At 38.7% G+C, this 115,174-nt stretch overlaps 6 protein-coding genes and 1 non-coding gene across 7 annotated transcripts; 2 read left to right on the forward strand and 5 right to left on the reverse strand.

The window, feature by feature from the left end:
• Nucleotides 1-19,906: 19,906 nt before the first annotated feature.
• Nucleotides 19,907-37,629, reverse strand: cenpi (centromere protein I). Its single transcript, XM_042493322.1, has 20 exons — nt 37,380-37,629; nt 34,742-34,879; nt 33,566-33,684; nt 33,202-33,309; nt 32,699-32,747; nt 32,408-32,454; nt 32,092-32,181; nt 31,873-32,004; nt 30,569-30,712; nt 29,098-29,218; nt 28,793-28,887; nt 27,497-27,614; nt 27,216-27,280; nt 26,921-27,030; nt 25,846-25,981; nt 23,663-23,787; nt 23,177-23,225; nt 22,279-22,497; nt 20,816-20,857; nt 19,907-20,650 (listed from the first exon to the last, which is right to left on the reverse strand). The coding sequence occupies exons 1-20, from the start codon at nt 37,546-37,548 to the stop codon at nt 20,507-20,509; spliced, it is 2,220 nt and encodes a 739-aa protein (XP_042349256.1). The 5' UTR covers nt 37,549-37,629; the 3' UTR covers nt 19,907-20,506.
• A 1,939-nt stretch (nt 37,630-39,568) lies between these two features.
• Nucleotides 39,569-42,942, reverse strand: tmem35 (transmembrane protein 35). Its single transcript, XM_042493603.1, has 2 exons — nt 42,558-42,942; nt 39,569-40,999 (listed from the first exon to the last, which is right to left on the reverse strand). The coding sequence occupies exons 1-2, from the start codon at nt 42,675-42,677 to the stop codon at nt 40,634-40,636; spliced, it is 486 nt and encodes a 161-aa protein (XP_042349537.1). The 5' UTR covers nt 42,678-42,942; the 3' UTR covers nt 39,569-40,633.
• Nucleotides 42,943-44,783: 1,841 nt separating this feature from the next.
• arl13a (ADP-ribosylation factor-like 13A) lies at nt 44,784-53,432 on the reverse strand. The gene is made up of 12 exons (XM_042493771.1): nt 53,379-53,432; nt 50,968-51,080; nt 49,756-50,084; nt 48,131-48,247; nt 47,312-47,382; nt 46,973-47,225; nt 46,746-46,851; nt 46,029-46,232; nt 45,800-45,910; nt 45,232-45,505; nt 45,021-45,137; nt 44,784-44,906 (listed from the first exon to the last, which is right to left on the reverse strand). Exons 3-12 carry the CDS (start codon nt 49,773-49,775, stop codon nt 44,851-44,853), a joined length of 1,329 nt encoding a protein of 442 aa, XP_042349705.1. The 5' UTR covers nt 49,776-50,084; nt 50,968-51,080; nt 53,379-53,432; the 3' UTR covers nt 44,784-44,850.
• Nucleotides 53,433-55,332: 1,900 nt separating this feature from the next.
• Nucleotides 55,333-69,563, forward strand: xkrx (XK related X-linked). Its single transcript, XM_042493959.1, has 3 exons — nt 55,333-56,302; nt 66,655-66,914; nt 67,885-69,563. The coding sequence occupies exons 1-3, from the start codon at nt 55,944-55,946 to the stop codon at nt 68,748-68,750; spliced, it is 1,485 nt and encodes a 494-aa protein (XP_042349893.1). The 5' UTR covers nt 55,333-55,943; the 3' UTR covers nt 68,751-69,563.
• Nucleotides 69,564-71,528: 1,965 nt separating this feature from the next.
• On the forward strand, nt 71,529-82,896 carry nox1 (NADPH oxidase 1). Its single transcript, XM_042493762.1, has 13 exons — nt 71,529-71,682; nt 71,886-71,981; nt 72,519-72,629; nt 73,785-73,869; nt 75,555-75,700; nt 76,401-76,594; nt 76,680-76,806; nt 77,465-77,557; nt 77,645-77,886; nt 79,220-79,382; nt 79,559-79,705; nt 80,347-80,471; nt 82,235-82,896. The coding sequence occupies exons 1-13, from the start codon at nt 71,638-71,640 to the stop codon at nt 82,359-82,361; spliced, it is 1,701 nt and encodes a 566-aa protein (XP_042349696.1). The 5' UTR covers nt 71,529-71,637; the 3' UTR covers nt 82,362-82,896.
• Nucleotides 82,897-82,959: 63 nt separating this feature from the next.
• cstf2 (cleavage stimulation factor, 3' pre-RNA, subunit 2) lies at nt 82,960-101,128 on the reverse strand. Its single transcript, XM_042493676.1, has 13 exons — nt 101,025-101,128; nt 100,704-100,782; nt 99,410-99,579; nt 99,176-99,312; nt 96,422-96,541; nt 96,129-96,251; nt 94,936-95,077; nt 88,800-88,899; nt 85,982-86,181; nt 85,413-85,537; nt 84,257-84,340; nt 83,828-83,960; nt 82,960-83,703 (listed from the first exon to the last, which is right to left on the reverse strand). The coding sequence occupies exons 1-12, from the start codon at nt 101,119-101,121 to the stop codon at nt 83,835-83,837; spliced, it is 1,503 nt and encodes a 500-aa protein (XP_042349610.1). The 5' UTR covers nt 101,122-101,128; the 3' UTR covers nt 82,960-83,703; nt 83,828-83,834.
• A 4,503-nt stretch (nt 101,129-105,631) lies between these two features.
• Nucleotides 105,632-105,704, reverse strand: trnav-uac. The gene has a single exon. It is a non-coding gene; the product is annotated as a tRNA-Val (tRNA).
• Nucleotides 105,705-115,174: the final 9,470 nt, after the last annotated feature.

Here is a 115,174-nt window from a genome sequence, read left to right on the forward strand (position 1 = left end):
AGGAAACATAAGTGCACCACATAAGTTCACTAAATCCATGTGTACTACATGTAATGAAATACATCGGCACTGTGCATGTCTCCAGCCACTTGGTTGGAAAGCAGCAAATATCCCTAAACAAGAGAAATAAGAAGGTACTGCTTGTTGACTGAGTGGGTGTATGAAGTGTTTAGCGAACATCCTGCTCAAACTAATTTGAGATGCAGAAAGCCAAATGAAGCCAAATAATTTAGTCCTTACCCAGAGTCACGCCATGGCAAAACACCATAAATCAAAGCCACCACAGAATCCGCCAGACGGTTGTTCACCGATCACAGCAACATATTGTATCTTGTGAGGAAAAGAGAGCCTTTAATGCCGGCCAGCAATATAGTCAGGTTCCTATCACACCATGGGGGTTTGGCAGTTCACATTCATTGGTTTTAACATGACTCACTGCCTCCTCGCTAAGACTGAGCACCAACAGGAGATTGACTCTAAAAATAAAGACCAGGCACCAACAGCATTTCCTCACATACTATACATCTTGTCCTGGTACTGACACAGCCTCTGAAGCGTCGTGCACAAAGAACCAGTAAGAAAACTCCCTCAATCTGGAATTTTCAAAAAGCCTAAGCTGTATTAGCAGCACTGAGGAGGAGCAAGTTGATCTCATTGACATACTCACAAAAAGGTTCTGGGTGCAAATTTGGCGATGCGAAAGAGGACCTCTGGAGAATACGTCAGGATTTAATATGTTAAGAGCAAGGGCTCACAGCAACATCTACTGGCACATGGAAAGGTCAACATGATTGGACAGGATCAGAAAGGTCAAGCCAGTGAAATAATCAAACATCTGAATCCCTGTGGTTTAGTCCAGGTTTATTCCACAGCTCTTGGATCTTTGGGAAAGGAGCCCAAAGTAAAAACTGCCGGCTTAAACTCACTGCCTTCAGATCAGTGACCCTCTGCCCTTTGCCAAAGAGCAGGATTTAACAAGAGGAAACATTGTCGAACAGGGCAAAGAGTTCTGTAGTCTTGTAGCATTTCACCAACTATTGGATTGGTCTGCATAGCAATAAGTTTGAACTCTTAACACTGCAGTTTCCATAGGAACTAAGTAAGGCTGCTATCAGCTCACAAGACAGATTGATGAGACCCTTTAAGCACAGGAGCAAGACTATTTATGTTCAAAACACAGCCACGAGGCACAGAGAATGCTTTGGACATTAATTAGGAAGGATTATGACCTAGCTTTATGAAACATAATGAAATACCTTGATATTTTGCATCATGTAAGCTACTTCTACAGCACAAATATCACAAAAATAAACATTGCCTGAAGCGGGGTGCCTAATCTAAGATGGAAAGTCTTTCCCATCAGAAAACAGAACTAGTAAGAGAAAAAGAAGCACAAGAACACGGCTAAGTATTTTGCTGTGGGGGAATACACAGAGGGCAGTTAATTTACTTGACTTTTGTATGAGAATTTATTTAATGAAAGTGATTCTGTAAAGAGAAAAATATCTTCAAAGCTATCACTCTTGATGTCCCACACTGATTTACTCTCATGTAATATTCATTATTTGTATTTAACCTGATTGGATCACTCTTTCCGTCTTTTATATTTTAAAAAGGAGGCAAAGACACACACCCTTGTCTACATCAGCAGAGTTGAGGTGGAGCAGGTGAACAGCTATAGGTTCCTTTGAATTATTATCACTGAGAACCTGTCTTGGTCATCACACATCACCACCCAGGTTAAAAATGCACAGAAATGGCTCTACTTCCTAAGGAAACTCAGAAAGGCTAAATTCCACAGCAAGATCATGGTTAACTTCTACAGAGGAGCTATAGAAAGCGTACTGACTGAAAACATCATGAACTGGCATGGTTTGTGCACGGTCAAGGACAGGAAGGCTCTATAACGGGTGATTAAAACTGCCCAGAACATCACTGGTTCCCATCTGCAGAGCATCAGCAACCTCGGTGAAGTGAGGTGGCTGCACGGAGCCCGAAGGATACTGAAAGACAGCAGCCACACCAGCCACAGTCTGTTCATCCTGCTGCCATCTGAAAAAAGATACAGAAGTAGCCACTGCCGAACCACCAAACAACAGAGCAGCTTCTTTCCCCTAGACTGTGAGCCTCCACAACTCCTCCTTCCATGCCAAAAAGATATAGCAGGATTTAGGTCAACTTTAATTTCCTTTCTTCTAAAACCACGTTTAAGAAAAATGACAAATAAATCTACCTTGTACCTTGTCACAGTTGTGCACAATTCTACATTAATGCACATATACATACACAACAGCACCAGCACTTAGCAACAACGTAACAACTCAAAAACAATGACATTTTACAAATAATGCTAAAATAAGCTACAATTTATAATGAATACACCATACAACCTAAAGTGTACTTACAGGTGTTGCCTTCTGAGGGCTCAAATGAGAGGATTGCAGTGGGTATCTGCTATTCTGCAAAGTGGTCCACAATTAACTCGCTTATTTCCAGCTTTAGATCTGAGGCAGGCATTGAACCAAAGGCAGAATTACTGCTAATGAAATAAATTCATTTAACCTCATGGGATAAAGTTAATTCACAAGATTGAGTTCAATGTTAACAAATTTATCCAGCTAAGATGCTAAACTACTGTGGTAAATACTGCTAAATATTAGCATGTTTGCATTGTGATTACAGTCATGTTAGCATGCTGATGCAAGCATTTGAATCAAAGCCAACATCATAGAGCTACTGGCATGGCTGTAGACCCTCTAGTCTTGTAAATAAATGAAAATATTTTTTTTAAAAGTCTCTTTTTTGTGCATGTATTTTGGTTTTTTTGCCCACCGCAACAACATCAAGACAGCTGGTTTTGTTTTCACCTTGTGAGTCTGTGTGTCATCGTGACATGTGACTCTGGTGACACCTATTGTGGTGGGAACTACCACAGAGGCAGTTTTCCAAATTGCCATAAAAAAACCTTGGCATTGTACATTTCTTCAAACAACAGATATGTTTGTACATTAAAACGTTACACTTCAACAATGCTGTAGATAAGGTGTGGTTAGGCTCAGGCACAAAAAACACATGATTATGATTAGGAATAGTTCAGTCCCTGAGTCCCAGCGAGAAAAGGAGCAATGTCTCGTTAAAAAACAAGTCTTGTCAAAGAACAACCACTTTTTATGCATAAATGCCCAGTAAACAAAGTGGTGACGGTCACTACAACACACCCATGTTTGGTGCCTAAATAAACACGCAAACACAGCAATATCACGCTGAATCACAACCGCTTTTGTTGTTTGTTACTTTCCAACAGTGGTCTGCAGCTTGGCAGGCAGGCTACTGTGCAGATATCTAGGGGTCAAAATAAAGGCTGAGTTTAGAGATGGGTGTGGTCTGATTAAGGGCACCGGAAGTAGAGAGTAGGAAGTAGCGAAGAGGCCATTAGCCTCCTCAGTTAACGTCCCTTGACAATGTTTCCCATTAATAACAAAGACTATGGCGAGCCGTCATAGTCTAATTTGTGCCGCCATAGTCTCAATGGAGCTGGACTACTAATTAGGAGCGGTATTAATTAAGTTAATAACACTGTTGGGTTATTTAAAGTGCAGTAGCAGCAGAGAGGAGCAGCAGAACATCAGGTGCATTAAAAGTGAAAGTAAACTGTTCATTCTGCTAGGCCTAAAATTGTCTATCACTTACAAAAATCTGCAAATATTTAGGCTCTTCTATCAATCTGATCAGCTGTAGACATATCAACAGATCAGCTACACACCCCACGAGTGACATTCAGCTGTGAAGGAGATAAAAAAAAAACTCTGCTGCGCTACAATCACAGACCCGCAAAAAGTGTCGTATATTAGAGTGACACCACAGAATGCCATTACAGTGAGACCTCCACACATACGCTGGTCATCTGTGGGAAAAACTGCTTGCCCATATTTGTTTTAATTCATGGATCACTATATTGCAGCTGGAGTGATTTCATCTTCAGCTGGTCTCTGGTATTTCTTCCCATCATTCGCTTTCCTTCTTTTTCTTTCACTTGTGTTTAAAAACTGAACTGAAGCTCTGCATGTTATCTATCATTTTGCTGCAAATTGAAGAGTATGGAGAAAAATATGCAACACTGTCTCAAGGCTGCTCTCACAAAGATCGTCACTGCTTGAAACCACTAAACATTGAACAGTGTCTGATATAGAGCTGCGTTCCTTCATTAAATACCCCCCCCCCCTCATCCTGAAGACATCCCATGTAATGGCATATGTCAGTAATGGAGCGAGCATCCTGGGCAGCACCAAATAAAAGCAGACAAAATTAATTGCAGCCTGCCGTGGTGACCTTTTCTATTTGATAAATCATAAAGCCTGAGAGACTGCCATTTGGCCTCGTAGATGGGAAAAACACAGCTTTGAGAAATGATCTTGGATCTCAGGATCTAGAGCTGTATCGACCTGGCCGGTTTGTGCTTGCAGTGCACATACAGCACGCACACACGCAAAATTTGTATTGCTTGAAATGGGACAGAGCCGCATTTCCTTGGTGCTCAATTAAGCTTCAGCAGGAGGAGCCACGCTAGCCTCTGGACTGTGAATAATGTAGACAGTCATTAGGTGTTTTTATACTAAATTTTAAGGTGAAACCACATTTTATCAGCTATGTGAGACAATATCAGGGCAGAGGCTTCCGAACTTGCCAAGTGTTCAATTCATTAGTTATCTGCAGCTTTTGACTGAATAATTTAGATGAAGGAGAGGAATGAGGAGCTAGACAACACATAAAACTAATCAGTTAGTAATAGATTTGTGGCAATTATTTTCAAGGTGAAACACAATTTTAGAGAGTTGAGTTTGATTTCTGAGTGATTTCATCATGATAAAGCAGTCAGAGTTATCTATTAAATACTGTACAATGTCAGGTCATGAACTCAGCAGCTCATTCAAAGTGCTTGAAGGCTGAGATGTTTTTCTGTATCAAACAACTCAGCTCAAACTCAATTAATCACATTTACATTGTATTAAAATATACATATTACATAACGTGTTTTAGCTTACACAGACATGCACTAATCCACAATGAACGAGCATTGAGTTACAGCTGAACTGATTCCCATTGTTCTTTGTTCTCTTGGAAATATGATTAATTATTTCTGCACTGTGTTAAAGCAAACTTTAGATCTGTTATTAAAATTGGATAATAAGTAAACAGACAGAATATTCAGCCCAGAAAGGCTACAGCAGGGTGAGATGAAACTGAAAGGACTACAAAGAAGAAAAATCTATAACAGTTTACTTCTGTATGACTTGTTCTGGGGTCACTTATAGACCCAACTTTTCAATGTACTGCACTGTATCTATAACTGTACAGAAGATATTTTCCATTTCAGCAAAATTAATTCAAATTGGGTTTATTTTCTTAGTTTTGCCCTTTAATCTGAGCCTCCTACGAGTTTTTACAAACTGGATCAGCATCAATGCTGATACTGACCTTGTTAAGTGTTTTGTCCTCATTGGATACAATATACCAGCCACTTTTACTTTTTACAAAACACAATTTAAAGAAAAACTTAACACCAGCCAAATACTTTGCTTCTGATGACTTTCAGTGATTAACCTTCTCACACTGCTGCACTGATGTAGATGTATACTCCAGGGTGTGTCAGTACACTGAAGTCATGACTGGGTGTGGTTACAGGTTCAGCAGAGTACACTTTGATCACGCCAAGCAGTGATGTTACTTGAGATTAAAGATGAAAAAACACTACTCAAAAATGTGTTTTTCTCATGTTTTTATCCCCTAAAAAGTCTGATCTTGACTATACTGTCTCGTATCTGTGAAAAAGTTTGTCATTTGACAAGTGTTTTCAAATTCCTCTACTGAAGGGGGCCATTGTTTGTGTGCTTCCCTAAAATCTGAGATTCAAACGTATACCAGGGAAAACTAGATTAAGCAAGTCACTAATATCAAAGTAAATCGTTGTCTAATACAGAAAACACATACCAACAAAACCTCCATCACAGAGCAGACTTGTCAGAACAGTTGGATTTTGCGTAATAAAAGTTTGGACAATGACCTTGGTAGATGGTGCTGTTTTTAGATGTAAACTGGACCCTGGAGCTTGCTCATAGCCAATATTATTCTAAGTTTCACAACTATTAACACTGTGTCAACCCCTGCCAGTTGGCCTACCAGATGCTAGCTACACTTATTATCCATTTTGGTTGCTCATTTTGGTGCACAACAGACCCCTCATCCGAGTTCGACTGAGGTTTAAACAGCTGAATCTCAATGTTTTCTCTAATACTAATGCTAGCTATCTTGATGCCTACTGCTCTGTCTCAAGTCAACCAATCACAAGCAGCTCTGCAGAAATTGTAAAGAAAAACGTACTGCAATCAAATTTTTCAGTTAGGGTGAAAGTGAGATCTGCTTCAAGCGCCTTTTTACAGTCTTCTTTTTAACTATCATGTGGGAAAACCATGTTAAACTAATTATTAGTACAGTGTTTACCACAGGATGAGAGGGTTTAACTATAGCTAACAACAATGGCAGGGAGGTCCTTGAATGCAGGCAGAGCTCTCCATGAGTTCTTTCTTTCTGCAGCAGCAGTTTGTGACTCGCTGGGTGGATAATTGATCTGTTGATCTGCTCAGAGCTGATCAGATCAGATCAGATGAGAGGAGCACCTGCTGCAAGTTAATGCACACTTTAAAACCCAGCAGAATGAATGGTTAAATTTGACTTAAAATGCACCTGACGATCTACTGCTCCATCTGTGCCAAGAGGATACTCTGCTGCTCCAAGAGTGTGGTGCAATTAATAATCGAATGGTATGTATATTTCAACAGCACTCCTAATGAACGCTCCAGCTTCAGAAATAGAACATCTATTTGTGGTAGCAGATGTTTTAATCGTTGCAGGCCGCAACAAATAGATGAGTGTGTGGGAAACCATGTAGTGCAAGTTTGAGTAGGAGTTTGAAAATCTCCAGTTAGACTTTGTGATGTGTACTGACACTTAACACAAATGGGAATGATGCCAGTTTGTTCAACAAACAGTGGTTATGCAGTTAATTTAAAAAAAAAAAAAAATTAAAAAAAAAAAGCAATATACTGGATCTGCAATAATTTCTTATTGTGTGCCTCACTATTTTGTGTGTATAATCCAAATATTTGTAAACTTATTACAATGGATGATTTTCTGACATATTTTTACTACGAAGATGTAGTAAGATGCCAGTCATTTCACTTTGACGACCTTGCATATTTATTTGAACTTTAATGCCAAAAAAAAAAGCCAAAATCAAGAGGACAGATGAGAAATTGAAGCGGAAGCAGGAGGACAATGTGTAGATCATCTACACTGTACTTTTAGGAGATGTCTGTGGCCACTGCATACTGTGAGGAAGGGGAAACATAGCCAGGCTCAATAGAAAAGCCAAATCAAACTGAATTTATTTTGCTGCTAAAATGACAGGGTTAAAGCTTATGTTGCTTGTCTTAATGGCTGCTGTTTTAAAGCTGTAATTAGCGGAGCTGCCGTCTCTGCAATGAGTGCAGTGATGCAGGTGAGTAAAATGTTATTATGGTCAAAACTGTGAACTGTGAATAACAGGCACAGGCTAAGGTAGACTTACAAGTGTCCTCCAATCGTGAAAAAAGAACAAAAAAGGAGTGAGTTGTGTGGATTATGATTTTATTTATGTATTTTACTTCTTCAAACTCGACATTAAACATCATCTTCCAGGGAACAATACATAAAAAATGTTTAATTCATAACAGCTATAATACCTGCTTTAAAGATTTGCTAGAAAATGGTCTGCCAGCAGTGTTTTTTTCTCCTTCATAGCCTGAAGGTTAAACCGGGGAGGGGGAAGATTGGGAGTCATTTCTAATGAGTTCATCATCTTGTCTATGGTGAAGGGGATTTCAAATCGCCATAAATACACTATTATGTCTCTAGAATGATTTGAAACCAGGTGACTCACAGCAATTATCCAAATAAGTCCATCCCATTTCCTGAATCTAAAAAATAAAGAGATAAAAGGGAAAAAGGAAAGAACACTGTGAGAGGCGTGGGCCAGAGCCACAACACACATCCGCTGCATGAATTTTAAGAAGCAAGCCAACATTAAAAAAAAAAAAAAAAAAAAAAAAGATGGAGTTGAGTAACTGAGCAGTGGAGGACACACCCTAGGTCACACTGCCAGACACGACACCGCGCTGATCAGAACATCAGAACACGTCAGCTTTAATTGGAGCACGTTAGCACATGAGCAGAAAATGAAGTGTGACCAGTGGAGAGCAAACGCCACGTTGCTCTAACCAGACCTGACGCACAAGAGCTATCGGTTCACTTCAAGAAATAAGATTTAGTGGAAACAGTATATCAGCGTTTATGTTTCTCAGCACTGTTTAGGAAAAAAAAAGTTGCAACAAGGGGAAACAAACTCAGCAGCAGCCACAAGATGTATGTTCAATTCAGTGCAGGAGCCATTAACTCCAATTAGAGCGGAGCGGCTGCGCAGGACTGCTGATGTAATGTTATTGACCAGAGCGTCTTCTACAGGCTTAACATCCATCCTGAAAAGTTGTATATATGAGAGTCCATTTGTTCAGATTAGATGTAGCTTTGCATTTAAATGATACACTTTTATCTTGAGCTAGAATAGACCATTAAAGTGCTGCAGTGATCACAAGCAATGATAGAGATTTTGTAAACAATGAATTTTAACTTTTAAAAAAAAAAGGCAGTTGTCACTGACTAATTGTCACATGTTTAATCATTCATCCACTGCGACATGCTGCTGTCAGAAGGGGAAAATTGAGTGTTATTCAGCATGAAAGCAGAAATGTTCCAGCGCTGAATATTTAGTCGAACCCCCTGTCCCACATGCTGGCAAACACAGATAAAAAGAGAAAACAACCAAAGCCACCATCTCTGGAGCAGAGGATGACAGGATTAAGAAATAACATCACCATCACGTCTGCAGCTCACCGCACTGCTGCCTGATAGTCATACTGGGCAAAATGTATGATCTCTTTTACAGTGTGGACTTCTAATCTTCCCTTCACCAGAAAAATGTTGAACAAGACTGAGAGTCTGCAGCCATGTCAGTGGCTCTGTGAGGCTGAAATTAGGCACAGCTGTCATTTGCGCTAAATGCTGATAAGCTGATTTTAAGTAGGTGTAATGTTTACCATGTTGTTCTCTGTCATATTTAGCATGTTAAAGTAGATCTTGTAGGGTTGCCACTTGAAATATTCAGATTATCAGTTGGAGACCCTCAGTTGATTGAGTTTACTCCATGGTACAAGCAGCTGCAGACATGCAGGCAGAGGCACAGAGGAAGAGTGACTTTGCACGTAAGGACAGAGATAAAAGTCTATTCCCTTCAGTTTAGAAGTGTGAAATTTACAGCTCATGGCAGCTTATTACACAACAGTCTCTGGCTTTTGCTTGATATATAGTGTCAGCAAAAAAATATACAAGAACATTTGCAATCTATTATTAGTACTGTAAGGTTGTTTACTATACTACACAAATGCTACTGTCACAATGAGCCCTATGCAAAACGTAGGCCTTTGTGCAGTGCTGATAGTCTTTGCCTCCAGTTGCCTGCCCTTCATCTGGACAGCCCGCCAATGTATGACATCATACGCAAAGAATGACCAATATTCCACTCTGCTGGTGTGGGCAAAAACACAAGCTGACACGAAAACATGGCCACAAATACTGAGAGAAAACTGGTACACACCTGCACTGATGCAAACTCAAATATCTATCACATCCTTGCATGCTTTCTCTTTCTGTGTCATTTACGTATCTCCTATCCAACGCTCTGACCGCTCTTAGTTATAAATTGCAAATTAAGTAACTGGTCGTTGCTCCTCTCCCCCTCCCATCCTGCCATATTAAGGATGACTTGCCACGTGGGGCCACACTGTGAGTCGGCCCTCGGAGCAGCTTCGGGAGCAAGGCCTGCGGTGCTGGGCAGTAAATAACCAGCATAAACGTGTCGCAGGAGACAACCCGCAGACACCAACCCATTTAATGTTAATAGGAAAGCATCGGTTACCAGATTCTAAATAATAGCTTGCAGTCACGATGGCCAAGGATAGGTACCGCAGGCGCAGGAATTTATGGAGTTAGCAAATTGCTTTTCTATCCCCATTCTTCCCCCATTTGTCCATTTTGCCATCTTTCAGCACAGGGTGAGGATGATTGAGAGGTGCAGGGAGATGATGGGACTGTTGCAGCCTGTCTGACTGAGCACACCTGTCCTACGGCCACAGAGCTCCGGATGATGATGCTGCAAGGTGTACAACAACTATCCGTCCATCTGGGTCTCAGGAGGGACAGCCACTTGACAGGGCACTGAGATATTTTTATTCCAGCAGGGCCTGGGGTGTTTGGTTGTGACCAGTGGCATTTTTGTTGGGACAGGAATTGAGGATGCACAAGACACAGCTGGTTTGTGGTCAGTAATGTTAAAAGAGGTTATATACAGGAACAGAGCACACTGTCCTCCAACTATTCAAATAATAATAATAAATTATCTAATTACTTTTTAAATATTTATTCACTTAAAAAAGAATGTTTACAATGCCTAAGCTAGTTGTGAAACAAAGAATTAGGCAGTTAAAGGTTTTGTATGCAACAGCAGCACTGCTGCTATAGTTTAGCACTGTTTATAGTGTTAGCACTGTCTAACCTCCATTTAGAGAACTGTGTCCAGAAAACATATAAGCTCTCAATTTTACATGAAGCCCTTTTAATGTTTTTAATAAAAATATTTCTGTTGAAAATCAGATTTTGGAATATAACTCAAAGAAAACTTTTTTAAATGCCTTTAGTAAAAGTTAAATCAAAACTGAAACTTTCAACATCATATACAGCAAGTTTCCTGCAACTTTTTTTATAAAGTTCAGTGAAAATTTAAATAAAAAATGTATGAATAAAAATATCTTCCTGAGGTTTTACAAGGTAAAAGTTCCTCCCATGCTGACATTTTGCCGATACAGATAATCAGCAAAATGCAAAATATCAGCCCTGATAATCGGCAAGGCTGATAATCTGGCAACCCCTAGTTTTCACCTGCTGCAATTTCCTTATAAACGACTGATAGGTACTGCCCATGTGCAGCTCTCAACAGAGATAAGAAGGAAGCAAGATTGCTCAGTCCATAGAAATTTCCATCATCTGCTATGGAAAAAAATGTTTAATTATATTTTTACCACTTCCCTGATTGGGTTATTGAGTTGGCAGATTTACTTGCTAGGCATGGCATTTTATTTGCCCTGGACAATTGTGCAATCCTTATTGTTAAGCCATGTAAGGCTGGCAATTTTCAAAAGCTTGTTAATGTTAAAAAAAACATGAAAAGACCAACAATAATAATTTGTTAGTCTCTTTGTACTATTCACCCCACCCCCCCACCCCCCATTGGTTTTATTTAAATCTTTAAAAAGCAACTTAGCACCCTCTGAAAACCATGTTTTTGTTGACCTGCAGAGGTTTAGTGATTACCTTGCTGCAATGATGTGCAAGTGTACTCCAGGACCCTGTGACATCACTGTTAGATGCCATTAAGAGGTACAGAGTTCACTTTTAACCTGAAATTTCCAACCAGAAACACTGCTTGTCAGCTTGACGCTGTTACTCTTTAAAAACAGGTCACAGACTTGTGCTTTCATCAGCTGGGCTCTGTAGTTTTTAGCAAATATTATTCAAACAGGAATAAATATATTTGTTAAGGACTATTTTCAGCTGTGGCTTTCATAGATATTTACAGCACCAGGACCATTGTACGCCGCATCAGCTCAAATAAATGACAGCGTCCATGTTCTCTGTAATGAAAGCTCATAGATGTCGTTTTAATAATTGTGAACAACAATGGAGGTCAGAGGCTCCGGGGAATGACATACATCAAGCTTTGGGACTACAGACAACACTTATTAGAGTGATCATTTGGTCTTTTCATGGGATTTGTTGACAATAATTAATTATCCTTTAACTGAGAAGACAAGGATGAGACAATTAGGTTTATAATGCGACAGGTTTCTAAGAGATTACTTCTAGACAGACTTTCACTCTCTTCAGGTGATTACCAGTAAACCCAGCATTAGTGTAACTCAACCACAAAAGATACCAGCTCTTAATTGAGCGTCACAGACACCGCCTTACTCATCCAATCACTCTGACATGTTCTCTGCTCTCTGCATGCATGGTTAGAAATTAAAACATCAAACAAGGCAAGATGAAATGACAGAACAGAGAAACTTTGGCTAAAACCAATTAACACGTCATGGAGGATTATCCTGCATTTTTTAGTTTAGTGGAAGTTGTTTTTCATACTGTGCAAAAGTGAGTAGCAACAAATGTCTCCTTTTAAAAGGAGGAAAACGAGTCCTGATATTTCAAGCTATGCTGACTGTGTGCAGACATTATTGCTAATTCTACTTATGTTAAGAGTGGCAGCCTTGACAAATGTCACAAACAGAAATAATCCTTTAAATACAGGGAAAATTAGTCATAAAAAGCTTGTTCACTGCAAATTTTCACTCTAGCAATGCAAAGCATATGGAAAAACAAATCACTGAGGTCTTCATGTACCTCACTGGAGAGTAAGGTGACATCAATAAGGTCAAAGCAGGGGTCATCTGTAATCAAATCACTGCTGCGGTTTAACCAGATTGACTCCTCGAGGGTCTCATAGAGGTCATGACTTGTAACTTATCACTGCGTTCCTCCGTGTTGCAAGAAAACATGACACCAGACTAATTATTCATGATCACAGAGCTTACAAGAAATCACAGCATCTGACCTAAAATCACCTTTTCATTGTAACTAAGAAAAAAAAATTTTCAGTGAGAATATGTAATGTCACTACAGCAGTTGGTAGGTTGCTAATTCTTAACGCTCCGCTAGAGTTACTGAAGACCCGGGGCAGACTTTAACAGAGGATGACATTTTCAGATCACTCTCCTGAATTAAAAAAAGGAGGGAAAAGAAAAACATGCCCGAGACAATCTTTAACACAGCTTGCTCCTCACATAACAGTATAAATAATGCAATCCCAAAATACATGTTTAGGATTCATCAGAGCAGATGAAAACAAACCATGAAAGAAACCGGCTCCTCGCCTTGAAGTATTGCGTATTTGGGATTAACCTTTCACACTCCCAAAACTGTAAAAAGACTTTTGAGCCCAGAAAAATACCAGTGCCCTAACACAGTGATTCCCAACCAGGGGTAGCTTAGCCTACTTATATCCCGGGGGGTACTGCAGCTCAACAAAGGAAGCAAAGACGCCTAAAGATAGCTTAAAGTCATGGAATAACGGCTGTGAGAGGTAGCTAAAAGTAATGGATACACAGGTCAAATTGCTAATAATACTGCTTGAATTAGATTGATAAAATGAATGGATAACTGTTGGAATAGTTAGCTGAAAGCACTCAGACCTTATTAATAGTAAGCTAAAAGTACTTGATAAATGACTGAAAAAATTATCTGAAAGTACTTGATAAATCATTGGGGAAGTTAGCTAAAAGTACTCAATAAACTGTTGAACTAGAAATAGCTAGAAGTACTCAATAAACAATTGGAAAGGTGACTAGAAATACTTGATAAATTACTGCTAAAGTTAACTTAAATGTCTTGATAAACTGTTGTAAAAATGATCTAAAATTAATGATTAAATGTCTTGAATGGTAAACTGAAAATGACAATTAAAACAATTAGCTAAAAATGGTGGTTTAACAGCTGAAATAGTTATCTACAAGATATGGATTAACAGTCAAAAAAAGTATGTAAAAATGGTGAAAATATTTAGCAAAAAATGATGGATTGCTGGCAAACATTGCTAGCTTAAACCAATGGATTAATTGATGTAAAACAATGTTGTGCTGGAGTAATCAATAAATGGTTAAAATAGTAAATTAAAGTATAAACTGTAGGAAAAAGTTCGCTAAAAGTCATGAATAATTAAAAAATAATGCACTAAATGACAGATGGTTGACATGATGAGTTAAAGTTAAAATAGCTGACATAGTTAGCTAAGGATAAATGTTGGATAACAAAGAGTAATGGATTAACTATTAGAGAAAAGTAATGGTTGAATTGTTAAGTTTAATGTGGTAGAAAATCGTTTAAATGATCAGCATCTGCGACTCCAAATGGTAGTACGAATGCCAACTGGACCAAACCAACCTTAACATGAACATTTGATTTTCTGAAAAATATTGCAACAATGCTCTTTTATAAATAAAAACATAAATAGTATGAAATGACATCCAGTTTGAAATTAATTCAAAAGAGCACATTTGAAACGTGGTAAGTGTCATGTAAAAGTTGTTGTTTTTTTAATCTGATGGCTGTGGGCGTACATCAGACAAAAGGTTGGGAAGACCTGCACTGACATCATCTGACTGTCCTTGTAAGGATAAATAAAGGACATTAAAATAGGATGATGCTGTGAGATTTAATCTATATCCTTCAAAACACTGCTGGAGGGAGGGTGTTGAAAATACATAACATAAAACATGACCAGGAGGCATGTAGATGGAGAGAGACGGTGACAATAGAACATCCTCGTAATCCTTTTACCGTCTTTCACAATTATAGCTCACTACTGTGTGAAGCCTTAAGAAACACAGCCTCCCCGCCAAATCTAGTTATAAAGAGCAGCACATAATGCAGCACAACGTATGCTACTCATTATTCACCATTATTAAAGCCACTGTCTGTAGAAATATTTCTCTCATTTTACATTTTCAGATGTTGTGCAGCAGCCTTTGAGATCAAAAGATGTGCAAACCTATCATTACATCAAATTGGATTCCCTGAAGATAATTCAGATGTGCTCCTGTTAGGCTTTTGGATTCTGAGGAAACGGATCTTTTAGTATAGGAGGATTACTGTCCATGAAAATTACTTGAAGCTATTTTAAATGAATGCAGATTGATAACACTAAAATGTTCTGCAGAATGACAACATAAAAGTCATTTTTCAGAGGAAATTCTCTCTGTGAGGCAGGATGTCACTTCATTCCCCCTTTGGGAGGGAAACATTATTCAGCTTTTTTTTTCTTACCAAAATAAACCACTTAAAGCTTCCTGAGACCTTCAATTTCATCCTGAACTGAGCCATGAACACCAAGAATTACCGAGCTTTATGATCAAAGATGAAAGAATACAAAACCAGCTGGTGAGAAAGAGAGAGATGCTTTTGATGTCCAAAACCAAGATGATTACTTTTTTATGAAGAGATTTTATGTTTATGTGTTTGATTGATTCTTCAAAATGAACAAAAAAAAAAAATCAACATTTGGAAAGAACAGCAGTGACAAATGTACAACTGGTGTATATAGACCAGTAAATTATTGTCATGGGTCAACTATAGGTATGTAAATGTGACTGATATTCATATACTGGGAGATTTAGATGGAAAAAATAAGCAAAATCGCTTTAAATATAGGCCTGTATAGCTATGTTTGCAAGCAAATGATGCAAACAAACTTTAATTTACTTGTTGTCAGCTGTTAACACCTGTCATTCACATTGAGAGAGCAGGCTCAGATCATGTGTTTTATACTATTTTGTTTACATTTGGATTGTAAATATATGCTACTGCTGTCATATCCACAGAAGCAGCATTACTCCTCCATCCGAATATTTCCCCAATTTATCCCACACTGAGTTACGACCTGGGGGCCTTCATAAAACTGTCTTGGGGCTTAAGACGCACACCGTGTAATTGTAACCATAATTACTCGCGACATCCTGAGTTCAAATCCGGCTCAACACCTCAGTCTGCCATCACACGTCAGTCTCCACCCACACAAACCGATGAGGCAGAAAAGCCCTAAAAACGCTCTTTTCTTTCCAGAAGGAAGCGCCACTTAAGGGTAAACTTGCAGAGAAAGATCTGGCATGCTCTTTTTCTCCTCTGGTCTCCACAAAACGAGCGCACACTGGGGCGCACACTTAAAATCAGTGTCGGTAAATTTACTTCCTTTGATCCGCAATTAGTGAATGGAGAAACTGTGGTCCGTGCAGCTTGTTCATGCAGACTGAGAGCTTGTTTAGGACAACAATCAGGAAGAACAAGATGCGTTCCCAAAAAATTGCTGCCAAAACGTCCAGTTGCGCACCTTTTGTTCTGAGCTCCACCGGCCAGAAGCACACACACACAGGCAGTAGTTATCCCGAAGCTCATCTGGCAAACACCATCCATCACAGGGATGAAACCTCAGCCTCCAAACTGTGACCAGGACGATGCATAGTATCCTAACTGCAGCACAACATACACAGGAGTGACCCAAAGGCAATTAAAGAAGCCTGTCACACCATACTCCTCTGTGTGCCGTGAATATGAGGTTAACCGGCTTCTATCAAACACATTTTCCTGCAGAGAAAAACACTCAAAAAAAGAAGCAGCACTAAACAATCTTACCTTTCTTTCTTTTCGGCTCAGGTATGACTGGCGCAGCTCAGTTGAATGTGTTGGCGAGGAGGTTGAAATCAGCTACTCCCGGGGATGCAGGCGAGACATGAGCTGAAGGAAAGTGAGGAGAGCAGCAGCGCAGATGAAGATTTGAAACGGCGGAGCAGCGCAGCGCTTCACCGGCGGCGGGGTCTGTGTCTCTGACATCAGCGGACTGCTTTTCTTTAAGGTGGCTCCGCTCACTCACACCAGCGCCACGGCAAACACCGGGGGTCTCATCCGGTTGGTTGGACACACGATATCACCATCTCACAAAAGCCAGAGTTGGAATAAAACGCAATACTGTCCAGAAAACTTCGGTGGCTGTGGTGTGTTATGGGAGCTGCAGGAGGGAGGCTCTGAAGTCACAGAAAACTGTCAGGATGAGATGTGGCTCAAGGTTGAGGGAGCACATCTTCCCTGCAGCTCTTCATCATTGTCGACAGTGGATTGACAGCTTGAATAAAGCCTACGACACGGAAAAACAAAGCCGTGATCACCAATTTTGTCACTTTTGACCCAACTTTCTTTTGCTGTCAAGACAGAACAATAAGCATTCATACTAAACACTTTCCCATGTGGATGCTTTTTGTAAAATTAAGACTGTGTCAGGTTTGCAATGCTGTCGAGCTGAAACAATGCTGCCAAACAAAATCAAATTGTTGCTTTAATACAATTATACACAGATACTACCCACTACACTTATTTATAGATACATTCCTGGTATGAATGATAAATGAAACATTAGAGCACTTACTTTTGTGAATGTGTACATGTAATTGTCTTCTGGACTGATTTTCAGTCGGATCTCCAAAGATATTTTGGCAAGAATATTTCACTCTAAGCACTTGATTTGTTACTAATATTCATTCATATATCTTAAATCAATATCTAATATTGAGATATGCGTTTAAAAAAAAACCTATTAATTTATGCAAATCTCGCAAAGCCTGTGTGTGTTCCTACTTGTGCTTATTTTATTTTTATTTTATTGTATTTTTTGTTAGGTTTATACTTACTGGTGTCACATGTATTTTCATTAGTGTTTTTTATGGACCACTGTTTTCAAAACTGTTAATTAAAAAGCTTTTTTATGTGTTTAGTGGATGACAGAAAAATAATCAGTGCTGACAATAATACATACATGCAAAAATTATATATGAAGCCCGTTTCCCTCTGCACAAAAACGACCTACACCTGCTGACATATGACTTTTTTTAATGGGAAGATGTTAAAATCGACATTAGCTCCCAGGATTGACAAGAAACGGGACGAGTCCGGGACAAAATACCGAACTTGCTAATTTTAGCCTCTATGCTAGCGCCATGCAATAAAGGGCAATGGAGGACACAACTTAACAACGTTCAGACTTAAACCAGCGCCAAGTTTGAACGAGAGACCAAATAAGCGACAAATATTCATAAAAAAAGTGTAAATGTGGAAAAAAATGTAACATTTTAACTGACCTCTGTACAGTTGAGGGTGATACACCCGAAAAAGAAACTACTACTCTAATACCCACTTTTGGTGTCCACATCTTTGAAAAACCAGCATACACATGCTAATTTGGCTGGGAAACGGTTGGAATAATTCATATCTATGTTTTATTTAGTTTTTAATGACCTAAAAACGAGAAAGCTTGGTTTCCATTACCTTTGAGAGAGCCGTTAGCTGCCATGTTGTTTCTATGGTAGCGCAGGACGGACAAAGAAAGGAAGCTGCGGCTCAAACGCGAAGGTCCTGTAATCACAAGGTTGGCGGTTCGATCCCCAGCTTCCCCGGTCCACAAAATACCGAATTAAACAATGATGACTCCTCCATCACTGAGTGTGTGTGAATGTATAGAAACTGAGCAGCACATGGCACCTTACATAAATTGCCAAATATTTAACATGTTTATAGCGACATAGTTATGAACAAGGCAAACAATCCTCAGAGGTGAGGATCAGTAGCCTATGTCCAGCTGGTCTGATAAAACATCTTCCTTTGTCCCATCTTATCTAATTCCTACTTCAGGTGCAATGTAAGTGTGTGGTACCTTTACTGACATGTTCACTCTTGTTATTTTGATATACGGAAATGTCAAGTCAAACCAATTTCCCCCCAGGAAAAAATAAAGTATCTATCTACATGGTAGCCTTGCATGTGCGAATGGGTGAATGTGGCAAGTAGTGTGATTATGATAGTGCCTTAAGTGGTCGAAAACAATAGTTCTGTACTAGTGCATTACTAGTCAGATGACGCAAACCTAGTTTTCACGTCTGCCACTGTAATTTTCCTACGTGTTAGGCTGACAGAGGGAAGTTTTATTTCTGCAACCTCATCTAGCTGCCATTAAATCCTGTACACTGGGCCTTTAAGTTGTTAAATTAAGCAAAAATGCAAAAAAATAATAATAATTTAAAAAAATGCTGGTCTCATCTTTTCAAATGTCTCGTATAATTTAAAATTAAAATTTAATATTTGGTGCGTTGGAGCTGTTTCTTTGTTGAGGTTGAGAATGTAAGGATGTAACAGTTGTTGAGGATGTAACCTTGGACTGTGTAAACTTTTGACTTTTCACCATTTCTTGACTATTAAAAGCCAAAACAATCCATCAATTAATAATAAAAATAGCAGAGTGGGGAAAATAATGAGTTAAAGCCCTTAAATTGCACTAATGTTTGCTTTTTTATGTGCCAACCTGCACAGCAAGAGTGTAGTTTAGGTGTCGACACTGGGGATGGATAACACATATACACACACACACACACACCAGGAAATTGGGCTTTCCCACTAGAAAATTGTGACCATTAAACACTAAATTTCCTTAAGTCTGGTGATTTTTCTTTGCACCAATTTGTGCCTTTTCTGCATCAATGCATTGTGTAAATGTTTTAATTTTGTCCTCTGCAACTTTGTTATTTGGGGAGACAAGTGCACATTCTTCATCCTAAATATTGAGGAGACGTGTCCCCCGCACCCCTTCCGAAATCTACACCTATGCTTACCTATGGATGTTCCTGATCCTCCCTTTTGTGTTTCTCCCAAATTACAGCGATAGAAAAGTTAAATAACGACATAATCATGGGGGCAAAACAAGTATGTGACATGTTCTGGGTCAATATGTTTTGGCAGAGATTGAGCTGATCACTGCATGTACCTGGCATACAATGATTTCACCCAGTGTTTTTTCAGAGGTAGCCAAGGAGCCAGAGGCCTGTTAACCATCCAGATGGGTCCTTCAATTAAAACAAAATGCTGTTTTCCAGATGGCGAGGCGACTCACTGAAGAATACACAAGACCACTTATCCATGCAACAGATTCTCATGCAACTGATGCCATCTTAAAGAGGCAAATATCAGGTTCACATGAGGGCACTGTGACGTATTGCAGTATAATGTGATTAAGACACAACAGATTGATTTTATTAAAGTAAAAGTCTTACACTTATTTATTTTCATCAAGGTGCAAGAGTCAGGTTTTGCAGACGGCAAGCTGTACAACAAATATAACATAAAAACATAAACAGTAAGCTTAAGAAAAATATGTTTTCAGTGTAAGCAGCCGGTTCAAGGTCAGAGCGTTAACATTACACAAAGAATGACTTTATTTATTGCAAAATAAACATAAAATACCTAAAAAAGACTTACACTTGTTCTCGAGTATTTGTCAACATTTATATGGTTCATAAGTTGTTAAGTATTTTATTTCTGCCATGTGGAAGATCTAACCAACCTGACAGACAAATGTGTGTTTCCAATGATCCCCTTTTCTGTTTTTTGTTTTTTTTAAGGATAAATTCCCTGAAATTCAACCTGCTGCTGACACTGCTTCTGGGAAATGGCTGCCAGGGCGTCGCTGTCGCCGAATGGGCAATACTATAAGTAAGAATAGATAATAAACACAGATACATCTATGTACATAAAAAAGTTACTCAGATCGCTTGCAAGTAGTTCACTTGGAGGAGACGAGGAGATGAAATATGTACAAGTCTTTTTAAAAAGGGGAAAGATGCAAGTGGTTGATTTTACTCTCCATTGAGTTGAGCATCTACCTCTGCTGTGCGGACAGGCTGCCGTCCTGCCCGTCGCCTGCTGCCAGCTGCCGACTGATGTTGCTCTGAACAAACTGTTTAAGGCCGTCATAGCCTTGATTGAACAAATACTCCAGGTACCAGCTCCACGGCTTGGAATGCTGAAACACACACACACGCAGAAACACACCAAGTCACATTCAAGACATCTGAAGGTTTTCGATGATCAAAACGATCTCTCTTAATCTCTGAAATATGACTGATTCATATCAAACTACATGTGAAGTCTATAATAAATGCAGAAATTAAAAGCAGAGCTCTTGTACCTTTATGGAATTGAGGTCCATGTCCTTTGTCCCCGGCCAACACTGATAAAGAGAGAACATTAATATTCATTGTCAGCCCACCGCGTTAAATCTCACAAGATCGCTGCTGGATGTTGCAGCTGGACCGAACCAAAAAAAGGTGCGTGTATTATTAAACATGATGAAACCCACGTCTCATGCAGCACCCATTAATAATAAAATGTCCTTCTGTATTAATGTATCTTCTATGAAAGATACATTAATACCACATTCGTCTCCTTGTCTTGACTGTAAGTCCATTAACCAAACTGTAGAGACGCGATCCATCAAACACCTTTTACTCTTTCAAAATAAGCAAGAGCTACATAGGGTGCGTAGGGTTTATGCAGACATTACAAAATTAAATTCAAGGACTTTCAAGTGCTTTTCTAAGCAGTACTTCTTCATTTTTAATTACTTCACGCAAAGTAAATAATTCATTTTCAATTATAACTATTTGAAAAAACAAGACATGCCGCGTTACAGCATTTTTCTCGTTTACCTCAACGAAAAACATTGATTCATTGATTGGGGACCATATTAAACTACATCAAAACATGCATTTACAAAACTCATTCATCCAATTGTACGCTCAGTACTTCAACACATGAATTTTTGCTAAAACCCGACTACTTGGAATGTAACTAAAAGTGAAACTTTACGCTCTTTTCAAAACCAGACTCCAATACCATGGTTTTTAGCGAAAATGCTGGTGTTTGGGAAGTACTGAGCATACAATTGTTGAATTAAATGAGACTTGGATTTTACTGCACCAGTTGCGTGAGAGTTTGTATACTGATGTCTTCACGTAGTTTCATTTCATCATCATCGGTTCAATTGAGTTAAGTCATGTTAAGTTTATCAGTGCTAACATAGCCCCTCTGGTGTTACCAGAGTGGAGCAAATTTGTGGGGCGAGTAATTTAATGGTATAATGCAAGCCCCAAACTTAATCATTTTTTAAGCTAGCGTAAAGGAAGTGGTATTATGTAAGATGACCTAAGGACTGATTCAAGGACAATCAGGGCATTTTTTTCTTCCATATTTTGATTTAGATCACACACAAGAAGGCTTAAAAGAAATCAAACGCCATGTTGGCCTCAACATTCTTCAATCAAAAATGTAACTCAAGGTTGTGAAATTAACCAGAAAGGATGAGAAACCAAAGCTACTTAGGATTTTGCAGTGTATGAACCACAGAGTACACCCCCCCCCTTTTCCCCAAACACAGTTGGCACCGTTCTCGTAACGGCACGTTGATTTCTGTATTAAGACAGTGTTATGTGGTTCATTTGAATTTCAAGGACATCTTAAGTACTTTATTAAAAATAGGGGAATATATTTAAGGTATTCCAGTACTTGATTCCTTCTCCCGATTATGTGGTGTGCAGCAGGGACCCAAATATCTTTGTAAGACACAAGACATCCCCAACGGTCCCCACTCACCTTCTGGTGAAAGTCGACGGCGTAGCTCATGAAGGCAGGATGGTGGATGAGGTCGAAGCTCGTCCAGTGTTGTGGCACGTTGCTCTTCAGCAGCAGCTCCTCTCCCAGCTGTACGCCTGTGCCTGCTTGAAACATTTTGGAGTTCCACAGGCAGTTGACCATGACGACTGCGTAGTGGTTGAACTCACGAAACGTCTGGCCGCTGATGTGAAAGGCCTGCTGAAAAAATAAACAAAAATAAATTCAAAAAAAGAGAGCGACAAAATGAGAAGAAAGCAAGCAAAAGAAAGCCGACAAAGAAAGTAAACCACTCTCGATATCTGCAGAGTTCCACAACTGATGTCTGTAGTGCTGATTAATTTGCGTGCCATTTACAGAGTCCATTTTTCTTAATAAAAAGTGTCTCTGACATTTCCAGGGGAGCGTGCTGGCTGCCTGACATGTACTTGTAAATTCACAGCTCGCAGTGGCAGATGTATTAAAATCAACAACTTCTTAAGTCTTCATCTGAGAGGGTATTAAAGGTTACCAGCTTTAGGTAGACGCATGTGAATTCCTAAAGAGCGCGACGGAGAGATGGGAAATCTATAAAAGCTACCGCAGTGAATCAAAGCAAACAGCAAGTCACTTCGGGAGAGCACTCGAGCTAAATGCCTGAAATGTAAATGCAATCAGAAGAAATGCATTCAAAATCCATGCTTTGAGACAACTGCTAAATTAGCTCTTCTAATCAAATCACTGCTAATAGAAAATCATTTCCTCCACACTGTATGTCAAGTACTCTGTGCAATGGACCAAAATTTTCTTCTACAGTATCACAGCAATGTAAATCACAGCATGTTTCATTTTCAGACGTGTAGAGCAAGAAGAAAGTATTTTAAGTAAGTGCTTTTTTTACCTCTCGGATTTTTTCTTCACTCTTGGCTGATGTCAAGTTCACCTTGTACCTGCACAAAAAAAGGAAAGACCAGTGACCTCTATGATCATGAATTACTTAAAAACTGCTTCTTTTCTGTAGTCTGTGAAAAAAAACTAAAATGCAATTAGGTTCCAATTTTCCTTTGCCATGGCATTTTTATGCTCAGCTTTGGCAGAATGACTTCGGAGCCCTGGGGTGTAGTCAATTAGCCAACACTGTAAGGATTTGTGTTATTAAAGCCTGCAGTTACAAATGACGCCTGGATTCTACATAAAAAGCAGAAGAGGGCTTGAGTGCCTTGCCTCTTAGACTCTCATTATCATAAATCATGTATTAATATATACATACAACTAAGCCATTTGATTCCAGTTCTGTTCCATCATTAAATATGCATCAACATGTGACATACTACATTAAGTGTATAGTTAGTGTATGCATCGTGGCGTGGAGATGAAGAATTCCCACCTGTACATGATGTAGGCCAGTCTGTCCACACTAACAGGGTCAGTGGCAAATAGGGCTGGGTAAAAAACTCCAGGTGGAGGCATCACCACAAGGGGGAGCCCGTACTTCAGAAACGTGTCACACACCTGGAGCAGGAGAGAGATACAGTTCTCAAACATTTGATCCCAGGTTCATGACTTTATTGAAGCAGTTTAACATGGGTAAGCCTATATTATATCATACATTATACATGCACTTCCCGTGCTTTTGGGAATAAGCTGCTAGTGTTTTGTAATTTTGGCCCCCTCCCTTTTTTTTTGGGGGGGGGGGGGCAGTAGACATGTTTGAATTAGAATTTATGAGTAATTTGAAGTTTGTATGTATGCATTTATTTGTTGTTAAACTAACATTTGTTTTACGAACATGACTAATTTTGTTACCTTGCTTGAACCTTGGTGTTCGCAGTACCTAAATAGATTAAGGCTGATGGACATCGTATCAAATCTGTACATGTATAAACATCTGGATCACGACACCTAGTGATGCAATAAAAAATATGTATATTTGTATGTATATTTGATTGAATCACCGGTATACTAAGTGTTGTTAATAGTTTAATCTAAAATGAGATTTAGTTGTAGACGACAGTCTGATGCTGCTATGCTGTATGAGTGTACTGCACCATCCTTCATCTCAGGCTTAGCAATCCATCAGCAGTAACTGTCACCAGCATCATTTAGCAATTGACCACACTGACAGTGAATAATTACGGATCTCATGTGACTCAAATCTTAGTGTGAAAGTCTTGGTTCACTGGCTATATAACCGCTTTTTGTCAATTTCCTTTTTGTTATCCTGAGGGGGGGGGTGGGCTGGCTATGACGTAATGCAACACCGAACACCGGTCTATGTGTATCAGATAACAGTAGGGTCACACAGCAGAGCACTAGATTAATGCTGACTTTACACAAAATGTTAGACTTGAGATGTTTGGGGATTTCTATGAACATATTTTAAACATCAGCCAAAACAATGTTTATTCAAAACATTTCCAAAACTTTCTGTCAAGGCTGTCGACATTTTTTCTAATTTCATGAATTTTGTAGTAATGTAATGACAGTGGGAACCCTGGAGATATGTAAAAAAAAAAAAAAAAAAAAAAAACATCCAGAGAAAGTTGTACACTTTGCAACAAACAGTTCATCTCATGGCTGAAGCCTTTTAACAACTCTGCTTTGTTTGAGGCAAGTTTACACTCGTGTATGAAGTTGTTCTTGGCATCCTATCTTTGTATTTATACAATTTTGTTTTTCCAAATTAAGCTGGAAACAACTTTTTATGCTCCACTTGTATTTTCTTTGTTCCTTCATCTCTTTGCACACATTTTCAAAACTTTCTCTCTGAATTGGAGGCAAGCCATACCTTCTGTCAGAGTTTCTAAAATGTTGATTTGGTTAAAATATATATCTTCCTTTTTAGGATTTTATTTATTCATTTTATGCATTTATTCTACAGAATTTCAAATGTACTGCACATACTGTTTATTTCAATATTCCTTGTTATGTTCACTGTATGCTGATATTTCATAAATCTTACGTTAACCTTCTGACCTGATATATATATTTTGTTATCTGTTCCATATTAATCTTATTTCAAGTCTGTTTTGTGACCTTTACTACTTAAGTTCTATGTGCAGCTGCTAACTAGAGCGGGAACATTGTGGTTAAAGGGTCCGAGAAGTAAAAATACTCTTCTTTGAATAATAATGTGTTTTTTCAACATAAAAATGCAGCTACTTCATTAAAAGGTTTTTAAGAAGTATCTTCTCCCTCTGACCAGAATCTATGAATATACAAAATATTTTTTATTTCAAAAGTTTAAGTGCTGAATGCATGATGCCCCTGACTTTACTGTGTTCATTTTTAGTGTGTGTGCACTAAAAGTGTCCTCATTAGACGTGTCACAAATCATCTCGGTATGTACACCTCAAATCAGACTTTATGGTGAGCGCATAGAAACTTTCCCCCTTCAGCAGCCTCAAAGTGTCAGACTCTACACATACATCATTCTGCAAAGTGTAGCTCAAATATACAAGTGAAGTAATAATAAGCAAAACTTGCTGCAGAACTGGCTGCAAATTGTATCTCTCCTGCCAAAGTCACAAAGTAGATTCAATCATCATTAGCACCCATCAGCTCATTTACCGTCTCATAGAAGTCCAGGGTGAAGCTGAGGAGGAGAGAGTGGCAGCCTTCGAGCTGAAGGCCGACAGAAGCCAGCCGACCCACAAAGTCAACCAGCTCCATCACTGAATCCTTGAACCCCGACAGAGTCATGTTTCTGGGACAGAGGGCAGAGCAGAGTCAGAGTTAACCAAAAAGATGATGAGTGAAAACTGTAACATGAGTCAGGAGTTTTTCTCCTGGAGTATTATTCTATCGGTGACTCAGGTCTCTGATATGACAGTAGAAAGCGCCCAGAACAGGCGTCAGTTCATTATAACACAAAAAGACAGACACTGAATCAAGAGAGATATTGGGAAAGCGTACACAAATACACAATCAATGACTCTTACACCTAATCTCTCAGTTTTATTCTGCCTAAATACCAGAGGTGAGTTTGGAAATGGCACTGAATAAAAAATGGATCCCTCTACTTATTGGATCATTTGTTGTGGGATTAGATGTACGAGGACTCAATACTGCTGAAGCCCAGGTATTTAAACAGAACTGACACTGACTCCACCCCTTAATTTAGAAGCTTGGAAATCATTTAACTGGAGATTAGGCCTGTTTTTGTCTGCAAACAAATTTCAATTAAAGGATTTGATGAATAAATGGGCTGAAAACCAAAAGGAAAACATGTCGATACACAGTTCTGCCTGGGTTGCTTTGGTTGGTGGTGGATAATAGATGGCTTGAGTTATAGACTAAAAGTTACTGTATAGACCAGTGTGGGAGCTCAGTCACATTTTTATCTGGTATAATAAAAAAATTAAATGCTGGACTCAAAACAAATTAGGTAATAACTCTGATTAATAGATCATATAAACCTCATAATTGGAACAAAAAGTCAACTGGTCAACAGTAAATAAAACTGAGGCCACTCCTCAACACTTTTATTAGCCCTGTGAGAACTGAAGATTTCTTGGCTTGACAGTAGAAGCTAAACCAGCTATAACACTGCTGCTCTCAAGCGCTTTCAGAACCGTTTCAGGTCTATCACTATCGTTTATGTTTAGGACATGAACACGTAGCAGGCAGTAGATTTGAGACTCACATGGAGGTGTGGCTGTTGAGGCTGATGTCCAAGTCGTCCTCCAAAGCATACACCGAGTGCCAGGTCAGCCACTTCAGCAGCATATTGTTTAGACACTCCATAAGTCCACACTGCAGACGTGTGATAAAGAGAGAAAGCACAAAGCACACAGTAGTTTAATCACTAAGCTAATACAGAGGCACTAATGACTGCTTCATAATTACAACACAAACACTATTGCATCTTCTCTATTAACTAAGCGCAGAAGGTTTTGTAATTCAAGTACAGTAGCAGGAGCTCTGGGAAGAAAGCCTACCTTGAAAAACAGCGAGGATGTGAAGAAGAGCTGCATGAGGGGCTCAAACAAAAGCTGTCCAATTTCTGAAGCAAGGAAGACAGAAGGTTACAGTTGTACAGCTATAAAATTCAATACAGTTCCAAGGATATGGCACAGTGTGGCAGGCATGTCTAACATGGAAACAATGCTGCCGTTTTATTCCAATGGAAGAAGAGGCTGTGTGTGAGGCTGTGTGTGTGTGTGTGTGTGTTTGACAAAGATAGACACAAAAACAGATCACTGAATGTGGGGAAACTCACGGGAACTGGGGACAACAGGAATGTTGCTGAGCAGGCCGAGGATCTGTGGACGAAGCAGGGAACCGTCCCAAACATTGAGAAATTTGTAGAGAAAAGCCTCTGAGCTGGAAAATCCCTCCTGGTGGAGAAAAGAGACAAATTAAAAACATTGTGAATCCCTGTTTGAATGTGGTTTTACAGTGCTGCATCAGTTAAACATGTCGGTGCAGGATAATTAATATAGGTATAAATATAAGCCCTGTTTATCCCTGGTATTAAACTGCACCCTGGGTGATCAGATCACAAGTGGACAGCTTTAAGTACAACTGTCAATGCACCCAATGCATCTTGAGATTCAGACCACATCCTGAGTTGTTCAGGGCCACATAGTCCCGCATTCTTACAAAAGTGTGTACACTAAAGTGCCTCGGGCCACGCTGCAGGAGCGCCTACTCAGCCAACGTCCTTACTAATCTAACGCCCAACCCAAAAACCTTCTGTTAGTGCAGTTATACACTGAAGGTCCCTCTTTTGAACGGCTCCTCCTCCCGGCAAACAGTCAGTTCAACGTGTTTTTGCATGGCATGAGCTAACACAGCTGCTGTTAAATGGACCAAACAAACTCATACTAATGCATTTTACTTTATTCATTCTAATATATTTTTACTTTATTTATTTATGTTTTCCACTAACTACGAACCTTCAATTATGTAGACAACCCATGTACATCATTTCTTGAACCCTCATTGTTTTGGTAAAAGCGCTTTTAATGGTTTTGATCTCTCACTTTAGTGTCAGCTACAGTGACCTTGAACTCGACTATATTATACGACAGGAGATTTTAAAAACAGGATTAAGAACTATTGGACCACCAAATGCACATGTGGTTACGAAACACTGACTATTTCTGATAAAATAAAGGTTAAATGAATAAAGTGATAAACAGAAAAAGAGAGAGAGCATGACAGAGAGGGGCAAGGGGGGCCCCTGATCAGTGCATAGCCATACAATTATGATTTGACTTCTTTTAAATAGTGAAGGCTGGAAGTATAGCATGACAAATCCCACACCAGTTAAAAAACAAAATAACGCATTTGATCTTTGAAAATGGAAATGATGTAGCCTGTGAGTTTATTTGCATGTAAAGGGGGGAGATGAGATCCAATCATAAGTGGCCACTCGAGACGCACTGTGATGCCAGGTGTAAAGAGACAACAGAGTCAGAGCTGTCCACTTGTGATCAGATCACCCAGGACGCATGTTGATACCATGTGGAAACATCTTGGCAGTCATCAGGGCCTGCAGTGTGAGGCTCACCTGGAGAAAGTGTTGCGTGGACAGCAACTTGTTCAGAAAATGCAGAGCTTCTTCTGAATTCTGGGAGGCTCCTCCATCGCTGCAGAACAAAAATTCTTCACAAAGACAGCAAAAAGAGGTACTTAGTGAGTCAAAAAGTCAGGGGAATACAAAGTCTCTTTTAAACCTCTCTCTGAAAGAATCCTTTTGATATGCCAACTAGGTGATGTGTTGGGGTTCAACTCAAGGTCAGCTTTGCTATGGATGAATCTTCCTGATAGAAAATTGCACAAGTTTGTTGGTGACTCCCCCCGCCCTTCCCGTACCTTCGTGAAGAGCGTAGCCTAGCCAGAAGTTGAGGCGTAGGAGGGCAGACTCATCCTGTACGCAGTCCAGGTACTGGAGTGCCAGACTGGAGCCCAGCAGTGAGCCCATCTGAGCGGGCAGCTGGTGGAGGTAAAATGAAGAAACAGGAAAGACATGCAAGAAACTATGATTGAGAGGCTATGAATATGAAGAAGCAGCAAAAAAAAAAAACAAAAACACACATAAAATGCTGCTTTGCATGATTATTTCCCTCAAACCAGTTTCAAATCAGGGTGTTTACCTGCTACAGAATAAGAATAAACTGATTCTCATGTCCTTGTTTTCACTGAGTGGGCCACCAATCCGCCGCTGAGCTAATTCTTCAGTATCCAGTAATCCCCATAATACCAGCACTGGGACATTTCTGCCATCACACTGGATAGCTGATACAGTCCCTTATTGTGTATGAACAGCTGCCTCCCAATATGGGGACATTATCAGTATAATAAATAAATTAGACAGAGGAGCAGACAGACTGTGAATGGACAAAGCTCAGCTCTTCAATAATTATGGAGTAACTGTATCATTAAACTGAGACAGCACCATGCTGCTTTAGATAACAGCAGTGCAGGCAATGAGGGAAATAATCAATGATCCTTTTGTCAATTCCTCTACTGAATAGTTTTATGAGTGTGATTGACTGTACTCATCTGTCTTTCCTGAGATACGGAGAAAAAGTAGAGCTTTCCTGGCAATAAACACAGTTGATGCTATCGCTGTCCAGAAGCCTTATTGCTCACGTTGGCTTTGTAGGTGGAGAAAAGAGGCGAATTTATGTCGCGTGACGCATAAAAGTCTGCGAGCCTTTTAAAATGACTTATATTAGTTTATCAGGTCACTGAATCTGCGGGGCAAATAGACATTTATAATGAGGCCTCTTTACATGACCATTTGCTATGAAACTTCGTCCTCATCCAATGGATTACGAAGCTACATCTCAGTCAGGTCTTTCATTACTCATATAGGAGAGATAAACCACTAAATCAGTAAAAAGAATAATGGCTGAGGATAAACACTGCGCTTTTGTTTATGCTGTAATCTGATAAACAAATTACAGCCTCAGGCCACCTCTGCAGAGGTTTCTCTGGAACAAAGATGTTAGTGGACGACTACGACATACAGACAGAACTATAACGGTGACACAGCACCACCCGGTGGCAAAGAGGATACATTACAATTTAAACACACTGAGGTTACACATCCTCATGGCATGGAGAGGCTGGCATACATTTTATTCAGCTGCCTAAATGATTAATGATCTTCATGCTTAAATGATATACAATCTGTTCCCATTACAGGTGTGATGGGACGAACAGCTGAACTGTGGAGGCTGAGGTTTACGGGAGCAGAAAGAGAGGCATAACAGCGAGGGGGCAGAGGCAGCACTCCGCAGATGCAGAACTCAAGAGATTTGTTCCCAGGAGAAATTACCTCTATACGGTGCATATTTTCCAAGAGCTGAGCGAAAGAGTGAAGCTGCACCAGGGGGACCACCTTTCTGATGGAGGACGGCTCAGTCTGAGGTTCTTTGCTGACGACAGAACTAAACTCCGGCAGTTCCAGGTGGCAGTGTTTCTGAGAAAGCGAGCACAGTAAACAAGTCAATAAAGTTAAACCTATGCCAGATTTTTTTTTACTTCCTGGAATTAATAAAAGGCTAAAATCATGATAAGCAGATTAATTACAAGTATATACTATACTGATACAGTACTTGGCATTGTCTTCTAACCCTGTCACTACACTACACACTACACAACCCTACACTTGCATACTTAAAAGAAACAGTGTGTTGGATTTGGAGGCATCTACTGCAAGAAATGAAATATAATATCCATAACTATATTTTCATGAGTTTATAATCACATGAAACTAGTAATTGCTGTGATTTCATTAGCTTATGAGCCCTTCATGTCTACAAAAGCAACCCACCATGTTTTGACAGTAGTCCCGAATGTTACCTGAAGGCTTTCCCCTATGAAAACGGGTCACATGCCCACTGTAGGTCCTCTACACGTATATATACATATGTACGCAAAATCTGTAGGCAACTCGACAAGATCTAGTTATCAGAAGCACTCTTGTTTCAATTTGTAGTCCAAAAGGTATTGACCAATCATGTTTGAGCAACAGAAACACAGTCCATGAGGAACACACTTGCTGAAATGCAATTTCAGAATCTGTTCACTCATTTATTTATTTCATTTAAAACCTCGGAGAGCACATCAAGGGAGAACCCTTATTTTCAGTGGTGCCGAGTTACATACAATACATACATACACAACTAAATCAAATAACAGCACACCTCTTCATTTCCTGACATTGTTATCAGCTATCATCGCACAACAATTTAGCTTTTATTAAATCTTCATCGGCATTCATATGCAGATATCTTATTGAGATTTAAAAAATAATAAATGGCACAAGGAAGAAGTCTTGGCTCGGATATTCGCTTGCTACACTGAATCTCCAAAAATATTGGCCATCTCCTCCAGTGGCTTATCTCGGTCACACTGACAGCAGATGGTTTCCGAGACTGAAGGCCACTGTAGGCTCTCTAAACGCTCAGTAAGGAAGGGCTGAGGGGCACCTCACCCGCAAGATAACACTAAATCCTACACACTGCACCTTTGACATTTTGGCAATGAAATGGCACTGGCAAGCAGCAGCACAAAAAAAGTGTAGCAGGAGCAATTGTGAACATAATAAGCAGTGCATCTAAAACTTAAAACTCATACCCTTTTCCTGGAGTTGGTCTTATCTTTAGACATTAACTCCAGACTGATGCCAGAGGCAACCTGGGAGCCGTTCCTTTTCTGGACGGCAATCAACGCAGATTTCCAGGGCATATTGTGGTTCCTAAACCCACTCTGTATAAAGGGAAAATGGAAAGCATACAGTGAGATGGTCATACTGTATTGTAACGGCAGAATGAACTGCAAAGGCCATGCACAAACCTTAACTCGAGACGGGATGGAGAGCATCACCAGTTCAGGGCAAAACACTTTGTAAAGTGACAGCAGGCTCAGCAGGAACGGCTGCCTCCCCTGAGGAAACGTTATCGACACAATCAATGTCATACATCTATAGAGTCAGAATCTCCATTTATGTTTCCTAATAATGCAGAATACAACAATAACTGCTTGTGGGAATAATGCACAGAATGTGGAGAAAGAAAAACATCTCTTACTGAATGGATTTAAGTACTGAGTAAGTCAATAATGTAGTAGCTTTGATAAATGGCAGTAGAGGGCATCAAATTAGCAGGTTTACCAGTTTAGACTGTAGCTCCAGTAGCTTCCTGACTCTGAAGACTCGCACTACAACAAGAAAAAAAAAGTCAATAATGCTAACAGAAGTGATAAAAATGCAGAAAAGAGGAAACCTGATTAAGGTTTATTGCCAAGTTGTTTTCACATTCAGGAATTTTGCCTTTGTATTAGGTGTATACAATAAACACATTCAATAGGAAAGAAAATATAAAGCAATAAAAGCTAAAAAATGTAGTTAACTATAAAAAATAGCAGTAAAATCCTATTTCAGGTGTGAAAATGTTCAACTTACCACTTTCTTTTCTGGTCAAAAGGTACAGCAGATGGCAGATGAAAGGACACTGAAATAATGTGACGAAAGATAATAACATCACATCTCAGTTATTTTTCGGTGAATCCCATATCACATTACAGTGCTGCACTCATTTCATTACACTGGATAGCAGACAATCTTTCATATGTGACCAAACAGGACAGCCCAATCCTCTTTTATTAGGCCATAACCAGATAAACACAATATCTGTCCAGTCAGGCAGAAATTAACCTTAATTCATCACCATAAGTCTGTCTCTAGAGGCAGGCACCTCATAAACATTTGTCATTTTAATCTTTTATTTTAAAGAATAGCTCTGATATAAAAAAATAAACATGTAATTTAAAAGACAAATAAGCTTAGTAAATGTGAAATGCGTGGCTCAGAGTCCCATGTAAAGGAACAGTATACAAATTTGATTCAATGACAAGATTTTGATAAACATCTTATCACAACAATGCGAAGATCATCAGCACACATACCAGATTTTCGTCAGTGACGAAGCTGAAGATGAAGCCATAGATAGCTCGAAGTTGGTCCTTTGCATCAATCATGTCAAATACGGTCAACACCCACTTTATAAAAAGAATCTGAAAATTGTGCAAGTAATCACATATTAACATGGGCGCAATCTTAGCAATAACACATACAATAATAAAAATGTTTTTAACTAAATTACTATTGAAAATTGATAAGTACTTCAAAGGATTTATGTTGCTCAGTAATTATGATAATGCAATAATTCTTTTAGGGAAATAATACATCTATTCAAACCAACATATTTGTAAATTATCATGAACAAAAATACAGATGAAAATAATTTGGACGAATTAAATTTGCACTCACTTGTGTGTTGACAGGTATTTTGCCGACCCCCAGCCAAACCACCGCTCGGACAACGGCCTCCTGCGGCACCACAGTGGCAGGAATTAGAAACTTCAGCACCCGCGCACAAAGAACAGTACCTACACAAAGAAATTCACAGAAACAAAAGATCAGGTGAAAGAAGCAAATTTGAAGTATAAAATGTCAGCTGTCCAAGCCTTTAATAAACACTTAGTACTATGCACATGTGTTCCTACACTTCTGGGAAGACAGAAAGACAGTTTGTGTGCTACCATGTGTTTAGATTGTGGGAAAATATGTGTTCATAGTACACCATATCTACCACATTAGCAGTATTTGGCTCTGGTATTCTTGTAAATTAAACTGCAACAAAACACATTAAATTTCAGACAGCATGGCGGCTCGATGTTTTACACTGCCACCTCACAGTAAGAGGCAGTTTAACCCTTTGACACCTGAGCAAACTGGCTTGATTTCTTTCAAAGGCGTGAGAGGAAGAAGGCAATAAGCAACTTCACACAAAAAATGGCCAAAGAATAAGCAAGAAATGTATTAAAAGTGACAAGAAAATGACCTGAAAATAAGCAACAAAAAGTAAAAACTGGAAGGAAGTGCAAAAATAAGAAGAAATTATTATTATTTCTGTAACATAATTTTTGCAGCTATAATGATATGATTCAAAAGCCCAGATTTCCCTACTTTTATGATAATATCATATAATCCCATCCAACTAATTTTTACATTTTTCTTGTCACTTTTAACTATTTGTATTTTTTTTATAATTTGTAGGACATTTCCTGCCAAGTTGCTCATTTCTGTTTTTACCACCATGCTTTCAAAATATATCAAACCAACTTTCTCAGGTTTCAGACTTTTTGCTTGTGAAAAGCATCTGAACACAGCACAAGAAAACTGATGACGAACAAGGTGTTAAATCTGTGTGTGGAGTAGGTTCCATGTCTGCACGGGTACCTGTGTGTTCTCTGGTTTCTACCCACAGTCCAAAAACAAGCAGGCGAGGTGAATTTTTGGCTTTAAATTGAGATGTTGGCCCTATGATAAACTGGCAATCTGTCCAAGGTGTACACTTGCCTGGTGCATGATGGGACACACTCCAAGCTACTACGACTCTACTGATTAAGTGCCATATTCCACAGCGGCTGCCAACTGTCTTACCCATACGGAGGCTCATGGCAAACTCCAGCATGATAGAGACGGCCTCTGGGGAGAGTCCTTTACTGTAGGCCACCTTCTCCACCAGCACCAGGTTCCTCTCCACCTCATCGTTCCCGTGCACAGGAGTACCTGCTTCAACTAAAGGAGGACGATAACATCACATCAGAGCGTGTATGTGTATTTAAAAATGTTAAAATACTCACAGTTTGGCAGATACAAGATGCAAAATCAACAAGATCTGTTTATTTTTGCTTATGTTGATGTTGACTGACAGCAGATGAGTTGAGACAACAAAAACTGTTTGTCAGGTTCTTCCAAAAACCTTGCTTATTTCACATGCTTGATTACTGGCTAGCACATGAAAACTGCTGGCTTTTACAGTTTAGCTGAGTGTGAAATCCATCACAAAGTGTTAGGAAATATAGAGGCTCCTCATTCAGCATCAGAAAACGAGACTGTAGTGCTGATGTCATCTGAAGCAAATGTGGTGGAATAACATTTCTGAAGTGAGCATAATACAAAACATGACAATATTTACAAAACATATCAAAAAGCATTTTAAAAACAGCAAGGATTTCATGACTTATGATCAATTTAACAATATTTATAACACTTATCAAAAACATCAAGAAGCCTAGAACAGTTAATAGAATTACACATCAGACCATTTTCTCACAACAAGGACACTAACTGCTGTCCAGCAGACTAAATGTCTTAAAAAAGGACAAACTACCAGTTCTACAGCTGTCCGTCTGTCTCACTAAGTGTGCAGGGTGAGGGCACCCACTCTACTGACACACTCCGAAATAACTGAAAAAGGAAAATGAGGTTGATAATAGTCATGTGACTCGTGTATTTATCGCACCTGTGGATACTCATGTAATTTCACAGGGCGAACCTGAAGAAGCCAGAGGCGACTGCTCGCTCTGAATTAAGTCACAGTAAAGTTCTTCAGTGTGCGGTGGTCGACTTTGTTTTTTACTTTAAAGAGGTATCTGTCCTGGGTCATGAGATTTTTCTTAGATTTGCCAAAGTATAATTTGTCAAAAGAACAATAAACCTCTATTCCAAACACGTTCTTGGTTTATTTGGTAATCTCTTGCCAATACTGATAGAGTAATGAGCAGGCCCAAAAAATAGTAAATGATCTGCACTTGGTTTACTACACAGCCTCCAGCATTCATCCTGCCCCTGAGAGCCCACTGTATAAATTTCAATTTTGGAGTCACAACAAATCATATTATGATTTTCCAGCAGAATTCCTGCCAGGATCTTGAGTTGATGGTCCTAGCCTGACCCTCCCAAGTATCATTCAGTCATCCTCAGATATCTCTAGGCCCAATTCCCTCTCCCATTTTTGTGTGACCTGGACAGTGGAATCGTGTTTTGGAGTTTTGTAGTCTATAATAAATTCTTGATACAACACGTTTATTGTCTTTAGTCTACAAACATCAGTAAATGTATCAATCAAGCTGGTTTCACTGTCTCACTTTGTTTGTTTAACCCTTTGAAACCTGGATTTGCATCAGTTTTCTTGTTTGGTTTATTTTAAAAACTTGGGGAAAAAAGCCAACAAGCAAGCGATAGCTCACAAAAAAGTACAGTTTGGTCCTTATTTTGCAAGCAATTAGGAAACAGTGAGAAGAAAATGACCTGAAAATAGTTTAGGATACACATTCAATTATTAGAAGTTTATTATTTTGAAAAATAGGGGACAAAATGTCCAGACAAATATGTATATGTGAGTGTATATTAGTTATGTTTTAGTTAATTTCCTATTTTTTTATTGTATTTCTATTTTTTTTTTTTTTTTTCAAATAGAGCTATTTGAATTTGTTTGTTGTGTTTTGTTTTTGGGTTTTTTGTTTGTTTGTTTGTTTGTTTTGGTGCTAATTTTGAGTTATTTCATGTTAAGTAGCTCATTGCCTTCTCCCCATGTTTGTGAAAAAAAAAATCTAGGCAATTTGCTCTGGTTTCAGAGGGTTAATTTCTTTACTAAAGTAGTCTCTGACGTGGCAATATCTACATCTGTTGTTTTTTAATGTGCTATATAAATGAAAGTGATTTAACTATACAGGTTAAAGAATACATGAGGTCAACTCCTTGTCTAATATGACAGCACCCATTAGAAATAAACCTCAATTTGATGTTTTATATATAACCCATATATATATAACCTATATGTATATATAACCTATATGTATATATAGGTTAACTCACTTTATTCAGTTTGAATGGACCCGCACGTAGTAGCAACAGATGACGTCACAAAAAACAGGGTCTCATCCTCCAAAACGTAGCTCTTAAACACGTATTGTTGTCCGTGTTTATATAAAACTAATGTAAGTGACTTAAGGATAATGCTAGTTATGTTTGGGACTGTCTTATCATCTCAGTTGAGAGCTAACTAATATGTAATTTAGCAACATTAGCTGTCAGTGACGCTAAGTTACGCCCCAAATACAACAACAAAGTCACATAAACTTAACTTAGTATAATCCTGGCCTCGTCCAGTTATTTTTCGGGATCATGTTTGTCGTTACGGTATCGGTTAACATAAAAATCCTAGCAGCTGGTGCCGTTGGTAACAGTATCGCCACCATCTGCTATCGACCGTTTTGTCTGAGCCGAGTCCTACCGTCAGAGAAGTACTTCAGGGCCGCTACAAACGGGTCCTCCGCCCCGTTCTTCCTCCTCTCTTTCTCTGCGACCCTCAGACTTCTGTTGCTGCTCCGGTTACTGGACTGGTCGTTTAGAGACGACGCTTCAGAATCCGGCGACCCCGACAGGTTTAACTTTGCTGCCATTTCTACATTGCTAAAAGTTTAGAAAACACTACGCTGCACTCCGTCTTCAGCCATTCAAACAGAACTCAAATCCTCCGCGCGACCGTTGGTGTGCGCTTGCGCAGTGTAGTCCTTCCGCTCGGTTGCTTCTTGGGAGTTGTAGTCAGTTTGTCTTTAACCGCCAGAGAGTCTACCAGGACTACAATAATAGTCATTGAGCTGTTATTTAGTGTTTAATAAGAGGAGACTACCGCGATCTACGTCGAAAAAGGTCAGTATGACATCTAAAATTAACAAATACATAAATACATAAAACCGAAAAAAATATACACTGTCATATTAAGGCATTAAGACAAAACTATGAAGGGTTACATGACAACTTACCCCCTTTATTGACTTAGCATGTAACAAGGCCTTAGTCATACAATACATGATTTTTTTCTTTCAGTATTAAAATACGACACTTCAGCAGCAGCACTGCTTTCCACAAACACCGTCCATCACCTGGGATTATCCACAGACTTCCCTATCAATACTTTTTAGTAGGCCAATTATTGGGGCCGATATTTGGCATTTTCTTTATTGGCATTTTATTTTAATGATCGCCGATAAAAATTAATTCATTAAAAAGGGAAAAGAAAACGTCAGCACTTTTACTTCAGAAAATCTCTGGTAGACATTTTTAATTTATTCATTTTTTAATTTTAATTTTCACTTGACTAGCTATATAAATAAAAAAAAGTTGCTGGGAACTTGAAGTTGAACGTTTCAGTGTTGATAAAACACATGCTAAAAGCATTTGAACAATTCTAAATATTGACAAAAATATTTTCATTTTTATTGTCAATGCACATCAGTTCCTAATATCCGTTATCCGTCTCATTAACTACTTATAATCGGGATTAGTATCAGCCCTGAAAAACCAATGTCAGTCGACCCCTACTTTTTACTTTTTAGTCTTTAGTACAAAGTAGCTTGTAGATGTCTGTGAATTATTCAGAATAACTGGGGAAGTGTCTGAAAATAATTTGGTTCAGATTTGTTTCATGTAATTTTCCAGTGCTCTGAACATCCCTATTTAAATTCCAGCCACCTCCATTTTGCTCCAGGGCTGCCTGCTACTGATAATTATGTCTGTTATTGATTAGTCCTCTGATTATTTTCTCAAATAATCACTCTGGTTCATAAAATGTCAGAAAAAAAGTGTCAGACATGCAAACTGCAGGAGGATGCAGTCTGTGTAAAAATATACTCATTGCTATATTTAGTTATATGTTTTTATGTTGGTCGAGCAGTTCTGCAGACTCGAGAAAGAGTTCCCCCCAAAATGTAAGCTGCAAACTGTGACTGACCTCCAGCCCAGTTTTAGTGCTTAGGGGGAGGAGCGGGGTCAAAACCAATCCATTTTGTCTTGAGGACAACAGAAAGACCCTTGTATCTGAGTTATGCTGTTTATCCCTCAACCCCAGTGTCCGGTCTCACACGGGCCGGGACATTTTCTGTCCATAAAGTTAGAATTAGGGATTCTCAAAAAAGACACTAGAATCAAGCATATTTTCAGCCCATTCACCAAGAATAAGTTAAATTCTGCAGTCACTGTAATTTTATTTACAAAATAAAACACTTTGATGACGGTATTTTCTCTATTATACAATTTCCTCATGGCTACATTAGTCCCTTACTACGTTTAAAAAATCCATTTTGATTACTTGTCAGCATTAAAAATAGTTTAAAATCTTAGCTTGTATTAAGCCGAAAATTGACTAAAATTCATATAACTGATCAAACTGTGATGCATAGGATAAAAATAGCAACACACCCCTCACAGGGCATGGTGACAAGCATATCTGGGCCAATAAAACTTTGTATGAAGCTTGTGTGCTGATACAATAGAATTACCTTGACAGGGACTGACTGAAGTTATATAACTGGATTACAACACAAAATCTCACAACAGCGGCCACTGCTGCAAATGCAATTAATTAGTTTGACTGAAAGACACGATAGCTAATAAAACAAACAACATTTAGTCAGTCTCACCTCCAATTCTTTATTTTATATCATTTACAGAAATATTGTGAATCTTAAAACTGACAGGATTTTCAATTGATATCATCCCCTAAGCAGAACTTTAATAGGAATTTATTTTATATCTTTACAGAGAAAAAAATAGAACCAAACAGATCAGCAGAGTCTTTAAGAGACAGTGAATACGTTAAAGACTTCAACTGTGAATTACAAAAGGTAAAATTTTATTTTCATCAGGCAAAAAGGACTTTTTTTTTATTTGGTTATATTCTGCTGTACAAGCTGGCAGCAGACACCTGAGGCAGCAACTGCTGTACTTTCCAGCTACACAACTTCACTGTGATAACTGAACTGAAAGGAGAAAGAGGATTCAGCCTATTTTACTGTTGGAGGAAGGATTTCATGCATACTTCTACAAAAATGTACTGAGATGGAAAATAAAAGAGGATTTTTATCATTTTTCTTTCTCAAAAGGCCTTCTGGTAACACTGAACCAAAATAAGATGCGGATATGCAATTCTTGTTGATGTGTAATTGGTACAAAATTGTTTCAAAGGTGCTCATTTTGGTTCATGTTCTTCACTCTTGACCAAATGAAACATGCTTTAACTATTTTTCCATAGTTTATCAATCTCTCCTACCTACAGTATAAAAACAAATTAGAAAAACAAGCTACAAAGAGTCTTTAATGAAAACCAGCATTCTCAAATCAACTTGCAACATAAATGAAATTCATATTAAAAACACAAACACGTTTAGCACAGTGTAGGACTGAAATAAATAGGGAAAATGAATACACTATTCAGACAATGAGCTGAGCTCACGAGAGTTTCCACAGGTATGATTGTCCATGGTTAGGTAGAGGACGTATCAGGATCAGGAGTTCTCAGTTTCACAGTAAGAGTGCAGAGGAGTCGGTGAGAGTAATCAGTCAGCCAGCTGGATGAGAGAGGGGACGGGTGTGAGGGGCCTTATAACTGGAAGTGACTGATTCCTTCAAAAATTCGAATTACTACAATCCATAGGGGCGCACCAGGTTCCCTTTGTTGTGGCTTGGACGAAAAGTAGAAGAGGATTTTTACGACTGCTTGACCTTGTTCTTTTCCTGGTCATTGATGTGCTGTTCCTCTCTGCTGTCCTCTCTCTCCGGCCGGTCGTCGCTCTGGCGAGCAATAAGCAGTCGGCAGGTGAGCAGAATACCAAAGACCAGAGCGTGGGCGTACCGTTTCAGGGGGTCTCCTACTAGCTGGTGGAAGAACAGGACGGCAAGCATGACCAGCAGCAGCAGGAAGTTGGCCACGTCCTTCGGCCTGCCCGGGACGAGGGTGAGCACCACACCACAGCCCACCTCCAGAGAGCCAATGATCTTACGAAGCAACACTGAGCTGATGCCGATCTTTTTCAGGCCTGGCAGTGCTTTGGCATAGCTCTTGTATGCCCTTTTCTGAAAGGATAAAGTACATGGATCTGTTTACATATATCTAACATTTAACTAAGGTCTTACAAGCTCTCATGGGTGTCTTTTAGTTAGTTATAAAAAGGTTTGCATCATTTAGCTAAATTACATTTAGATTTTGTCATTCATCACTAATCCCTGTTTTGCAGCTCTACGTTTATTGAGGCCATTTAAGGGACTGTTTATTATTCATTAGGGGGGAGGTGTGGTGCGAAAAGGGGGAGCCTTTTAAAAAAAAAGTAAGCATTGGGGAGGGACCTGTGTTTTTATTTTGGCTTAGGGGGGGCTATACAACTTTAAACTGCTGTATTTTGTTTATCTTTTACCACTGATTTTAAAGAAAATATGCATTTATTTGCACCATTTATTATAGTCAGAAACTGTAAAAAAACAAACTATTTTGATTTTCAAATGTCCTATGGTCCTTGGACACATCACATCACAAAGAGAAAAAATATAACCTAATCTGAGTTTAAGATCATATTTCAGAAAAATTACTTTATTCTACATGCCTCCTTTAAAATTTGGCCCAGAATAAACCATCTGCATTAACTAACCAGGGGTGAAAAACCAAGGTTTTTTTCCAACTCAAGGATTTCATCTTCAGCTTTTATTTTAAAACATAAACGATATTTTTTTTTTCAGTTTTGTTTTAATAAAACGAGGGTTACGCAAATAAAACACCTCAGCTGCCCCCTCCTCTGATAAATATGAACAGTCCCTAAGGACCATGTAAGGTCACCACTCTCAGGGCAAATGTTTTTGTTTTGTTTGGGGTTTTTTTTCATCAATATGTGTGCACGACTCATCTTCAGCCAATCGCTTCCTGACTCTAGAAAACATCTGAACACACACAATCAATATAATAAAATACCACGTGAGGATATTAGTTTGTATTTAGCATGATGCATGGGTGCATGTCAGCTACCGTCTTCCACACGGAGTATTTCAGCACCGGCACCGGCAGGAGCATCTCACAGAATTTGCTGGAATCCGCCGCCATTGCTCTTTAGCTGTTGATCTTCATATTAAACGAGACGCTGAGCAGCCACACCATGTTTCATAAGCTACGAAACGCAAACTATATCTTCATCAAATCTGCATATAGGTTTGCATTCAGCTAAAATATATCATGTAATGTTATTAATACGGTGCCCTCTATGAATCATTGGCCTGTTTACGCGTTTACCATCTAATTATCGTTTTAAGTATCTATACCGATGTATGGATGACATCAATGTTACTACCCAAAATATTTGAGGTTTATATTAAAACATGCCCGTGTTAGCCTATGTGCTAACTAACGGACAGTAACGTCACAGCAGGTTTTACCGTTTCAAATACACGGTTATCCTCTATGAAATGAACTCAACACGAGAGCATGTCAGCATCGACAGCCTTCATTTTCCGTATCTTTTACTATTTAGGTCAGCATCTCCTCTCATTACTCGAGCCTGAGAGCCTCTGGTGTCTGCAGCCAGCACACAACAATGGCCTTTAACGAGAACTACCCCCACAGTCTGTGTGTGGTCAGGATTTTACTCACCATTTCACTGTAAGCATCTTTGCTAAGTCTCGGAGTGAGCTTGATGGTCCCCATAAACACGAAGAACAAGCCCAAAGCAAAAGAAAGGGCCACGATAGTAATTGTCCTTGGTGAGGCCATCTTTCGCTACCGTGCGTGCAGCAGGCGCTTCCCACTGAATTGAATGAGAGCCGGACGGTTTCCCGGTGAAGATGCACCGGGGGGGAAGGGCTTCTGAGGGGGACGACAAAGATGGCGACGCGCGGGTCCCCTCACTGCTCCGCATCCAGGAGCAGCGGGAGAGAAGTGTGGACTCACAGGAGGTCCTTCACACACGGCCGGCACACTTTATCAGCCCCTCACTGATAACATGAACCTGACGGTGGAAAAAGGTCGTTATAGCTTCTATGAACACAATAAATCATCTCTTAGTTTGCTTTCTTGCAGTTGGAAGATCAGTACATTGAGGTTGCCAGGCAACCAGCAAAGGGTCCAGTGAGCCAGCTAGAAATGTTTGGTTCCCAAAGACATCAACCCACGCAATGTTTTAGTAACGTTTTCTTTTAGTTCCCAGAACGTTCTTCTAAACGTTCAGGTGAAAATCTCTATTAACATGAAAATGTAAAATGATAGAGTAGTAGAACTGTGAAATGGACTAAAGTATGTAAATAGATAGTCAATAGATAAATAAAATTTCAATTAAAATTCAAACTAGTGGTATTACACACATATGATTGTTATTGCCACATACTTAGACTTAAATATATGCATTTAATATACATACCATCACAAACAAAATTTATGAATAACTATATGTCTGTTACCTTTGTTATTTATTATTATTATTATTATTATTATTATTATTATTATTATTATGGCTGCTGTGCATTTCTCCCCCCTCTCTTTTTCACTCTCACTCTTTACTTTGTACCATTTTGTCATATACTACACCTGCTGTTAGGGCATTTCATGGCCTTAAATCAGAAGGTAATTGTGCTAACTACAGTATATAGTAAGTTGTCATTCTTGGCAGCTGTGGCTCTTAATAAATGAAGCCCCGAACAGAGAATTTTAAAGACAAGTGTCAGCTCTGTCCATTGTGAAAGGCGCTTCCAGCCTGGTCACTTTATCCATCTTTCCTTAGCTTAGGAAATCATGCATATTATTATTGTTTTAATTAAAAAACCTTGTACAAACATGAGATGTGCCTTCTCCCCAAACATATTCAAATATAGGTTCATTTAGGAATATTACTGTAGAAATTTCCTGCATAAAAAAAAGCTTCAGCAGAATTGTTTGTCACAATGGATTTGCAAAAACATCTCATCATGATCCCCCAACAAACCACAGAAGTTATGTATATCTATATATAATGTATATGTATATCTTTGTATGACATTTTTGTCATTACATTGTCCAGGACAGTACAGTGAATTTAATAAACTAACAAAATCAGAAGCTGAAGCACTTAGACTCAAGTCTGTTGTGCCATCTGGTAAATACAGAGTTTCTCCACATACAGGAAATTAACTGTGCAAGATGGTCAATATTACTGGTACATGAAATGTGACAGAATAATTATGAAATGACAAAAAGGGGGTAAACAAGAGAGTTTAGCTTCTACACTCAGATAAACAAACCTTTGTCTGTTGTCTGTGCTAGATTTCTCTAAATAAATTTCAGCACAAATAATTTGTATGTCTTTGCTGCTGTTAAAATGTAAACAAAGCACATTATGCCAGGCAAGTAGTGACAAAATGTTTATTTAATAATCAACAATGTCCCATACTCTTCCCAAGGCTATGCTAATTCCTACAAAGTGTTCAAACCCCGTAACAAAAAAAAGAAAGGGTACAGTTCAAAAATCATGCTTCCCTTCCGATGAAAACTGCATAGATTCATACAAACAAAACCTTGTGTCAACATTTTGGCCAGGTACACAATTTTATCTTTAACTTTTCTTTAATGTATATATCATAATTTCTATATTTATTTTTAATTATTTGTATTAAATATTTTTTGTTTTCATTTTTTAATCTCTAACTTTTCTCAAATGTATACAATGCAATTTATATTTATTTGTAACCTTTTTTGTTTGTTTTTATTTCATATTATCTCTATCATTACATGATAATGCAGACCTGCCCTTCACTACACACTGGAATTTAGCAGTTTAAATCCAAAGGTTCAGGGATCAGGTCTGACGTCTATAGAAAGTGATGAAGATGTAACACAAACTGTCTTTAAAGGGATGTTGTGGGACCGTGTCCCACTACCGTGGACCACATCCTCCCACTCAGGTCGCAGGACTCTCTCACTGTCCCTGATCCTGACGTTCCTTCAGAGCCTGTATTGCTTTTCGGTAAAGATCTATGAGGAGACAGGGTCATCTTTTTTTAAATTAAATCTGTGATTTCATTTCATTTCAGAGTCCACAGTATTATTGTATTTGATTTGAAGATGGAAGAAGTGGACGAGGCTCACCAAAGGTTGCAGACAGGTCCACAGGTTGATTGTAAGCTCCAGACATTTCCTCCGTGTTGATCTTGTTCTTCCTTTTTACTTTGACAACTCTCTTCTTCTTCTTCTTTTCCCCTTTAGCTACACATAAGAAAAAATATGTTGTATTTCCTCTCTGATACAGTAAAAAAAAAACAAAATAAAAACAGAAAGGCCATTGATAACCATACTCAACCTTTAAGCGGCTTCTCGTCGTTGCTTGGTGATTCTGGCACGTCTGGAGTCTCCTCTTTCACTTTTTTTTTGCCCTTCGGTTTGACGTTTTTCGGGGGGATCAGAGCACTGCTGGCTTTTTCTCTGTGACCAGTGTTTTCTTGCTCTCCTTCATTGCCATCACCCTCCTCTTCCCCTTCATGTTCATTTCCTTCATCTTGATCTTTTTCACCTTTCTTGACCGTAACCGGCTTTTTCTTCTTCTTTGTCTTGAGCGTCTTTTTCAGAGTGGCTTCCTGTCAATAAAAGAGGTGTGTGAGTTTAATTCAACATTTGTGAATTGTAACATTAATCTGATGTAGCATTATTTTAAACGGCCTTGCAATTATGAAAAACAAATACAAAAGTGATAAAAAAAAATAATAAAGTTAATTAATTCCCTAATTGTGTTAATCAAAACTGAACACTTATTTTTTTTGTAAAGGTAGAATTTGTGCCTTAGCTGCGGATGTCATTTCATGTTACGTGTGTAAGTCATAAAGTAGCTGCTAAGTGTAGTTTTGATAAAGGGAGCAATGTATTTTTCTGACCTTTTGCAGCATGTTTCTAATGGGCTGCAGCTTTCCTTCACTCTTTGTCTTCTTCTCCTTTTCTTTTGGCCGATGAACCTGGCGAAGGTCTGACTTGCTGGATCGCATTCTGACATTAGAAAACATTTAACACAAAGTCCAGATCAAGAGATACATCACACTTTAAGTTTATGCTGATCTGTGCAATATCTGTGTAAAAGAAAGCCTTAAATGTGAGGGCCTCTCTTACCTTTTCCTTGGTTTTCTTGCGAACTTTCTCTGATTTCCAGGTCTTTTCCTGCTCTCTTGGTTCTAGAGGCCTCCTGCTGTCTTGAGCTACACGAGTGCACAGCTCGGGGTAATCCAGATAAACTGCTCGCAGCAACCAGCGAAGGCCACGGAGAGTCTTTCTGTCCGACCAGCGACGCAGGTCCATTAAGGCAGAACAAGGCTCCTGAGAGGGAAAAGACAGAAGGTTTGTCAGTTCAGTTCAATTCCAAAGAACCTTTTTTTGGCATGATCATTGCGAAAAAGTATTGCCAAAGCACATTTTAACAGTTGTTTTTCACAGGGAACAGTACAAAGCACGAACAACAACTATATCAGCATTATATCATGCAAATTGAACATATGAATGGACATCAGCACCAAATATTAAAAACATAATAATAATGAAAAAATACAAATAATAAAATAATATGGTAATAATAATAGTAAAGTGTGTGTGTGTGTGTGTGTGTGTGTGTGTGTGTGTGTGCGTGTGCGCTTTATGTGTTTCCCAGCAGGATTGGTAATTTGTTAATGTGGGTAATGAGGTCAAAATTAGGAAGTTTGTGTTTGAATTTGGGGAAATATTTCGTCCGACTGGCTGGAGTTTTGCACATTCTGTTGTTCTGTCGGTCACCCTGAAAAGTCTGTTTCAGTGTCTTCGAGGGATTTATGTATTTTGTGACCATTAATACTTCACTATATGGCACAAAGAGCGGCTCTGGTTGACCAGCTTCTCCAGTGAAAGAATCTCAATCAGCTCATTTCCCAGCAGAGCGTTCATTTTGTCCTGTTTGTTGGCCAACCTGAAAAAAAAGGCTTCAGTTACCCAGTGATCAGTTATTTGGTGTTTCCCTCAACTGGCCACTAGAGAGCGCTGTTTACTCTGCACACACATAAGGTAGCTATAAAGCTTAATATAATTACACTAATAGCGGTTTCCCGGCCACTCTGGGTTGTTTCAGCAGGTCGGCGAGAACCTCTTTGACCTCCTTTATCCTCTGCCTGTCACAGGAGTCCACCACAAAGATGATCCCATGTGCCTCCCCACAGAGCTCCCTCCAGGCTCCTCTGGACTCTGCTGAACCCCCCACATCCAACAAGCTGACCAGGTAGTTCTCCACCTGCAGCTCGTTTCTTACGCAGCCATGGGTGGGTCCTGCCTCCACACCATGCGGCACTGAAAAGATCGGGAGGTACAGGTAGATTATTAGTGGTGATTCTTCTTTAAGCACTTCCAGAGTCTTACAGTCACTGTTGAATTACCTCTTAACATCCCTCTGACGGAGGATGTTTTTCCTGCTTTGTCAAGACCAACCACCAGAATGGTCACTTTCCTGCAGAGGAGCACACACAGTGTAGAGTTTCACTTAAAGAGCTTAAGGAGCTAATTTACAGCTGTAAATTAACCCTTTAAAACCTGGGTTGACATTAGTTTTCTTGTACAGCATTCAGATGCCTTTCACAAGCATTTAAACCTCTGAAACCTGAGAAAACTGGTTTGATTTTCATTCAAAAACTGAAAATTATGTAAAAAGGTGACAAGAAAAACTGATCTGAACATTATCTTTGGGGTGATTATGAGATATTATCAACAAGGACAAATGTCCACAAAACAATATTTATAATTCTCTAAACTATATTTTAAGAACTATGTTACAGAAAAAAGAGGAAATATAATTATTAAATGTATTTAATTTTTTTGTATTTTCTTGATTTCCTTTTTTGTTTTTTGTTTTTTACTTTTGTGTATATTTTAAGGTAATTTTTCTTTCTTTTCTTTTTTTTTTTTTTTTTTACAAATGTATTGCTTATTTTCAGATTCTTGCCAATTCACAGCCTTGCGTGCCAATTCATACTATACAAAAATGCCAAAGGGAAACAAAGTAATTTTCAGATCAGTTCCTGTGAACCAGCAATACGAGGATTTTATTTGACCAAATGTGGTGAATCTAATAGGTTTAACTTTGTGATCAAGCTGATTAAACCCTTGTTTTTTTAGCTTTGTGGTAGAGAGACATTTTGCCAAATGCAGCACATGCATCAGATAAATTGATTGAGACTCAAGACAAAAAAATGTGTTACCTGATTGGCTCCTGTATTTTGGAGACCCAGGTGCAGCAGTTGCTCATCAAGTTGAACATGTTTACTTGAGATAAGCAAGGTGAGCACAGAGGCCACCATCTTCTCTGGAACTGGTACCTGCGAACAGATGGTCTGCCTTACTGTGACTCACACACACTTACAGACAAACAGAGCTGGCTGTTTGAGTCAGTGGAGCTATGGCCAGCACAAAGGTGCTTTGTGTCACCTGTGGGTTTAGGAGACTTTTACAGATGGTCAGACATTCAGGCAATTATTTGACTGCCCAGTGTCTGTCTTTTCCCTCCCCAAAATCTTAAAGTAGCTGTATTAGCACTCTTTAGCACATTAGTTTCTTGGATGACTAAATAATCAGAAACAAACAACAGAACAAGTTTCTCTGCATTCATTCGTACCACAATCGATCACACATGAGCTCAGTAGACGCTCTCTGCTACCATCGTGTGTGTGGAACTGTGAGTGGTCCTCTCAAGTCGTGTAATACACACACAGCTGGTGTGTCTGAGGCAGTCAGGCCATGTGCTAAAAAAAACACTGGCAGATCTTTCAGTCCTTTGTCCAGTGCATCTGTTGAGACGACGTAATCTCTTAAAGCCAGTTTAGAACGGCCTGCTTTTATCGTGTTGTTAACAAGCTGACCCATATCTGTTTTGGCTATAAAAGACAGCGAGGTCACATCCACCCTGCTGTAGTGTCCGTGAGGACATTTCCCACGTTTGAGAAGAGTATTTTGCATTGGAAATCTGAACTTTAAGTATTTTAGATAAGGACTTCAACTAATGAGTATTTTCTGGATTCCTCAATCTGTAAGTCTAAAACGTAAAACAAAAACATCAACAAATCCAAAACCATATTCAGTTTGCCATCATATATGAAGAAGAAGCTAAAACTGGAGAATCTTTGACATTTTTGCTCAGAAAATAACTTTAATTATTATTCCTTTATCAAAACAGTTGCAGATTAATTTGCTGTCTAATGACAAATCGATTGTTCCAAATGTGCAGCTCTGTATTAGACATTTGGAGCAGCATTTTGTTTATTCTGACAAATAATAGAGTAATAGTAACTACTATGGTGTGTTTTGGTCTAATTTAATGTTTGATTCTGGTCGATATTTTGTAAATATATCAATGTTAATATATATATGTTGATTTTTGTTATACCAGAAAGCATACATGAAATGAAAAATGGAATATTAAGCCCATAGAATAATCAGTAAAGTGCAGTAAAAAAAATCCCAACATGCAGTAATTATAATCATAAAAACCTGTTGATATAAACAAAAAATCTACAGCATATTACTTTGTGTTCATTACTAACATAAATACTCTATATTTGTGTTCATATTTTTGTAATAACTTAATAAAAATCACTACGCCTAACAGCACAGTTTAAAAAAAGGTATGCATAACAGCACAATAAAAAAAAACAGTATGCATAACAGCAACACAACAATCCACACAGGCATTGGGCAAACAGTGCACATGAGTGGGTAATTATTGGATTAAAATAAAGCATTTTAAACTTAGTGGACATTCGTAGTACCTGATACCACTGAGCAACTACATCACAGGTGCAACATTTAAGATAAGTTAAAGAATACTTACAGCAGCAGGTCTATGTCCATGCATTTGTTTGGGTGCTTGTCTCTACTAACATCTTGTACCCACCAGCCGCAGAACTAATCAGGCTCACACTAAGCTTCTGGTCACCCCATGTGGGAGGTACAACCTGGAAAACGTTGTATTGGTGTTTTAGCCAATCCCAGAGTCACCTGAGCTGATCGCTAATCCCATTGGATGGCATGGTTCTTCTTTATGTCTGTCCAGGGGAACAAAATGTGTCTCATGGTGTGACCTGTGACGTCTGATGATCTCCTGTGAGTGGCTCCGTGCAGAGCGTTTGGACGGATTTAGGATGCACAACTTTAGTCGCTCTGTAAGAGAATGACATCATTACAGTGGTGATGGCCAGGTGTTGTCACACTACAATGTACTGTATGTGAGACAGGTTTACAGGTATAATTGGAGCTAAACCTTTATAGAGACCTATTTTCTATTGTGAGTTACAACTTGATTGGATTAGATGTAGCATGATGATAATTTCAAAATAATGCTAATACGGATTGTATCTGATTTGCATGTCACTATGTTTATACTCATATTTATTGATGAGTGCACCAACCTATGCTCTACTATTATGTGCATATTTATTATGTTGCATATTTGAATTTTTAAAGGTCAAATATTGTATAAAGTCAGATTTTCACATATTTTTTAACTTATCAAGCTACTATGAAAAACTACGAAAATGCACACAGTCTGTATTCAGTAATGTCAGTCTATAAATGAGCCATCAGGAGTTCTTTGAAGTTGTGATTTCACAGATATATTATATAAAGGTAGAAAGTGCTGCAAGAGTCCCATTACAGTTAGTGCTGATGACTGTGCTGAAATGCCACAGTGTGAGAAAAATGTGTTTTTTTTCATTAAAGCATATAACAAAGTCCGAGTACAAACCCAAAATGCAAGTATTAACCTGCAAATTAGCATAATATGGGACCTTTAAAGATATATCATCAAAGAGATAAAAATTTTAAATAAAGGTCTAGTGTGTGGGATTTAGGGGCAACTTTTGGCAGAAATTGAATGCAATATAAACAACTATGTTTTTATTAGTTGATAATCACCTGGAAATAAGAGTTGTGTTTTTGTTACCTTAGAATGAGACGTTTTTATTTATATATGGAGCAGGTCTTCTTCCACGGAGTCCACCATGTTATCAGAGTGTAATCAAAGACTCTAGATACAGCCACTCACATTTTCACATTAACTGCCAAACTTCTCCTTCACGCTTGGCTCACAGGAGAAGTTTCAGTTGGTTGCAATCTTCAACCTCACAGGCAGATGCCATGAAATCCTTCACGCAAGACCTTTAAAACAAAATAAGATAAGAGAAGATTTATTTATTAGACCCACAGTGCGGGAATTTGCATTGTTACAGTAGGAAAAGGGATAAGGCAAAACAAGATGCATCAGGAAAAAACACAAAATAATAAATAAATACATAAAGCAATATATCGTAAGTCAACAGGCTGAAAGGCTGAATTATTATTGCATGAAAAAAGTATGAATATTGCACTTTAGGATATTGATATAATACATTTTTCTGACTGTAAATAATGATGTTCAGGTGCAACAGCAGGTCATTAACATTTACAGTGGATCAACTCATTACGTAATGGCATTAATACAATCATAAAGTCCAACACATGTTGTAATGCAGCATGAGCCACTAGATGGCGACACATTCACAGGATCTATATTCAGAAGCTGCTGGGCTGGGCACCTCCTGTCTCTGTAAATAATAAAATGACTTTATTTACAAGCCCTTGACATGCTTGACAAGACAAATTGTTGCAGCTAAATCTCAGTCTACTTAAAGCTGAACGTACATATTTTTATTTGCAGGCCAAACACAAACGCCAATCCACAGCACTGATTATTTCATATCCTAATGTTTATACATGAAAATGTAAAGAAAATGGATTGAGGAGCAGAGCTTCTGTACATTTAATGAAATTATACTAAACTCATAAAAATGTTCACTAAAAGCTTTTAGAGAGGTGCAGCGATTGTTTGTGTGCAGGCCTTATCTCATTATGACATTACACTGACAGCCAATCAGGCTCTGCTCTCCTCTGCTGAGTAGACTCATCCTAGACTCTGACCACAGCCGTGCATCAGCTGACACACACACACACACACACACACTCAAACACCCCCACATATGTACGCACACACAGCAAAAACAGCAGCAGCTGAGGACCACACCCTCATCTGCTCCTGTTCTCCACATTGCAAACATGCTTTAAAGACCCTCACTGCTGATTTTGCAATCCGAGTGTCAGATGGACAACTAGCTTCTGTTGTAATATATTAGATTTAAAGGAGTAATTCAATATTTCGGGAGATAAACCTTTTCGTTTTCTGTCCGAAAGGAAGATAAGATGATACTTGTCTTTTTTTTTTTTTTTTTTATTTTTCACAAAAACTGCTTTTGAAGAGGGATCAGCCATGTAGTCATGAATGAGTAATCAGGTCTTTATTGTTTTATGGTGTTGTATTATATCACAGTCTGTGTCTTGTATTGTTCTGACTGTATTTTCAGTTTTGTGTATTGCACTGTCTCCTCTGTTTGTTTGTTTTTTACATTTATTTTACTGTTTTTTTAAAGGCCCATCAGTGCATTAGCTTTGCAAATTAGCTTAGGTTTTACATGCTGTAGTGTGGCATCCTTTGATGATACGTACTTGTCCCTATACAAATAATTTAATTTAAAAAAAGATGTACGTAATCAAAAGCTATGAGCCAGTTAGCTTGGCTTTGCATAAAGACTGGAAGTAGGGGGAAACCGCTTGCCTGGCTCTGTCCAAAGGTCACAGAAATCTGCCTAGCAGCACCTAAAGTTGAGTAGTTGACAAATAATGTCTTTTATTTTTCATCTCTACAAAATTAAAATGTATGAGATGATGGATTGGTTAGGTTTAGGCAAGAGGAGAGAGACTGATTAGGTATAGGTTTTGGTTAAAATACAGCGCTCTAAATAAGTGCTACAAGGGGCGCGAGCATAGGGAGACCTTAATTTTTTTTTAAAAATTAAAAAATAAACGTTAAAAGTTCCTTATTAAAACCCAAGTCAGTTAATTGAAGGCCCATTATAAAACAAGTAAAACCATTAATAATGATAATGAATAAGTAACAGCTAGAAACTGAAAGGATTTATATTAGAATAGAAGATAAGATCTGAAGATAAGTGCTGATCGAATTGAAATAGATAGCATGATATAATTTAAATTAAAATACATCCGTTTAAAAAGTTGATATAAGAAGAGCTTAAAGTATTAAAAATGCCAATAGTTTTTTTTAATAAATAAAAAAAACTGGTAAGAAGGTCACAGTAAGCCAATCAGAGGCGGAGTAAACCAGAGTACAGCTGGTCTCTCCTCACCTAGGAAATTTAAATTAGCGGTGGGATGGTCTTCAAGCTCAGCTAAGCTAACTATCTCCTCATTGCATTTTCACATTTACCCTGCAGCCAAAGTGATATCTCCTATTGGCAAGAAAGCAAAGGCATATTTCCCAAAATACTGAACTATCCCTTTAAAATTACGACAAAGTGTCTTGTAAAGAATTTGAAACATGGACAGGCAGCATGTCCTTTCGCTGACCTGCTCGGCTGGTAACTCTGTGCACATGCCTGGTGCTCTGTAATGAGGTTTCCGTCTTCCTCTGTGTCCCCACACAGCCTCAGCAGTCTGAAGCCACTGACCCACACCGCTGCTTCACCAAACACATGCATTATTAATGACAAGCCTGCGTAGGTGGTGTCGACCACTGATGAGATCTGATTAGACAGGAAGAGGTCAACATGTTTTGGATGTGTTGTGTTGAAACTATCAGTTCACCGTGAAATATATACATTTGTTTTGTAGTCTCAGGGTAAGTGACAGGTACATCTATACTTAGTAAAGATATGGTTCATTTAGGGGCATGTTGACATCAAGCTAAGCCACACAGAGATTAGTTTTGCAATGGAAATGTTGCTCCACCACAGATTGTCTCTTTCTCATGGGCCCTCCAAACCGACAGTCCGTGTTTGCAGAAGTAGTCGAGCAAACATCAAACTGGTTGGATTCTGGGTCACAAAGTGTAACTGCTGTCCAGTGAGCGTGTGGCTTTGACAAATAGTAATATAATGAGGAAGTGTCAAAGAATGAGAATGAGAGGATGGAGTAAAATTTAAATGGTTGATTCAGTGAGTGTGTGTGTGCGTGTGCTGCACCTGTTTGTGTGGCTGCTTCACTTGGAGACTTGCAGGTCACCACAACAAGGCCAAGTCCTCCCTGCCGGTGGAGACTAAAAATGGAAGCACAGAGAAACTGATCTCCCAGAGTTCGCCCTCCTCGCAGAGCTCCCACTTGGACGGGACAAATACTGGATGTAATAAAACTACAGTACATGTTCTCACTGTATCAGTGGCAGATAGTTTGGCAAAAGAAGTGCAGAGAGAGTGACATGTGAACATAAAAAGTGGTGTTCCTCTCAATTCACAATACATTTTTTTTCTTAGTGATTATTTCTTACTGAAGTTATTTGAGATGGGCTCTGAGTAGTAGTAGTAGTAGTACTAGCATTGGCAGTAGTAGTTGTAGCAATAGTAAAGGCTACTCAAGGCCACAGTGACCGGACAAGATATCACATACAGGGCTGCTCAAAATAGCTGAATCATGCACCAGATAAATGCATGCATATTTCCACAGTTTCTGTTCATAGCTTGATAATTCAGCTCCTAGTTTCCATTAACACTGAATATTTCTGCCTGCAATTTGTAACATTTGTAAAGCAGATGCATGCAGCTGTGTTGCTCTTTTTACATGAAAATCTAGTGCTTTCCCTATACTCAGTAATGTGTAGCAAAATGTAAATTCAGAAATAATTAATAAAATAGGATAAAATTAAGTGAAAAATATTTTACAAAGGGATACAATAACACAATATTTACAATATTTATGTTTGGGGTTGTCTTTTGTCTGTTTTTTACAGGAATTCCTTCCAAGACTATTTTAGTTTAAAGTCTAAAACTATCATTAATGCTACAAATAAATGTGAAAAATTGAAATAAAAATGTAAAAAGTGGACTTTAGGGAAAAACAAAACTAGTTTAAATGATATGTATTTACAAAACTAAAAAAATATACAGGGAATTAGTCTAGATTATCTTAGATTTTAGTCATTGTCAATTCGGTCAATTTTGACTATACAAAAAAGTAATTATTATTATTATTATTACTACTACTACTACTACTACATGACCGGGAATAAATTACCTTCACAACATCTTTTGTTTGTGTTGTTAAACCTATCCTGACCTCTGAACTTAAATAGTACCCCTCATAAATACCGCCCATGATATTAATAATACTAAAAAGAAAACTAAAACTGAAACCAAAACTAAAAAATGTAAACAATAAAAACACGAGTGAAACGAGCAAACCCACTCTGAAAACTACACTGAACTGAAAACAAAAGTAAAAATCAATGAACCACACAAAACTACATTAAATCTGCTTTGCACATGTCTGTCTGTCTTAAGGAGTCTTATCATATCTAATCTCTGATCTGTTTTACTTTGAAGGTAACCGCCCATCACGTCCGGTGTTCCTGTGTGTGTGTGTTTGTGTGTGACTTGACGCTGCTGCTGAATTGACAGCGCATCAAAAGACTGAAAACACGAGCTGCCAGCAGCCGCACAACTATGCCCACACGGAGACACCCAGACCTCCTACAGCCGGCAGTCCGGCTCTTCAGCCGGAGGGAACGTGAGTGTTTTTAACGCGGAATAATTAACTTTAACCCACAGATGAGCAGAGAGTTTTCCGATGATCGCCGGCTTTGTCCTTCCTGACAGCGCTGAGCAGCACTGACGGTGCAACAACGGCGCTGCTCTCGCTGCGGACCGTGAGGTGGTTTCCTCGGGACTAAACTGGGTGGTAACGCCACGTACGACGATATACGAGACAATCAAACAAATCGCTTTGTGTGGGGTAGCAGCCGAGCGCTGAAGTGAAACACTATGTGAAACCGGCGATGATCAACTTGGTGGAAAGTTGGGAGAGAAGGCGCATCAAAAGAAGTACTTAGAAAAAAGTGATGTTTTTGGAGCACGCGACTGCAAGTTCAGTCTGACGCCAGCGACCGACACATCATCTGTTGCAGAAAAATTTGATAATATAATGTGCGAAGTGGCCATGGAGGAGCAGGAGCGGGAGATCTCGGACATAGACCCGCAGGAGAGCTCCACGGTGGTGGCGGAGAACGGAGTCATGCTGGTGGTGAATCACAGCCGGATCCGGGCTCCCTGGAGCGTCGTGCTGGCCACCGTGCTCTACTTGGCGGAGTTCATCACCGCCGGCGTGCTCTGCAGCATGTACCACAAGACCGACGATGTCATCTGGATGGGCTTCACCATCGCCTTCATGCTGCTGCCCGCCTTCCTCATCCAGCTTGCGCTCACGTTCATCCACAGGGACCTGGGTCGGGACCGGCCTCTGGTGCTCTTCCTGCACCTGCTGCTGCTGGGCCCTCTAATCAGGTAGGTCACAGTCAGGTGGTCTGGGGGTGGTTAAATATTTAAAGGACAATTCACTACAAATCATGATACTTTGCATTTGTGAAACATACTTGATGGTGTTTACTCAACCTTTTTGTCAGTCTATGGTGGGTGTGTTTGTGGAAATTTTCTAGAACTAACAACAACAACAAACAGCAACACTAATAAGTTTGTTTAGATTTGCAGAACAGCCATGTCTTTTCAAAGTGGACTGGCCCTGTTATTATAGAAACGTTTGTTTTTTTTCTATAAATACTCAATGCTCATGCCGCCACTGTAAGTGCTACAAAAGTAAAATAATCTGCATTGTTACGGCTGCAAAGGGATATCAAAGTGAGGTATGTACAAGATAAATAGAGCAAAAAGAACAGTATAAGTTGTTTTTTTGTTTGTTTGTTTTTAAAGACTCAAAAGAAGTAGAAATAGGTATTGAGAAAACAAAATAGAGGGAAAAGGACAGTATAAATAGTAAAAAACAATAAGCAAAATTCAACAGTGAAAAAATATATTAAAAATATCTACATATAAATATGATATGATAAATTGCAAATTAGCTGTTTTGATAGTCAAATAATTTTTTAGTATTTTTTAAAAATAAAAAATGTCAACTATTTGTTGATTCCAGCTTCTTAAATGGGATAATTGAATGCTTTTCGTTGATATAAATGATAGCAATCTAGATATCTTTAGTTTTTTGAGTCTTGGTCAGACAGAACAAGACATATGAAGAAGCCGTGAAGAATTTCAGCTACATGTTAGACACAAAACATTAACTGAGAAAACTTGCAGATTAATCTTAATGGGCAATTTAAAAAAAACAAACAACACCAGTAAGTTTGTTTAAATTTACTGAGGACTAATGTCTTTTTAAACTGGACAGTGAGTGCTGCAAAGAGTAGTAGTTTTGATAATCTAATGATGGTTTTACTCATTTTTTTAAAGCAGAAATTACAAATATTTGTTGGTTTCAGCCTATTAAATGTGATACTTTTTATAATTTTCTTTGACATAAATGATAGTATACTGAATATCTTTGGTTCTTGGGGTGTTGGTTCGACACAAGACATTTGAAGATACCATGAATAACTTTTACCATTTTCTGACGTATTAGATACAGAATAATTAATTGAGAAAACTGACACGCATCTATAACAGAAATAATCGTTATATGCAGCCCCACATCTTATTGACGTAGTTGGCTATCCATCTCACAGGGCGTTCATATTCCATTTGCAGTGCAATAAAATTAATGGATACAAATTAACAATCTCTGCTGAGTGCACAGAAGCACTGCAAGCATCTTTGAGAGCCAACATGATGCTGCAGTAGAAGACAGAATATGAAGGATGCTGACCAGAGCTAAAACGATCATTAGTAGAACAACAGAAAATGAATCAGCAAATATTTTGATAATGGAATAACAGTTCCTTTCATTTTCAAGCAAAATCAACAATAAAAAAGTCAAATATCAGCTCTGTCTGCAAAATTGTGATGGGCATTTTTAGGACCCAAGAAAGAAAACTTTGCCCGTGTAAACACATTTTTGAGGGGTTTGGGATGCTCGAAAACTCATGAAAATTGGCACACGCTTTAGAATTGGTGAAAATTACAAATTTTAGCAGTGACACGGCTCAGGTGGGGTCGGGGGCTCCATAGCTCCCCCCAAACACACGCCATGGTTGGGATAAAGTTCCTTTGATGTTCACAAAATTTGAGTGAATTATCGCTTTTATCTTTAAGAACATATTCAATTTTTAGATTTTTTTTTTCTTGATTTTCCAAATGTTAATGTTGGACTTCAGGATGCACAATGAACCCATGAAACTTTGCACGCATGTTCAAACCACTAATTATTTTGATTTGGAGGTCCAGTTGGGCTTGGACATAGCACCTCAACTCTATGGTACCCATAAATTACTGATCGCCTTTGAACACTTTTATTTTGCCTTTGTTATACTTGAAAACTCACAAAATTTGGCACACACGTCAAAACTTGTGAACATTGCGAAAATATGTAGTGACTGGGTTCGTGTGTGTAGCGGCCTCAATAGCGCCCCCTAATGTGAGGAACACCGGAAGTGTTAGAACACTTGCAATACATCATATCCAGCACCCCTCAGTCAGCAAACGTCTAAACTCGTGTGTGTAGCATCTGTATATGAACGACCATGTCAGCTTGAGGTTTCACAAATTAAAATTATACAAAAGTAATTGTTAGCTGCAGCCTCAGTAATGACTGTCCTTTCAAACCGGTCAGTCAGTGTACATCAGCATCAATCTGCTGCAGCTAATCAATTACATCTCATCAACCACATTAATCTGTTATCATAGTCTGTCGCAGCATGCTGATTTTTGCGCTGAATGAGAAACATAGATTTGGCACTCATGAACTGAATCACACTCCAGATGGAAAGCCTGTCCAGTCTGAGGAACAGGAGGGACGATGACTAAACAGAACAAACTCCCACCTCGTCATTAGTGTTGCTCAGAGATAAGAATGAATCTGAAGTCTTCCTCGATGTGTGTGGTGACAGTTGAGCCTCCTGCAGTCTAGACTCTAAAACCAGTCGGTCAAACGACTCTGCAGAGCTGGCACCCGCCCTGGTAACACATCCGTCACATTTATGGCTCGCACGCCCCTCACTTGTATGACCTCATCTCTGGATAATGGCACCCAAAGGCCTTCAGTGTTGCAGACCAGTCAAACCATTAATCAGGTCTCGTAGGTCAAGGAGGAGAGGAGAGTTTATCAGAATCAGAGTTTATCAAAAATTGATTAGTTAACTGACAGAAAATAAATTGGCAACAATTTTGATCATCGATGAATCATTTTAGCATTTTTTTTAGCAAAAAAGCTAAACATTTCCTGGTTTAGCATTTCCTTAAATGTGAGAATTTCATGTTTTTTGTCACATATGATCAGGAACTGAATAGCTTTGGACTTTTGGGAAGTTACAGAGCGCTTGTTCCACTATTTTCTGAAATTATATAGATAAAACTATTAATCAAGAAAATAATGAGCAGATTAATTGATAAAGAAAATAATGGTAGTTGCAGCTCTGCTGCAGATGTCTTGAAATATTGCAGCTGTTTTTATTGTTTCAACTCAAAGCAGTGGAGATCTTTTTGAGAAAAAAAAGTGCTATTTGTAACATTCCTACGGAGGAAGGTGTTGCACTTTAGCGACAGTTGATCTCAGCCGAGGGACCTGTTTGGCGAAACGTGACTCATGCATGATGGTGTAGGTGGGGACTTAAACCCTCTGAAATTCAAATCTACACCTGATACTCCCTTTCTTTCTCTCTGAACTTTGATAAGTCAACAGTGCGCCCTGAGGTGCTGCTGAATCTACAGCATATATGAGTTAATTGAAGGGTGTGTTGTTTTTATAGGACAAGAAATTCAACTTTGTCCTCAGCTCTTGCAAGTTTATGTGTCACAGGAAAAATGTTTTGCAGGAGAAAGTGTTACTAAAAGGCATGTAAATAACTTGATTTGTGGCTCGGCTTCAGAGGATCCTAAAATATAACGAGATATCAAAACAGTGTGCAGACATAAGAGAAAAATATGTAGATAAAAGATGTTTAAATAAAGATCTAGGAGAGCTGCAGAAGAATCAGCCTTAGCAATGGCAGTCAGAAGACCGGGAATGATCTTATCACGAACGCTGAGCCAACAGATTTGAGCGCAGCCATTGTTTAATGTAGCGTGTCAGAACAGATAAAACTGTTTAGGAATACAGCACAAGGCTCACATACTTCCGTCTTTACCAGTTGTGATGAGTTTGAGCCAAAAGTGCCTCACAAATCAGAACAATGCAACACGTTTAAATGTAAGTATTGCACCAGGAGACCAGATTTTCCTTTAAATGCAGCGGTGCCCCATGCAGATTTGCAGTTCCCACATATAACCGGTCCAAGGGCAGACGAAGGTCTATAATTATTAACACTGCAGAGATAAAGCCACTCATGATATTGTAGGAGACGGACTGACCGCCTGCAGCTCCATAGTCTATTTCTATCTGCAATGAGAGTGTAAGCGAGGCGACACTTTCAGTCAGTCAGCTTGCTGAGGCCTGTAGCTTAGCAGAGTTGTTTGAAGAATGCGTGAGTTACGTCACATTTTGGCTGAGAGGAACTTGCAGAGCAACAGCAGAGCTGCTGGAGGTATTAATGATGATCTGAATTTCACAGACAATGTGTGACTTAACTCTCAAGACGTTCACTAAACTCTGGAGGTGCGGCGTCACAAAGAAGTGAACTTACAACACCTCTGTTGTTCCTCATCTCTGCTCGAGGCTGCACTAGCTGCTAGCAGCATAACACACCCAAATCTCCTGAATAAATGTTCAAGTTGTGGTTAATTTGGGCACCATGTTTTGACAAAAAAGAAGAAAGGGTGGGGAAAAAAGACGATATTGTTGATTCAAATGCATTAAATTTGGTCACTACTTTTTTCAACTTGTCTGTTTTAGATTATTGTGAGAGCCTCAAAATGAAGCAAGCATGAGGCCCTAAACAGAGCAAACAAAAAAGCTGCCGAGTTACAATGAAGCAAAATACTCACAATGACAATGTTAACATGTTGACATTCAGCAGATATGATGTTTGTGTGTTCACTGTCATAGTTAAGTATATGAGCATGCTAAAATTTGCATGAAACATTAAGTACAACTGAAGTATATTCGAATGTTATTAAAATAAACACATATTTGGTCATAAAACAAGAATTGGCCAAACGATACATCTTACTCATTGATGGCGCTAGAGGCAGTATGTGACTTGAGGATGGGCGAGGGCGGACACGCTTTTAGCAAAATGCGTCCCCCTTGTTAACCTGCCATTGCTGTGCTTCCCCTCGGGGTCTGAATCCAGAAACCAATCATATCCAGACCCATTACGGATAAATTATTGAAAATTATTACATTTTGACAGAGTGTTTCTATTTTAACTGGTGGAGCATTAGTAGCTCCAGGTCTAGCAGACAAGGGGCATGTTCAATCTTAAAACGGTAGGCAACGTTTTGCTACAGCTGCGGATTAAACGTTTTCTTGAAACAGTGTGCACCAGGCTTTGAGATATGTTTTCTCCTTTTTGGCGGGTGTGACAGTAGCAAAGTTTATATAAACCAAATTCTGGTGGCTATACTTATTGTGCATACAATTTTAGTTTTTATTTCACCCTTGCTTTTGCAATGTAGACATACATTTTCCCACCCTAATAAAGTCCCTTTAAAGCAAACTGAAGTCAACCCCACAACGCACTGCTGTTTCTGTTTATATAAACATTTTTCCAACTTTTTGTCAGCGCTGAACGCAGCCCAGTCAACAGACCATTTGTATGTGTTGATCATCTCACATAATGGTACTCAGCCTCTGATAGGCATTGTGACACGAGTGAATGCGGGGGGGCAAGGGGTCAGGCACTTTGTTAACAATGACTAAATAGCTTGTTGATTAAAGGAAAAGGAAATGTTTTAACGGCAAACCTTCTGATAGTTGTTTAGATTTCTCAGTCTGGACTGGGGCTGTCTGACTGAGCCAAGCTGCGAGCACGCTAAAACTATTCAGCTCAACAAACTCAGCTGCTAAAACCAAACGCAGCTGCTACCTGTCAGCTACACACACTTCTTTATGATCCTGCACACGTCTCTCCTCCACCTAAGAATGCTTTGGTAATGCCAGTGATTCAAAGCAGTCAGCCACAAACATGAAACAGGTTTTAAAGGGACAGTTCACCCCTTCTTACCCTTTAGAGATATTCATCAATCTGGATCATTATGATGTGAGCTGTGTTGGAGATGTTTGCCCTCTCTTAAATATATCGACTTGTGGTGATATGGTTGGCAGGGTTAGTTTGGTAAAAGAAAATAGTTCCTACATGAAACTGCTCATAATTAGGTCCATGGATTATCTGGAGTAACCGGGGCATGATTTCTGGAAAGAGACATTGCTGCTGAATTTTGAATTTTGGTGCTTTTATCACCTCAAGTTGAGTGCCATCTAGTTCCATTACATTAGAGAGAAGGCAGACATCTCCAACAATATCTCCAACACTCTGCAGCTCACACTAAAACAATCTAGATTGATAAATAGCGCTACAGGTAAGAGCAAATATATGTGTTTTCGATTTTGGGGTGAACTGTCCTTTATTATCGAAGCGAGATTCCATCTCCAGTTAGCATAATTATTAATGTTTCTTGCAGTTTTCATCTGTTACACTGAGCTTTCTCTGATGTTTTCAATGTGGCCAGAAAACAAGTAGTAGTGTTGCCATAGCAGAACATTTTCTCCTGTTATATTTGAAGCTCTTCTCATTCCACGCTGTGCTGCTGTAAACAATCACCTCTGCTCCCTCTTGGCTCAGATGGGAGGTTTCCTGTGACTCAGGGATGGTGGTGTAATTTGCTGATCTTGTGGCTACACAGTCAAACATACCGCGTCTGCTATCAAAAGCGGAAATTCAAGTCACAATTTTTACACATGACAGCACATAAACCTTGTGTTGCTTGTTTTGGAGTTAGAACTGCAACGATTAACCTATTAGTTTGTCAAAAATTAAATTAATCCCCTAGTAATTTGATGACTGATAAATCAGTTTGAGTTTTTTTTTTTTTTTTAAAGAAAAAAAGGAAAACTTCTCTGATTCCAGCTTCTGAAATGGAAATATTTTCTGTTTCTTTACTCCTTTATGACAATGAACTGAATATCTTTTAGTTTGTTGCAAAACAAGACATTTGAGGACATCGGATTAAACCTTTGGAAGCACTGATCAACCTTTTTCACCATTGTCTGACATTTTATAGACCAAACAAGTCAGTAATTAACTAACAATGATAGTATATTAGTTGCAGCTGAATTTAGAAGTTGCAGTATCCTCTCAGTCAACATGGCCACATAAAGACGGGGGTCGGATTATTTGCAGCTTGTCTTGACTTGTCTCCTCATATGATCCTGCTCTTGAAGCAAGGACAGAGACTACATAATTACAATGTCAACTTGGACTAGTCTCAGCACGCAGAGCTTCTTGTTGTGTGTCTGTGTTTCACAAACACTTCATGGTCTGACGAGGATGTGTTAATGTGATGAGCCTGATGAGGTAATCCCAAGTGACCAAAACAAGAGGCTCTTGCTAAAGAGCTTTTGAAAGAATTTCCTGAATGCTGTGACGCCCTTTAGTCAGAAAAACACCAGTATTTCAGTCTCTTGACTTCTTTTTAAAGCCAGTTACCTTTTGGTTCATGTGGTATGTGTTACACCACACTGCTGTAATCACTCAGAGGGAACAGATTGCATGTTCAGACTGCAAATACAGAGCGGTAGTCTGTGTGTTTCCTTTTAGAAATCCATGAGTCGCTGCCTCGGAAGCTGCATATTGATTCTCTTGGCTAATGCATTCATCAGCCCTGCTGTTTTCCCCTCTCCTAAGTGAAATTCAGTCTGAATCCTAAGTGCACGCTGGCTCGAGTTCAGTACCCTCACACTGCCTCCTCGGCTCCATTGTGCTGCCAGGTTTCCAGGGAAAGGATGTCAGTAAATCAGCTTTTTGTGGCCCTCGCTGTTTCTCTATCTTAGACCTTGTACACTTAAATTACCCTCATCTGCCTGTGGCTATCTCTCTGGGAGGAAATATACTCAAAGTGTGTGTTAGTTTAGCTATAAAAGCCTTCTGCCAAATAATGGCTTGATTTCGCCTGCCAGCCTCTGGACGTTTGGGTCAAATACAGTTCAGGGATGAGTGTGAGAACTTGGCACTGTGCCGCATTTGCACTGTGAGGAAAGAGTACAGTATCACCACTCGTAGCAGCTGAAGCAACATGTCCGACTGCCGACTCCGGAGGGTCTGGACAGCAGCATGTAGCTGAACCAAGGAGGAGCAGATTCAAGTCAAATGTCCAAAGTTTGCTATTTTGGAGCAAAAGATAACATTCCAGCACAGTGATGTGAGATTTAGAGCTGCAGTGGGACTCGAGGGCGAGGTCTGCATGTCAAACACAGATGTGCAGCACTGTGAGGTAGTTTCATGTCATTTCACAAATGTTATTGTGGGATTATAATGTTGACATTTTGTTGTTTGCAGGTGGAAACCTTACTCTTCCAACTTGGATAGTTGGTTTCCTTATTGCAGCTTAAGCATTGGATTATTAATTCTCAAGGTCAGGGCGTTTATTGTCATACGCCCAGTTTGAACAAGCTTTCACGCACAGTGAAATTCTTCCTTTGGCTTCCAGTCTGAATGCATTTTAACATGAAAGATAAGTCATAGAAGGAGAAAAATATTCTAATAAATACAAGAATGTAAGAAGAAAAAAAATACATCCCAAGGATTTAAGAAAAAAGAAAATAATGAAGTATCCAGAGAACACTATGGACAATTTACAAACATAAAGTCTTAATACAAATATACAGTTTCAAAAAACATACAAATATGCAGAATTATTACACAGCATCAGACACTATCTGTGCACTTCCAAAAACTAGTTAGCAAGTATTTTAATATATTTTTTATGCAGAAACAATTATATTTGCCAGAAACTCAAATATTTGTTGAAGACTCAAATACTTTCTTAAAGTTGGCAGTCTGCACAGAGGGCAGGGCCGGTTTATTTGAATTGCACAATTTACCAACAAGGAATTTCAAAGTGCTTTATAAAACATGAAAAGCATCGAGACAAAGCGCAAAAGAAACACATTATAAAAGGACATTTCAATACAAGTAAAACCTGTTAAAGAGCCAGAAGATAGATAAAAACAAGCTACAATATTAAGAGAGGTATTAAATACAAGACAAGAAAAGAAGATCCCGCACACTTCTCTTGCTCAGCGTCACATTTGCTGGTTATACTGACGTTTCAGTCCCTCTGGACCTTCGTCAAGAGTATAAATATTAGTATTAATTAATAAATGCTGTTTACAAAGGTCCAGAGGTGCCAGAATGTTAGTATAACCAATAAATTGTGATGCTGAGCAAGAGCAGTGTACGGGATCTTCTTTTTAGGGTGGAAGTGATACGTCCCAGCGCACCTGCATCTGAGATTTTTGGATGTGCGAATATCTCCCTTCCTATAAAAAACAAGAATATAAGTTGCAGTGCAGTTTAAGAAATTAGTAAATATCTAATTTAATAAAAGGCAGCAACAAACAGAAAAAAATCTTTAGCCTTGATTTGAAAGAACTGAGAGTTGCTGCAGACCTGCAGTTTTTTGGGAGATACATGGTGCATAAAAACTAAACACTGCTTTTCCATGTTTATTTTTGACTCTGCGAAAAGAAGCAGACCTTTCAGGGACGACCTGGGAGGTCTGGATGGTTCATAATGTAGCAGAAGGTCAGAAATGTATCTGAAGCATTTAGTGATTTATAAACCAAGAGCAGTATTTTTAAATCTACTCTGTCAGACAGAAAGTCAGAACAGAAACCTCTTGCTGTGGAAAACATGTTTCCCTCTTCATGATTTCACTCCTGTGGCTGAACAAGGGGAGTATTTACCTTGCAAACGTTAAGAGAACCACACCCAGAGATTTTCAGTTGATCCATTCAAGCCTATAGAAACTGTGTTGTCTTTCTTCTGCCTGCCCTCTGCTGGACTCTCAGCGTGGTGCTTGTGTTTGTTTAGCTGTGATTTACAAAGATAGCTCTGTTTATCATTGATCAGCGCTGTGTCCATGAAAAATACTCCGACCCACATTCCAGAAATCGGGATGTTGTGTGAAACATAAATAAAACAGAATGCAATGATTTGCAAACCCTCTCTGGCATACAGTGGGGAAAATAAGTATTCAACATGTCACAATTTTCACCATTACATATTTTTTTCCAGTGCACCTATTCACGTTAATTTTAGCACAGTTTGTTTTTGTATTCAATGCTGGCTTCAAGACACTTCCTGTAAAAGACACTAATCTCTTTTAGTGTTCAGATGGGATTTTGGCTCATTCTTTCCAATAGACATTATTTAAATATTCAATTCAGGGGGCTGCTCCTGAATCTTGAAATCAAAATTCCACTTTCAAAACATTAGCAATAAGTGTCCTCAGTTCCCAAATGCTCACTGAGTGCTGTAAAAAAAAAAAGGTGATGTAATAGAGGTAAACATGCTCCTATCCCAACTTTTTTGGAACGTGTTGCAGACATTAAATTCAGAATTAATATATATTTACAAAAAAAACAATTAAGTTCATCTGTTTGAACATTAAATACCTTGTTTTTGTACTTATTCAATTGAATATGCAAATTATTGTATTCTGTTCTGGTAACTGAAGTGTAACACTGCACTGCCACCTGTTGGTGTGTAAATGTGACTTCACTCTCACTCACCCTGTTATTCCGTCCTCAGGTGTTTAGAGGCTCTGGTGATCTACTTCAAGGCGGGGGAAAAGGAGGAGCCGTACGTAACAATCTCTAGGAAGATCAGTCTGAAGAAGGGCCAGGGGACGCCAATGGAGTGGGAAATTGGCCAGTCGGAGCGCAACCTGGCCACCCACAGAAACGCCTTCAAACGCTGCGCAATCATCCAGGCTTTTCTGGGCTCTGCGCCTCAACTGACACTCCAGCTGTACGCCACCATCCAGGAGAAATACTTGCTGCCTGCAAGATGTAAGAATGACAGAGGGTTCATGCTACTGTTCCGCTCACTATATGAGCATCTTATCACGCTTACAGTGTTTTACTCTGAGGAGTATATATGGTTGACAGCTCTTTGAGACCACAATGTGACTCATCATCCTTAATGAATACTGTACACATTAAAGTAAATGTTACTGCCACTTTAGTGTATATTAATACAGTAAAGTAAGGATGAAAGATTTTAAATAACTTACATAACCTAGTAAGTCTCTTTTTCTGTATTTCTCTCTACAGTTTTCAATTCAGTTCAATTTTATTTATAAAGCCCAACATCATAAATCACAACTTGCATCAGAGGGCTTTACAACATACGACATCCGTCTCCCAAAACAAACTTTTAACAGGGAAAAAAATGGTATAAAGCTTAGGAAGAGCAACTTAGGAGGTATCCCTCTTCAGATGTAGACATAAATGCTTATCTTTTCACTTAAAAAAAATGGAACAGTAAAAAAAATAAACATAACGAGCAGCAACAGTAGTAACCAATAACATACATTTCTCTCTGCTTGTATCTCCTCTCCCGCTCTCTCTCTCACAAACACACACACACACACACACACACACACACACACACACACATTAAAACTGATCCATAGAGAGGGACATTAATGGATGCACTGAGTTTGACAACAATACATTCAATAATTGTGCAGATAATTCAGTCTGGATCTGAGCGATGAAATGAAAAAGTGCTTGTACCATACGAGCACTTGAAAGTACATTTTAGAGCATTATTTTCCTTATCAAGGTTTTACCATAAGGTTGTTTTGTTTTTTTTCTCACGAGTTTTATTTTATGAGACTTACTGTAAGTGAATACATGTCGATATGCTATGATAACTTTATGTTTATAATACAGGGAGTTCTCTGTGCTTCTGATCACTGGAGACGAGATTATTGAATGTTGCAGTGATGTGATGCTGACTTGTGTTTGTTTTCAGTGGCTCTGATGATCATCACCCTGATGTCCATCACATACGGTGCTCTCGTGTGCAACGTCCTCGCCATCCAGATCAGATACGACGATTACAAAGTGCGACTGCGCCCTTTCGCCTACCTGTGCGTGATCGTGTGGAGAGGGTTGGAGATTGCCACTCGTATCACCGCTCTGGTCCTCTTCAGCACGGCGCTCACGCACTGGGTGATCCTGGTTGGCATGGCTAACCTGCTCTTCTTCTTCTTCCTCCCCTGGGTCGAGTTCTGGGCCAAGAAAGGCTCACTGACTGAGAACGTGGACAAAAACTTCTCTGTGCTGGGCACCACGGTGGTGCTGTGCATGGTCACGCTGCTCTACTCCTGCATCAACACCTTCTGCTGGTCAGCAGTGCAGCTGGACCTCTCCCACCGAGAGCTCATCGAGAGGAAGCAGCGCTGGGACCGCTTGGCCATGTACTACACTGGACGCTTTGTGGAGAACTTCCTCCTCATCACACTCTGGTATTTCTTCAAGTCGGACTTCTACGAGTACGTGTGTGCACCGCTGCTGGCCGTGCAGCTGCTGATCTGCTACAGCCTAGCAGTGCTCTTCATGCTGCTCTTCCACCAGTTCGGCCACCCCTGCAGACGCCTCTTCAAGTACAACGTGCACGACTGTTTGCACTGCGTCTGCTGCCGTCCAGGAAGGAGGGGAGCGAGCAGTCGACGAGGTAAGCCTCCGCCCTCTTACTCTACTACTGCAACCATGGTACTGATGCCAGAGGAGCCACGGGAGCTGCTGGACCCCCAAAACTCACAACCCCTCGACCTCACCAGTCAGCTGGGGGAGCGGGAGACGGCTATAGTTGAAGACACGATGGATGCAGCTTGAAGAGTGTTTGAGGGGAATTACATGAACAGGCTAGAGAACAAACTTTTCCTCGTAAATGCACTAAACTTTACTCATTCGTGGTTGTGAGGTTCAGGTTAACTCCTGACGTCTTTATCGAGGGTGATTACGTACACTCGGGGCACAGCGAGGCCCCAGTACACCAAAGAATGTAGCATGTCGAGATATGCACAAAGGCCGCCTTGAGAGAGCAGCAGTGGGTCATGCACAGGACTGAGCCAGGTGTGCGGGAAACGTGCCAAGAGTGTCCGAAAGACTGACCGGGACACCCCCAAGTTTACTTCCTCTCAGGGTTTTGACACCATGGACGCCCCCTCCTTTGCACTTGATTGCATCTGCACTTAACAGACAAAAAAAAACAGCAGGGGGGCAAGAAAAGGTCTGAAAAGATGAAAATAGCTTCCTCATACCCAACTTTAAATCTACTGTGATGAATGCCTTGTGTTATTCACTGTTCAGTCTGGTTGCCCTGAGAAATAGGTTTTAGTTTGGAAAAAAAAAAAAAAAAGAGGAAACACACAACAGTTGGTGAAAATATTCTATTGTAACTGGGGAAAATTCAAACTAAAAGGGATGGTTCGGACTTTTTGAAGTTGGGTTATATGAGGTTCTTCTTCATAGGAGGTGTATTACATACACTGGATGTCAGTCTGCACGGCCCCAGTTCGGAAAACAGGCATAAGGACCCCCACGGAAGCAACATAATCTACTGCTGGAGAGAGGTCAGCAACAAAACATATTTTAGCCACCTAAAAATAATATCAGTGTTAGTGTACACTATATTGAGAGTATTTTTACTGCTTTACCTTTCCCAAAGTCACTCTCGTCAAAGCCACCAAACTCAGAAAAACAGTAATTTTAGCTCACTGAACGCAGAGCTGCTGGCGCGCTGCTGCTTTGATCAGTAACTTTGTGTTATTGCGTGATCTGAGCTTACCATTTAAAAAGGACAAATTCACACAATAACACAAACAAAATAACTGATCTTGGCAGCAGTAGACCAGCAGTTCCTGTGTTCAGCAATGTTAAATCACTGTTTTTCTCAATGGAGTCTGGCTTTGAAGAGAACAATGTCACGGCTTCATTTTCTTGTTGTAAATCACTGTCTGACGGAAGTGAGCAGTGAAAATACTCTCAGTATAGCGTACACTTAAACCAGGAAGACAAATCCAAAGTCTGGCTCAGGGCCAGTCTAGGACAGATTTTAAATGGCCCGCAGCTTGTTTTTCAAAATACACTGTAAGTGGCCTGCTACATAATATTTGTTAATCAAGCAAAATCACATGCATGTTTTCTGTTCATCTCACAATGGCAGGACTATCATACAGTTTTTTAGACTTGTATCAAGTAGCAACTGATGTGTTTTCATAAGCAGATGGTCAACAAGTAAAAAAAAAACTATAACAGCAGACATTTCCTGCTGGGCAACAGACATGGTCACAAAAAAAGAAGCATAAAGTTGACAGCGAGGATCGCCACTTTCAGGAACAATGGAAAGTTGAATGCTTTTATACCAAGCAGTTGCTTGTGTCCCATTTGTATGTGATTTCTAATTAAAGCTATATAATGTGAGAGGCAGCTGGCCCCCAGGTATTTCCACATTATCTAATCCGACCCCCATTTAATAAAGTTTGTACACAGCTGACTTAACCCTTTGAAACCGGAGCAAATTGGCTTGACTTCTTTCAAAAAACATGGAAAAAATTTGAAATTTGGAACAAGAAATGACTGATGAGATATTAGTAAAGTTACAAAAAAGTGAAAATTAACACAAAAAAGAAAAATATCAGGAACAGGAGATAACCTGAAAAAAGTGCCAAATTAAAATAAAAATAATATTAAATAGATTTTTTTTTTCTGTAACCGAAATTTAAATATGTAATTACATCATTTAAAATATGGGACATTTTCCTCTAGGGTTCTTTTTGGATAACTTTCTAATGATTTTCTCTCTATTTTGCTAATTATCAGGCAATTTTCTTGTTACCTTTTAATAATTCATTGTAATTTGCAGTACATTTTATGCCAAGTTGTTGATTGCATGTTTTTGAAAGAAACTGAATCAGTCTTCTCAGTTTTTATGGGTTAAAAGCTTGTGAAAGGTGTCAGAAGAACTGATGATGATTCAGGTGGTTTAAGGGTTAAACTGATGTAGATTGTTTTTAAGGCAAAACTCTTTTTAAAGTCCATTTTTGACTCCAGCCTGTTTCTCCAAACTGGGGGTGTACTGACTGACGTCCACTGTATGTAACACACTGTCTATGTATAAGTGCCACACACAACTCCACTTAAAAAAAATGTGAACTATCCCTTTAAGCTTCCAGCTGATGGTGCGTTAACCACACTGATACTGCATTAGCTCCTACTTTATCGAAGTGCTTCACAATTTGCTCATTTTTTAAATTGTTTTGTCTTGTTTGTTCGTTCAGTGCCTTGACTACTGTTGTTTTACTTGAAACTTAAATAAAATAAACTGATGTCCACACATTTGCTTTTGATCACTCCTTCTCCTCTCACAAACACTATAAAACTCTGTTCTCCCAATAAAAGGAATTGCGTCACGTCCAGCTAAGTAAAATTTCCTGAATGCTGCAAAAGACACTTCCTCATTCCCGCCGTCCATACTTGTTTTTCCAGCAGGTAGGAATGTGGTCATTCAACTCCAGGAGGGAAACCTCTCCTCTAAACTTCCTCGACGACGCAATTTCAGTCGCTGTATGCTTTGTTTCTTTTTGTCTCATCACCTTTATACCTGCACAGAGGAGGCGGGAGGAGGAGTCCGGACGGGAAGGTGGAAAATAAAAGCGCAGAGCAGGCTGAAGATGCAGGAAAGCTGCTCCTGCTGCTGCTGCAAGATAAAGAGCTCAACATGGGGAACTGGATTATCAACAATGGACTTACATCGTTCATACTGGTGAGCTCTCTTATGTACTCTTTAGGAATTTAATTTGTCAATTCGCAAAGATGACTAAGAAGACAAGAGTGGGGATTTACGCACAACTCCTGTGCGCAAAAAGCCGAGTATCACAAAACAAAAAAAAACAATACATAAATGTGACGAATAAATAAAATGAAGATTGAAGAAGACTGTAAATGTGTGATGTATCCTATCTGCAGGTGGTGTGGATGGGCATCAACATCTTCCTTTTCGTGTGGTTTTACCTTTTCTACGATCTGAGGGATGAGTTTTTCTACACGCGTCATCTTTTAGGCGTGAGTATAAACAGAAGAGACGTCAGCTGAGTATGGAGGTAAATTGTCTCAGTGTTATTTGTGTGAGAAGATCGACAATCTGAGTGTAAATGTGCTATCTGTAAATATAAAAACAACCTCCACAAATACAAAAAAAGTAAAACTCACTAAAATATTTTTCAAATATAAAATAGACCTGCAAATACACAAATGCATATAATAATAATGATAATAATAATAATAATAAAGACTCCGTGTGAATGAAGTGCAAGTCTGCAAGAGAACAACTGATATTCATAATTAAAAACTGTAATAATGTTGTAATAATGATATTCATAAACACTATTCATTTACTTGCAAATTAATTAAATGTATTCATGATTTTTTTTTTCAAAATAGTCTTTTGAGGGGGTTTTTAATTTGTGAAAGTTGTTTTATATTTACTGATAAATTGTCGATCTGTTGACAAAAATAACACTGAGATAAATCTGTCTCTATAGCTAAGATGCTTGTTTAACCTTTTTAATTAATTTATATTAACATTTTTTATTATTTCAGTCTGCCTTGGCCTGGGCCAGAGCTCCAGCAGCCGTCCTCAACTTTAACTGCATGCTGATCCTCCTGCCGGTGTGCAGGAACCTGCTGTCTCTGCTCCGAGGCTCCTTTGTGGTAAGATCAGGATGTTTGAACGTCACAGCAGGGCGAGGTGCGCTCAGCGCGCTCTCTCTGTCATTATCTTTTAGTAGTGGAATATTTTCAAGCTGGCAAACAAACTAGTTTGACTGTTGTTTGTCCAGGAAACCGATCCCTAATTTCCTTCTTTGGTATTAATTTATTTTTTAATAATTTATTTTTAATTTTACAATAATATTAAGGACATACAAAACAAAGAAAAGTGGAACACAGAACAAAAAGAAAATAAATCAAAAAGGCCACCAGCCAGTTTACAAAATTACATAAATAGTCTTCCAAAAAATGTTGTCATAATAACAACTCAAGAGCAAGGTAAAGTAACGTGAATAAATAATTGAAGTAAACACAAGACAGTAATTTAGCCAGGCAGATCAGAGTGCCTGTCTATGGCTGTGGAGTATTCTTTGGTATTTATAAACTTTTTTTGTTTTTTGGAACATAATGTTTATTTAAATTTGAATTATATATAGTTACTTTGTCAGGAAATAGAGAGAGGAAAAAACTATTCACAGTTCGGCAAATATACAAGTAAGTAACATACAAGTTAAATCATGGCAACATGTGCATTTGTATAGAGAGGAGTCTCCAAAAAATAAATAAATAGAACAAAATAAAAATACATAAAAAATAAAATCAATAACTACAGGAGGTCATAGATTTAAATCTTTACCTGGAATTTTGCCATTATTTTTTCCACTAATTACACTTTCATTTACTGGTCTTGCCATCAGTATCTGAAATTTTTAAAGCACATTTAATCATTACTATAAAAGTCAAATATGTTGAACAGTTATAGAATCTGTGGCATCGATAGTCTATGAAGTCACAGTTTGAAATTGTTTTGTTGAATTTATGTTAAATGAGAATAAATCAAATAAACACAACAGAATCAGTGACTGCAATGTTGTGATTTGACAGTTTAATGTGAGTCAGGAGGCAGAGCTCTGTTACGGTGGCACACTAAAACATTTAATATTTTAAAGACGAGGCCACAACAAATCGAGCCAAAAACTGGATAACTCATGTTTTCCATCTCACCTCCCCTCCCTGAACAGACACAGGGCAGGCAGGTTTCAGTAACACGTTTAGAAAGGTGTTCTTTGTCTATTTTTCCTTTTTTTATCTTTTCAGTGTTGCGGCAGATCAATGAGGAAACAACTGGACAAAAATCTGAGTTTCCACAAACTGGTGGCATACATGATCGCTCTGATGACAGGTGAGTATTTCTCTTTCAGTCTTTCCTTTTCCCTGACAATAGCGTTTGTTGAAAGATGAACATTAGTAATATGTTAAGTCACAGCACTAAAAATGGCTCTAGTTTTATCTGTTGTCAACATTTAAGTTTATATTAGAGTTCATGCATATGCAGCTTATTTGACCACTGCCATCAGTCTTTTTTTTAATCTATTTTTTTAAATTTGTGCTTTCTGCGCTGATTAAATACAATGTACTTTGTGTGTAGGATTCAGGTGATATGGTTAGTATTTCCCATTGTGTGCAAACTCGTCTGACTCATAGCTTATCAGTGTTTATCAGATTGTTCATTCAAGGTTGACTCAGATTAGTAAAGTGGAAAAAAAGGCTGTCAGTGTTTCCTGGTGGTGAAGTTTAAGTGAGGTGGTTGCAAATGGGAGAAAAATACTATATAGTATATATCACCTATGTAATCAGAGGTGTGGACTAGACGCACACATTTCATTACTTTAGACTAGAAAAAATACAAAAAGAATTGCAGCTTTACTTTGACCCTAGTGACTCATGACTTCACTTGGACTTGAGCCTTTTGACTTGCAAATACTTGCTACCTTTCCACCAAACCCAAAAATTAAAAAGTATGTTCAAAAATGCAAGAAAAGGAGCACTTCCTGGACTCAAAAATCAGTCAGTTCAAGGTGCTCTTTGGGTGGGGAAATACTGAGATTTTTGAGTCCCTGTATGCTGAAACGTGTAGGAGTGTTTTTAAGGTCCATCATGACCATGCGGTAGAAATAAAGGCATTTTAATATTTTTAAAAAAAGAGTGCCTTGTTTTCTTTTAGAGTTTTTAAAAAGTATGTTATTTTGAAAGTGTGAAACGAAAATTTTTATTTCCCTTTGATTCCAGAATCAGCTAATATAAACGCTACTCATTCCCAGCATGTCGACAGAAAAAATTATACCAAAAATGATTTAATTTACATGCAAAACTATGAGGTTGTCAACCAAAAAGTCACTGCAGATTTGCAGTATGCAAAATGTGCCGACAAAAATTACAGACAGAGAGGCAACAACATCCAATAGAGTTGTTTCAACAAATGAATACAAATTTTAAAAGGCATTTTGATTAATGGGGTTAATTTAATGTATTATTCTGTTGTGAAAATGGCATTACGTTTGGTAAAGAGCTTATTACGACTTGTTTAGGACTAAAAGCTCGAGTTGAGTGAAAAGACTTGAGACTCACTCGTGACGTACAAAACAATGACTTCACCTCCGCCCTTTTATAGCATAACAGATGTTTTCTCTTTGCAAATACAACACAAATTGTGATTGTCTTTTTCCACAGTACTTCCTCCTCACCCCACAGACACTCAGACAGAGTCACTCAGTCAAAATGTTAAAAAAGGTTGTGGTTAAGTTTTGGCGAAGGGAGTGGGTAAATGGTAAACAAAGCCTAAAATAAATATTGACTGAGGGCATATTTAAAGAGTTTCCCTTAGAGTTCTTTACAAAGATAGGAGGGAAACGTAACCTGCAAACATTTTAGTTACTTTTCATGTAACTAAAAACTGACTTCTGAGGTATTTAAGAACAAATTAGACACATCCTATCTCAAACAGAAGCCAGATTTCAGCAGGTAAAATGAATAAAAAAGTGAAATCCTGCAGCTGCAGTAATGTGTCTCCTCTCTGTGTCCTGACAGCCGTTCACATGATCGCCCATCTGCTGAACGTGGAGTGGTACAACAACAGCAGACGAGGAGTTTATGATAAACTCTCAATGGCTCTGTCCAACCTGTCGGACGAAGGAAACACCACCTATCTGAACCCAATCCGCGTAACACACATCGTAAGGATTTGTAACTAAAGAAATAAGACACAAAATCCCTTCACGTCACATTGTTTTTGCAGGTAAAGCATAAGCGAGATTTTGGGCGGGGACACAGGGAGCACGTCCCCCTCAGTATTCAAAAAATGTGCATTTGTCCTCCCAAAAAAACCCAACACATAGCAGAGGACTTATTTTTGGCAAAATTAAAAATGTTTACACCATCAATTGATGTAGAAAATACACAAATCGACGCATAAAATTCACCAAAATGCAATAAGTTAAGTATTTGATGATTTAACTTTTTTGGTGGACGACCTCCAAACCCCTCATTACATATGCCTCAATACCTTAATAAGGAAAATTAACAACAGAAAAGGAGGGGAGAAAAGAAAAACATAAGAATAAAAACTAATCTAACATAATTTAGAGAAATACAATTAAATTAATTTAAGAAAATCAAAGACAAATTGTACAAAAGAGCAGCAAAACAAACCAATCAATAGACAGTAACCCAATGTAAAGAAAGAAACTCATGAAGAATTACATGAAATATTATTTAACATAATACTGTACATTTCATATAAGTCCAGAAATAATTAGACATCATGAATTCATTTCCTTTTAAAACATTTTAAGGATTACGATTACTCCATTTTTTTTCTCTTAGCGAAAGCTTCTGTGTCCACGTTGTCACTCTCTTCTTCCTCTTGTGTCTCAGGATGCGCAGCAGACTCCAACCTACTTCGTCTTCACCACCATCGCCGGCCTTACAGGCGTCATCATCACGCTGGCCCTCATCCTCATCATCACCTCCTCCATGGAGGTCATCAGACGCAGCTACTTCGAGGTCTTCTGGTACACACACCATCTGTTTGTCATCTTCTTCGCTGGTCTCGTGTTTCACGGAGCCGGGTGAGAAAAAAGTCTCTGCTGTCTTTTCTTTTAAAAACATTGTCGTTAATCCAAAGAGGGTTTAACTCGTTTGTTGCATCTGCAGGTTCATCGTGAGGAGACAAGTGAAAACAAATCCACCACACAATTTCACCTTATGTAAAGACCGCAGTGATGAATGGGGACGGATTTCTGAGTGTCCCATCCCTCAGTTTGGAGGAGGACCTGCACAGGTTCGTCTTTTTGAAGCTGAATTTTAATCTGTTTTATATTTTTAAACAGACAAGTTTCCCCCCTCTGGAGTTTCCATGTGGTATTATTGTTGGACCTCAGAGTCTAGCATTGGGGCTCTTTTTCTTTTGCCAAGTGGAGTTTCCACAGTAACTTCAGTTTTTCCACTGTCTACCATTTCTGCTACTGGGGATACTACTACTGTGGGAACTGGCTAGCCATGGATGTATAAGTAGAACTGGATACAGTGTTGCGGGGGGCTGTTCATTCCTTTTAAAGTTGCTCAGTGCAGCCCCCAGGGAAGTAGCCAATTCATTGTAGTGGCCAAACTGTGCAATTACAACTTCCACGTCCATCATGTGATGCCCTGTGACCCAACTAGGGGTCGACAGATTATAGGCCTATCCGATTATCAGGGCAGATATTTTGCATTTTGCCAATTATCTGTATTGGCCTTTTATTTTAATATTTGCCAATAAAATTAATTAATTTCAAAATACAAAGAAAATGTCAGCATGGGAGGAACCTTTACTTTGTACAACCTCGGGAAGATGATGATGATTAGCTAAAACAAAAAAAAAAACTTGTCTGTTTCCACTTTAATTACTGCGACCACCTGCAAAAATAAAAGCATTATTTATGATTTGCTTTTATTTTCAGACCTGGTGGTGGGTGATCGGCCCGATGATTCTGTATATCTGTGAGCGTGCGCTGCGTTTCATCCGTTACATGCAGAGGGTCCAGTACAGGAAGGTACGTCTGATTCTTCTTTTCCTGCTGAGTTGTTTTAGAAGATGATGTGATGGTGACCCCACCTGTTTGCTTTTTTTTAACTTTCAGATCGTGATGCATCCGTCGAAGGTGTTGGAGCTGCAGCTGGTGAAGGACGGTTTCAAAATGGAGGTGGGTCAGTACGTCTTTCTCAACTGCCCGGCCATCTCCCAGCTGGAGTGGCACCCGTTCACCATGACCTCCGCCCCCGAGGAGGACTTCCTCAGCATCCACATCCGCTCGGCTGGAGACTGGACTGACAAACTCATCGACATCATGCAGCAGCTACCAGAGGGAGGTCAGGGACCCAAGTGAGTACTAATTTTAAAAAAAGCCCACACATGAAAAAGAGGTTTTGATGGTCTTCTGCCAGAACAATTTTGAGTGTCAAACACTTAATTTCCTGCATTCTGGTGAATTTCTATGCAACAAAAAAATGCACATATTCCAAATATTTAGGAGGGGCGTGTCCCCTGCGTCCCCCACAAAATCTACCCTTATGAGTGAAGATAATGCAGAAAAACGACAGTTTTTATTCCACATGGATCTAAATTTTTTGGACATTTGTCCCTTTCCTAGGTTGTTTGTATGTGATTGTGTTTGTAACAATACCCATTTTTATTTAAGTCATTGTTTACCATGTCCTTTTGGGTGCTTTTGTAGTACATCTTGGCTGCATAATGCCAAATTCCCCCCTTTTCTTGATCAAAACTTGTCCATAGCCCCCACAAATAGCTTAAAACAATTCCATAGACTGTTTTAAAAATAAGCTCAACTACTGTGATGTAAGCTGTTGGTTTGTGAACTGCAGTTTTGAAGCCCCAGGCTCAACATTTTCAACATTTCAGCAACATCTTGGTTATTCTGAGCCAGAGGGTACCATATTTGGGGGCTCGGAGTTGTGGAAACGCGAGGTGTGGAGGAACAATCAACTATCTTTCATACCACACCTTTAAATCACTGCGTACCATGTCCTCTTGAGGTTGAGGGTGATTTTGCATCACTGCTGGGCTGCATTATGCCAGCCTTTACCCCTTTTCCTGATGAAAACCGACTCAAACTGTCCGTTGCTCTCATAAATCTCTTAAATTGAATCTAGTGACGGGCGACACAAACAAGGTCATGCTATAAAATCTGTGGTAAGTGGCATTAGTCTATTGCTGCATACTTGTCCTTATATAAACAAACATTAAATAGTGTTTTGACAAGGTCAAGATTTACTTTGAACCGCAGATTGGATGACTTGGAGAATTTAAGAGCAGAAAAAAACAACAACAAGAAAACATATTCAAAAATTGTGGTAATTCTGTGAATTAAATAAATAAATGTAAATGTATAATTGTGATAAAATATAGTTCTCTTGACATTTTTCCCAAACTTAAAAAGAAAAAATCTAAATCTACTAATTTCTTACACTTTGTGGGACATTAATGCCAAGTTGTTCATTGCCCTTTTCCCCCATGTTTTAAAAGAAATCAAACCATTTTTTACAGGATTTAAAGGTTTAAATACTCATTAAAGGCAACTGAATGCACCAAAAGAAAAGCGATGTTGATCCAGGGTACAAAGAGTTAACTTCAAACACTTTTTTCTGTCACCTAATGTTTATTTCCCTGCTTAAGTTTATTTATTGTTGTTCCTCAGAATGGGCGTGGACGGGCCTTTTGGCACAGCCAGCGAGGACGTATTCGACTATGAGGTCAGCATGCTGGTCGGCGCTGGCATCGGGGTCACTCCCTTTGCCTCCATCCTCAAGTCCATCTGGTACAAGTTCAAAATCTCCAACCCCAAACTGCGCACCAGAAAGGTATCAACTCGAATCAGTCTGATTTTGACATTTAAACCTGTAGGTCCTGTTATTGTCTTTTAAATAAAGAGCGCCTTGTGTTTTCACAATCCACCCATATTAGACAGCGAGTCATCGGCTGCTGTTTTGTAAAGAGGATCATTGTTTAACACGCTGCATCTGCTTCCTGGTTTCAGATCTACTTTTACTGGCTCTGCCGGGAAACACACGCCTTCGAGTGGTTTGCCGACCTCCTGCAGGTGCTGGAGAGAGAGATGGAGGAGAGAGGGATGGGGGATTTCCTCACCTACAAACTCTTTCTGACTGGATGGGATCAAAGTCTTGTAAGTGGATGAATAAGTCACAGTGCAAGGTCCAGATAAACAGTGTGTTCAAAGGAAAACACCACCTAAGCTAAGAATTCCAATATGTTATTTCCATGGCCTCAGAAAGTTTAATCCAAGTTTGTGGACAAATCAGGAAACCAAACATGGAAGTCTCCAACTTGTGATGATGGTGATGTTTTTTTTTTCCCCAAATGGGATTTATTTTGTTGTAGTATTCTCAGTTCTGGAAAAAAACTGTATCCATATACTCCAAAACAGTCCGCTGGGTGCTCTCTGTGTCATCTAGAACAGTCCAGATTTCTTCCTCTTTAGTTCAAGGTCCACACATTATACAGTACCACATATTCAATTTAATTTCCCAAAAACACAAATAAATAAAAACATATTGCAAAAATAAACAGAGACAGCACTTCAGAATAAAAGCTCTGTGCTGGAACTTCACTGTACTTCAAAATAAAATGTGTTTTTTTACAAACTTGACACATTTGAGAGACACTTTTCCTTTTTTTTATCATGTGCAGGATGACATCAATAATTTGCATTGTAGTTGTTCATGTTTACTAAGGTTTATGGACTGTATTAGACATTTTGAAAATAAGTGTAGTTCCCCTTTAATTAATTTTTTTTTTTGGCCACAGGCTGGTCATGCCTGGGTTCACTTCGATGAGGACACAGATGTCGTGACTGGGCTCAAACAGAAGACTCACTATGGCAGACCTGTCTGGGACAAGGAGTTCGAACAAGTCCGCAAAGAAAACCCCACGTAAGATAAAATTTTCTTTGTTAGAAATCATTTCAACAGTGGTGGAAGAGAATTCAGATCCTTTACTTAAGTAAAAGTACCAGTGCAACAATGAAAACGTAATGTCACCAGCAAAATATAGGGACAGTTCACCCTAAATTAAAAAATACACATTTTTCTCTTAACTGTAGTGCTATTTATCAGTCTAGATTGTTTTGGTGTGAGATATCAGCTGTTGAGATGTCTGCCTTTTTTCCAATATAATGGAGCTAAATGGCACAGACAACAACACCTCCAAACCATAACCACACATAGAAGGAAGTTGCTTTTTAAGCAAAACACTCTGAATAATTTAAGTTGGTCTTTTAATTTGGAAATTATTAATTAATTAATTAATTAATTAATTATAATTAATTAATTAATTAATAATAATAATAATAATAATACTAATAATAATAATAGTATGTTTTGTTTTTTTGTTTTTTTTTGCCCGGCAGACACAAATAGTTCCGCAGCAGCTGGAATTGACAGCTGTTGCCTAGCAACACAAAACCTTTTCCCACAAATTAGCTTGCTACATTGTGTTAGCTAGGTCTACACATGAGCAAACTGTTGTAAAATATACGCCCGTTTTGACTTTGAAGTGGGTAGGAAGTATCCTTACCGGCTTGTAACTGCAGTCTCCGCCGCCTGCGGCTGAGGAAACTCTGGCACCTGTCGCCAGTGAAGGGCGAGGGCAGGTTAGTGTCCCTGCCGGGCAAGCATCTCTCACCGTGCCGGGCTTGAAAGGGTCCTCGTCTCCGCGGCACATCTCCGGTAACGCAGCTGTGTAGTCTCTGGAGCACCGTAAGGGGTTAGCCAGCTAGCTATACTGGGGGAGCTAAGCTAAAAACAGCAGAGCGGGTAACGGCTCCAGGTAAAGTCCTCACCGCGGCAATGTAACCGAGCGTCCCGGGTTCACCTAACTGGTTAACTAATAAAACAAAAAAACAAAAAAAAAAAACGAGAAGACGGCGCCAAAACTCCCACACAAGCACGAGCCCCGAAAATAGTAAAGTTTCCCTCACTACTTTTTCCCTCCTTTACGGCAACTCCCGAGGGACACACAGTGGGCCTAAAACTACCGACCGTAATTAACGGTTCAGAACAGCGGGGAAGCGGAGTGATACATGAAGAGTAAAAAGTCCCTTTGACCCTTTGATGTTGTGTTGTTTGTCCTCTGTCAGAACAATTTTAAGTGTCAAACACTTAATTTCCTGCATTGTGGTGAATTTCTATGCAACAAAAAAATGTACATATTCCAAATATTTAGGAGGGGCATTAATATTATGTTGCAGAAAATCTATTTTCTAATATTATTTGGTTTTTCACACTTTCTCAAGGTAAATTTTTATTCTCTTTTTTATTTTTTTTTAAAACTTTTTTTTCATATTATTTTCAGGTAATTTTCTCGAAAATTCTTGCCAATTTTTGTGCCATTTCTCGTTAAGTTGCTCATCGCCTTCTTTCCATGTTATTGAAAGAAATCGAGCCAATTTGCTCAGGTTTTAAAGGGTAAGTACTTTTACTCAAGTATGAAGTTGAATTGTGTATTTCCATATCTGCTACTATTTTATTTTGAAGTTAAATATTTATTTTTTTCTCCTACATTTATCTGACGTCTGGAATCGAAGCACTTGAGTGGATTTTACGGTTTCTTTCCATCACTGCTTGTTTTGTTCTGTTCGCATTAAATGTTTAACCTCTGATTTTTAACTCTTTATTTTGTTTTTGCTTGTTTTCAGGTCTGTTGTGGGAACTTTCTTGTGTGGCCCCGCAGTTCTCGCAAAAGTCCTGGAGAAGAAATGTGCAAAATACTCAGACGTGGATCCTCGGAAGACCAAATTTTACTTCAACAAGGAAAACTTCTGAGTCACAGGAGAGAAGTTTCTTTTAATGTGTGTGCTATGTAAAACTACTAATGATGACAAAACTGCCCGACAACCTGTTGCACTAGCTGGGTGTGTTTTCACACTCTAGACTTTACTGCTCACTGATAAAGAGGCAGGGCATGTTTTTTTTAAAAAACGACTCAGGGACTTACAGTCTTTCTTCATTTTTTTCAGCCATGATGACATGAATCACGGCCACATAATCCCCTCTGACTCATGACTTTTACGGTCTAATTACACTCTGATGTTTGTAGATTCAGATCATTAACTCATAGCCTCAAAGTTTCTGACAGCCTGAGGTGATAAAGATTGAAATAAGTATTTTACTGTTACATCAGAACCTCAAATGTTTTTGTTAGCACATCATTTTGAAAAACTTTTTTGCACAAAGATGAACTTACTAAGACAATGCACAATTACTTTTTCTTTTGGGTACATAAATTCATTTACTTTTTATTACTAAAGCAGCTCATAGAGGGCTGTAAATAAGGAATATTTCTTTTTTTCCAATAATTTGCTGGATATTTTGTGAATTAAAAAAAAAATATTGTCCATATATTTTTTCAAGATTACAAGTTTTTGTTTCTCTTTTTTTTCCAACATACAACAGAAAAAAATCCTAATTTTCCTGGAAAAAAAAATGCCAAACTTGGTTCATTTCCTGTGGATTGATTAATGGTTTTTAGCTCTGAATCATCATATTTCAACATAGCCTACGATCAAATATACTGTAAATATGTTGTTGTGTTCTTGAACTTTTGTCACTTTTTTCTAGAGCTTTACTGGTTAAGGAAATGTTTCTTGGAAACAGACAATGTTTTATTATTACCCATCAAATTCACTGGTATTTCCTTATCAGAGTAATAAAATGGCAAGTAAACCAGGAGGTAGACTTCTTGTCACATATTCTGCAGGTAAAATATCCTCAAATGACCTGGAAGGGAATTATATTTTAATATTTGCTGTTTTTAATCCCCTTTCTGTGTGTACAATCCTATTTTTAATAAATTTAAAAAAATGCTTTTTTTGTTTGTTTTATTGACAAAACAATATCCAGACAGACAGTTTGCAGAGCAGATAACAGGAAAACATTCGACTTTGGAGGGAAAAAGATGAAACCTCGTGACAGAGCAGGATCTTATTTATATGTTCATCATTCACTGAAATGCATCACTTCTTTTTCAATCCACAATCACCAACCTGACGCTTTCATACACAAAAATGGGATTTAAAAAAAAACTATACAATACTCCCAACTAAGATGAGACGTCTTCAGACCTGTCCGAACTGAAGGTGACGGGGTCAGAGGGCTGGAGCGAGTCCTGTAAAAACAAAATGATACGTGTAAATAAAAATAAAAAAGGATAACAGGAAATAAAAATGACACGTCAAAAATTCTGAGTTGCTTTGTGTTATACAAGAGCGCCGAACTTAATCTTGGGCTACCTGACGGTCACGGCGCTGCTCCTGCAGTCTTCTGAATCTGCTCTTTGAGGATGAGGATGCTCTGCCGCTGTTCTGGGGGCAACATGGCGATCTGTTCGGGGGTCAGCTGCAGGACCTGCATGATCAGAGCGGCCTAGAGAGGGACAACAGACAACAGACTTGTCATGCAGGAGGTAAAACGCATATTGAGTGTCTATAGTAATCTTCACATGTATTTTTGGTAACCGGGAATTCCTCCTGTGATGAAACATCACCTGCTGTTGTTGAAGTCAAGCAAACTCTGTAATTACGTTTCCCCCCTCAGGTGATACATACAAAATGACTTGCAATCAGTGAATGAGGATGGAAAAAAAAGGAGGAGCATTTTGCTCAGGGGCACTTCAACAAGCTGCTGATAGACAGATCGTGATAAGACAAAGTGACACCCACCTTCTCCTGGTCCTGTGTGGAGACCTGGCTCTGCCCCGGACTGAAGCCTCCACCTGATGGAGGAACGCCGGAGATACCAGGACCCTGAAAGACAAACACACAGTTAAATTTCCACCGTTTGTCACATGTAGAGCAGAAAGCACTGATCTCTGTTGCATCTTTCTCACCTAAAAGTCACACAACTTTCACAATGTTTTTGATGTTAAGTAAAAAAGTAAACGTGTACTGAAAGCTGAGGTAGGGCAAAAATGCCACAATAATCTTTGAGTATATTGTAATTCAAGTGGTCTGAGAGAAAACTAGACTTGTGCACCTCCTCTTGGCTGTTTTCAAACTTGAGAAAATCTAACTATAGACTTTAGGAATCACAGGTCATTTCAGAGAGAGGGCGTTCCTGTTGACTGTTCTACAAATGCACGTCCCTTCAGATGGTGAAAGCTTGTTTCAGCGGCTGAGAATCCTGATCCTGATGGCTGATGTCAGTGCTGGGAGGCTTTACACAAACAGTCACCTACCAAAAGGTCCACCACCGAGCCGATGCTCTCCTCCCAAGAAAGCAAGCCACAGTGGTGGGAGCAATTCAAAGGGGTCGTGGGGAGGCTAGCTCACTAATTCTTGTCTGAATTGTGGTCTGATATACAGACAGAGAGAGAGACAGAAAGAGAGAGCGGGGCAAGGAGGGGCTGAGAGAATGAGCTGCTGTCAGCTCTACAATGAAATATGATTAAATAAATCGATATTTGGGGAAACACCACTGTATACAGCGTGTGAATATGCTCATGGTCGTCCGAAGAGAGGGGAGAGCTGCAGGAGGACGGGTGTATTATCAAAGTCTGCCTTTTTTTCCTTTCCCATATTTGTGCGTACCCAGCTTTAATCTGTATTTGACGACTGACAACCGATCAAATGAGGAGATTTAAAATGTACTGTGACAACTAACTTAAAAGTGTTAAAGTGATTTTTTAAAAAGCTAAAAAGAAAAAAAGTTTCACCAAATCAATAAATTGACATTTCTCTTATACCTGTGTGTGTACAGAAGTCTTTTTTTTTTAATTGCATGTAGTTTTATAACAAAGGAAAGACAAAATAAAAAATAAATAAATAAAAAAAATTTAACAAACACAATAAAAAAACAAAGACATGATGTGGCTGTTACCGGTCTTGCAGGTGGGGGAGCGTTCGGGCCCATGCTATGAGGAACGGGGCCTGGCATTCCTGTCGCCATGGGAACCCTCTGGCCTGTCACTGGAACACGAGCGTCCAATGCCCTCGGGTCACGACCTGCAGAGAGAAACAAATCACACCTACCGTTGACACCTCACTGAATGTGTGCGCATCTACGTAAAACTGTTGAAAAATGACTCGAGCTGTTAGAAGTGAAACAAAGTTCATTGTTACACGAAACATTAAAACCCATAAATGTAAAAAAGGCTCTTGCAGCTGAGAGCAGTCTGTTGGCTTCTTGAAACACTGTGACATGACTGAGGTATTAAATATAAGGAAACAGAAGTGTAACCTCAGAAGCAAGAAAAAAATGCGTTTGTGCTGTCCAACAATCATTCTCATCCAGTAGAAACCTCCTGCTAGAACAAAAGAGTTTTGTTTGGTGGCATTTGGTTCGTCTGCCAGCTGGAACTGAAACTGAACTGCGATCAGTTCCAAATAAAATGTTGACAACATCATAAGATCGAGTTCTGCACTGCACAGCATTATCACAGCAGCTACCTCTGGTTTCCATCGGGGGTCCGCGGGGCTCCATCATCGGGGGCCCTCTGGGGTCACCTATCATGTTTCGTGGTTCACCCATGGGTGGGCCTCTCATGTCCATTGGAGGCCCCCTCATATCCGGAGGGGGTCCGCTTGCCATTTGAGGCATGTGTACAGGGGGAGCTTGGTGGGGTGGTGGAGCGCCCATGTAACCCCGGCTAAAGATAAACACATAAACAAAATCAGATTTAATCTTCATAAAATTTGACAAAATGCAAATAAGTAAAGTTATGTTATGCCTCTCATAAAATTTAACATTGTTTTTGAAGCCACCTATGGTTCGCTTTTATTATTTTATTTTTTGGTAATTATTCTGCAACAGCCATTTGATATAGTTACATTCAGTAATCTTCCTGCTTGTAACCATCAAACTTTTTCACTCCTCTGACTTGGACTTATTTTTACCCGTTAGCAGCAGCTATAGGCGATAATTTATTTAAATGTATTCATTCATTATCCACGACCACTTATCCTTTTCAGGGTCGTGGAGGGCTGCAGCAAATCCCAGCAGACATTGGCTGAGTGGCGGGTACACCCTGGACAGATCACCAGACTATCGCAGGGCTGACACATGGACACTGACAACATCACTCACATTAACACCTAAGGGCAATTTCAAGCTAAGCACTTTGATATATTTATATATTTGATATATTATTTCAACATTTGTGGTGGCATCTGCCATTCCCAACATGGATTAAAATTGAAAAATTCACAAACACTGTGCATCCACTGTGCACTGTGTTCCAGCATTACTGTTTTTAATATTATTTCACTGACATCAGCCTTATCCTTCCTAAGGCTGTATCAAAGCATTATTAAGTCACTGCTGATGCAAATTGAGCGCTTCCTGCTGCAGTTGCTTCCCATTAAAAGTGTTAAACTGGAGAAATAAGCAGTAACAGTAAAGTCAATATATTTGTCATTTGTTCATCTAAAATGCATCTCTAAAACAATACTTAATTTTCTGCATTTTTCCATCAGCAAATCACTAAATTGTTGCAAGCGAATGAGGGCGCGAGGAGGCACAGACACGGTGAGCTGTAAGATAAAGTGTGTTGCATGAAATGTGATTGCAGTTGCAATCATAATTGGCTGATTTCTTCATCAGAATGACAATTGTTTGTTTGGCTGCACTGTAAACACATACACCCATTTCTCTTTTGCTGTATTTCTCATAGAATTGGTCAGTGATACTCAGTTTACAGCTGTGGGCTTAATCTGGCCTGAATCAGGGTGTTGAGTGTCCCAAAAACTAAAAAAGTCGCAGTAAAAAATAGATTGATTCATACAGAGGATTTTTTGTACTTATGATGGAAACATAATCAGAATATGGCTTGTTGATTTGAACGGGGCTGCTGTGGCTGTATTTGTCTTATATTACTTAAATGGAGGGAAACATTTCCCCCAACCTTTGAGCATTGGATCAAAGACCTATAAGTCATCTGACTTTGGAGAAAATACGCTATTCTACAAGAGGGTGTGTTCATAAATGTTATGCTGTATGGCAAATTCATTGATGCTGCAGTCTTGTAATACTTACACCTCATTAAATATTGTTTAACCCCTTTTTTAATTTTAGTTTTTTTTTCTTATTTTTGAAATTATGTATTATTTCTATGTTTGTTTTTCTCTGTTGAATTTTTTAAAATCTTATTTGTTTGATTTTGTGTCTCACCCATCATTAATCACACTGAATCTGTTTATATGTGCTTGTAATTGTCCGTGCGACCAATGTTATGATGTTTGCTGGTTAGTACAGTGGAGATGGGGCTCTGTTGGAGCAGAAACATTGGGCGGTAGGGCACATATTGTATTTCTTTCCGATTACATCTGTATTAAACTGTATTCATATGACTTTAAATGCTAATAAAAAGACCTTGAGCAAAGGCATGATCCGTCCTACTCTCCCTCTGATTGGCTAGTGCTTGTTGCCTTCGTTGGTACGGTTGGTTTAGGCAAGAGGAATGGGGTTGGTGACAGTAGGAATGTCAGGGTAAACCAATTTGAGGTAAAGTACAGCAGGGCGAGTCATGCCTTCACCTTCCTAGGAAAAATAAATTTGCCTCCAGCAATCTGTAGCTTGAACCACATTTGCTGTTAACCACAGGAATTACAACCGAAATCTGACATCCACACAAACGATTCCACAACTAAGATAATGTTCTGTGTGCAACAGGCATACGTGGTATCACAGTATTACAGTATGCCAGGGTATGAAGAAAATAGCGTAAAAAAAATTACGGACCCTCATCTTTCTTTTAACTTCATACTGGAGAGGCTGTGTTGAGGATGTTTTGCATGCAGTGCACATCACGTAATACTGTGGAGGTTACACCAGGGCCACACTGCCTGCCTCTGTAACTACTGTATTTCCACATTTAAAAGCACATACTCCACTCATTATTGAAGCCGCGCAAGCTACTGCATTGTCAACAACACGGCCCTGTAAATATTTCACAGCAAAAAGCCTTACATCAACAACTGAAGGGATTCTGCCAACAGAAACACTGTCAGTATTTTGAAACAGGAAGGTTGAGTAAAACAGATATAGTCGTTCTTCCTCATGTCTGTGGCAGACAAACACAATGAAAGTGTGGTAAAAGGTGGTAAAGAGTCAATATCATAATTAAAACGCCATGTTCACTGTCTATTTTTGCTGAAAAACTGCCGTACACTGATTTCGTCATATACCATATACCCGGTGAAACTCCAATAAGGTATGAAGGTATAAAAAAAACAGATAACACCCAAGCCTAGTGTGTGAGCATCTTACTTGGGGTCTATAACCTCTCCGGTGACGGACAGCAGGGTTCCTCCTCTGGGATCATTGGGACCATCTCCCAGCAGGCCTCTGGGGGGGATACCTCCTGGTCCTGAGGGGAGAAAATCACACTTTTAAAACACATTAAAACACTAAAACAATTTGCTTTTAATCCCAATTACCAGAAAATGTTTCAAGACAAACACATTAAGAATAATAGAGCAGGTAAGGGAAACCACACACAACTATAAAAGTAAGTGTATATCTCGGGAAACAACCACAGCAGTTTGGGAGCTGATAAACGCACAATAAAAGTACAGAGTGAGCACATCAAACTGCCACAGTGAGATGTCACAACACACAGGAAGATATCAGGAGAGTGATCAGGAACACAGGAAAACAATCCCATCTACATTAAGAGGGAGATTATAGCTTCAAACAATTGGCACCCTGTCTGTAAAAGTACGTTAAGGAAAACTTCTATTCCCACACAGATGCAGAAGTCCTGACTTGAGAATATGTTCCTACTTGTGTCTTGTAACTCTGGAGTTATTTGAGAACATCATGACAGGAAGCATGCAGAGAGAAATACATCGGGTGTGTCAGTAATCAGTTACGGTAATGCTTGTCAAACAGCCTGAATACCTACATTGATCACATCCAGAGGAAACAATGAGGCACAATAATGTGTTCTAGAAAATTCAATAAGACTAATCTACATCTGTGCATTAGTGACAGGACAACATTCATTTCAAACCTCCTGTCAGGCGAGCTGTGAAAATGAGTTTAAAGACAGACCGCCTCACCCATTATCACAGTTAAATGACAGCCAGAGGAGAGATTACTGGATGTAGTTCTGCCTTAATCAAGGTTTATGTTGTGTAAAAGTGGCTCATCTAACATGTTAGTAGGACAATGCATATTTTGGTTGTTTAATATTCATTGAAGAGGAGAAAAAAATATATTTTTTGGTTGATTTTTGACTCAACATAGGGTTTTGATAACGATACCATTTCTATAGCAGGAGTTTTTTCGGGCAAGTGTTCTCACAAAGTCACGTGATTTGTGCAGACATGGGGGAGTAGAGTGAATCTCTAAATAAAGGAACTAGGGGTGGGGTGGGGGGGTGGGGGGATCGATACTACAGTATCGCAGAATTTTGTGTAGCAATATTGTATCCATATACAGATGCTAAGTATCTATTTTCTATTATACTGTATAAATTACTAGCACTGCAATTGATATTAAACCTTTGGTAGCCTACCAGAGTAATACAATTAACTGCTTTTCAGCCCACTAGATACATTTTGCTTCGATAAAAATGACTTGCTGTGAGATAAAGTCTGAAAACCTTATCTTAATAGATTAAACAAATGCTGACAAATTTGCTGCTGGAGACATAATTTGAAGGAAAAAATAGGTAATAATTATGAAGCAGAATTTGTTATTGCAATTCTCATCAAATATAAAAACATTAAAATTGCAATAACATTGTATCATGACTAAATCATCATGATGATACTGAATTACGGGGCCTCTGCTGCTTCCCATCCATTACAAAAACATGAAGCACTTATTTTTCTACAGAAACCTATAATTCCTTCAAAGCTGAAGGTTTTGAAGGAATTTTAGTTTCAGTCAAATCTTTTGAATTTAACTTAAGAGGTACCTCATATGAAGCATTTATTTTATATGGATGTACCAAATCACAGAAGAAAACAATCAAATGCAGTGACGTAATGGCATGGTTGTTCACACCACCTCCTAACAATAATTAATTACAGAACAATTACTGTATCACAATATATACCATTACCTTGATGATACTAGATTTTGGCCATATTGCCCACCCATAATTTAAGAGATTTTAAGTAAGAGCAGGGGGCTATCTGCAACAAACTGCTGTGTAAAATGCATTTATTCAAATTCACGTCATCCTGTTATAGAGCTGACTGGGAGGAGAGCCCAGGGATGGTTAAAAAACACAGCAGCTAGATGAAGCTGATGGTGTAAAGGACGTGTGAGCTACAGTTAGTCCTGTTGGGAGAGGAGCTGTAGTGTGGAGAAATGGCAAGAAATTGAAACTGATGTTTTGACAACTGATGCTGACAAACACAGACTGGGGCAAAACAACAGAGAAGCCAAGTAGCTTGATTTTTTAAGACACCTTGAAAGTAACATGCTGCTTAAAAGCACACTCAGCAATGACTTCTCACAACTATGTATCAAATCACAATTTTCACCTTCATCCTGGCAACACTCATATATTGTTATCTTTACTAACTGTGCTGCTGCTTTTTAAAAATGATTTACAATCAAAATCTGCCTGTTGAAAAAACAAACCCCATTCATGTCTGAACCGACTGTGTGAATGTTAATCAAGTTTTTTGAACTCTTAATCGTATTACTCACTTTTATTAGTTGCCAAACAAATATCCTTGCTCACTTGTGACAGGTGCAATAAAATATGATTTTTGAAAGCACACAGGTGTGGAGGAGAAGCGTCACACCCACTGCTTACTGACCTGGATTTGCAGTGCCATGGCAACGGCGTCATGGTTATAACCAGCAAGTAAACACAGAAAATGACTAATAATAGACCATTTGGGGCAAAACCATGCCTCCACCCAACAACTGCAACATGTTGCGTCGACATCTGTTACATCCTGTCTTGAACAACAGGAGATCTCCTGTAGTCCACATCCATCAGTCTGGATCAATGAGAGCTCAAGTCTGTTCCAAACTGTCCCCATCTACAAATACACTGAGTAAAGTAACCCCCAGAGTCTGGGTAATTTAATCAAGAGATTCGATGAGCCCAGGCAGAGCTTCAGAACCAAAAAGTGACATGCACAAGTCATCCAAACCACCATCAATCTGTCAGCATGGAGAATGTTTGTTGGTGCCCACAGTTCAAATACCTTGGAAACTCAAAGTGTGTGGTTTTACTTTCGCTACAGAACCAGAACTGGTGCACCAGGCTCTTAACATGCAACAGGTGCAGGGCCACACCTGCACATAATTTACTGCAGGTTGACACAGGAAAATCAACCAGCCAACTAGAGCGGACCTCCTCGCGTGCTAAGAGCTAAGTAGGCCTGTGTGGCATTTTCAACCTCCTTCACAGCTTCTTAAAGGTATAGTTTGATTTTTTTGAAGTGGGGTTGTGTGAGGGATGAAGTACTTACCCATAGTTCCATTAGTGTTGCATACAGTAGATGTTGGCACACCAGTTTAGAGAAGCAGACAAAAGTACTGCCAAGAATGGGGGAGAGCTACAAAATGTATTTTTGCCTATTTTAGCTATATTGATGATATTTTCACCGCTTTAACTGAAAGCAGGCAGCCTGCTTTAAAGGGGATGCCATTAACAGCCTCAGTTCCCCATCTGCGCTCTCGTCAGGCCACCAGAATCCATTGAGAAAACAGTCATTTTAACATGCAGAAAACGGGAGTTGCTCGCCTACCCCTACCTGTTAGTTTGTATTATTGTGTGAATTTTGCAAATTTCTTTTACATTTCTAAACCTTTGCATACTATATTTTTATTTAATTCTTATTGTAATACTTCTTGTATCTACTTATGTTATTGTCCATGCTTGGCATCAGAGTGACTACACAAATTACAATTTCCTCCTCGGAATCAGTTAATTATTTCTGATCCTGAAATGCCAAAGTTACACAAAAACACAAACTACCTAACTGATAAAGGCAGCAGTAGAGCTGCAGCTCCTGTGTTCAATTACTGTTTTTCTCAATGGTGTCTGGCTTTGTAGAGAGCAATATAGCAGCTTCAGTTCAAATTGCTGTCTGATGGCAAGTTAAAGCAATGAAAATATTCTGAACACCTAATCTGAGAGTTTTTTTTAAGGTGGCACCTTTTTAGGTTGTTATTATACAGTTTCCACAGAGGTACATTGTTTAACTCTTGAGGCAGTGCTGCTGCCGCTTCTCTAAACTGGAGGCGTGCAGATTGACTTTTACTCAAAGACTGACTGCAGATTAGTACCTCATATAACCTGTCTTTAAACAATCCAAACTATCCCTTTAGGTGCTCTTTTTAAATCAGCAGCCATCAATGTATATAATGTAGTCAAACAAGAAAGGTGCTGAGGACAGAATGAGTGCACAATCTGCACAAACTGGTCTTAAATGCATTTGTAATTTTATCTTGAATTGACCAATGTACTTCTGTACATGTGATAGTGACACTATGAAAATGTCAAAAAAATGTTTTTTAAAAATCACAAAATAATGTTCATTGTGCATTCATAATTTCTTTATACATTTGGTGCTTCTCTCAATACGTAGTTTAGAGTCATCTTACTTTAAAATAATCTATGTAATTCACTTCAGATCCAGGATCTAGAGTCAATTTATCCAGCAGCTGATCCAATCATAGCCCTGTTTTGTGCATAAATTTGGAGTAGTAAAATTTCACACTTCTTGGATGGAATTCATTGTTTCTGTTTTAAATTATTTCACTCCCGTTATAACATTTTACATTCATACACACACTTAACATTTCTAGAATATGTCAGTCATTTATTGTTATCTATATATGCCTCTTCTTTACTGTATTCTTCTCCTTACTGCTACTTCACTTTTCTTTCTGACATAAATCCATTTAACATTATATTGAAATGAAGGTCTACAACACACAATTTACAATCCGCTCTACATAGAGACATTTAAATATTGCTAATTTGGCTTGTCTTTAACACTGACAGCCTAATCAAGCAAAAACATCCGCATCCTGGCAAATGTTTTACTCTTGGCAAACGTGTATCAGTTCACACGCAGTGTCACCACCATCCTCCCACCCTCATGACACGGCACATTCTGCGTCAGTTATGATGATACACAAAAGGGATAAATAACTACTTTAAAGGCTGAATAAACAGTTCATATTTCATTAGATTGCACATGCAGTCTAACAAACTGTAGAGCACTAAATCTCAGAGGTGCTATGTATTTGGACATGTTTGACTTCTCCTTAACAGCCCTATGACCGGACTGGAGAACTGAGGGAATACAGTGATACCTTGAGGCCGCTCGATAGCAGCTTGCCCAGACGCTCCTGTGGGAGAATGCTGCAGGTTTCCTGAGCCAGCATTAAAGTGAAAAGAACAGGAGACACAAGACTCAAGAGAGCAAAGCAGCACTTTAAGAGCACTTTGAAGCATGCACACGTACATACACACAATCACAGAGAAGTGAGGAGGGAACTTTTAGAAATCTGACATGAGTAAATATAATGCATGAAGCCTCAACAGAAACACCGATACAAGGACAAACAATGAGAATTTTAAAAAAGTGTTTCCGTGCTCAAGCTGATTCTGCTCTCATAAAGCAGCCCGACTACTAACAAAGCTCTGGTGACACCTAGTGATCCCAGTCAGCCATGACATGTGCAAAGCTGTAGCATAAAATAAAGGCAATGTGGTAATGGGGGCACTGCAGTTATGGTCAAAATAAGTGCATGAGTAACATTAAAGAAAAGCTTAACCCTTGCTCACACTGCTGCATGATACTTTTAAGTCACTTTTGAATAGATTAGACAATAAATAAAAAACATAAACAAATGTTTAGTTTTTTTTTTTGGTTGGGCCAAATATATGTTAGTGATCTGGTTAAATAAGTTTGGATTAGAAACACTGCACTGTGGCAGTTTATTGGAAAAACTGCAAAGCAACAGTAAGACTGAACTTGTTTATAGTGCAACCTGAACACAAAACATTATATTCCTTGTCGGTTTACTATTAGAGATGGCAAAACTTGGTAGCTGGAGAGTGGCCCCTGAATAATCATTAGTATATAAATCCACACTTTATCTTATTAAATTTCACATTTACAGATTACTGAATGTTTTATAACTCTTTTTAGAAATGTATTAATTTTTTATATTTTCACCAAAATATATGGCTTTGCTTTCACAGTATCATGAAAAACTGTATTGTCAAATAACATATTAAAACTATAAACCTTAAAAACTTTGCACATTTCATCAGTGGGCTCATTCTGCGTGAGGATAAGATGCAAACAGTCACACCTCACAAATTAACCATCAATGACCTTAATAATGGAACATACTGGTGATGCTACCACAGCTCTTGATGCAAAGATGCAAGCACTTTGATGGCGATTACCTGGAGGTCCGACTGGTACTTGTCCTGGTCCTGGTCCCGGTCCCTGTACAGGTCCTGGTCCTTGTACAGGCATGGGTCCAGGAACAACACCCATGGTGGGGGGCTGCATCATTTGAGGGGCTCCATTGACATGCATTCCAGGCTGATCATGGCAAAACAAGAATAAATAAGTATGCATAAATAATTTAACTTAAATCCTTATTTTGAGACTTGTTTACAGGATGTGTATTTAACTCAGACATCAAGAAGATGAGGAAGCTAAAATGTTTTTCATAAGGTCACCATCATGTGTCAAAGATTGTACAAGATGGGCTGAGTGGACAAAACTTTATGGGAACATGTAATGCAAGTTAACTTTAAACTTATGACCTTAACAATTAATATGGAGTTGGTCCCCCCTTTGCAGCTAAAATAGCTTCCACTCTTCTGGGAAGGCTTTCTACAACATTTTGTCGTCTGTAGGAATTTTTACCCATTCATTCAGGAGAGCATTTGTGAGGTCAGTCACTGATGCTGGACGAGAGGGCCTGGCTCATAATCTCCGTTCTAGTTCATCCCAAAGGTGTTGGATAGTGTTGAAGTCAGGGCTCTGTGCGAGCCAGTCAAGTTCATCCACACCAAACTCATCCAACCATGCCTTTATGGACCATGCTTTGTGCACTGGGGCACAGTCATGCTGGAACAGCAAAGGGCCTTTCCCGAACTGTTCCCACAAAGTTGGAAGAACAGAATTGTCCGAAATGTCTTGGTACGCTGAAGCGTTAAGATTTCAAGAGTGAAGACCCACTCCTTCACAAATGTTTTTAAAGGCAGACTGCAGGGCTAGGTGCTTGATTTCATACACCTGTGGCAATGAGACTGAATAAAACACCAAAATTCAAAGATTAAGAGGTGTGGCCCAATACTTTTGTACATGTAGTGTATGTTGTTAGCTAAGGTCGAGGATGAAGTTGAAAGCTTTAAGAGGTCATGGGCAGGCTTTTTTGTTTTTAATATGTGTGCTGCATTGTAATGATTTGGGGTTTGGTACCGCTGTGGTTGATAAATTACTATTTTGGGTCTAAGACTGTGTAGCTACCAGTGGCCTTTGAATATGTCGAGTTCGAATAAAAATGCTGTCAGTTTGTTCATGTGACTAATTACAAAAAAATTAAAAAAGAAAACTTTTGAGACTGAGAGACTGTTGAACTCACCACAGGCTGCGGCTGAGACACTGGCACGCTGGGCGGAGCAGTAGGTGGGTTGATGGGTGCTGCTCCTCCACCCTGACCGCTGGGAATCAGAGGAGGGACTGCTGTTTGACGGTGGAGCATTTTCTGTGTGCAGAAGATAGGAAAAAGCATCTCTTAAAACTTTGTATTAGTTCAAAAGAGCAGAGGGGCTTTCAGCTCCTTTGACGGCAAGATCACAGTCAGATTAACTTGATCATTTTGACCTTCGTAAACATAAAATCATTTGATTAATCCCTTCATTTTTAAACTCTCACCAAGGCGATCTCAGGGTCAACAATCCGCATGACCACTTGGGCCTGCAGCAGAGCATAGGCCAGCTGAGGGTTCTGCAGCAGCATGCTCCTCGCCTCCTGAGGACTGTTCTGCACACACAGCTGGAGAGAGAGAAATCACATTTTCACTAAACAGAATCTGGAAATGTGGTATTTTATACTGCATGAAAAAAATCACAAAGCAAAAAAAAAACAAAAAAAACCCAAACACTGGACCCTTTTACATAAAAAAGTTTGTGATCTTTTACTTCCCGACAGGTTAGACAAACCCCTGTAGTTTTCGCTCCCCACTTATGATTCAGAAACATGTCCATAACTAACCAAAGTGGCTGCATCAGCACAAAACATTAAAGAACCAACAAGCGCGCGCGCGCACACACACACACACACACACACTCTATCTGTGGCATCAGGATCGGAGCCCAAACACTCGCACTCTGATCAGCATATGGAGCCGTCCTACTGACACAAGCTTTGGTGCAACAAAACACTTTTCCAGTCGGAGGGAAAAATGTCTGCAGTGTGGTGTTTCTTTGAGCCTAATGAAGCAGACTGCCAGATGTGCTAAGATAAGGCTTCTCTGGCAGAGCTGAGACACACAGACTGTGCAGCACAGCCTCCGTTAATGAATGGAAAGGAAGAGCATCTGCATACAGTTGTCAACTTGGAGGGGATTCAAACTGAGGGAAACATTTGTCACCATCTTTTTTAGGGGGCTTAAGAAACAAACAGTTTAAGAACATGTTTTTTGGGGATAACTATAAAACACTTATATTACATTCCTCATTAGATCTCTTTTCCATTATTTTCTTTAATTTCACTTTGGTCCTTTGTAATATTTGAAAAGCTCTGCAAAATTCAGTATGCTGAGTCGCATTTTGGTTTTTAAATTTTGACGTTAAGTCTTAATTTTATTCCAGCAGAAGCCAGCTAGCACCATCATGGGGAAATGCTGTAATTTTAAAAAGCCAGACATCACATCTTCTGCCCTATTTTGGGGAAACTGCGTTGGCATACAGACATCAGAGCAATCAAAGATCTGAACATAACTTCACCAGAATCATACATAAATACCATTGATGCACCAGTCCCACAGATCAATTTATAGTACATCAGACAGCCCATTTCCCTTCAGTCTCTGACCAAAAACTGTGTTTGTACTGGTGACATTTACCAGCCTCTCAAAGTATTTCATTATCTTAAAATGTGCATCTATTGCACATTTTAATTTAAGAATAACCATACATTTTATGTAAAAAGTTGCATTTAAGATTTATAATGGCTTATACACACATACACACACACACACACACACACACACGTACAATTTAGATTTGCCTGAAAAAAAGTTCAAAAATAAGTAATCCAACGAGTGACATCTGTGGGATTTTTGGTGAAACTGACAGGAATTATTGGCTTACAACAGCCTCAAAACCAACAAATAAAATAGGCAAAAATGGATACATTAAGTTTTACTCAAATCAAGTCACGTTTCTAACCTTTCTGACATCATAGGGGTCAATGATTATTTACAAAAGCATCATAACCACTACTTAAACCGCTGCAGCTATACAGTGAGCTCTTATCAGCTTCTTCCGCCGTTAAGTAAAATGGAACAAAACCTAACTTTTATGCTTACATGTCGTCTCGATTGCTTTAATAACAAAAAGATGACAGCTCATTTTGCTTATAAAGACCAGGACTATTGATATGTTGATGGACAGTGAGGTTCACAGATTTGTATGTTTATAAGCCTCACTTAAACAGTAGGCAGAAAGCTGGCCTTCTGAAGGGACTAATGCAGTTCTGATGTTTATGCTAAATTAATCGTCATGCCGGGGAGCTACGGTGGATTCCCTGGAGCTCCCCCCACAACGTATTCAGTAAAGCGGATGAGCTACCAGCAGTCCAAGCCTTGCACATCTGTCATGTTTTTCTTCAATGAACTGTTAAACATGTCTTGTTAATGGCAGGGTTCCTACAGCTCAAAGAAAGTGAGATTTAAGACTTTTAAACCCTTTTAATGCACCGCTGAATGCAAGATATAATAAAATACAACATGAACCTACATCAGCTACTTGGGTTAGTGAAATTTTTGTCCCAATGTTTACTTCAACATATAACATGACTCTTTGGGTCAAGTTAAAAAGTTAGATGATCAAGATTCAGAATTTTTTAAAAGCTTTTTGAATGAAACACATGGAAAACAATGAACATATTTTATAATTTAAGTATCCATTCCTTGCAAAAAGGTTTGTTCATTTTTAATTGATTGTATGTTGTAAATCGTTTGGGTTTCTCTATCTAGATCTGCCTGAAATTAAATTCCGTAAATTGAAAAAAAAAATTAAAAAATGTGTTATTATTATTATTATTATTATTTATATTTATAATTTTAGCAATTATTTTGAGATTTTATGACGCAACATCATGGTTCTTAATGTCCTACTTCCAATGTTCTAGCATTCTTTTTTAAACTTTTGATAAACTGATTTAAGACATTTTAATACCAATTCGGGCCTTATTTATAGATTAATGAATTTAACATCTTCTAAGAATTTTTAAAGCTCTGCAGGAACCTTGTTATGGTGTGGTCTTTGCTAGTGGCTCAATTTAAAATGTCTTAAGGAAAGTAAACGACAGATAAAATCAGACATGTAATATACTAGTCCCCCCACACAAGAAGGAGCTGGAATATCTGCTAGTAAAACGCTGAGGCAGTAAAAGCAGATTCACCTTCATCTGTTTCATAAGCTCAAACATCTGCTCAGGTGGCAGACTGGCCACAGCTCTGCTGATGGACTCTGGGGCTTCCTGTGGCTGGACACTTTCTCCATAAGGAGACTCGATAATCGGGGCTCCTGTCCCCAAACCTGTGCAAGACGGACACACCAGATAGCTTAGCACAAACAATCAAATGAAACACAAGACCTTATGTTGAAATAATGCCAAGAGGAAATAAATTCTTACTTTTGAGCTCTTCCTTGTTTTTCTCACTGGCTGCGTTGTCAACACGGAGAGCCCGACCACTGAACTCTCTCCCGTTCAGGTTCCGCATGGCACTGAGGGCCGTCTCCTGGTCTTGGTATTCACAGAAGCCATATCCCTTTGGCTTTCCTGTCTCCCTGTCATATACCAACCTGAGAGCAAGAGGACAAAAGTTAAAGTTGAGTAAAAACCTAGGAAAATCCTTTTAAAACTTTAAAAATCGATACAGCATAGCACTGTCATATGCATGGCTCTATTGTATTGATACACTGACAACAAGTATCGATTTTTTCATTATATAAATTAATAATATTGCAAAAACATTAAACTTTTTTAGTCTAGTGGGACAAAACAATCAAATGGTTTTTTTTTCTCTGTGCACTAGATACATTTTGCAGTGATAAAAATGATTGAAGTGAGATAAACAAACTGAAATCCTACAAACATAAGTTGATAAGTTTTCTTCTGAAACATAAGTTGAAGTTGCACTTTTCTCACAAAAAGGGTAATAAATAACACTATGTTGTGATGTATGTTATCATCATATTGTGAGGCCTCTGGTAATTTCCTCTCTACAAAACACCAGAATTTGAACTCTGTATTTGGGGTTTGGGGCAAATTAAGATGGATAACTGAAAGTAACGATAACAGATAGCATCATTGCATTGGTTTTAAAATATCTCGCCAAAAGGACTGGATTTGAAAATTAGCCAGCTAGACAGTCGCCAATTTGAAAATCCTACGTTTTTACAGTTTCTGGCTTTGATAAATTGCGTACTTATGGCATATTTTAAAGAAAACATACCTTTCAAAAATTCAAGGTAAAAAATTGCCTCAAATTTTAAGTTTTCAGAAAACAAAAAGTGAAAGAATGTTGCCAAATTTTTTCTAACAAGAAGAAAAAAAATGCCAAAAACCATTAAAACCCTTTAAGAAAACATGTTTTTCAAACCTGTTCCCTGAGAAAAAAAATAGAAAACTATCATGCAAAAAATCTGCACGTTTTCTGTAACGATCGACATTTTTTTGAAGAGAAAAAAATCACCCCAAAATCGGTGGTAAAATAAAAATAAACAGCAATTTAAAGTTGTATGCCCCTCGCCTAAATAGATGAACAAATTAATGTTATGTTACATTAATGTTATTTAATTTGTTACACACAAAACATTTCCATGACTTTGTGAATTTACATTAGTTTTCCGGGTTTTCAATGACCGTGGGAACCCTGATAAATGCATGAAAATGAAATAATCAAGAGCTTAAACTGCACACTCACCTGAAACTGACAACAAGTCCCACTTCAGAAAAGATGTCTTTGAGCTGCTCCTCTGTCGCTTCATACGGGATATTCCCCACTTAAATAATCATAAGACACGAGAAAAGTTGATAAGCCAGTAAAACTAAACTCACATTTTTTATTTTAACAGTTTTCTCGTTCTTTAAGTAGCTAACGTTAAGTTTGTTGCCTCGTTGCCAAGCTAACAGCAACATTAGCCGGCTAGCTATGTTAGCTTCCATTCATTAGCCGCTGGTGTGTGGACTCTCTTTTAACAGATATAACCGCCCGTAACTAACCGACTCACGGCAAATAACTTACCAAACACTGACCGGAGTGACCGGTCAACAGCTGGGTCTCTGTTTGCGGCCGCAGCGGCGGCAGCGGCGGCGGCGGCAGCGGCTGCTACATTCGCCATTTTGGGGACAGAAATGAATGTGACGCCAGGAAATTGGATCGACACTATATCCGTTAGTGAGCGAAAAGTCCAAATACCGACACAGCGACCTTTACTGACCTCTTGACCGTCGACCTTAGTACTGTTAATATGCTTTTTTCTTTAATAATTGATTAAAAATCAACACTAGGCGTTTAAAAATTCCGAATAACAGACGGGGTCAAAGAGGTCAGCACACCGCAGGGGAAAATAGATGGCGCTGTTGTCCGCGGTTACGTTAGCTAACGGTAGTTGTTTGGACCCAACCTGCATACTTTTACAAATATGAAATGCTAAAAACCGATGATTAATCGGTTGAAAGTTAAATAAGTGACTCAAATATTCCCCCGAAGACCCAGTTTTTCCACAACAGAACATCTGGTGAGTATTTATTTTGGGAATTATCCAGCTAATTCATCTTTAAACTGTTAATTAGCTAGTTAATCTTAACTCAAAATGTAGCCGTTGGGAATGAAGGTTAACCGTTAAGACCTGATGAAATACACTGTGGTTAGCACTGAGACCGAAAAATGTAAATAAAGTATTTATTAGGCACCAGAAATTAATATATTGACTGCAGACAACCAAAGTTAAGCTGAATTTATCTTACCAGCTGTGAAGTATAAGTTTTAGTGGCAGGTGCACCTGGATAGTTACACGCCAGTTTTCAAGGTTAAGTATATTGGATTCCTTAATTGATACATTAAAAGTCCCATTTTATGCTTATTTTCAGGTTCATATGAAATGCTGAAAGCTCATCAACTGAAAGTTAAAGAGCTCAACGATTGGTAAGTAATTAGCTAATTCATCTTTAAACTGTTAATTTGTTAATTTTAACTCAAAATGTAGCCTTCTGGAATGTCAATTAACTGTTAACACCTAATGAAACACAGTGTGGATCAGCACTGACACAAAAAAAGTGTTAATGAGGTATATAATATGAACCAGAAATAAATGTATTAACTGGTTACCTGCAGATTGTCTTTAGGAAGCTGGAGTTTGGCTAAAGTTATCTATGTGTGTACTAGTAAACGTATAAGTATATGTTTTAGTGGATGGTGAACCTGGATAATCACACACTTGTACCTAAGGTTAATTATATTGGATTACTTAATTAATACATTAAAGGTCCCTAGTCAAATATTAACCATTAAGACTTGATGAAATACGCAGTATGGATCAGCATTGAGACCAAAAAGGTGTAATTAAGGTTTTTAATATGAACCATAAATTAATTTGTTATGTACCTAATTGTAATTTTAGTTTCTAGAGCTTGTTTAACCCTTTAAAATTTGAGAAAATTGGCTCGATTCCTCGAACAACAAACACAAAAAATATACATATATTCTGAAACATCATTTTAAATGTATAAATAAATAAAATGATTTTTCCATTATTTTTTTAATTTCCTGATAATTCTCTCTGTATATTTCTATATATTTACACATCTCCGTCATTAAGAGTGATCTGTCAATTTTTGGTACTATAAAAACAACCAGAGTGCATCTCACAGGAAAATAGCAGCAGCTTTTTTAATAAACAGTGAAGTTGCAAAGTTTATCTCCCTGCTCAAAAAACTAACTTAAGAAGGCCTCGTGTATTGTATCTAAATGTGATAGAAAATGTAACCATTAAACCAGCAGACAATGATGAGATTCTGATTATAATTTACCAATATTTTTACCAATAGTTTCAGGAATATTTTGTCATTATTTAAGTCAAATACTCCAGTGGCGCACCCTGTCTCCATAAACATCTAACGGCAACTGCGACACTGTGAGTTACACGTTGAGTTTTGGTTTCAGTGTTATCATTCACCTCTCTATGTACTAGTTTTGTCATCTTTATTGCAAGACCAACACGTTTCAGCTTGAGGCCTTCATTGGGATCATCCAAGGAGGCCACAAGCTGAAACATGTTGGTTTTGCAATAAAACTGTTCTAAATACTATAAGTGTTGCTGGAGCTGCAACTTCTTTGATCTATTTTCCTTTACCGTGAACCTTGGTCATATAGGTGAAGTTGGGCTACAAACCCTCACCCTGCACCTACAGTTTTGTCATCTTTTCCTGCTTTGTGTCAGGTTGGTTTTGCTGGGTTGTGTGTTGACAAATTAACTGAGGTTATAAACTGCAATTGGTGCATGTATAAACAACATACACTGGTTATGGATTTGCTGTGAGGTTGTGCTCTGCGCAGCACCTTGGATCTTGTCTGTCATTAGTTATATCTTCTATTTGGGCCTTTGGTTAGTTAGTTATATGTCTTTTCTGGAAACTGATATTTTTCTGGGCACCGTAGGCCTGAAGACATTAAACAATTGATGAAATGTTGATGGTATGAGCATAAAAGAGATATCAGCATAACAGAGTCTGAATATCAAGAGTATAGTTGCAGGATCGCAAAGTCAATATACCTTAATATTTGATCTCGTGATATAAATGATGGATTTGGGCGTTCCAGCAAGTTGGAGAAATGTGAGGTTTTGCGTCATGCCATATAATGCCATATCTTTACCTTTTCTTTTTTTTGGCTTTTAGCTTTTATTCAGATAGGACAGAAAGTGTGAAAGGGGAAGAGAGAGAGAGGGGGGATGGCATGCAGCAAGGGGCCGGGGTCGGACTCAAACCCGTGGCAGCTGCCGTGAGGATGCGGATGAGGATATCTTAACTAGTATAACTACTGTATAGACTGATCTTTGTTTAATTCATCAACTGCATAAAATATCAAAAATACTTTATATTTTATGGGTCCTTTTGTTGTTAATGTAAACTGTTGAGACACCGGTCACATAGAGCAGCTAAAAAGCAGCAAAAGTTGGCAGATTTCCCTTCAGCACTTGTGCAATCCTGATATAATAATTTCACATCTGAGATAAAGGAAATAGCAAATATTTGGAAATATTGCTTGAACAATCATTCTACTGAGTGTTTTAAGTCTCAAAACCTATTTACTGTCAAGGGCATTTTACTGATGCTTCTTTGCCCTGATTTTTGTCTTATTTGTTAAACAATCCTTTTTTGTGTGGTCCATTTGTTTATTGAAATGCTTTTATCATCTTTTCATAAGTGTGACGCACTTTGTCACCCTTAATTTTTGAAACGTATTGTAAAATTTTACGTACTTACTAAATCTATTTTTCAACAAATTGTTTCAGATTAATTTCCTGTCACTCGTTTGATAGTAGGCTAGGGACAGGTCATGAAACAAAAGCAAAATAGCAGCCCACACCTCTTTTATAAAATACCATATAGACATGGTATATAATTTTTAAGTTTTAGTATATGAACTCACATTGTGTATTGCTGTTTTTACTTATACAAGGGCACTGCTGTATGTTACATGTTCTGTCTATAAAATGTCATTATTCATTTCTTGTAGTCGGCCTAAATACTGAAAGGACAAGGTATATGTGGCTTCAAAAAGCATAATATCTTTAACACAATGCAATATAGGACATTGTATAAAATAATCATAATCATGTAAGACAAAATACAGCTGTCTGTCAACATGTAATTTCACACGTCACTGAAAAATACACCTCACTTTATTATAGTAGGTGGACCAGTGCAACAGATCTGCCACAAATTCTACATTTAGGAAGATTATACTGTTTTTGTTGACACTGTGATTGGTGTTACAACTGCTATGTTTATTGTATGTTAGTTTTTGAGGTTGTAGTTAGTGGCTGTGTTTAGCTGGACTGTATTCAATTAATCAATTAGACTTTATTTGTATAGCACTTTTCATACAAGCAAAACTGTAACAAAAAGTGCCTCATACAAAAAAAACAGGAGTGCCCCACCCCAACCCTACACACACAGGTACACAAGGCATATGGGTAAAAATGCAAGGCTATGTAATTAATTAAAGCACTAACAGGAGTACTCATTAAAACCAGGAACTGAGGAAACATCAGAGGCAGAATAAAACCTATAGATAAAATATAAAAAGAAATAAATATAATATTAATGAGTAAAAAAAATAAATAAAAGAACACTGCTATCACCTTTGAGACCTGATTGTGACAGTCTGACTTTTTTTTCCTTAAAACATTACAAATACATCTCTGAATATAAGGCAGCCCACTGAAACAGGACTGCAAATGACAAACTCAATAATAAACATAGGTTTAATTAATACTGCATTGATTCATTCATTCATAGTTTATTCACTGTGTTGATCAAAAACATAAGCACAAAACATGATTTTAAGTAAAATTAGTCATGTAAAATGGTACACCCTGATAAGCTACCTCTCTCTAATACCTCTCATAGTGTCCATAAAGACTAAATGTAATCGTTATAAAGGTAAAATGTAGTTGTGTTGGATTGCATGAGACTTTGCAAATGTAGCTGAAACAGGAGGCTCAGAGTACATTTTCCAGTTTTACCCAATAAGTATTTGGGATGTTGTACAATTCTTCAAGTCAGTTTTGATATTTATTTCATGATAAAGTGCTCAATCGGGACTACACGTCAGAAAAGACTACATGGTTCCACTGGGGCTCGAACCCAGGACCTTCTGCGTGTAAAGCAGACGTGATAACCGCTACACTATGGAACCAACTGCGCTTCTATGCGACCAGATGAAAATTTGTATTTGTGATACAGTCAACATTGACATCATAATGTTTGCGTTGACATTCACTGCACCTTCATGTTTGGTTGAGCTGTAGCTCTCTGCCTTGTTGCTGCTTTGTTTAGCGAAACAAAATATCAGTCAGTCTGCTCATCGAGACACCCTGCATGTACCTTGACCGAGCTTTACCTCTTAGCTGTTGGTGTTTAGGTTCGGTTGCGAGTGGAGCCCTCTTGGGACGTTTTGTTTTATGTGGCCGATCACACGGTACGGTAGCTAACATCCTGCAACTGAGCTGCCAGCTACTCAGTCGCCTACATTTGCTGCGTGTCTCCAGCCGGCCGCGTGCATGCACCGGAGCGGACAGATCGAGTAGGATTTACGTTTTAGGTTTTTTTTTTTTTTTTTTTTTTTAAAGTTTGTTGTTGTTGTTGTTGTTTTTACAATAAACACTTGGGTTAACGTGTCGTTTTACACGAAGCGTGACACTGTCTGATGCATTTTAGCAGCCGTGGTTACTTTCTGTCAATGCGGTCATGAAACTGTCTGACAGCCAAACTCCATACATTAGAGAATAAACGTGAGGATGAGACGCTAATGTAGGAGAGAACGGGGCTGGTTGTCATACTTTTTACTTTGATTTAAATCCTTCTAAAACGGTATCCTTAATAGATTCATTTTTAACGTGAAATGGAAGCTTAAAGTGTCAGGTAGAAATAAAGTGACCTTAATCCCCTTAAACTTATTCTGTTCAAAAGATATAGACTGTCAAATAGCCTATATTTTGTGCGCCTCTGACAATCACCCACACTGTGGGCTTGGTAGTCACACTATTGGTTGTCATCACAGGTATGTTATTTTAAGGAGAAATAAAGACTTAAATGGGGATAGTCTTTAAAATGAATTGAAAAAGTTTAAATTAATTGAAACCTATCTCATCTCCTGCATCAAGAAAATATAAACAGGAAAAAAACATTCATATAAGTACATTTTTATCTTTACGGAAGCATAAAAAAAAAAAGCATATGACAACCGACCCCAAAAAAATGTGACAGGCATCCCCAACCGGGAATTTTTCTTAGCGACTAAGCTAACAACACCATGTTGTAGCCTAGCTATGAAAAAGAAATTCTACCATATTTAAAAAGAAATCTTGTATACATTAATTGCATTACAATAACAGAGGAAAGAGTGCTTTGTCTATTCTTAATATTGAATAACTGATGCACAGACCACATCAAAGGTTAAAACATTACACATGACTGGTTGTGTGTGGCATTTAGTCAAACCACCACTAACACTGTAGAGACTAACAACATGGCTGAATTAATTTCTAAAGGTGATCAACAGTTGCAGGCTCTGTCACAAAAGGCAAGTTAAAATAGTTTTTCTGACCTGCATTTAGTGCAGCAGCTTTTTTAATGCAGTTCATTAGTCCATCTCAGAATAAATGCTGTGACCCATAAAATAAATGTTGATGTATTCATAGATCTGCCGCTCGAACACCATGTTATTGTACAGATTTTTGTTTTCAAACTGCTATCACCTACACATGAACCAGAGCTCGTTCCTCAGGGCGCTCCTGCACTGTGTGATTCTATCAGACATATCTGCGAGTGTCTCTGCTGTGGTCTCTGCATCAAATGGATCTGTTAAGAGTTTGCAGCTGAATTTCTGAGCCTCATACTCACAGTTCTCCTGCTAACTCCAGCTCTGATGTTCAGGCTGTGTGGTAAAGTCTCTCTAAATGTCCATCTCTCCCCAGTTTACTGATGCAAGGTCTAAAATCAGCGATGGCCTATTCTGTCCTACAAGAGTTTTCTCTCCTTCCTCTTTTAAAATTGTCCACCTTCAGCATTATATAGGGCTGCAACTAGAAATTAGTTCTAATACAGTTATTTTCACAATTGATTAATTAATCGTTTGGTCTACAGAAAATTACAAAAAGTGAGAAATGCCCGTCACAATATCCTAGAGCATAAAGTAACTTAATCAAATATCTCGTTTTATCCCCAACCAACATTTCCAAACCCTGAAAAATATTAAATTTACTATGATTTAAGACCAAGGAAAGCAGCATTAAGAACCTGGAAATGTCACATTTTTGGAATTTTTGCTTGAAAAATGACTTAGACTAAAAATTGATAATCAAATTAGTTGACTCGTTAATGACTGATTAATTTTCCATTAATCAAATATTTGATTGATTTCCTAATTTTTGCATTTCTAGCTTCTTTCTTCCATTTTTAGCCATTTTGACTCTCTTGAGCTTTCTTAAAGATGCCAGTGAGGGATGGGCAGCCACACCATGTTGGTAAAATGTGGGGATGACAGCTGCATCTGTTTATCGTGTGGGGTACAATAGCACACCTTGAGAGGCGGCCAGAGCTTGTATTCTCGCTGATCCTGGCTCCATCACTGCGAGCCAGAATTAATAGACAAGGGAGATTCATATGTGGGCAGAATCATCATTCAATGACATGCTAGATTGACTCCACAGGCTCTGAATTTGACCCACATACTATATGTGAAGTGCCTGTGATACTAGATAGCAATAATGGTTATTTAATGGTGTCTCATATCATATTTGGAATTCAAAATAAACATTTCCAGTTGAAGATTAAAATCTAAGCTAGAGTTGCAATGATTAATCGATTAGTTGTCCACTATTGAATTATTGGCCACTAATTTATATTTAATTTCTTTTTTTTTTTACTGGAACAAACAGGTGGTGCATAGAGCAAATGGAAAACAGACCATATTTTCTTTTTTTAAATTATTTTATTTTATTTTTATATTATTATATATATGAAATGTACAGTAAAAATTGGAAAATAACAGACAGAACATTAGTAAAGGTAAAGGGAAAAAGGTAGTCACTGTTGTCCAGGGTTTTGGGTCTGACTATTTTTAAAAATATTTTCAATTGTGCATGATTTACATGTTTATTCTTCTTGCTGATTTGTTATCTCTTTGCAGAGTTTGTTGATGTGATGCGTCACCTTCACCAGTTATCAGTCAGTGGAAACTTACCAGGATCCTTAAGGTTCCCTGTGGAGTTTTTGACCTCCAGTAGCACCATGAAGCTGATTTTTATGAGTGAGTAACCCCCCCCCCCCACACACACACACACCTTTTTTTTTTGTCTAGTGCACACGCAGGAGGACACATGTATGCGCATGTGCACACAGTTGACCCAATCCACATCACTACCAATGGTTTCATACTATTCCACTGATCTACAGGTAGCACTGTTGGGCCAAGAAACACAGCGGAGTAGCATTAAAGACAGGGACCGCGAGGATTCCCACAGGGTGTTCTGGAGATTAACGCTGAATGTAAGCATAATTTATTTTGGCACTCTTAACTGCTTCAGTTTTCACTCACACATGTGCATATTCATGCACATGCACAATACAAACAAAACGTGACCCACTTGTGAAAATATTGCTCCATAGTGTTTTGCTAGTGGTAGAAAACTCCACAGTATACCTTTAATACCCTTTTTAGGCCAATGCGGTGTTATTATTCAAACCTGCAAGAGGGCTCAATCTGCAGTGTTTCCCCAATAATTGCACAGCACCTGCCCGGTCAAGAAGAACATTTTTCTAACTCCAAAAATAACATCAAATATCTATTCCAGTTTTTCCTCTAAATTCATCTGCAGTGGCTCACTGCAAGTGAGTGAACAAGGCAATTGTCTGTGGTTAGTTCACATATTTGTAATGACAACAGGACTGTCTGAGTGTCTGTTATCTAAATTTATAAGCTCAGTTGAACAGGTGAGGTGACGATAACGTCAATAGGCTACCAATTACCAGTTGGTTGTGAATGATGCAGTAACATGCTGACGGACGTGGTGTAGAACGGATCGTTCATGCTGTTTTGCCTTCATTGTTCTCAGATAAATTTGATGAAAGTGATTGTAAGTGAGTGTTTTATGTGGAGTGAGCAGTACTCCAGACGCTGTTTAACAAATAGCCTTTTAAATGCTACATTACTTGTTAGCAATTGGTCCTATGGTAATTTAGAAGGCAATTTGTCCCTGTGTGCTCTGATTAATTTGGCATACAGTTAATACACATTTTAGTTTTAATGAGAACTCATCTCTGGCTTTTGCTCGTGATCTTCACGACTATTTTGGAGGACAGGAAAAATTGGGAGTAACATGCAAACCTGCTTTAAAAGTGACATATTTTCTTTTGTCCAACCTTGAGACTCTTAATTTACTATCATAGAAAAGCAGGAAATTCTCACACTGCAGACACTAGAATCAGCAAATTTCCATTTCAAATTATTGACAAAATAGTTGATTAATTTTCTTTTGATTGACTAATTGATTAATCGACTTAATTGTTGCTGTTTTAATGTCACTATAAAGATTGGTTTATGTGGATTTGGAAAACTGAGTAAAAAATTGGCAAAGTAGGCTAAATGTTAAAGAATTTGGTGTGGTATGTGGTTGAATCAGTGTTTAATTGTGCTAATCTGGCATTGCTAATAAGAGCAGCAATTAATAGTTAAACCATAATCTACACGTAATTTAACTGAGGAAGAAATAGGCAGGAAAATGTGCATGTTTTGTCAATCAACACAGAGTTCATTAACATGGACAGACAGAGAGTTGAAGCCAAAACTTATCTTTTATCTGTTTTTTTTTTTATATATATAATTCAGTCAGATAGTTGATAGATTTGTTGTAGTTTCCATCAAACCAAACTTATTTCAGGCAAAAGTTGTTGCACATTTAATTGTTTAGAGAGGTGTAGACAAGCACAGTAAATTTTTATTTTTGTGGTAAACCACCTGAAACAACAGGATTGCATTTGTCCAATTTAGAGTCATAAAAATCTCATGTTTTTTAATTAATCCTCCTTGCTCTATAATCTTAGCTTCAATGAGAAGGTGAAAGATTTTACCCCTAATATCCTGTACACTACAAGATAAAGTGAGCCCGCTGTGTTGTGCAGACCAGTGCAGACTCTCTATCTTGAAAATCTGTCATTTGGACTAAATTAGTGTTACAGTTGGACTTTCAACTGTGCAGTGTGTTCCCAGTATAACAGGGTACACCATTTGCTGTCACACGCTTGTGGCCGTTATTATTGCCCTTTTTTTTGCACATACTTGTGATTCCAATAAAGCTGTAGACCTGCAGAGGGGGTGGCCTACAGAGACTCTCTCGGTCATTACAGACAGCACATGCCATCTTTATCAGTGCATCTACAGCGTCCACCTCCTGAGTGTCCACCTTACCCTCACTCCACCTTCGTCTTCCTTAGAAACTACTTAAAAACAAGCAACTGCCTTTCTGTTTAAAAGTCACCAGAATTACACAGAAACACTGAACAGCTCTGAAACTTCTGAAACCATCCTCAATAGAACGAGAGGGTGAATTTGGTTTTTATTTGTGCTGTTAAAAGTTTGGAAGTTACGTCTGTAGAACTCAGCTGCTGTGTCCCAGTTACTCAGGATAATCCACAGACCTCACTATCAACGGCTACCACAGGGTCTGTTTTTTCAGTAGGAAGTACAGTATTTATTAAAGTTGTTCACAGGTGTGGTCACCAGAGCAACAGCTGTATTGTTTGTGGAAAGGAGCATTACTTTAGGGTCTTTTTGTTTTGTTTTGTTTTTTTGATACATGACACAACGACATCGCCTCATAGCATTGGAATGAAAGTTGAAAACCCAGAGACAGATATCTCACAGCCTGGGCACATTAAATCAAAACTGACTGCATGGCTAAATGCCACTCTAAGTAAACATTTGCTTTTTATAGGGGTTTTATGCCTCTGCACTGGCGTAGCCGGGGCTGGAGGCATTATGTTTTCAGGTTGTCCATTTGTACATGTATAAGTATGTATGTCCAGCCCATTCTTGTGAATGCAATATCTCAAGAACACCCCAAGGAAATTTCTTCAAATTTGGCACAAATGACCGCTTGGACTTAAGAATTAACTTTTTAGATGTTGATAGTCATAGGTCAAAGGTAACTGTTACCTAATCTCTCTCATTCTTGTGAATGTGGTATCTCAATAACACCTTGAGAGAGTTTCTTCAAATTTAGCACAAACATTTACTTGGACTCAAGGATGATCTGATTAGATTTTGGTGGTCAAAGGTCAAGGTCACAGTGACCTTGCATTCATGTCATTCTTGTAAATGCAATATCTCAAGAACACCTTGAAGGAATTTCCTCAAATTTGGCACAAACATCCACTTGAAGTCAAGAATTAACTGATTGGAATCAACAAAAAGTTTTTTGGCCATAACTCGAGAATTGATATGCTCAAATTTCACACAAATGTCTCATAGGATATTTAAATGAAATTCTGACATTTTATATCCATGAGGTCAAAGGTCAGCTGTGACATCACAAAGTTCGGCAAAAACATTTTGCTTGCCATTAGATTAGACAACATCATAACTCAGGAACAGAGGGGTACACATTTGGTCAGACACTGATTTGGTGACACTAATCTTGGGTGTCCACCATAAAAGTGTGCTGTTTGTAGAGATCTTCTGTGCTGCCGGGGGAAGATGTGTGTGACGCATCCATGTTTTCACGGACATGTATGTAAACTGTAAGTGCAACTTGACTGGTAGGTGGAGGCATACATCCGCGTGGTGGAATCTCTTGTTTGTATTTGGGGCTAAATTGGCGTACAAGTTTACTGTGATAGTGCCAAATCCACCCCCCTGGATGTTCACCACTTCAGTGTCCTTTTCTGGCAGGCGAAGCTGTCCAACACAGTGCACTGTATCTGTGGCTGTTGTCTGCAGAGGCCTTTGGTTTGCTGGGGTGCCTCTGACAGTGATGCTCAGAACCTGTAGGGAACATCTCAGGTACTTCTCTAGTGTTGTCTCATGAGGCACAAGGAGCATGACTCAACATTCAACAGTGCAGATGAGCTTCAAAAAGCTGCTGAGACCACTGTGTCATAAACTGTTTTCTCACATCCCACCGCTTAAGTCTTGACCTATAACTGTGCCCTTAACTCACTAACAGCAGCCCTGATTTGTTCACGACTTAAGCCACTTTTACAATCCTCTAATAAGATGTCAGGATGTCCTGACCCCAAGTGTTCGGCCCAAGTATCTCTGTAAGAAGACTGTGTGTAATTACATCAAAGAAAACTTTATTCTGCCAGCTTTATGCACATCAGTGTCACTGATTATTAGAGTGTTTGTTTGTACTGCACTGATTTGCCCAACTTCTATATTTGTACTTTTGGAACATCTCATTTATCTTGTTTAGTTCGTCTGTGTCATGTTGCCAAGAGAACAAGCAATAGCTATTGCTGATCTGTTTAACATGACTGAGCTCCATACAAACACTTTGACAATCTGTGATCCACAAAGAAAATAACAATACAATACAGACTGATTATGAGACAATTGTCCCCTCACCACAAACACCTAAAAGGCCCCTGTATGTTACAACAGTTCATTTTGCGTCTTTTTTACAGTGATTTATTTCTGGTTAACTCTTAAGTAATGCTGTAAAAAAAACTGCATTTGAACATCAGAGCATGCACAGGATATGAAGAGAGGCTGTCTATCTTGTCCACCTTCCTGCCACAGAAAGTCCACACTGACACCTCTATTAAACAACAAAAAAAAAAAACAACACAAGACTATACAAAATAATCTAGAAACTGTAGCCCGTTCAATATAGGAGGCCCATACTTGTATTGATATTTAAGAGTTTAAAACACAATAATAATTTATTGTCCATTGTATAACATAAAAAATATTTTTTGAAAGGTTACATTACATTTAAATTGTGACCAAGAAATGTATTTGGCAAAACATTTTACAGCTAAAAAATATACTTGTCACTTCTCTCTTATAAGCAAACTACAGTTTTGACACTGTGTAAAAGACAAATCTTTCACATTTCTCTATTTTAGTTTAATTTATTGGCTGATATACACGTATATACCGACACCAATATATCTGCAATTACTTTATATTAGCAGGTATATTGTTGTCAAACATAAAGGCTTGATTAGTAATAATACACTGTAGGTCAAATGTCGCCTGTGTCTGATGGTATTAGAGTTATTATATCTGCTTTACATTTCTAACATAAAACTTTGTGGTATTCAACAGTTCTGGGTTCACGTTTGTTGCAAGTTGACAATCTGGAAGGCTACCGACTGTAAATCAGTTTTCTCTGATTTGAGGAACAGTAAAGAATTTAAGGACACAGCAAGTGTAGCTTTCAAGATAGAAAGGTCATCTCAGGCTCAAATTGAAGCTCATAAACTTAGGTAGTTTTCTAAATACAAGTGAGGCAGAGATATTCACCATAAAGTGGTAAAAAACACTTTTCTATGAGACTTTGTCAAGTGGATAGTATCTATTTTTGTGAGTATGCGTTTTAGGAAATATTGTGGGTGATATTTTTTTGAATAGAGCGAGCTCCAGAATCTAATTTAGCTTTTAGCCCCTTTGTTTCATGAGACTCGCTGCCAAACTATTTATGCAAATTGTGCTACCTTAATATTTGCATTGACATCATTTTGCCAGAATCATGTCGGAAAAACAGAGTTTTAGGCCCCTTCACACCAAAGGGCCCCAAGTTTGGGGACCTCGTTATCAACTTGTGATGGCTCAAGTTAAAGGCTAACAGGAAATAATAGTAAAAAGGCAGCAGCAAACATCCTGAGGGCTGGATTCATGGGTGTATTACTGAATGGGCTTCACGGAGGCTCTGGCTCAGGGGGGCCCTGAGCCAGAGCTTCTGCGTGAAGTCGCTGTTGTTAACTTTGCATTTCTTGTGAAAGGGCTAAGACATCATGTCAATAATAGAGCCCAATAAGTCCTAAAAAAAGAAAAACTGAAGGAATAACCTAAACATTCCCTGTGAAGATGTCAGAAGAAAGAGACCATGTTAGATTTCAAGCAGCTGTTTCCATCCCCTCAGTTTATCTACAAGACTCAATTTGTGCTGAGTACTCTTTGTAATTTTGGCCCTTCGGTTCTGTTGGGAGAAACAACAGCATGTTGTACCCGCCTTTACACGTCAGGGGTCAGGGGCCCATTGTGTCCTAGTCCGCCTTTGGCTGAACATGGCCTATAGATACTAAATTTTGAAGGACACTGAGCAGTATCAGGAGCAAAAATAAAACAACAAAAAACCTGAGACTTTCCAAATGTGCGTCTAACAAGAAAGTAATAAAATATTAAATGCTTGATGGAACTGTTCCCTAAGTTTGGCTTTAATAAACCATTGGGTACTGATTGTATATATGACCACATTAAAAATTAATTCAGAGCCTGTTTTTCGTAATTAACTGGACATCGCAGGACTTTGTCAAAGTTTGTATGGCAAAAGATATGCTTTGTTTAGATGATTTTCAGTGTAACAGCAAACCATCAATATGTTGGTAAAGGTAATGTATGATGTCTGTGACTGGACTTGAAGACATTATTACGTTTTTGAG

The sequence above is a fragment of the Plectropomus leopardus genome, chromosome 9, assembly GCF_008729295.1.
Source record: "Plectropomus leopardus isolate mb chromosome 9, YSFRI_Pleo_2.0, whole genome shotgun sequence".
NCBI classification, from domain to species: domain Eukaryota; kingdom Metazoa; phylum Chordata; class Actinopteri; order Perciformes; family Serranidae; genus Plectropomus; species Plectropomus leopardus.

Bases quoted from the DNA above. Each gene is read 5' to 3' on its own strand.
- tmem35 (XM_042493603.1), bottom strand. From the start codon at position 42,677: ATGGCCTCACCAAGGACAATTACTATCGTGGCCCTTTCTTTTGCTTTG. The intron at 41,000-42,557 runs GTGAGTAAAATC...TTATCCTTTCAG, and splicing joins AAGATGCTTACAGTGAAATG to AAAAGGGCATACAAGAGCTA.
- cstf2 (XM_042493676.1), bottom strand. From the start codon at position 101,121: ATGGCGAATGTAGCAGCCGCTGCCGCCGCCGCCGCTGCCGCCGCTGCG. The intron at 86,182-88,799 runs GTAAGATGCTCA...GTTTATCTTTAG, and splicing joins GGAGAGGTTATAGACCCCAA to CCGGGGTTACATGGGCGCTC. The intron at 83,961-84,256 runs GTGGGTGTCACT...GTCCCTCTCTAG, and splicing joins CCACACAGGACCAGGAGAAG to GCCGCTCTGATCATGCAGGT.
- xkrx (XM_042493959.1), top strand. From the start codon at position 55,944: ATGTGCGAAGTGGCCATGGAGGAGCAGGAGCGGGAGATCTCGGACATA. The intron at 56,303-66,654 runs GTAGGTCACAGT...TTCCGTCCTCAG, and splicing joins CTGCTGGGCCCTCTAATCAG to GTGTTTAGAGGCTCTGGTGA. The intron at 66,915-67,884 runs GTAAGAATGACA...GTTTGTTTTCAG, and splicing joins ATACTTGCTGCCTGCAAGAT to TGGCTCTGATGATCATCACC.
- nox1 (XM_042493762.1), top strand. From the start codon at position 71,638: ATGGGGAACTGGATTATCAACAATGGACTTACATCGTTCATACTG. The intron at 71,683-71,885 runs GTGAGCTCTCTT...TCCTATCTGCAG, and splicing joins GACTTACATCGTTCATACTG to GTGGTGTGGATGGGCATCAA. The intron at 77,558-77,644 runs GTACGTCTGATT...TTTAACTTTCAG, and splicing joins AGAGGGTCCAGTACAGGAAG to ATCGTGATGCATCCGTCGAA.
- arl13a (XM_042493771.1), bottom strand. From the start codon at position 49,775: ATGGACATAGACCTGCTGCT. The intron at 47,383-48,130 runs GTAACACATTTT...GCTCCTCTGCAG, and splicing joins AAAATACAGGAGCCAATCAG to GAAAGTGACCATTCTGGTGG. The intron at 47,226-47,311 runs GTAATTCAACAG...CGATCTTTTCAG, and splicing joins CGTCAGAGGGATGTTAAGAG to TGCCGCATGGTGTGGAGGCA.
- cenpi (XM_042493322.1), bottom strand. From the start codon at position 37,548: ATGGCAGCAAAGTTAAACCTGTCGGGGTCGCCGGATTCTGAAGCGTCG. The intron at 30,713-31,872 runs GTATGAGTTTTA...TCGCTTTCTCAG, and splicing joins AGACCAACTCCAGGAAAAGG to AAACACTGCCACCTGGAACT. The intron at 27,281-27,496 runs GTGAGTTTCCCC...TCCTTGCTTCAG, and splicing joins TCCTGTTGTCCCCAGTTCCC to AAATTGGACAGCTTTTGTTT.